We start from the raw sequence: 144,179 nt of genomic DNA, 5'->3' as shown, positions 1-144,179 counted from the left end.
CATGTAAACATTTGCTGAATTTTGAAAAATCTATATTTGTGTGTAACCCAAACCTCTAACAAGACATTGAACTTTACCACCAGCCCAGAGGGTTCCTTTGGGTCCCCGCCCAGTCAATCTCTGCTCCCACTTCCCTTAGAGGAAACAATTGTTTTCATTTTTTTTTTTCTGCTATAGATTAATTCTTGCCTCTTCTAAAACTTCATTTAAATGAACACATAGAGAATATATTTTGGGGATGAGGATTCTTTTACTCAGCATCATGTTTTTGAAGTTCATTCATGTGTCACACGCATCAGTAATTTGCTCCTTTTGCTGGCAGAGTAATTTTCCATTGTACGAATATACTAAAGTATGTTTACTCATTCTCTCATTGATGGCTACTTGGGATCTACCCATTTTTTGGCTCTCACTAATAAAGTTTTTATGAGCCTTCTTGTACAAGTCTTTTTGCAAACATATGCTTTCAATTCTATTGAGTAAATATATAAGAGAAGAATTGCTGGGTCAGAGGATAGGTATATGTTTAGCTTTATGAGACATTGCCAGACCTTTTCCAAAGCAAATATACCATTTTCTATCTGTCCCCCAATGTACGAGAGTTCTGGCTGCTCCACGTCTGCACCAACATTAGATGTTGTCAATTTTTTAAAATTTTAATCACTCTGGTGGGTATGTAGTGGTACCTGATTGTGGTTTAAATTACATTCCCTTAATGACTAGCAGTGTTGAACATCTTTTCATGTGCTTATTGGCCATTTGTTTATCCCTTTCGGGGAAATGTACATTCAAATGCCTAGGACAGGGCTTGACCCAAATTAGGGGCAGAAAGAAAGAAAGCATGAAGTAGAAGTTAAGAGCACAAGCTCTGTACCCAGCTTGTCTGGATTTAAATCCCGGGTCTGCCACTTACTATCTGTGTGACTCTAAGTTCATTAATGCCTCCATGTCTCCATTTCATGCTCCATAGAATGTGAATAGTAACAGAATGCGTAGTAACAAATGTGTAATGCTTCATGAGGTCATTATCCCACACACGGTTATTATTATTATGACTGTTAGAGGATAGTGGTCCCACCAGAAGTCAGGTTGCCTGGGTTTGAACTTGGCTCTTTGTGACCTTGGGTAAGTTGCCTAACCTCTCTGAGTTCCAGTTTCCTAGTCTGTAAAGTGAAGATAATGGCTACCTCTGGGCTGTATGTGAGGATTAAATGAGAGAATGCGTGAATCTCCCAACATAGTGAGTGGCCCATATCAAGTGCTCTATAAATGTTGGCTATAGTCTTCATCATCATGCATGTATTGATGGAGAGGCTTTACCTGCCCTACAGATGTGGACGAGTGCAAGGAGAGGGAGGATGAGGAGCTGTCCTGTGACCACTACTGCCACAACTACATTGGCGGCTACTACTGCTCCTGCCGCTTCGGCTACATCCTCCACACAGACAACAGGACCTGCCGAGGTAGAGACTACCAATGATTCTATGCATTGCCCTTATAGGCCACATCCTCAATAACCTTAGATGAGGCTCAGAGAAAGACAGATATGCAGTACAAATAAGTAAAAATGAAGTCAATGATGCACCTCAGACCCCACGTGGATGAAGATGCAGAAATGTCCACCCAGCCTGGAAACCCAAACTTGGGTTCCCAAAGGAGAGAAGCTCTAGACTATCTGGCTGTCTTTCTTTCCGGGCAGCATTTTTGCTATATAGGTTGCTGTGTCTTATCCTATTGTAGGCAATTGGTCTGGTCAAGTTAGGGGAAAACTTGGGTTTCCCAGTTCTTTCTCTTTGAGTCATGAATTATGCTTTACCCAGCAACTCCTTTTCCTCTTTTTTCCCATGGCCCCTAAGTTCCTCTACAATAAAGAGACCTCAGTCCAAAGGGAAGAAGAGAGAGAGGAAAGAGGCAAACAGAAACAGTCAGAAAACTTCCCATTCCTTCTATCTTTGTTTTCATCTCTCATCAACATACGTACTATGCTGTAGTCTCGTGCTTAGAGAGGGATGGAGAAATGGAAGGGTTTAGCCACTTTCTAGGAGGAGCTCTTGGGCTAGTAGGGTAATGGCCATGTAAGCAAATGGTGAAGTGTCTTATGGTCTCTATTTTAACAGTAATGTTTCCATTACATTTACATAATGGAAGTATGGACATAGCACAATCAGACCTGTGCAGGCAAACACCTCCCAGAGTTGTGACCCTTGACAGAGATGAAAGAATAAGGAGAAGAAGGGCCTTCCAGGTGGAGAGAACAGCTTCTGCAAACAATCAGAGGTGTGATAGAACTTGCAATGTTTCAGGGAACAGCCAGTAGTTTAGTGTGGTCCAGGATAAGCATCTATGCTTGAAATCTCACTTGGAAGCTCAGTGAGGGATCACTGGAGGAGGGCAAGTCTGGAGACAAAAGTTTTTTTTCTTCCTCTTTCAAAAGCTGCTATTTGCTTCTGAATAAAACCCTATGTAACACATCAGTATAAAGCGATCTAAAACCAAAAGAACAGGCAAGTGCAGGATTTTTCTTAAAGAGTGTATGTTTTCTATTGTTTTTATTCAGTTGAGTTTTTACTGAGTGTCTACTATGTGTTGAGTACAGTCAGGGCCAAGAATGCTTAGGGCAGAGCAAGCTTTCTCACTCATTTTCTTCATTTTCACCTGTCACCAGGAGCTTTTTAAAGTATCATTTTCCTAATAGCTCCTCTCTCCCCCATGAAATTTTAATACCACAGATATACTATATATCTGTTTATGTACTGCATGTCCATCTGTATATTGTGCATTTGAAAAGTAAGACCTTCCCCACCAGGAAGGAATTTTAGCTTTCTTGAGGGCAAGATCGCCCCCATGAGAATGCTTGGGGTAAAAAATGAAAACAGTTGGGAACTTAGGAGACTTCTATCTTCACGTGGTCCTGCAGCTCATGGCTGTGAAACTTTAAGTTAGTCATGCCCCCTTTTTCAGAACCACAGTTTTCTCATTTGCAAATAAGCAGAATGAACAAGGGCGTAGAGACATTGACATCCCAGATCTAGGATGAACTGGCCCAAAGGTAAAGTCTTAGTGACAAATCAAGGTTCCTTAGCAGGGCTAAAGTCATGTCTAGGTTCCCAGGACAGTGGATTCTTGGGTGCAGTAAATGCAGTGGGGAACGAAGCAGAATTCCTGCACTCACAGAGTTTGTAGTCCAGCGGGAGCAAGAAAATAAACATAAAGTTAAGGAGCTGTTAAAAGAAAAACTTGAGACAAATTAAATTTAACAGAGTTTAACTGAGCAAAGAACAATTTGAGACTCCTCCCCTCCACCCACCCTACCACCACCAGAATATGTTCAGACCAACTCCAGGGTTGCTCATGCTGGATAAGATTTATGGGAAGTAGAAGAAAAGTGATGGACAGCAAATGGAAGTCAGGTACAGAAACAGCCAAATTACTTACAGCTTGGTATTTGCCTTGTTCGAACGTAGTTTGAACAGATGGCCACCCGTGACTGGCCAAAACTCCGTGATTGGTACTGTTAACTTAAAAATCAAGATTTCAAATCTGTAAGTTTAGAAAAAGAGAGGAGATTTTATTCCTTATAAAGTCTTACAGCAGGTGGCCATCCTTATAGTCTGGGAAGCACCACCTCCAGCCAAGACCAGAGACAGGCACTTAAAAGGAGGAGGGATTGAGGCAGGAGCTTCATGCTGAACAGGTTGGCTAAACACATTCAACAGGTTACAGGAGGAGCTGTGACTATTTATGACAGTGGTCCTGACACATGCATATTGAACACACATGCAGGCAACATATGACCCATGTTCATTTTGGGATGGAGACTTCACATTAAATGTATTACAGTTAGGGTCCAAACGTCTTTTCAGGACAGGAGGCATTCAGGTGTGCAGCCTCTGTAAACTGGCCAGAACCAGGCCATGGTCAGAAGTCTCTTATCAAGAGAAAGTGACTGAAATCGATGTCTTGTTCATTCAAAGCCATAGTTGTGGCTTGTGGAACAGGGTGGGGATCAGCCAGTCGGCATCTGGTAGAGCTGAAAATTGTTTTCATATCATTTATTGCAAGGCCAGTGCTTGTTCAGCTGCTGGAGATAAAGAAAAACTTTGTAGCATCGTTAGAACATAGTTTCTGCTTTCAGTGCGGGGATGCATGACTTAACCCTTGCCTGGCATGGCCTTAGGTCCTTCATCATTTACAATTTGGTATTTTATTGCCACGAGTAGTCTGTTTTCTCACTCTCATGATCTCTATTTAACATTAATGCTGGTCACTTGTTGTGTCCAAACTGCAGAGAAACAGGGATATAGAAGGAGTGTCTAACCGACCACTCCATCATGGCCAGGAATTCTGTTTTAAGGTTTTTCTGGAGATCCTTTTGCCTCAGGGGGCCCATTAGGTCAGTGGAGGGCTTAGGATTTTATTTTTAGTTTATAGTAGAAGAGTAGATTAGTCTACTTAAAAATCCAATTAGGTTACAGTTCACCATGTATGCAGAACCCTTCGGGCTAAATTTAAAATATGTAAGAAGGCCAGGCAAGGTGGCTCACACCTGTAATCTCAGCACTTTGGGAGGCCAAGGCAGGCAGATGGCTTGAGTCTAGGAATTTGAGATCAGCCTAGGCAACATAGCAAGGCCCCATCTCTAGAAAAACTACAAAAATCAGCCAGGTATGGTGGCACATGCCTGTAGTCCCAGCTATTCAGGAGACTGAGGTGGGAAGATCACTTGAGTCCAGGAGGCAGAGGTTGCAGTAGGCCGAGACGGCACCACTGCACTCCAACTTAGGTGACAGAGTAAGGTCCTGACTCATAAAATAAAATGAAATAAGTAAGAAGGAAGCTTAAGGCTACATTTAATTGAACACAGTGAATAGCACCATAAAGAAAAACAAAACAAAGACAGGGGCTAGAAAGTGAGGTGTGTGTCAAGGGCCTATAGGAGATGAGGGATCTCCTGAAGTTCTGGGTAGAGGGAGGGCAGGATCACAGAGGTCCAGGCATCCCTCTGACCACTCCATCTCGAAACCCTTCCCTCTCAGATCCCTCTCCCTGACCCCCAAACCAGAGGATCTGATGAGAAGGATCTTCACACAGGGTAAACAGCCCTGGACAGACAATTAGAAAATCTGTGTTTGAGTCTCAACTCGGTAGACATGAGACCTTGGATAAATCATTTCCTTTCATTGAGCTTCATTTTTCCCATCTGTAAAATGGAGATGCTGATACCTTCCCTGTCTACTGCTTGGGACCATAGGGAAAATCATATAGTAACAGATAAGCAAGGCTTGCTGTGGCCGTGGTTGTGATGTGCCATCTTCTCTGCTATGTTTCCAACAGTGGAGTGCAGTGACAACCTCTTCACTCAAAGAACTGGGGTGATCACCAGCCCTGACTTCCCAAACCCTTACCCCAAGAGCTCTGAATGCCTCTATACCATCAAGCTGGAGGAGGGCTTCATGGTCAACCTGCAGTTTGAGGACATATTTGACATTGAGGACCATCCTGAGGTGCCCTGCCCCTATGACTACATCAAGGTGAGCCTGCAATGAACACTTGTCCTGGAGATGCTGGAAAATCTTGGCTGAGTTGGGAAAATTGATATTGCGGAATCTTCACCTTCTTCTCCCAGGATAGAGAGCCAAGCAGCTAGTTTCTCAAAAAGGCATTATTTAAAATAATATCTACCATCTTAATTAGATCTATTCCAGGAATCTCTGATCTGAAATGACCCCCCTGGCCATTAGGGAGGCTTGAGGAGGAGAGTCTTAAGGTTGAATCTGCATTTTAGAAAGGTCTCTTGCTGGCACGCCCAGCCTCATGAGCATGCATCCCATGCTGTCACATAGGGCCCTGTGCACAGAAGGGCCTCATGCTTGGTTTAATAAACATATGAAACTATGTTTCTTCTGTTTATTTTTTTAGCCAACTACCACGGCAAAGAAGAATGTATGAAATTTTTAATTTGTTTTAAATAAGGGGCCCCATATTTTCATTTTGCCCCAGGCCCCACAAATTATGCTGCTGGGCTCACTTGCGGGAAAAGGCTATGTCGAAGGCAAATAAAGATGGAAGAAATACCACAGGCAAATAACTACTCTATTTGTGGTTATTTTAATATTATAATTAACAATTTGAGCTATGGCTGGGATAATGGGGAGATATTTTTGAGATGTCTGGAAAGTAAAACCAGCAATTCTTATAGAGTGAACAGCCAAAACATCCAAGTAGAGCTGAATAGTAGGGTCTAGCTCAGAAGAGACACTGAGCTGGGGATAAAGATGGGTGCCGTCAAATGTTTAAAGAGGTGCTGATTTTAACTGTGGAAATGGGACGTCCTAGAAAAGAAAAAAAAAGGAAGCCAGAACACAATAGATTATGAGACCTAGATGGAGGAAGAGGAACCCACAAAAGAGGTCAAAAAGAGCCAGAAAATGAGACCGCCCAGGAGAAAGCTGTCAACAGTGAGAGAGGCAGAAAAGCCTGAGAGGATACAAAAGAAAACTCTAGAACTTAGAGCCTGGCCTGTCCCCTACTTGGATACAGAGGCTAAGAGGCAGCTTGGCTGGAGGGTGACAGCAGGAAGCATAGGCCACGGGTTTTCTATTTTGCTGTGTTAGCAAAGTGCCACAAACATAACAGCTTAAAACAATGCCAATTTCTTATCTCAGCATTGTGTCGGTCAGAAGTCCCAGTGAGCACAATGGGATTCTTTGTTCAGGGTCTCATGAAACTGAAATCAAGGTGTCAGCTGATGGAGCTCTTATCTAAAGACTCTGGAGAGGAATCAACTTCCAAGATCATTTAAGTTCTTGGCAGAATTCAGTTCCTTGCAGATGTAAGACTAAAATCCCCTTCTTCTTCCTGGCTGTCAGCCAGTGGTGGCTCTCAGCTCTAGAAGTTGTGCTTAGATACTTTCACATTGGTCCCTGCCATCAGAGACAGTCCTTTCCATCAAATTCCTGTCACACTTCAAATCTCCCTGACTTCCACTGCTGCTACCAGCAGAAGGAAACTGTGTGGAATGGGCTCGTGTGATTGGGTTAAGCCCACCCAGATAATCGCCCTCACTTTAGGTCAACTAATGAATAACTTTAATACACCTGCAAAATCCCTTTTGCCATTTAACATAACATCATCACAAAGTAACTCCAGGGGTGAAGGTCAACCTTCAATCTAGAATTCTGCCTGCCACAGTGTCTCAGGAGCTACACATGGGAGCCTCATCCAAGCATGCAACCTCTTGGGGCTTCATTTGTTTCCCCCTCTCCTCAATAAGGACAGGACAAAGATGTCACTTGGGATTGTAGAGGTCACCAAATGATTGGTAACGAGTCATGGCCCTCAAAGATGGGAGAAAAGTGCATTAAAGACATAGAAAAAAACCCAGGAATGAATGGTGGGGAATCTGGATCAGATAATAGAGCCTATTGCCTTCTCTTCCCTACTGCCCCCAACTTACTGCAAACTCATCACCTCCCTTCTGCTCAGCTGCAAAACTTCCCAACAGGTTTTTTTTGTTTGTTTTCTGTTTTTTGTTTTTTGCTTCCACTCTTGCCCTACACAATCTATTCTCCCATAGCATTAAGGGTGATCTTTATAAAAGCTAGATTCGATTGAGTTTGCACTTTAAATTAAACCTAAATTTCTCAGCACAACTTGGCCTTTGTCTGTTGTCCAACCTCATGCCATGGCACTCCCACTGCCCAGCCGGCCTGGATTCCTGCCTATTCCTAACATGAGGCAAGCTCTTTACCACCCTTGGCCTTGATCTTTACATATGCAGTTTTCTCTCCCTAGAAAGTATTCTTCCCTTCTCTTCAAATAAGCTCATACTCATCCTATGTATCTCAGATTCTCAATGCTACCTAACGGAAAGCCCTTGCCTTGATCACCTAATTAAAGTTATTGTCTATTATATTACCATTATAGGAATGATTATTTCTATAGGTTACATAGGATTTACTACATCAATTATAAACATATAGCATATATTTCTATTATATATGCATATCATCCTGATTATTTTTATTACCCTTATGACGCCCTATAATTATTTTGTTTATTATTTGTTGTTAGTCTCCCCCAACTAGACTGCAGGTTTTTTGACAGCAGAGATCGTCTCTGCTTTATGCACCAGACAGCACTCTGCCCTTCTCTGAGCCACGATATGTTCATCTTTAAGCAGAAGATTTTTTTTTCAGTTTAAGTACTGGGATACACATGCAGAACGTGCAGGTTTGTTACACAGGTATACACATGCCACGGTGGTTTGCTCCACCCATCAATGTGTCACCTAGGTTTTAAGCCCCACATGCATTAGGTACTTGTCCTAATGCACTCCCTCCCCTTGCCCTGCCACCCCCTGACAGGCCCCAGTGTGTGATGTTCCCTTCCCTGTGTCCATGTGTTCTCATTGTTCAACTCCCACTTATGAGTGAGAATATGTGGTGTTTGGTTTTCTTTTCCTGTGTTAGTTTGCTGAGAATGATCGCTTCCAGCTTCATCCATGTCTCTGCAAAGAACATGAATTAATCCTTTTGTATGGCTGCATAGTGTTCCACAGTGTATATATGCCACATCAATGCCAGTCTATCACTGATGGGCATTTGATTTGGTTGTATACCTTTGCTATTGTAAATAGTTAAGTAGAGGATTATTAACCTGCCTTGTCCACTTCAAGAGTCATTGTAAATTATAAAAGAGAGAATGAAGATGAAACCATTTGGTGAATGGTACGGCTCATTAAAAACCTAAGTGCATATCGAGGGTTCATATGGAAGCTTCCAGAAAACCCAGAGTGCAGTGGAGAGGTATTACCTGCAGAGGCCATGTTGGCTGCTCAGATGGAACCCTCTCTTTCTCTCTCTTATATTTTGCAGATCAAAGTTGGTCCAAAAGTTCTGGGGCCTTTCTGTGGAGAGAAAGCCCCAGAACCCATCAGCACCAAGAGCCACAGTGTCCTGATCCTGTTCCATAGTGACAACTCGGGAGAGAACCGGGGCTGGAGGCTCTCTTACAGGGCTGCAGGTAACCTCTTCCCTCCCAGGTTACACTGAGCTGCTGTGCTTAGCCCTTGCAGAAGCAGTGGCTGAGGGAGGAGGGGTGCAGGCTTGGGTCTCCTCTCGGGGCCTGATGGGACTCCCAATCGAGCAGCTGGGGACCAAGGCACGTGCTCTTTCCTGACTCAGTTTTCCATCTATAAAATGGGGGCAAGGGCAGCAATAACGTTGGGTGGACTAGACAGGTGGTTTTCAAAACATGTACTTCAGTATCACATAGAGAGATTAAAGAAAAAGAAATCTTGTTTCCTGAACTCTACACCTCACACAGTGATTCAGTAGACTTGGGGAGGAGGGCCTTTTCAGCTCTAGCCTTCTCCAAGTCTAGGGTTAGAATTTGGATATGGGCCTGTAGCCCAGAATGTTTCACTATGGTGCTTTGCCTCCTTCTGGGTCCCGATCAGCAAAGCCCATGGATCTCATGCCCCTGTCCCCCAAGTCAGCCAGTCCTGGCCCAAACCTTGATCAAGCCATACAACCTGCAGTAACTGGTCTGTAGGAACTCATGGAAGGAGAAGGTGAACATAAGCGACAAAAGATCACAGCTGGGCATGACTAATCCAGTTCATAGACTAAAACTCTGGCCCTGCCTACATTATCACATACACTGCTCACATGGGGGAGAATAGACAGGATCTTAACAAAGGAGAGTTTGTCTTAGAAAAAGTGTCAGGGATAGGCCCAGGCCTGAGGAGCCTGTCAGATTTAGCTTTTCGAGGAGAGGACTCAGAGGCATATGATCACAGCCTTTCTAATGCTTTGAAGAAGGGCCTTGGGAAGAAAGAGCAATTTGGGTCATCCTTGGTGGCCTGAGAGGACAAATGAGTAAAAATTACAGGGGTGCAAATTTCAGCTAAGAAGGAAAACAATGTTCATGTAATCAGCAGAGTCTGAGCCTGAAAGGTACAGGTTAGGGAGGCGTTAAGCTCCCCGTCACTGTGTCCCTGAGCCGCCATGCTTAGCCCTCCCAGGGGTGGTGGCTGAGGGAGGAAGGATGCTGGTAGTGGCTGAGGGAGGAGGGATGCAGGTTTGTACCTGGTGGGGCTCCTAGCTGAGCAGTATGTTTGGTGTCTACTGCAGAGGATGTTGTAAAAGAAGCATCAGACAAGGATTGGATTTAATGACATTTAACATTCCTCCCAATCCTGAGTTTTACTGAAATCATCTGGTCGACCATTTCATTCCACAAGTAAGGACGTGGTGGTCCAAGTTGGAAACTGCCCTATTCACGGCTCCAGAATTAGTCTCTTGAAGGGCCTGGAAGATCCATACCTCCAATACCCAGTTCTATGTTTTATTCACCTTCATCAGGCCTTGCTTTCTAGGGACTGGCCCTTTAAGGTCAGAATTCTCATTTTCTCACCTGCTGTTCTTTCATTTGCTCCCCACCAGGAAATGAGTGCCCAGAGCTACAACCTCCTGTCCATGGGAAAATCGAGCCCTCCCAAGCCAAGTATTCCTTCAAAGACCAAGTGCTCGTCAGCTGTGACACAGGCTACAAAGTGCTGAAGGTGCAGAGCCCTGCCCGGGAAACGGTAGTGAGCAGGCCACAGAAACTCTCCAAACCTGCACCTCCCCAGGGCAGATGGGCTGCCAGCACTTGTCATAGTTCCAGCACAGAATTTCCTAGCTGCCCATCAACTTCTCAAATGCTCCAGAAATTCCAAAGCATGTGTCCCAGGCAGTCTCACACTCTGAAAGTGGCACAAAAATTTGTTTGTTTTATTTTTTAATCAGAGCATGAGCTGGTTCGAATTTTAAAAATATGGATCCATACAGCTCTATAATCAAGGCTGAGAACTGTAATAAAGTTCATCGGCTTATAGAGGGGAGTGGAGTGGGATACCAGGAAAGGAAGTAGACGGTTTAAAAGTAGCAGATGGGGCCAAGCACAGTGGCTCACGCCTGTAAACCCAGCACTTTGGGAGGCCCAGGTGGGTTGATCACCCGATCTCAGGACCAGCCTGGCCAATATGGCGAAACCATACCGCTACTAAATAATAAAAAAATAGCTGGGTGTGGTGGCGGGCGCCTGTAATCCCAGCTACTCGGGAGGCTGAGGCAGGAGAATCGCTTGAATCTGAGAGGTGGAGGTTGCAGTGAGCTGAGATTGTGTCATTGCACTTCAGCCTGGGTGACAAGAGCAAAACTCTGTCTCAAAAAATAAAAAAAACGAACAGATAGGTTCCCCTCACTCTCCCACCCCCTGAAGCAGTAGTTCTAGGAATCACATTGTTAGCTTAAAAAAAAAAAAATCACCTCCCAGCTCTCACCTGAGATCAGTTAAAGCAGACTTTTTGGGACTGGGACCAGTGATTGGTGCAGCCAAGCTAAAGGACCACTGCTTCCAAGGAATGGTTCTCAAAGAGGGGTCCTCAGTCTCAGCATCACTGGGAACTTGTTAGAAATGCAAATGCTTGGGTAAGCCAGCCCTGCTGAATCAGAAACTCTGGGGGAGAAGCCTGGCCACCTGTGTTTTAACAAGCCCTCTAGGAGATGCTGACTGCTTGCCCTGGTTTGAGAAGCACTGCTCTGAAAAAGGAGTCAATGCTTACAGTCTTCCCTTCAGAGATAGTTGCCCAAACCCCTTCTCGCACACAGCCCTTGCCCCTCTCCAGAGTATGAAAAGGGAATATGAATTCATTGTGTATCTTTCCCCTACCTTCAAGCTTGCCCTTGGAGGCCCATGGGTGGAAAATCTCAGTCGAGGACAGACACGTGTGGAACTTGAGTTGGTTTTGCTAGGAAAAACCCCCTAACACCACCCCCGCCTCCTTCTTCCCACTCCCTTCTTCCTGTCTCTTCCCAGGATAATGTGGAGATGGACACATTCCAGATTGAGTGTCTGAAGGACGGGACGTGGAGTAACAAGATTCCCACCTGCAAAAGTAAGAAAGCCTAATGGGTTGTTATAAAGATACTGAGCTCCCCAACACTGGCAGGATCCAAGCGGCACATGCAAGGGTGAAAGTGTGGCAGGAGCACTCTGAAGGGGATGGGAGCAGAAATTTAATAGACACACAAGGGTTGGGGGAAAAAAGAATATCAATGCCCCTTTTGGCAATAAGACGTTTGGATCCCAAAAGAAACTTGTGGGCCCAGTACTTTGTTAAATACCAATTTTACTTCAGTCCATAGATGGGTTGCCGAACTTACTAAAGGAATAGCATGTGTCCAGGCTCGAAACCAGCTTTGGCAATTGCTAATTCAGGAAACTAGTCTGGTGCTGGTGCCCAGAGCTGAATGATCTTGCTAGTCTTCACGTGGCCATCAGCCATATCCCCTACATCTTCTGAGACAACTCATGATTTAGGGCTGTACAGGAAGGGCTGTTAGGTCAGCACAGTTGGCCTGCATGAAGCAAAGGATGCAGCTCTTCACTGGCTCCTGGGACCCAGAGTAAGATCTTGCCTTGGCTCTGCCCCTAACCAGCTCTGTGATTGTGAATAAGATCCTTTGCCTCAACTATAAAATAAGGAGTTTGGACTAGCTTTATATTTTAGAAGATATGCCAATGGTTTTAAAATGATATAGTCTATATAAATCATCTACTGAGCTTTGTAAAAATACAAGCTTCCAACCACTTCACCTCACCACCACCCTCTGCAACCACCCCTCAACACCCAGGTGATTTCAATGAAAGACTTATAAGGACCACAGTTGTAGAAACTTATCCATGGCCAACATTGATGAGAGGAGGCACAGTGACAGAAATAGTCAGGGAAGGAAGGGAGAGAGAAGGGAGAATTTGCTTTATGATGGAGAGGTGAGGTCAAGAATTAGAGCCTGGCGCGGTGGCTCACGCCTGTAATCCCAGCACTTTGGGAGGCAGAGGCAGGTGGATCACTTGAGTTCCAGAGTTCAAGACCAGCCTGGCCAACATGGTGAAACTCAGTCTCTACTAAAAAGACAAAAATTATCCAGGCATGGTGGCACACACCTATAATCCCAGCTACTCGGGAGGCTGAGGCAGGAGAATTGCTGGAACCCAGGAGACGGAGATAGCAGTAAGCCGAGATTGTGCCACTGCACTCCAACCTGGGTGGCAGAGCAAGACTCTGTCTCAAAAAAAAACAAAAACAAAAAAACAAAAAACCGGATTGGAGTTGGTCCCACCCATCTTCTTTTCATGACTTTTCATGCAAACTGGAGCGCTATCCTCGTCCCTTTCTCCTACATGGCCTTGATTCAGTACGCAGACATAGCTCCTCCCATTGTCCCAAGGGGGACATTCCCTTAAGGCAAATCCCAGGAAGAACTTTGAAGTAAAATATGCTTGTTCTTTTCCTTTTCATATGATGAAATTTTTCCTTTTCCTATGATGTGGCTGGGGTCAGAGCCTAGCATAGGGAAGGAGGGGGCATTTTATGGCTTTAACAAAATGTTTCAAAAAATGTTGACTGCATGCCTCTGTAGAGTTCCATAGGGAAGTCAGATGGAAAAGACAAAGTCCAGGCATGGAGGAACTCAAGTGCTGGTGGCCACAGTCACCACCTCCTCCAATCCCAGGCTCAAGGCACAGTGCTCTGACTGGGTTCTAAGCAAAGCACTCTGCAGAACAAAGCAAGGGCCATGTAGAAGGAGAAGGTAAAGGAGGATATGAGGTGTTTTGGATAGAATCAGGCTTTGGAATTAGGAAGTTCTAGATTCAAATGCAGACTCTACCAGCTGAGAGTCCCTAATCAGTGTATTCAGACTCTTTGGCCTCAGTTTCCCACCCTCAAGATTGCTTTGGGGATTAGCTGGGTTAATATACATACCACACCCATGGAGGGCCAGAAACGTGCAAAAGATCAACAAACATCTCCCGCCCCAACCCAATCCCCTCACTAGGAAGTGGTTTTGTTTCTCTCATTCATATTTTTGGAAAGTAGGAAGCATTAATATTTTTTCCCTAACTAATATTTTTCCCTGACTTACATTAGCATACAACAGAACACCCTGTCATTTTGTAGTAAAGAGGGACTGTTTCCATCATATGACCCTATTCTCCCAAAATGGGCTGGATTAAGACGATCAGAATTCCCATTCAGGCATACCCAGCATCTTTGCTTACTCAGTAGGTATTTATTGAGCATCTCTCTGTACCAGGCACTGTGCTAGGTCCTAGGGGAGAGGCAAGGACAAGACTGAGGAGTTGAGAGTCCCCAGGGATTATGGAGTACAGGACTGGAAACAGACAAGGGGTGTGCACTGTGTGGTAAAGAAACGTGCACTCGAAAAGAAGCTGGGAATTACAGGTTGTTGTTCTGGCCTCCACCTTGCTGTGGTGGCCTCTGGACAAGCCCTGTTCTACTCTGAATGCTGTCAAGTCAGGGTTTGGACCAGATGCAGGCAACGCTCCCTCCAGGGCAGAATTTTATAATCCTCATGAGCCAGGATGTATGACTCTGCAAATTCTCGGAATGATACAGATTCCACAATCCCAAACTGTTCTTCACACTGGCTGTACCTAAACTATGCATTCTTAATCAATTCTGGTGAAGTGATTTCTGTATTTCCTGCATAAACTGTTTCTGCTTTGCTTGCTAATTTCTCTCTCTCTCTCTTTCTCTTCCTTTCTCTGCTTCCGTCCTCTGTACCTCTTGATCCCTCTTTGATCTTCACCATAGTGGCAGAAAACGAAATCGATCTGGAGAGCGAACTCAAGTCAGAGCAAGTGACAGAGTGAATGACGAGACCCCACACAATGCAGACATCCAGAAATGGATCACTCCCAAGACCCCTGGGGCCCAGAGCTGCACCACCCCGCCCCACCCAACAACACTCCCGTGCCCCTTTCAGTGTGGATTAGAATGGGTGCTGAACAAGGCAACATGATCTCAGCAGTTGAAGCTGCTACGTGTGTGAAAACAAATTCGCCACTTGAGGGTTCGCCCATCATTCAAATACTACTCCTGAAAATAATGAAAAAAATAATGTGGGATTTATTTTAGCACCTCTGAGTGGACTGTGCTCTTCTCAAAGGAAAAAAAAAAATGCCCTTGGTCTTAAAGACATAAGATTGAATATATAATCATGTGGCCTCAGGCTGACCAGATCAAAGTGGTTTCTAATCCATTCTACATGTCAAGTTTAAATGAGCCAGACTGCCTGTGACTTTATGAATCCGAAGGTGTTACCTGTTGCTGCTTTCTTAACCACCATGAGTAGGTAAAGCAAATAATAACTCACAGAGTGTGGATTTTTGAGAATCTGAATGTTTTCTCATTCACAAAAGTATCCCTTCTACCCCTACCTAGCATGGGGCTGAAATGTCATCATTAGAGATTCTGTCTTCTGGGGCTTACATGTCCTATGTTTCTTAAAATTCGCTGATTAAAAATTTTAAAAAGATAGGTATCACACCTGAAAGCAGTAGCCCCAGCTCTGTGCCATGGGACATCACAGGTCCTAAACAGTGACAGAGAAAGGGCTGGGGAGTGGCAGCTGGAATCTCTGCTTCCGTCTGAACATCTGGGTACGCATGTCAGAGAAACTTTGCATTAAATGGACTGCCCGATCTATTTGGTGATTAAATGGCTGTGTGGTGAGGGGAGAACCCTAGGCAGTCTGGAGACCGAGGTGCCATTCTTGGCTAGAGATACCACTGAAAGAAGAGATGGGCTGGCTACTAAAGACAAGTGTCAGTTGAATAAATGTCTTAAAACCCACAAAGTATTAACAGCAATCTTACTCAGTGCCATACAGGGAATCAGAATTTAAGAGGAAGATTTGATATGTACCCAAATAATTGTAATAGCTTTGATGCAGACAACATTAGATACATCCCATCAAAGAAACAAGGAAGCAGCCCTGTCCAGTTAGAATTAGAAAGGCTTTCAAGAAGAAGCGGTGTTTCATCAAGACTCCAGGGTGGCCAGAGCATGGACACAGGGTGCCCCGGGCAACAGGGATGGCACCAGCAAGGCCTGGGAGCCGGAGGCAGCAGGAGAGCACACTGAAGGAGCTGGTGTTTGGAGGGTGGGTACACCGAGGGGAGGAAAGAAGATGAGGCCAAGGACGGGGCTAGAGCCCAAAACCCCAGGCCTGAGTGCCAGGATTATCTGATTGCACATCTCTAGGAAGATGTGCAATGTTCTCTAGGAAGCCCCCCAATACAGCAAAGCACACTTGGATCTGCAGGTCAAGCAAGGTGTGTCTGGAGGAAAATAAGTGGCAGCAAGGACTTACCGTGGGGATAGGGTGTTGGGCGGTACCGCCAAGGCAAGGGGAAAGAGAAGGGTGTTTTGATTCCAGAGTGCGGAACTGGCCAGACAGGACTTTACAGAAAAGGGTAACACCCTTCCTAAAGCAAAGAGCATAGGCCAACGGCGGAAGCAGGGTCTAGTGCGTGCTGACTGTGCCAGACAGACCTGCTCAAGGCCTCTTGTGACGGGAAGTCACTTCCGTGTCCCAGAGAGACATGGCTTTTTCCCTGCCACTGTGGACTGGGGAAGAAAGTGTGCTCCTCCACACTGCCAAGACCCTCTATGTTCCACTATTTATCACCCCCTCTACCCAGTTGTAGGCCAGCTGTATCAGTGGACAAAGTTACTTCTCTGAAGTGATGTGAAAGTATGTCCTCCACCCAGAAAATATCTCTCCGCCAGCATCAGCCACATAACAGGCTCCCAGGGCCCCGACCATCTAGTCACGCTAAGGCCAACCCTGGAATTCCTAAACTAGGTGGTCAGGTCTTGAGATTAGTTTAGGCAAAACAAACTGCTGGACCAAAGTTAAGGGAGATGAGTAACACCAATACCTAGGTACAAGGTCAATGGTGTTTTCTAAAAGAGGAGGAAAAATCTGCTTTAGCAGAATTTAAACTGTTTATAGTATTTAAATAATAAACATTATTGGTCATTATCCTAGTGTTGAGCTGCACACGTTTACCTCACAAAGTGGAAGAGCATCTCTACTTTTGGGTTATCAAAACAAATGGAGATGATTTGTCCAGGGTAATTGGACTGGGTGCCAGGACAAAACCTGTTGTCTTGGTTTGCCTTCTTTGTGGATAAGAAGTACCTGTATTTCCTCCCTTCCTTCATCTTTTCCTCCAACCTGGAGGGACTTGGAATTATTTACATTTTGAGTGGACTCTCTAGCTAATCAAAAACATGAATTTGGAATCCTAAAGTCAAAATCACAATGTCTAAATGGCACTTAGGGGTAAATTATGTCTCACTGTTTCCCAAAATGACCAGGTAAAATTCAGGAGGACATGGAACTTTGGAAATTTTACCAGGGCTCTGGAAATTCTGACAATTGATATCCACCATTGGCCAGCTAAAATAGGCCATTTAACTGGAAAACAGATCCTTAAGAACTACTAGTTCCATTTACTAAAACAGCACTGGGTTTGAGGTCAAATCTTGCTCTCACTCTGACAGTAACTTGCTGTATGACCTTAGACAAGTCAAATCTCCTCTCTGGGCTCATAGATAAAATAAAGAGAACATTCTAGATTGCCTACTTCAGGTTTCTTTCCAGCTGTGACAGTCTATGATTCATCTATGATTCTTCAACTCTGCCGTAGGCTGTTATACCTAAGATTAGGATTTCCTTAAGAATGAAAAGATTGACAAATTTGGGTCCAGAGCCTCTGATGTGGCCATGAAAAGATGCCCTGACTCTCAGCTGACTCACGCTGGGCTCCATCAGTGCTGACAACACCCCTAAGACTGAGCTGGACTGGAAAGCTCCCCAAAGACCACCTCTGAGGAGCAGGCATCTTTAGTCATGTCCTGTACTGGGAATTATGGCTCCAACATCCGGCCATCAACAATTGTAGAAAATGAATAGGAGAAGGCTGAAAGCTGATCTGCCTCCAACCCTGCCTCCTGGTTTCTAGGGCCAAGCAAGCTGCCTGGGGAGGCAGCAAGGTGGGGCTGTGTACTCATACAGGAGCTGGGGTTTTTTTATTTTTTGTGCCAGACTCCAATGTGAGCATATTAGCTGCTCTTACTCAGCCTAGGATTGGGACTAGAAGAACAAAAGATTATTTGGTTTATGTCAGCTATAATTTTCTCGCTAAGCCAAGGGTTTCATCCCTGGGCAGAAGAAGCAGAGAGGATTGCACAATAAAACTAGAAGTAAAAGAAAGAGGCCCTGGTGGGTAAGAGGCTGGAGTCTGTTTAAACCTCAGGAGACCTTCCCCTACCCAAAATTGACACTGGCCAGGTGAGTTGACCACACAGTAGTACCATAATGAATGGGAGAGACCTCGAAAGCAGGACCACTGGTAGCTTCACAGGTTGTACACTGCACATCCCAGGGGCACCCTTCAGAGGCATTATAGTATTGCCTTCTGGAATTGTGTGCAGTGCACAACCTGTACATCTGCATGACACGGATCCATCAGATAGCCAGAAGATGATGAGCAAAAGGCAGTCGAGGGTTCTCACTTCTTCTCTCTCAGTTGTAGACTGTAGAGCCCCAGGAGAGCTGGAACATGGGCTGGTCACCTTCTCCACAAGGAACAACCTCACCACATACAAGTCTGAGATCAGATACTCCTGCCAGGAGCCCTATTACAAGATGCTCAACAATATCACAGGTAAGCCCTCCATGCTGAGCCACCCCACTCCCGTTTCACACTCTCGGGGCCTCAGGGTTGGGCTGGAGGCCGAGGCAGCTCTGAAAGGAAGAACTGCTCATAAGTGTGCAGAGCCTGATAATGCAAAACGTGTCACTCACACATCTCCTCAGGTTCTCACTTTCCATGAGCTTGTGTTACTGTGTCCATGTGGAGATGCAGAAACAGTCTCAAGACCAAAACCCAGGCTTTTTTGTTTTTAACTTTAAATCTAGCACTGATTTACTAATGAGTTGTTGGTGGGAGTGTGAAGGAGTCACACATTGACACAACTAAGGGAAGAAACGAGACGCTAAAGGAAGCCTGGAATACCCCAAGTTAAACTCCTTCATGTGGTCTGAGGCTGAGTTGGGGTTTCCAAAAAATGGCCAGTATTATTGCTTCACCCAGTCTCTGCCTTGGCTTCTGGGTGAGGGCAACATCTCACCAGGCCAGACCCAGTCAGCAGGTAAGGGACCTTCCTTCAAAGACCTGTTCCGCTGATACGGACAGGGGTCCAGGCAGGGTTGGGGAGTGAGGAGCAGATCCTTTGCCTCCCCAGGGAGCCCAGCATATCCCCCGACCACAGCTCAAGCACAGCCACAGCTACAGCAGTCCCTGTCCAGACCTCATCCATGCCACCTGGCAGAGACCCCTGGCCGCCCCAGGGACTGGGCAGCAGCACACTGTCCAGAGGGTGAAGGACTTGCAATAACCTGTCCCTTGGCCACACTGGGGGTTTGGGAGGAACTGGGAGGAGAATGGCTTAGAGACATAACCCGCCTCTCCCTGCCTTGTGGCAGCCCAACACCCCCTCACACGCACTCACAGTCCCTAGCAGAAAAGGAGCTCTCAGGGAGAAAGGAGGGCCCATCAGCTCTGCCTCTCTGGCATGCAAGCCCTGAGAACATTCTCCTGACTCATCTAAGCCTCCAACTCCTTTTTGGTTTTTTTGTTTGTTTGTTTTTTGGTTTTGTTTTTGTTTTTGAGACAGGGTCTCACTGTCACTCAGGCTGGAGTGCAGTGGCATGATCTCGGCTCACTGCAACCTCCACCTCCTGGGTTCAAGCAATTCTCTTGCCTCAGCCTCCCAAGTAGCTGTGATTACAACAGCTTGCCACCATGCCCAGCTAATTTTTGTATTTTTAGTGGAGACGGGCTTTTGCCATGTTGGTCAGGCTGGTCTTGAACTCGTGACCTCAAGTGATCCGCCCACCTCGGCCTCCCAAAGCGCTGGGATTACAAGCGTGAGCCACCGCACCTGGCCCGAAGTCCTCATTTTTAAAAGAAGGAACAGTGATGAAGCTCTTAGAGCGATTTTGAAACTCCAGCGAGATGGTGGTCACAAATGTATGCTTATTAAAGAGTCTGTCAAATGGAGAAGGAACGAAAGGGCATATGTGCAACAAAGAGCTATATAAGCCCAGGTCTTTGTGACAAGTGAGGGGGAAATGCCTTCCAGGACCTGGGCAGCGTGGGGTGGGGAGGGGAGCAGCCCTCAGCCAGGCAGGAGTGGGACTCCCCAGAGCTTTAGACAGACACCATGCTGAAGAGCGTGGTGTTTATTTTTGAGGGTGACAACCAGCCTTTGGTGATTCTGAGCTAAGAAAGGACATGGTCAGATTCCCATTTTAGAAAGATCCTTCAGGTTGCAAAGGGAGTTTGATAGAAGGACTAGGATGGTAGCCCTGTGGGTATTTGAAGACATTTGGAGGTTAATTGGTCCCTTTGGAGGATTATATCCCAGAGAGTACCTGCCACATTCCTCCACTTTCTTCCTCATTCTTCTTAGCACATCTAGGCTCAGAGACAATCGTATCTGAGCCTAGATGACCATTTGGAGGACTTTTGTAATAACTCACTTTAGAGAAATTAAGTACCCAGATCTATTTTCCATGTGCTGCAAATCAACCATTTTCTCCCTTTTCTCCTAACCTCTTTCACTAATCCAGGTATATATACCTGCTCTGCCCAAGGAGTCTGGATGAATAAAGTATTGGGGAGAAGACTGCCCACCTGCCTTCCAGGTACCTCACCCTTCAAATTCTTTGCCTCATGGTTTTCCATCCAAGGCCCTAGGACCCCAGGTCTTCTGGCTGTTAACAGGGAGATGGGGAACAGAGGAGGTAATGCTTTGATTGCTTTTTAAGAGGTGTCTTCAAAAGGTTAAAGGTCAGAGAAGCCCTGCTTCACACCTTCTCAAACCAGCCTGTATTTTCTGCCTGCTCCGTCACTCTGAGAGCCCTCCTGTCCCCTCTCTGTGTCCTTGCCACAAGCTTTTTCATAGAACACAGTTTGTGCGTGCATCTGCTGTCGTGCCAGGGAAATTGGAAAAGTGGGTACCCTGTCCTCAAGCACTCACCATGCTATCCAGGAGATGATAAGACAAACAACATCATGATAAGACGGAGTGAGAAATTCTTTCTTCCAAACAGCAACGTGGTCAAGCCTTTCCAACTGCTGCCTTTCCCATGGTTTACTTACCGACTCCCCTTTAAAATAGAAAGAAAATTTTGTGGTGACAGGAAGTGTTACTGTGCATACAGATTTTGGGGACATTTGCTTTAGCATTAAAAGTATAGGCCAGGCGTGGTAGCTCACGCCTGTAATCCCAACGCTTTGGGAGGCCAAGGCGGGTGGATCATCTGAGGTCAGGAGTTCAAGATCAGCCTAGTCAACATGGTGGAACCCCATTTATACTAAAAATACAAAAATAATTAGCCAGGCGTGGTGGCGCGCATGTGTAATCCCAGCTACTCGGAAGGCTGAGACAGGAGAATTGCTTGAACCCAGGAGGCAGAGGCTGCAGTGAGCCGAGATTGCACCATTGCACTCCAGCCTGGGCGCCAGAGCTACACCCTGTCTTGAAAAATAAATAAATAAATAAATAGTATGGGTGATTTGCAGTGCAATCACACTGTGTAGCTACTCAAGTTGACTTAGAAAAGTATAACCCCAAAATGCACACTCTAGGGTTAAACAAATAATCTACAAAAAAATTAAATTTAATATTCACAACATGGTAATTTTTTTTTTTAGAAAAAGTAAGAATGGCAGTAGTTTAATGATGCAATCACTCAAGACAGCATTGAGGAATACTGAAAATTAAGTGCCTTGTCTAATTCCATCTGCATGTTTGCAGAAACAGCAGGAAATTTGCAATATGGTTAAGCATTGGGTGATATTTGTATTTTGCTGAATGAGAGTGTTGGGTAAACTGACGTAGTGTATTATATTAATGGTACATTTCAGTAACCCTACAGTATACGGTATAAAGTAGGTATACTAGTACACAGTAGGTATAGTAGTCTGTTCTCACACTGCTGATAAAGACATACCCAGGACTGGTAACTGATACAGAAAAAGAGGTTATTGGACTCAGAGTTCCACATCGCTGGAGAAGCCTCACAATCATGGCCAAAGGTGAAAGGCACATCTTACATGGTGGCAGGCAAGAAAGAAATGAGACATAGCCAGTTTGAGACATAGCCAAACCATATCAGGAGGCTTCTAGACATCAGATTAGACACTAAAATGGAAAGGCTATGGAGTTGTCTACCATTCATCCTTAAGAAGTGAAGAATGTATTAGCATTTGAGAGTCAGGTTTTGACCATCACAGGTGCTATGGGATCCCAGAGAAGAAGGAAGTAACAATGCCTGGTTGTCTATGAGTGGAGGGGTAAGAACTGACCAGGAAGGCTTCACATAAGAGCTCTTTATTTCTAAGAAAAACTTAAGAGGATGTGGAATAAGGGAACGTTCATCCCACCCATTCTGCTGATTCCACTTACCTCAATTAGGCTTGCCCAGAAGTACACCCAAGGACTCCAGGCAGTGAAGCCTCAGAGAAGAGAGGAATGGTGGAGCTGTAGCAAACCAGAGGATCTAATCCCCATTTTGCTAAAAGAGTATGTGAGCCAAAGAAAGCTAGGGATAGATTCCATGCTGGAAAGCCATGTGGCTGCCTCAGGAAGGGGAAGAAGCCCTGGGCAAAGAGTTAGGGCCCTAGGTACTAATACTGATGCTGCCATTTCCTAACTGTGATCTTTGGTAAGTAATTTCACATCTCTGGGTCTGGGATCCCATACCTCAGAAGTAAAGCATCAGGACCAAGAGACCTGTGATATTCTATGACTCTTTTTTTTGAGACAGAGTTTCACTCTTGCTGCCCAGGCTGCAGTGCAATGGTGCAATCTCAGCTCACTGCAACCTCTGCCTCCTGGGTTCAAGCAATTCTCTTGCCTCAGACTCCCGAGTAGCTGGGATTACAGGCATGCGCCACCATGCCCGACTATTTTTTTTTTTTTCTTCGTATTTTTAGTAGAGACAGGGTTTCTCCATGTTGGTCAGGCTGGTCTCAAACTCCCAACCACATGTGATCCTCCTACCTCGGCTTCCCAAAGTGCTGGGATTACAGGCATGAGCCACCACACCCAGCTATTCTATGATTTTTAATGGTCATCATCCTCTATGTTTGTACAAAGCATCTTGGATACAATGAGTCATGAAATTCTTTTTAACACCAAGTGTTGGGCAGAACCATGGTGTATCATTGAACCAGGCCAGAAATTTGTAAAGTCTCTCTTCGCAAAACACTGTGTGATTGAACCAGGATGCAGGCCAGGATGGAGAAGGCCATCTCATCTATTGTCATAAGGCCCACCATTTCAGGGGGCCTGCTAAGCAAATATTACTTGCCCCCTTATTTTATAAATGAGAAAACTAAGTATCAGAATAGTGTAGTGATTTGTACAAGGCTACTTGTAGAAAATTAGGGGCAGAGCTGAAAGGTGAACTCAATACTTTTGATGGCAACATAAGCAATGCCGAGCCATTCTTTTACCATGGTCATGTTTTATGCCATCCTCAGGTACCTTGAATCCTAGAGCATCACATTTTTCTTTAAAGACCCTCCCTCACTAACCACTATCCTCTAGAACCCAAATCTGGCTTCAGCATAGCCAAAGCTATAACATTTCAAGAAGATTCCTTTCTCCCAGGAAAGACTGGGTGGGGAATGGCAGCAGCCAATAAGAATGACCCCATTTCAATGAGCTCTCCCAAGGGCTTGTTGCATCATTCAACCTCTTAAAAGGACAAGAACACATCAAGGAGAAAAACAGATTTCAGTGGAGATATGAAGCTAGACTCAGGACAAACAAGCTCGAGTTCTGGCTTTCCCTCTAACAACTTTGAGTAAGTCATTTCTTTCTCTGAACTTCCATGTTTCCATCTGTAAATTAGCTGTTCTCCAAGGTTTCTCCAGATCTGATCCGTGACCTGCAGTGTGCCACTGGCACCTTGGTTGGAGAAAGGTACCGTTTAGTACTGGCTTTGTTGTGACCATGGACCAAGTCACAGACGTGTCCCTTACCAGATGAGGGCCTTGAAGCACTAAATATATGTAGGACCAATCGCAGAGCTGCGTTGAGATGTTGCCTTGCAGTTTGCTACTTGTAATTGGAAGGCTGACCCTCAACTTTGAAAGGCCAGGCCACAGAGAGTTACAAAGACCAGTTCACATCTGGCCTGGGGCGAATGGCAGGGTGCCCCAGGATCAAGCAAGAAGCATTTGGCCTCAGGAAGAAGAGCATCTGAAAAGCATTAGGTTGCTAAAAGCCTGCTCTCCCAAAGTTGCCAAGAAAACTCAAATGTTCCATGGTGTCTAAAGGATTGTCGAAAGCGCCCAGGCCAAGGAGTGTAGTCTGGCCATTTGGAACCAGGAGGAGGCCCACACTCACAGTAGGTCTACCTCCAAGACCCAAGCACCGTGCCTGGGAGGGCCGTGCAAGCATGTTCTTAGCCAGCAGGGGCCTGGTGCCGAAGACCTGCTCATGGGCCAGAGCCATTTGGCTGCAGGAGGCTGGTGGTGCATGTGCATGCTCAGGGTGCAACTCAGTGGAATGAAGTTTGCTCAGATCTTTCTCCTTCCCCTAAAGGTACTACACAGCTCCTGGGTGCAATGATGGGTGGCCCAGAGTAGGGTCCATGCATCATTGCTTATAGATTATGCCATCTTTCCCCAACCTTGGATGCCCTGGGCCTTAATCCATGGGCACCAATTTATAGCAAGATTCTTTTAGGACAGAGAAGAAAAGGTTTAAGGCCCTATGCCCATGGTCTTAATATCTATTGAGTCAGTGTGGGTACTAGACTTAGAATCTAGTTAAGCTCCTGCTATCTGACTTAAGAGTTGTATCCCTTTGGGCTAGTCACTTAAACTCAGGAGGTTTACTTACCCAGAAAATGGTGATGGCTAAGGCAAATAAAACGAAAATTAAAGGATCCCTGGAGTTTGAAGGATCCTTGGAGATCATTGTGACCAAATGCTTCATTTGACAGATCAAAAATTGAAATCCAGAGAGGGAAATTTACTGACTCAGAGTCACAAGGGAAATGGAAGAGAAAAGCCAGGTCAAGACTTCCAGCATCTTTGTTACCATCTTTGTTAGCGTTTGCTGTGACCTGCTAGATGGTGTTTTAGGTTCCTTCCATCTCTCTGTCCCCATGGAAAGAAAACTTTCAGAAGCTTTCTAGGTTCCCATAGCATGGACAACTTCTGAAATAAGACCTGCCTTTCTAGAGAAGGAAGGGGATAAGTGTCCACTACTAGAAATAGATGGCTGTCAATGGTCCGAGTCACAAGTGGTCTTAGCCAGAGATGGTTCAGGATAGAGAAAGCCCAAGCAGAGTGGTCCAGTCCAGAGAGGGTCCCAGCTACAGAAGAGACAGACTAGAGATGGGCCAGCCTAGAGCGACATAGACCCAAAATGACCCTGAGTAGAGCTTTTCCAGGCTGGCATGACCCAGGCAGGTTAGGGTCCCATGGTGGCATAATCTATAGTAGGTGACATGTGAATTTCTCTTTGTGGCTTCTGTCATATGGCTGACCTGACCAGTCTCTGTCCCTTGTCCCTGTTCCCTCTTTCTCCTTACAGAGTGTGGTCAGCCCTCCCGCTCCCTGCCAAGCCTGGTCAAGAGGATCATCGGGGGCCGAAATGCTGAGCCCGGCCTCTTCCCGTGGCAGGCCCTGATAGTGGTGGAGGACACTTCGAGAGTGCCAAACGACAAGTGGTTTGGGAGTGGGGCCCTGCTCTCTGAGTCCTGGATCCTCACAGCAGCCCATGTGCTGCGCTCCCAGCGTAGAGACACCACAGTGATACCAGTCTCCAAGGAGCATGTCACCGTCTACCTGGGCTTGCATGATGTGCGGGACAAATCAGGGGCAGTCAACAGCTCAGCTGCCCGAGTGGTGCTCCACCCAGACTTCAACATCCAAAACTACAACCATGATATAGCTCTGGTGCAGCTGCAGGAGCCCGTGCCCCTGGGACCCCTCGTTATGCCTGTCTGCCTGCCAAGGCTGGAGCCTGAAGGCCCGTCCCCCCACATGCTGGGCCTGGTGGCCGGCTGGGGCATCTCCAATCCCAATGTGACAGTGGATGAGATCATCGGCAGTGGCACGCGGACCTTGTCAGATGTCCTGCAGTATGTCAAGTTACCTGTGGTGCCTCACGCTGAGTGCAAAACTAGCTATGAGTCCCGTTCAGGCAATTACAGTGTCACAGAGAACATGTTCTGTGCTGGCTACTATGAGGGCGGCAAAGACACGTGCCTTGGAGATAGCGGTGGGGCCTTTGTCATCCTTGATGACTTAAGCCAGCGCTGGGTGGTGCAAGGCCTGGTGTCCTGGGGGGGACCTGAAGAATGTGGCAGCAAGCAGGTCTATGGAGTCTACACAAAGGTCTCCAACTATGTGGACTGGGTGTGGGAGCAGATGGGCTCACCACAAGGCGGAGCCTCAGGTGGAACAGTGAGCTGACTTCCTTCCTCAGGGCCTGCCTCCCCTGAGTGAAGCTACACTGCACTTCCGACAGCACACTCCACATTACTTATCAGACCAAATGGAATGGAACACACTGACCTAGCGGTGGCTTCTCCTATGGAAAGAGCCCCCAGGACCCTGAGAGGCAGCAGTGTGGTATAGGAAAAGCCTCTAGGCAGGAGACTTGCATTCCTGAGCTTGTCCAAGTCTCTTCGCCTGTCTGGGCCTCACTCTCCCCAGTAATACAATGCAGGAGCTAAACCAAGGCCATCCCAGCACTCCTCTCCAGGCCATACTTCTTATCCCAGTGGCCTTTATTCACTCCTGACCACTTATGAAACGCATCGGTTCCACTGTTGGTATGACTGAGCTTGGACCTGACTATTAGAAAATGGTTTCTAACATTGAACTGCATGCTGCATCTGTATATTTTCCTGCTCTGCCTTCTGGGACTAGCCTTGGCCTAGTCCTTCCTCTAGGAGAAGAGCATTCAGGTTTGGGGAGATGGCTCATAGCCAAGCCCCTCTCTCCTAGTGTAATCCCTTGGAGAACTTTCTTGCCTGGGGTTTCTCTCCTAAAAGCTTCTTGCAGTCTAAGCCTTATCCGTTATGTTCCCCATTAAAGGAATTTCAAAGGACATGGAGAAAGTTGGGAAGGTTTGTGCTGACTAGTGGGAGCAGAATATCAGCGGGAGGCTCACCAAGCCCTTAAATTCCCATTGTCAACTCAGAACACGTTTGGGCCCATATGCCACCTTGAAATACCAGCTGACACCATGGATGTCCACACCTGCTGCTCCAGATAAGCACAAAGCAATCTTTCAGCCTTGAAATATAGTATCTATAGTAGTTCAGTAGCTACTACCTGAACCCCAGACCCAAATTTGGGGACTTAGCTGATTACCTGGGAAAAGAAAAGACCCACACCGTATCCTGCTGTGCTTTTGGGCAGGAAAATGGAAGAAAGAGTGGGGTGGGCACATTAGAAGTCACCCAAATCCTGCCAGGCTGCCTGGCATCCCTAGGGCATAAGCTGGGCGGAGAATCCACCCCACAGAATGTTCAGAGAGACCCACTCCTTCATTTTCCAGAGTCAAAGGAATCAGAGGCTCACCCATGGCAGGCAGTGAAAAGAGCCAAGAGTCCTGGGTTCTAGTCCCTGCTCTGCTCCCAGCTGGCTGTATAACCTTTGGGAAATCATTTTCCTTCTCTGAGTCTCTGGTTCTCCATCAGCAATAGGAGGGCATTAGGTCCCCTGCAGGGTCTTTCTAGCTGGAGCGCTCAGAGCTTCCCTGACTGCCAGCAGCCTCTCTGGCCCTCACAGGGCTGCCTGTCCTCCTTCTACCTGGAGCTCTCTGTCCTGGAAATCTCCATCAGAGCAAGACAGCCAGAGAAGCCCCTGAGAGGGAATGACTGGGAAGTATCCACTGCTCCAACCAGCTCGTCAAAGCACACTCCTATGTCTATGAAGGGCACATGTAAAGATGTTATATTTTGTATCTTTTATATGATATGCTTCACCACTCTGTAAAGGGCCTCTGCATTGTTGCTCCCATCAGGGGTCTAAAGTGGAAATAAACCCTCATGGATAACCAACAGCCTTGGCTATAGGTTTTGTTATTGTTGGGGAAGTGTGTTCATTTGTTTTGACTTTTTTGAAAAGAAATTGGCCTCCTCATGAAACCAAAATCTCCCTTGTTGCAGGGAAAGTACAACTTTTGGTATCTGGACGTTATCCAAGAGGTAATGAGGAAAGGATTTGGTTATTGATGTGTCTTCTTCTCAGAGGCTGCTTGTTCCTTCGTTTAAGTGGCTGGCATTTAAGTCCTTGCCTTCAAAGGACTTGAGCCTGAAGGCCCGGCCCCCTACGTGCTGGGCCTGGTGACCAGCTAGGGCATCTCCAGTCCCAATGTGACATTGGATGAGATCATCAGCAGCGGCATGCAGACCTTGTCAGATGTCCTGCAGTATGTCAAGTTACATGTGGTGCCACACGCTGAGTGCAGAACCAGCTATGAGTCCTGCTCGGGAAACTACAGCGTCACGGAGAACATGTTCTGTGCCAGCTAGTTTCCAGTGCATGCAAGACAAGCTTATATGCATATAGGTCTTACATAGGCAAAAGAAGTTAAATGTAAAAGGAACAGAGATTTAAGTACTATGGGAACTTAAAGAAGGGGCTATTTCATATAGCTGAAGGGGCTTGGAATAGCTTTGCAGAGGCTTCAAAGGATGCATGGGAGATAGGAGGGAAGGGGCAGAGTGGAAAAAAGCATGAAAGCTGGCCATGGTTAAAGTGATAGCGGTGGGCATTGAGTGGGAAGAGTTTTTAAAAGCATACTCTATTTGAACTGTCCTGAAATGAGTGATTCTCTAAGTTTGGGGCATATGAGAATCACCTGGGGTGCTGGTGAAAAATGCAGATTGCTGGGTCTCACCCACTGGAAAATTTGAATTCAGCAGGTCTGAGGGTGGGCAGCATGGTGTGGAAAGTGGAAGGAAGGAGCTGAGCTAGGAAAGCAGTTATGCAACTACTGCAACTGTCCTGATGAGGGATGGTACAGACCCACCAGCCATAGGGCTGTGACAGTGCAGACAGGACGAGGGGCAGTTTAAATCGATTTAAGTGGTACATTCAGCAGGGCTTGGCCTATAGGCATCTCTTGATAAGTTCAAGCATGAGTGGCATGTGATAGTGAAGTCTCACCATGGGACACACTCATGGTTTGCCTTTGTTTTTGGTTTGTACCATAATAAAAATGCCATTCTTTTTACACTATTGAGAATGAAAATAAGAGCATATTTATGCTTTGCACTTTATGGTTTGAAAGACTTTCGTGTCTCATGTTCTATTACATTTCCAACTTTTGCTTTTCTTTAGATACTTGGACTTTATGTTGTGACATATTGAGGTACTGAGGCATGACGAGGTTACATACAGAGCACTTTGTGACATGGAGTCGGGGAGACACATCGCTCTCCTTCTCCCAGGGATTTACCAGCAGCTTAGTGACTGATTGAACCTGGGGTTGAAGAAAAGGGAGGCAACAAGGATGTGGTTGATTCAGACGTTAGCAGACATCTGGAATAAGAAAGGGGAGAAGGTTAGTGAAGGGTGGACACTCGGGCTTGGTTTCACTGAGTTGGAAGAGTTTATGAGCAACCAGCTGGAAATGTAAGTTGGCAGTAAAAAATGGTGAGTTTTAGAGGACAGGGCAGATTTCAAGACACTGATTTGAAATTCATCAGCACATGGGTAGTATGATGGCATAGAGGTAGAGGGCATCATCTACGGGAAATTTACAGATAAGAAAAGGAGACCAAGGCCTGGGGCCAAATGGGTGAAACACCAGCATCACAGAAGTCATGAAGAAAAGAGAGGCCCCAAGGAAAAGAAAAAAAAGGGAAGGAATCAGAAACACAGGGAGAAAAGTGCTTTAGAAGCCAAGAGGAGGAGCTGTAAAGAGGGATGAAGTAGTCAACAGCACCCAATGCTGCTAAGAGTCCCAAAGAAGGACTCCAGGAAGGAAGTTCCCCAGGACAGGAGTCAAGTCTCCATTGTCATCCCTGAGGGGTATGCAGGCAGCAGGCTCCATGCGTGAGTTTCAAGTCTCTAGGACTTCTCTCTTCCTTAGTCCTCTCTATCTCTCTGTACTCCCTCCTTCCTCTCTCTCTAGCCTTCTCAGTCTCCCAGGATGGGCTTTTAGCTCTTTTCTCAGAGGTAGGAAACTGCCCTTGCATCTTCCGTAAGCCTTGTGGTAAAAATTACATGTTCAGTTCTCCATCTTTTGGTTCCTTAAGACCTACAAATTTTTTATTCTTACTATAAAGCCTGATTCTTCTAAATGAAAGTCCGTCTTTCCAGACTTTGGTTTCTGCTTTGCTCTTTCAAGTCAAAGCCTTATCCAGCCTTTGCTTAAAACCATGGATGCTCCAGCTTCAGTGACTTGGGAGCCACAGTGCACAGCGAACTCCTAGGGATGAAAAATGTATCTGATAAGATTCGAAAAATAGTATCCTACTCTGTATGTAGATATCATGGTTGAAGTTCCATTTATGGTCTCAGAGACATTTTATTTCCATCTACTATTTGTAGACCTGTTAAATATTCAAATGGCTGCCTATTTCCAAGTTTGTGCAGTACATGGCACTTTCTTCTTCTGAATACAGCTCTAAAGGGGGAGGAAGAATGTGGGAAAAGAGTGTCAACTTGTCTTTTCAGAAGCTTTACTATAGAAGGGAGGAGTAGGAGAGACTGTGGAATGAATGGCAAGTGGGGAAATGGAAGCTGATTTTTAGGATGAAAAGTCTTGACTGTATTTTGGAGGCATAGAATAAGGAGAGATGAAAAATACAGGAGAGGGGTGACAATCTCCAAGGCCAGGTCTCCAAGAGTTCAAAAGTTAAGAGATCCAGAGTGAAAAATTAGTTCTGAAGACAATAAAGTTTACAGGAAGAAGAGATGGTGAGGAGGATGGTTTGCACTCAGTGGGATTCCCACTCAGGGAGTTCCCACTCAGTGGGCTCTGAGAGTCTGTTGGGAATGGAGGCAGGACATTAACTTGGGGAAGCTGGTTGTGGGCATATAGAATGATGCTGGGAGATGCTGAGGCTGCATCAAGGTTGTGGATGCAGAGCATTTATATGTGATTTTCTCCAGCCTGGTGACAGCTACAAAGGTAGCAGGTAACTGCCTGGATCCAGGGGCTTGGGTTATGAGTGTTCTGGGAAGCCACACAGTTAAAAGTTTATGGGGCTGGCCAGAGTAAGAAAAGCCCAGAGTTGGGAGTCAGGAGACCTAGATTGATAGTCTTGCCACTAACTCATGGAATACCTTTTGGCAAGTCAATTTCCTTCTCCGGGCCTCGGTTTCTTTAGCTGAATGATAAGAGGGATAGACCAGATGGTCTCCAAGGGCTATTCAGTTGTAAAGTGTGTATGTGGGAGCATGTCTGTCAATTCAAACCAGTGGAAAACGGGATGGAGCAGGCAGACACTGTGGTGGTGAGGATCTTTAGCTCCACAAGGCCCTGAGGAAGGGCTTTTCTCAGGAGACAAGATTCCTTGGATGGAGCATAATAACTCCTTATTAGCTGTGACTCTTTCATTAGTAAGTGACATAAAGCCAACATAAGCAGCTTAAGGGGAAAAAGGAGAGGTAATTCATAGGCACATATAACTGAAAAGACTGTACCAAAAGGCTTCACGTATAATTAGATCAAAGGGCTCAACTGTTATGGTGCGATCTCTCTCTCTCTCTTTCTTTGCCCCTCAACTGTCAGCTCCACTTTTCTTCATCAGTCTCAGTAGACTCTTAATGAAATGATTGTTGACAGATCTGGGTTTATGGCTAATAGCTTGGCAACTCCAGTAGGGAATGACTTTCTCTTCTCTAATATGCTTAGCAAAATTCTCAAGTAAGTCTTTCATTGGTCCAGCCAAGGTCACATTCCCATCTCTGAGCAATTGCTGTGACCAGAAAGTGCATGGCTTTGATCAGTCACATTCCTATCCCTGAAACCAGAGGTGAGATCAATCCAACTCTAACTGCATACACTAAGAATGGGGAAAATGCAGACTCCAAAGAAAGATTGGGATGCTATTATCAGGAAGGTCAATTAATGCTGGAGGAGCAAAAGTAATAGATGTTCCTAACAGGGTGATGAGTTGGGAACTCTGGCAGTGGGCAAGATATAGTCCAGAGTCTGATCTGTCTCTCCCTACCTCCCTTGGATGCAGTGTGTGGGCTGCCCAAGTTCTCCCGGAAGCTGATGGCCAGGATCTTCAATGGACGCCCAGCCCAGAAGGGTACCACTCCCTGGATTGCCATGCTGTCACACCTGAATGGGCAGCCCTTCTGTGGGGGCTCCCTTCTAGGTAAGGAGAAGGTGGAAGAGGTGGAAGCTAAGGAATTGAACCCCCTCCTTAGAGACTGACCAAGGTTTCTTCATTGCGAGTCATTGTGCACACTAGCGTCAGGGTACAGGGTGCAGTATGGTAGAAAGAATTCTCGACTAGACTGGATCCTGGTCTGTCTCTGGCACTGGGAAGGACAAAGTCAGGGAGTCTCTCAACCATGGATAACAGTACATGGGGGTCAAAGACAGGGCATGCCAGGGCTGTGAGGTCAGGGAGAGCCAGGAAACTCACCCTTGGGGATCAGGAAAGGTCGATTTACAAAGACCTTGAATGTTATGCTTAGGAATTTCTATCTTGTCTTGAATGCTGCTTTAAGTTGATAAGTATGTTCTGGAAAGTTCTCTCCAGAGGCCGCATTGATAAAAAGGAGGGTGAAACTGGAGGCCAGGAGATCAGTGAGGCATCCATTGCAGTAGCGGGGAGAGAAGGTATAGCCTCAGAATAAGAACAGGCCATGAGGGATGGAAACAAGGAGGCAGATTCAATAATACTGGGAAATAGGACTGTCACCTTTGTAATGGAATGTGGGTGGGAGTGGGAGCAAGAATGAAAACAGCGGATGGCTCTCCCTGCCACAGTTTGGTCCAGGCAATCTAAGGTCTGTGCCAGTTCTGATGTCAAAAGAAAGCTGAATAGCAATCTAGGCTATCTAGGCCACTTCTGCATCAGATCCCACCACCGAGGAAGAAGGCCTGGCTTGGCCCATCTCTGCATGGGCAGCTCCCAGGCTGATGGGCATGCCTCTCACTCAGCCTCACCCTCCTCCAGATCCAACCAGGGTAGACAGTTCTGGGGCGGGGATCCCTTCGGCAAGGCACCAGGCCTGGGCTAGAGCTGCAGCCAAAGCACCAGGGCTACATAAAGTCCTACTCTGCAAGGAATTTATCCTTAAATTCTCACAGGCCCAAAGATGAATGGTCTCACTCAAAGGAGTCCCCCAGAGAGGCAAAGAGAGTGAGGGAAGGTATTAAGGGGCCAGAAAGGGCTGAGGGCAGTGCAGTGGGAGCGGAGTCAGGGAAAGGACCAAGGGAGAGAAGGGAAGGGAAACAGAGGACCAGAATTGGAAAGACAACAATGGAGAGGACAGAGAGAGACAGAGAACACTGAGAGACACCTGGAAAATAAGATAGAGGATTGATGACAGTAAAGAGAAAAATGAAAGGGAGCAATCCAACAAGAGGAAGAGGTACTGGCAGGGCACAAGATACCCAGGAGAGAAGAAGCCAGGAAAGGAGGGACCTGAAGGGAAGTTGGAGAGAAGCAGGGTGGTGTGGAGGATGAGCTGCCAGCAAGGGCAGGGGGAGGGAAGACTCTGCTTCACCAGACATCTCCGATTTTGTTAGAGGGCAAATAAGAAAGATGGATTGTGTGCACCTAATTTTAAGAATGAATTCATTTTCTTAAACCTTGATTTTTTTTTTTGAGACGGAGTCTCACTCTGTCTCCAGGATGGAGTACAGTGGCGCAATCTCGGCTCACTGCAACCTCCACCTCCCGCATTCAAGCCATTCTCCTGCCACAGCCTCCCGAGTAGCTAGGACAAACCTTGAATTTTTGAGTCCACTAATGTCCACCACGTATTGTTATTCATTGTGTGTTTATTCCCTATGACTTATGTTTGAAAAATGTTTGACGTTCACTTCTCTACCCCCAGCCAAGCTGGAATGCCCTCACACTTCGTACTCCCTGCAGCAACTCCAATCTATCATTTCTGTCTACCTCCTATCATTCAGTCTTAAAGAGCAAGGGAGGGATAGGAGAGGGCAGAAGAAACAGGAAAGCAGCTGAGGGACAGAGGAAGGGGAAAGCACCTTGTTAATGCCCACACTGATGCCTGGGTAGCGGGATCTGCAGAGCTGGGAGGCCAAGCTGTATCTCTGAACTGGTCAGTGCACACCCCTGGGTTCATCTAAACAGCCCATAGTCCCACACCAAGGCAGGCTCTCCTAACCTGGGTACCTCAGCCCACCTGATCCACCTGGAAAATCTGGTCCTGGACATGGGCAGAGATCAAAAAATGGCCCAGGGCAGAGAAGAGTGACTTAAGTGGAGCCCTGGCCAGGACCCAGGAGCACATAGCTGCTCCTGAGAGGACAAAGTGGAGCCTGGAACCTGCTCTGGGACTAAGCACTTCTGCCCTCGACCCTGAACTTTGACCTGATACTCAGCCTCCCCAACCCCCATGTTCTAGAGCTTTTCTTTCTGCTTGGCTCATCCTGGATATGTCTCTGGGCTCAGCTACTTATGGGCTTGTCATCTGCTCCACATAAGAGGTGAATGGAAGCCTGACCCTCCGTTAAACGAAGGGCAGATGCCTGTCCATCCAGAGAAAGATGCCAGCTGAGACACAGGAAATGCACTAAGCTGACTATCAAGAGCCCTGGGGTCTGGCCCTGGCCCTGACCCTGACCCTGAAACCAACCTGCTGGGTGCCCCTGGACATCTTTGCTTTCTCCAGGCCTCAGGGTTCCTGTCTATATAATGAAAGCTCTAGATCAGAGCAGTGATTCTCCACCCCGGCAGCAATAGAATTAACTAAGGAAATGTTTAAAACATTATCTGTTGCCTGGGCTCCACCCCCATGACATAAATGGTTTAAATATAGATGCAGACACTGATTTACTCTGTTTTCATTCTCCAGGTAAGTCTAATGTGCAGCCGGTGTAGCTAGCTTCTGATTCGTCAATTTTAAAATTTAATGTGCATACAAATTACTGGGGAGTCTTGTTAAAATGAAAATTCTGATTCAGTAGATCCGAGGTGGGGCCGGCCTAAGAGTCTTCATTTCTAAGAAGCTTGCAGGTGATGCTAATGTTGCTGGTCCAGGGAACACACTTTGAGAAGCAAGGCCTGAGAAGGCAGCCAGTTGACCACAGGCTTTCTGTGCACCCACCTTGGGCTCTCTGGCTCTCACCAATGCCACAGGCTTAAAGGATCCCTGAAATCCTGTTTACAACGTTCAGTCCTGACCTTGGTTGGAAAAGGCAGGTAAAAATCACAGGTTTAAATCCCCATATCTTCAGATTAGGCTCATATGAGCATTTGAGTTGGGGGCCATAAAATACAATGGAGAGAAATACGGACCTTTTCGAGGTCTTGAGGGGTCCGCTGGAGTAGTCTGAAGATCCTCAGCTCAAGACAGAGGGAGGCAAGACCGGGCAGTACAGGACGATGGCACATGTGTTCTATTCCCCAGGCACCAGCTGGATTGTGACCGCCGCACACTGCCTCCACCAGTCGCTCGATCCGGAAGATCCCACCCTACGCAACTCAGACTTGCTCAGCCCTTCTGACTTCAAAATCATCCTGGGTGAGTGAGTGAGGGGCAAGCTGACTCCTGAAACCAGCTGTGGTTCTGGGAATGGGATGACCAACTGGCCCTTTACAAAGAGTGTGTGCTCACTCACTCACTCACTCACTCACTCACTCATTTGTCAGGCAGGACACCTGGGATGGAGGTCCAGGAGCCTGAGTCCAAGCGCAAAATATGATTCTCCAGACACATGGCCATGAGCAAGGCATTGAAGTCTATGCTTCAGTTTCACAACGATAAAATGAGGAGACCAGTCTAGATAATTTCCAAAGACCTGTTAGGTTTCCATGAACCTCTGGTTTCAAGTGGATCACACATATACAATCCAGACTTCCCCTCTTGTTTATAAAATCAGACCACCAGCTGATTCAGTTCAGATCTACACATATTTATCTACTGACACTATGCCAGGATCTAAGGACACAGTATAATCAAGACCTAGTTTCTGCCCACAGGGAGCTTACAGTCTAATAAAGGAATAAGATATGAGCACAGAGACCTCTAATGGAAAGTAGCAAGCAGTAAGTGTTGTAGAAGAAGAACAGATAAAGTGCCATGGGAATTCACAGGGGAAAGACTTCTAACCCAAGAGTCGAGAGGTTACGTGGAGGAGGTCATGTTTGACCCAGGCACTGAAGGTGATGATATGGATTGAACATGTGGCAGCAGGCATCAGAACAAGCATTACAAGGCAACAGCATCAGTTCCTGAAAAAAGACAGAGGTGGGAACCCATGAGAGTGTGTAGAGAATGACCAACAGGGCGGGATGTCTGGGAAAGGTGGGTGAAGGCAGTGAAAGGGTTAAGGCTAGAAGCATGGGCTGGATGGGGCTGGGGTGGGGGCTGACAGGGAACAAGGTGTGACCTTATCCCCCATTTGCCCCCATGCCCCACATGTCTTCTTCTTGCCCAGGCAAGCATTGGAGGCTCCAGTCAGACGAAAATGAACAGCATCTCGGCGTCAAACACATCACTCTCCACCCCCAGTATGACCCCAGCACATTCGAGAATGACGTGGCTCTGGTGGAGCTGTTGGAGAGCCCAGTGCTGAATGCCTTCGTGATGCCCATCTGTCTGCCCGAGGGACCCCAGCAGGAAGGTACCTTCCCCCACCTCCACCTCTGCAGGGCAGCTGGTGCCTCCACAGGGAGTCCGTCTTCATGTTGCTGAAGCTCTGGTGAAAATTAAGTCAGCTGATCGTGTCTGCATGACTCGCCAGCTGCTTCCCCTCAAACAGCCAAGTCAGAACTGGGTCCAAGGCAGCAAAAGTTGTGGGAAGCACAGTAAACAGTCAGACCTAAGGGTCCTGATAGAAAAACAAAAACTAGACTAGTTATGGTAACAGAGAGAATTTAATATAGGGTACTGGAGGACTGGAGAAGTAAAAGGGAAGAGCTGAGATCATAGAGACGGTACCTGCAGGAAGAAACCACCAACCCTAGGGCAGGGCAAACATAGGTAAGAACCTGGAGTTAGAAACGAGAAGCTTGGAAAGGGGGCCCTATGGGGCCAGAACCTGAACTTCTGCAGAAGAGTCTAATGCGCTAAGGAAAACAGCTGGAAACAATGGCCACTACTGGGGTGAAAAACCACTGTTAGGGCTGATGCCAACAGCCACAGCAAGTCTTCCTGCCTCTCTGAAAGTGCTCCCCTGTTTTCAGGAAACCAGCTAGCAAAGTAGAACTGCCCACTTCAGAGAGTCATCCCTAGTGCCACAAAGCAGAGTATATAGAAGGGAAAGTCTCGAGCTGGGGGACAATGGCTTAATACTCAGCACAGGCTCAAACCCCACTGCGACCATTTCCCAGTTGGGTGATCTTGAGGAAGTTATTTAACTTCTTTTTCAACTTCATTAAGCCTCAATCCCCTTACCTCTAAACCAGAGATGCTAACCCATGTGGTGGCTGTGATATTTCCATGTTTGAGATAATACTTAAACATAGGCGACCCATGCCAGCTGGCTTCCTTTTCATTCAATTTCCATGGTGCCACATCATAGTTCACTTCCTTTAGCTCAAAAGGAAAATGGCTGAGATGTCATCTGACGAGTATTTAGGAGAACTGAACCAACAGGAAAGGCACAGACATAGCTAGCTTTGACTCATTGGGTGCCATGTGCCTACCATGTGCCAGATGCTTTATGTTCATTAACTTATTCATGAACCATGCAAGCCTTGCAAGGTGGCATTGTAGCCTCATTTACAAATGAGAAAACGAAAGGTCAGCAAGGTGAGGTGACTCATCCGAGATGCAGCTTGTATGAAACAGATCTGGGGATATAGTACAGGTTTTCTGACTTTAGGCCCAACACTGTTTTCAGTGTCCAGGCTCTTTTTCAAACAGGAAAATAATGGCTCTGTCGGTGCTCAACCCACTCCCACCTTGCCCCCCAGATTTACCAACTTCATAGACTTCTAGAATGTCAAGTCTGAAAGGGGTTTTAGAGAATACCAGTCCAGCCTCCTCATTTTATGGACAGGAAAACCGAGGCTTAGAAGGGGAACAGAGAGGAGGGCTTGCTACAGGCAGCATAGCATATAGTGGACTAGGCTGGCTTTTGTATTTATTCGCCATTCTTGATTGAGCACCTATGTGCCAGCATTGTTCTAGGCATTGCGATATAGCAGTGACCAAGAATGAGATTATGCTCTCAGGGACCCTACGTTTCAGATGGTTGAGGGTGGGACACAATAGAAAACTAAACAAGTAAACCAGTAACACGTCATAGAAACCAGTGCCCCTAGCTCTGCTGCAAGTAATCTCTAGCCCAGCTGCCTTTCACACGTTCCTCCCCACTATGCCACCTTTCTCTGAGAAGAACAATCCTGTCTTTCCTCCCCAGACAGAGGATGATGGAGCTGTAAGCTGCACGCCTCCGAACACCCCGCAAACAGCCTCTCTGTTCTCACAGTATCTTCTCTCCTTCAGGAGCCATGGTCATCGTCAGTGGCTGGGGGAAGCAGTTCTTGCAAAGGTTCCCAGAGACCCTGATGGAGGTGAAGTTCATTTTATAACCCACAGACGGTGACACCTCAGCTCTGCACTGGGCCTTCCTGCTCCATATTGTTCCCTTAGGGATTTCGAGGCTTGGGTGGGGGTTGGTGAGAAGGAAACTAGGAGTCCAGAGCCACCTCCACAGTTCAATGGGACTTTGAACCCCAGAAAGCTTGATTTGTTTGTTCTACATGTCATGGACTCTAGCCTCTAAACACTGTTAAGTTTTCCTGGTAGCTTATTAAAGGCCGAGCTTATGAAAATTCTCCCAGAAAGCAGCAAGTTTAGACACCCCTATGGATGACAATCCAGCTGTGCACCATGAGAACTGCACACCAAATTGACCAGAATGAGCCAGGCTCTTGACAACCACAGTCCTTGCAGTCATGAACCTGACAGTAATGAACCTACACTTAGAAGTTCATATTCCACTCATTTCAGGAAAAAAAAAAAAAACAAAAAAAAAGAAACACTGAACTAAAAGTAGGGAACCACGGTTTCAAGTCTTGGCTTCTACTAACTTGCTGGGTCATCTGAGGCAAGACATTTTGCCTCTCTAGACCATAAGATACTATTTCCAGCTGCAAAGTTACAGGGCAACATGAGCTGCCCTCAAAGAGCTGCTTGGCTCTGATATCATCGGGCCCTATGACTGACACAGCTAGTTTCTAAATTCTTCCACATTTATTATTTTGACATACTTTAAGACTTGGGATTTACAACAACCATTCACCCCTTCATCCACTAGCTCCCGGGGGTCTATTTGATGTTTCCCTGGTACCAGATGCTGTACTAGCTACTAGCTCACTGGGGTAAAAGGATAGATCTGGTCCCTGGCCCCCTTGGGCTTATGGTCAAGTGGGATGGACAGAAAGTAGTTCTGGATGTGATAAAGGTGGAGAAAGAGAAGTGTAGGACACTCCAGAACATATGAAAGAGAACCTGATCTCATCTCAGGTGTTCGGGAAGCATTCCCAAAGGAAGTGATGCTGAAATGATACCTGAATGATGAATCTGGTGCTCAAGAGGAGCTGAGGACCTGTCCTGAGGACCACCTTGCCCTGGCTTCCTCTCCCCTTATCCAGGGAAGGCCATAGCCCAAGAGGGATCTGAATGGCCTTTGGCTTCCTCCCAGCAAGGGCAACAGGAGTTGTCCATTTAGATAATATGGCCCATTCAGTTCTTGATTTGACTGAAAGAGAATCATATGTTTCCTCTTTTTATTCTGGACATCTACTCAACAGTTACCCCCATGCTGGATCAAGGACAATAATAGCCACAATGTCTTATTTTTCTGTATCAATTTTGCTGCAGTGCAAAATATACATATTTTTTCTGGGTATCTACTAAACTCCAAGCAATGTAAGAGAGAAATGCATAAAATACGGATCCAGCATCTAGACAGATGCTCATACTGTGGTGAAGGAGGACAACATAAGAAAGTGCTTGCTGCAAAGCCAGCAGTGATAACTCCACAGTAACTAATATGTATACAGTGTGTGCAGTTTACAAAGCACTTATTCATGCCTTTCCTCCTTGTACAGTGATTAGTATATCAAGTACTGCAACTTCCACTTTTCAGATGAGGAAACAGAGTCTCAGAGTCTGAAAAACAATGAGTAAGCCACATGTTCTAGGTCCCACAGTAGGGGTGAGAGAAAAGAAAACTGACCATCATTTATGCATACATTGTCCTATTGACTAATACATCTCCTAGGCAAGTATTATTATCTCTATCTTACTGATGAGAAATCTGAGTGCCAGAGAGGGCAGATTACTTGCCCAAGTTCACACAGCCAAGGTCTGCATAGCCGAGACCGCCCTAGAACACGGGCCTCCTGATTCTCCACTCAGTTGTTCCTTCACCTGTAGCACGGGGCAGTCTCTTAGACCAAGTCGAAGGGAGACACGGGTCCGTCCAGGTATGGAGTGGAGAGGAGCTGGCTTCGGGAGTGTTAGAACAGCAGAGGCTTCTCAGCCAGGAGTGAAGACCAATAACAGCTTTATGTTCTAGATTGAAATCCCGATTGTTGACCGCAGCACCTGCCAGAAGGCTTATGCCCCACTGAAGAAGAAAGTGACCAGGGACATGATCTGCGCTGGGGAGAAGGAAGGTGGGTTAAGAGGCTGGCAAACAACAGGGGCGTTGCCAGCCAGGGAATGGTGCAGAGCCAGCAAGGGAGCACAGAGGCCTCCCAGCCTGGTGGGCTGCCAGTGTGGGGGTGCAGGGGACTGGAGGAAGGCATGGGAGGAGGGACTCCACAGGAGAAGATGCATCGGAGAAAAGATATCTACAGGATGTTCATCATTCCCTTCCCAAGTCCAGTATTTCCCTTAAGAAAGGCCTTGACCGGGCGCGATGGTTCTTGGCTGTAATCCCAGCACTTTGGGAGGCCGAGGCGGGCGGATCACCTGAGATCGGGAGTTCGAGACCAACCTTGCTAACATGGCAAAACCCCATCTCTACTAAAACTACAAAAATTAGCCGGGCGCAGTGGCAGGTGCCTGTAGTCCCAGCTACTCAGGAAGCTGAGGCTGGAGAATCGCTTGAATCCGGGAGGCAGAGGTTGCTGTGAGCTGAGATCATGCCACTGCCCTCTAGTCTGGGTGGAGCGAAACTCCGTCTCAAAAAAAACAAAAAAGAAAAGAAAAAAAAGGAAAAGAAAGGAAAGAAAGAAAGAAGAAAGGAAGGGAGGGAGGGAGGGAGAGAGGGAGGGAGGGAGGGAGGGAGGGAGGAAGGAAGGAAGGAAGGAAGGAAGGAAGGAAGGAAGGAAGGAAGGAAGGAAGGAAGGAAGGAGAGAGAGCCGAAAGAAGACAGAAAGAGGAAAGAGAAAGAAAAAGAAAGAAAGAAAGAAAGAAAGAGAGAGAGAGAGAGAGAGAGAGAGAGAGAGAGAGAGAGAGAGAGAGAGAGAGAGAGAGAGAGAGAGAGGGAGGGAGGGAAGGAAGAAAGGAAGGAAGGAGAAAGTCTGAACCAGGGCTTTCTAGAATCATTTGAGCTTTGATGTGGCCTAACCTAGAACCGCCCGGAGCCCAGGTTTGGGTCCAACGGTCTGCTGTGCCCTCTAGTGTCCAATTCTCTGAACTACAATCCAGACGTGGGAGAAGGAGACTTGGGCTGGGAAGGGGCATTTTATCTTCGTCTGCGTCTCTTTTTCATCTAGGGGGAAAGGACGCCTGTGCGGGTGACTCTGGAGGCCCCATGGTGACCCTGAATAGAGAAAGAGGCCAGTGGTACCTGGTGGGCACTGTGTCCTGGGGTGACGACTGCGGGAAGAAGGAGCGCTACGGAGTGTACTCCTACATCTACCACAACAAGGACTGGATCCAGAGGGTCACCAGACTGAGGAACTGAATTTGGCCCCTCAGCCCCAGCACCACCTGTTGTGGTCAGTCAGCAGCAGAGGACAATCCTCCGATGCAAGCGGCCATTTCTCCTTTCCTCCCTTCCTTCCCGCTTCCTTCAGCCTATCCATTACTGAGCAATAGAGCAGGTATCTTCGCCCCCTTTTCACTCTCTTTAAAGAGACAGAGCAGGGGAGTGCTCAGAACACGAGGCCAAATCCAGGCTGTATCACTTATTAGTTTGCAGTGCTGGGCAGGTGACTTCATCTCTTCCAACCTCAGTTTCTTCATAAGATGGAAATGTTATACCTTACCTACCTCATAAAAGTCTGATGAGGAAAAAATTAATTAACAGATGCATAGCACTTAGCACAGTGCATAGCATACCCTATGTTTTCAATAAATGCGCCTTAGCAGAAGGTCGGTGTGTCTACCAGGCAAACGAAGCTGTCTTACAAACCCCTGCCTGGGTCTTAGGGGATCAGTGACACACCTCTCCCCTCAACCTTGACCATCTCCATCTACCCTTAAATGCTCTATGCCACCGTGCAACTGTCCCAACATCAATCTTCGCCCTCACCCCTAAAAACTAAAACAGGCAAGGTTCTGAGTCCTGTGGTATGTCCCCTAACAATGTAGCTAGGAACATGCGCTAGAGGCCAGATTGCGGAAGGGCCTGAGAGGAGCAGGGACAGGAGGGAGCCTGGGGATTGTGGTTTGGAAAGGCAGACACCAGGTTCTAGAACTAGCTCTGCCCTTAGCCCCCTCTATGACCCTATGCAAGTCCTTTTCCCTCATCTCAAAGGGTCCTCCAAGCTCTGACGATCTAAGATACAATGAAGCCATTTTCCCCCGATAAGATGAGGTAAAGCCAATGTAACCAAAAGGCAAAAATTACAGTCGGTTCAAAGGAACTTTGAGGCAGACAAAATGCTGCTGCTGCTCCCGCAATATCCACCCCGTTCCACTACGGGTGGGTTCCCAAGGACATAGGCCAGGCAAAGTGTGAGCCAAGGGATCCTTCCTCATTCCTAAGCAGAGCATCTGCTCTGGGCCCTGGCCTCCTTCCCTTCTTGGGAAATGGCTGCACGAGGTGGGCCCTGGGAGTTTGTACCCCAGGCCCCTAGACTCTTTCTTCCTGTGTCCACAGCTGACCCCAAGCAGCCATTCCCCAACTCCTCACCCCTGAGACTCACCCTGAACTCCCTAATCTTGCAAGGCCATAAGTGTTTTCCAAGCAGAATGCCTCTCCCATCCTCTCAGGAAGCTTCTAGAGACCTTATGCCCTCCAGAGCTCCAAGATATAAGCCCTCCAAGGGATCAGAATCTCCAAGTTCCTGTCTTCTGTTTTATAGACATTGATCTTCCCCGGGGGAATTTTAACTCTTGACCTGTATGCTGCTGTTGGAGTAATTCCATGTCTCTTGAAAAAAAAGAGGAAGATAATGGAGAATGAGAATATATATATATGTATAAAGCCCCAGGCTGAATACTCAGGGACAGCAATTCACAACCTGCCTCTGGTTCTGTAAACAAGTCATTCTACCTCTGTGCCCTGCTGTTTATTCTGTAAAGGGAAGGTGGCAATAGGACCCAACTCCATCAGATACTTGTCAGGCTAGCAGAAACTCCGTTTTCAATGCCAAAGAACTGTAATGCTGTTTTGGAATCACCCCAAGGCATTCCAAGACACCATACCTTCCCATTTCAAGCATGGCCTGGGCACACCCCAACAGCCCAGGCTGTGCTGACTGCTGTGGGAACTACCTAGATGAGGAGAGTATCATTCATACCTTCTAGGAGCTCCTATTGGGAGACATGAAACATACGTAAGTGACTGCTGTATAATGGAATAAACCCTGCCAAGTGCTGTTTTGGAAAGTCACGGAGGTAAAAGAAAGACCATTCTGGTATGAAGGTTTTGGGGGAGGAAATATCAATCAAGAAGGCTTCTCAGAAGAGGTGACTGGACCGGAGCCTTGTCCACAGGTAAGATGGAGGAGGCCTTCCAGATGGAGGGAGAACAATAGTAACTGTCCACTCAAGATTTCCTGTATTGTACCTGCTCCTCCCACAAAAATGCATGTCCAGTAGACTCATTTTCTGGGATCAGAACCAATACCAAAAAGAGCTTTTCTCCTTGAAGTTAGAATTCTAAACAGGACTTGAAATGGCCTCAAGATTTGTGCACAAATACTGACTTCTGGCTGGACCCAGCTTATTTTTTTTATTCCTCCAATTGCAATTTCATCCTTATCCTGAGAAAATGTCTAAATAGGCCATGGAACCCAGGCTTCCCCATGATCTACAAGCACTTATTAGCTGTGCCAGCTCCTGCACTGCTGCTAAGGCCCAAGAAACCCAAATCTCTCACAGAGCCGTAGAAGCAGAGGGTTGGAGTATCTGTGAGGACAACAACCTTGTCTAACTTCACGACCTCATTCTTGAGCATTTCTACTGATGAGAAACTCACTATCCCCAATTGCAGCTCATTCCAACTTTAAAATTGCTGCCTTTTGAATCATTGATTGTGAATATTAATTTTTTAAAAAATAAGTAAGAAAATTTTTAAATGAGCTGCCACTTAAAAAGATCTCCTCTTTGTGCAACCAAAACCCACCTTTCTATAACTGAAGCTATAATTTCATACCATGAGTGCTGCTGTTAGCAATAAGAATCACACACAGATTTTATTAACAACAGAAGCTGTTGTTCTTATGAAAAAACAAACATTAGTTCCAATAAACATCTGCATTGAGTCCAAGCTCCCTGTTTGTTTGTATGTTTCTTATGCACTGATGATTCTAGTGAGTTGTTTTCATTTACCAACATTTTGCTCTATTCGTGTAGGATCACTGTACCATGAAGGGAGAGAGACTATGATAGGAAGATTGTTATAAATACAAAGCCATGTCTTACATTTTTGGGTCAGTTCTGTTTAAATACTTGTCCTATTATTCCCATAAATTATCCAAATATCCCAGAATGCCAATGTTTCTGCATCCACATTACAATTATTAAATGCCACCCCTTTGTTAAATTTACTATTATCGGTGGCATTTAATAAATTTGAATCATATGTTCAATGTTTGGTTTAGAAAATATGGCACCATGTCTATGGGTGGCCTGTTCTGGATTGGAGTTTATGCTTTCTTTCTGCCTGAGTTAATCTTATTCAATGGAGAGCAAGAATCAAAGGAACACCACCACAAAGAAGCCCTTCAAGCTAGAGTTGGGCAAGAGTTAGGGAGGGGAATATAGACCACTCATATGACAGAGGTGGAAACCAATCTTGGTCTAGAATAAGTCTCAAAATCAAAAGACTTGAATTCTGGTGCAGCATAGGTTGATTCCCTTATTTATTTAATTTTCTCATCTATACATGTGTAGAATAACCTCTCTTCTGAGGTTGTTGAATCTGATGAATTAGCAGATAGGAAAGAACTTAGAAAATTATAAGTTTACTCAAATATAAAAAGTTATATGGGAAATAATAATCACTAACATTTTTGAGCATTTACTATCTGCTTGTTATACACTTTCTCTAATTTGATTTTCCACAAGAAAATGTCATGAAAGGATTATGCTTATCCTCCTTTTACAGGTGAGTAACCTGAAGTGTGGTGAAGTGTAAAATGTGGGCCAACTTAGGAGCACAAATACCCCAGCAGCAGTGAGCACTCTTAGTGCGCAGGTCTTGGTTTATCATCGTCCGATAAAAGTAACACGGGCTCTTTAAAGAAAGGGCTGATTCCAGGATTGGGGCAGGAAACACACAAGTTGAGCCTGGAGCATCTTGTAGTCCCAGAAAGTGAGGAAATGCTCAAAGTGCCACACAGTGCTGGGGATATGTCAAAGGGACACAGGAGGCAAGCGAAAGAGCTCCACTGGCCAAAGCTGGAATGTTGAGCAACAAAACAACACAGCATTGGATAATAACCCAAAGTATAAAATAAATATTCATGAGTACACACTTACATGAATAAATTATTGAACAAATAAATCAACTGGGAGAATGGACAAATCTCCCATTGAAAAAATCCAAAATCGTGCATCGCTCCAGAGATGCAGCATGAGTCCTCATCCCTTAAGTGTTGGCAGCACATAGTGACTTCTTTCCAAAGAATATAGTATAAAAGGCGGGGTGGGGTGGGACCCTGTAATTCTGCTATGCAGAAGCCTGATAAACACTACCTCAGCCAGGTAATCAAGGTTAATACAAAAGTGTTAAGTCACATGGATGCTATGTGACTTTGTGTGCCATGATGAAAATGACTTTGTACCTCTGTGTTCTTCCTCTCCAAATCCCATAACCCCAGGCTAATCATGAGAAACACATCAGGTAAATCCCAACTGAGGGACAGTCTACTAAGTACCTGACCAACACTCATCAAAACTGTTAAGGTCATCAAAAACGAGGACATTCTAAGAAACTGTCACAGCCAAGAGGAGCCAAAATGGGAAAGATATGTTAAAGCCCCAGCCCTCACTACCTTCGAATGTGAACTTATTTGGAACTAGGATAATTGCAGACATAATTAGTTAAGAAAATGTCATACTAGAGTAGAGCTTAATTAATCCTGTAGGACTGGTGTCCTCATAAGAAGAGTAGGCCAGGCACGGTGGCTCACGCCTGTAATCCCAGCATTTTGGGAGGCTGCCAAGGCTGGCGGATCACTTGAGGTCAGGAGTTCAAGACCAGCCTGACCAACCTGTGAAACCTCATGCATACTAAAAATACAAAAATTAACCAGGCATGGTGGTGGGCACCTGTAATCCCAGCTACTTGGGAGGCTGAGGCAAGAGAATCACTTTAACTGGGAGGCGGACCTTGCAGTGAGCCGAGATCATGCCACTGCACTCCTGCCTAGGCAACAGAGCGAGACTACATCTCAAAAGAAAAAAAAAAAAAAAAATGTGAACCAAGATCTCTCAACTAGGGCATAGAGGAACCAGGATTTGAAACCAGTTCTGATGGACTCTGGAGCCCAATCCCTTAACTCGCACACCAGTGGTTCTCAATTGAGGCTACACACAGGCATTTCCTGGGGAGTTGAAAGAAATGCCAATGTCTGCATCTCAACCACAGATATCCAAATATAATCAACCTAGAGTAAGGCCTGAGCACCGGGATTTTTAAAGATCCACAGGTGATTCTAATGGACATCCAATTTGAGAGTCATTATTCTAGGCTATCTCGCCAGTGTGCAACCTCTGACTTAGGTCACTCAGCTGGCAAGATACAGAGATGAGGTAGATTCCCTGGTATTGTAGCCAATGATCCAAAACTAGTTGGTGACTCTCAGTAGCAACACCATTGCTAAGACCTTTCTGCACTAGTGTTTTCTGGAAAGAACAGTGCTGTTTTACCTTGCGGTAGTAAACCAAAGAAGAGGAGGAGCATCCCAGGCACCGGGGAGTAGCATATGAGAAAGCAGAGATACGAAAGGACTCCGGGCTTTGGGGTAAACTGAGTGATATGGTCCCTAGAGAGACAGTTTGGGAGAAAGAACATCACACCATTTGGGAAGATCTCTGTGTGCAGGATTATAAAAAGCCTGGAATACACAGCTTACTTTTGGGAATAGGGAGCCATCTAAGGATTTTAAACCAAAGAGAGATGTGATCAGCTTTCCCTTTCGAATGAGGCATTACATGCAGTGAACTGAGGGAGACTCAAGATGGCTACAGTACATTAGGCAAGAGACTTAATGGTCCTGAACGAGGCAGGCCAGCTTACAGGGAGGAGAGGAATCTCCTTCTGGGGCACTGATAAGCTAGGGCTGGGCCTAGAGAAGTCACTTTTAATAGACTCCCAACCTCTGTTAGCACTTCACAGTGAATTAGTAGAGAAGTAGAGAGAAAAGAGGGCAGAAACCAAAACCCAAAAGCAGAAATGGTTTTCCAGGTCTTTCTGTGACCCACTGGTACCAGCACTTGTCCATAAAAGGAAGCCATGGGTTCTCTGAACTTGAGGGAAGGAGACAAACGTGCCTTTGCAACGATTTCCTGTGTTGCCATTTTTTTTTCTTTTTCAAGAAGAAAAGAAAAATGTCATTTGGATGCAGAAACACAAGCTTAATTCCTAGCAATGAGCTTCCGATAATAAGAAAAAGAACCAGGACTATTTCAACACCTAGGCAGATCACAAAGCCTCCAAGGGAGTCTTCTGTGAGGAATGGGGTATTAGGATAAAGCAGTGTGATGACAATGGGAAGGTGTGTCGGGCCTGGATGACACCCAGGATGAGTGCCTGAATGACAAACAGATCAGCATGGGCAAAAACATGTCTTCCCCGCTAGCATCTTTCACTCCCAATGGAGACCTCTGCAAAGTAAGAGGTTATGATACCCCACCAACCAGAGCAAGCCTGGGGATCCAAAGGTCACAGTGTAGATGTAGACCAGGCCCGTGGTCTCAAAAGATGCTGACCTAGTTTGAAAGTGAGGCCTCTCTTCTCCCCATGGGCTATTTGTCCTGTGACTTTATCCCATCTTGCCCATCGCCTGGAACCATCTGGCTTATTTAATCTATGCCAGTTAAATGCTCACATGTGGCCCAGGCCTGCCAAAGGGATCCAAGACAAGAGAATCCTTCTTTTAACAACTCTGACAACATCTCCCTTTGGTCTGAGTTTGCGTGTCTGACGCCCAAATCCATGATAGCAGTCTGGGCCTCCCACCAAGCCTTTTCATTTGAGTGCATTTTAAAAATAGGAAGTACTTCAAGTGCACTGGAAAAAAAAAAAATAGAGACAAAAATCCACCGCCTGCTCAGATTCAATGAAACAATGTGTCCCATGCAAGGGACATCAGCAGTATTCCAATACGAGAAGTAGTTGGTGTCATGAGAGAGAAGGAGCCTTGGGCCAGTAGACAGAGCTCTGAACCTGGCTGTGAAGGCCTGGATTCCGGTCCTCACTCTGCTCCCAAGGCTCTGAAAGCCCCAGGGAATCCTGCTCTGTGTGTCTCAGTCCCCACAGTCTCCCTGTTGGTTTCTCCTTATTTTTCCAACCTCTCTACATGGGGATTCCCTGGGCTCAGCTCTTTGGCCTCTTTTCTTTTCTCTCTACCCTCACTCCCTAAATAATCTCATCTAGGCTTATGACATTTAAAACCACCTAAATGCTGATGGCTGTCCAATTTCATCTCTGGCTTGGGCACCTCCTCTCAACTACAGGCGTGATATTCCAACTGCCGCCTTGGCATTTCTCACGGTTAATGTCTAACAGAATGCCCATGTCAAAAACTGAGCTCCTCACATTGCCCCAAAATTTGTCCCCCACAGCCTTCCTCATCTCAAAAAGTAGACACTCCATTCTTCCAGTTGCACAGGCCAAAAATCCTGGGGCATCTTTGACTCCTCTCTCTCTCATCCTGCACATCTGAGTCGCCAGCAGATCCTCTCAGCTCCACCATTAAAGTTTATCCAGATTCAACCACAGCCGCTACTACCCTGGAACAGGCCACTACCACCTCCTTCAAGGAGGACTGCTGGAGCCTCCTAGCTAATATTTCCTCTTTCATTCTTGTATCTCTATGGTCTATTATCAACTTGGTGGCAGTACATTGGGTGACATCACCCTGCCACTCAACTTCTCCAGTGGCTTCCTGTCTAATTCAGATTAAAAAACAAAGTTCTGACAATGACCTGATCCCCCTTACCACTCTGGTCCTAACTGCACACATTAGCCTCCTCATGTATGAACATTTCAGGATGCTCCTGCCTCAGGGCCTTGGCACATGCCATTCCTCTTATTCATTTCTTTCATCTTTTATTTTTTTCCCCAGTGTCATCTTCTTAGTAAGGCCTTTCCTCACTACCCAGTTTAGATTGTAACTTCATTCCCTACCCTTCCTATCTCCCTTGCCTACTTTGTTCTTCTTCTTAGTATGTAACCCTATCTAATATACCACACATCTCAACTTATATTGTGTATTGTCTAGCTCATCTATCCACAATAACAGCAATTTAGTAGCTCTTCTCTCTGCCATATCCCCAAGTGTCTAGAAAAATATCTGACACATAATATGCACTCAGTAAACATTCATTAATGAATGAATCTTGAAAATACAGAGTATTTTATTATATTCTGTAAATATCACTATGACCCTATTAAGATGGTGATGTAGGATTTTGGGGCTTGTTTTAAAAGAAGTGAAAGGATAAGAAAAAGACTGAAATTCCATCACTACCACCCTTGTATAAGACAACACCTCTCAAGGTAACTGCCTTTAAAAACTTGAATTCCTTTGATGGGTGCAGCACACCAACATGGCACAAGTATACATATGTAACAAACCTGCATGTTATGTACATGTACCCTAGAACTTAAAGTATAATTAAAAAATAAAATAAAATAAAATAAAATAAACTTGAATTCCTTTAGAGAAAAGTCAGAGAGTAAGAGATATGTTTGTTTCCAGATAGGAAAGGAAAGAAAGATGTTATGAAGGTTTCAGACAAGAGGGTCAAACACCAAACCAATCTAGGCAGACTGAAATCCTGCGGTAACAACCAGATGACCTGTTGGAAGGGTCAGGGTTAGGAAATCATTCCAAATTCCTCTCCTCCCCAAAAACAGGGCTAAGTAGCAGTTTGTGATTAAGGCAAAGCTGGCAGAGACCCTTCAGGGCACTTTATCTGTTTGCTTTACAAATAAGGAAACTGATATCTAGGGGAGAGGAAAGACCACGTCACCCAAGGCCAGCAGCCTAGATAATGGTTAAACCAGGTCTGAAAACCAAGGTTGTTGACTCCCAGGCCAATGAGCTCTTCTGTACCACAACCACTAACACAACCACCTCCACAGGCCTCTGTAACGGCAGAGTCATACAATAGGCGGATTTCATTTCCCTGGTGCATGTGGCAGTACCCAGGCAATGCCAAAAACGACTCCACAGGAAATTCCTTAGCTGGGAGTCCCACAGAGAACCAGAATGGGACTTGAAAAAAAAACTAAATTCCTCTGGGGTATTCCAGCCAATGGGAATGGAGCCCAGAAAATCACTGGTGTTTTCTGTTTAAAGATATTTTTTTAAAAATAGCTACCTTTGAAGAATGAAGAGTGGTCATGTGCTTCTGGAAAAATGAAATCATTGCTTTGAAATAAATATGAGGGAAGAAAATAAATAACTCTACATATATTAAAATAAACCCATTCCAAGCTGCAAAGTTAACCTTTGCCTTTTTTTTTTTTTTTTTTTAAAGTATTTACCAACCAAGCCTAACTGAAATCACAGAGAAGAAAGAGCCTTTCAGGACTCAAAGAGGAAGCTGCAAATTAAAAGGGAAAGAGGATGAAAGAAGAGCATGTGCCCTATAGCGGGCTTTATCACAGACAGGGTGTTCTTTATTCCTGGCAATAGCCCTCCAAGGCAGATAGTATTATTTGCATTTTGATGAGGAGGAAAATGAGGCTTACTTAAGGTTACAGAGCTGTAAGTAGCAGAACCAGCACTCAAGTGTTTTCTGACCCCAAATTTCATGATCTTCTCTTACCCCATGATATACAATGGTGGTCAAGTTTCCTATTTCTCTGGGCTTCAGTTTCCCATCTGCAAAATAAGGGCCCTAGCTCAAAGCATCTCTAATTTGTCGTATAGCTCTGATAGTCTATGGACTTACTATGTTGGACATATTCCTTACTTGGCAGTCCTCTCAGTTCTCAGGGATCCTGATCCCCAGGAAGAATCCTCTCATTGAGCTGGTCTCTGTCCAGATGGGCATGAGGAAAGCAATAACGACAACAATTTTTCCCAACCCTACACCAGGAATTTCAGCCTCTGGAACTATAATTCAGTGCCTGTAGTTCTATTCCTGGCTTGAACATCAAGACAAGCAAACAAAAGCTCCAGTGGGAGAGGCCCAGGATCCAGGAATTTCCCTGAGGAGTTTATTTATTACACATAAGATACATCTAACAAGTTGATTATGTGGCATGTGGCAATGTGTGCAGAGAAAGAACCATCATAGAGAAATCTTCGCCAAGACAGGAGCAAAGCCCATGAGCAAACCTAGAATTCCCTATATGTAGCAAGTATAAGAGGCAATAAGAGAGGCAGGTGAGGCCTCCTTAGATTGAAACATCTTCCTAGCAGATCAGGAAGAGTCTTGGGAAACAGTTCTGGACTAAAACTAGGTGAGACTTGGATGCTTCGCTCTACCATCACCTGACAGTGGGCCCTGGGGTTAGTTACTCCCACCCTCTCATCACATTTTGTCATTTTTGAAATGAAGCGATTGAGTCTCTAATGGTCCTTCCAACTCTAACATCCCATGACTCCGTAAATACTTGCTTCCCTAAGTAGACTTTGAGAATCATAAAGTCTTACAGTTGGAAGGAGAGCCTATGAAATGGAAAGCAGAGAGAAATATACGTGTTCTTAGCAGGAGCATCTATTCTATTCTTGAATGGATAAAATGAAGAGGAAAGAGTGTAGGCTGGAAACGGAATGAGTTGGAATTAGCCTGGCAAAGAGACAAGAGGAACAGATGGAACAGCATGTGTGAGGTGTCATTATGGCCCTTGTGGAGGCTGGGTTGTAGGAAGGCAAGAACAGGGAGAACAGTTGAGTGTGTTGCAGTGAAATGGCAGACGAGGCAGATCCAAACCCATGTTCCCCTCTAGAAACATTACAACAACCAGAAACTCGATGAAATTAACTTTATAGGAGTGTTGGAAAACGGCAAAAGGTCCACAGCAAAGAAGTGAATACTCAGTCAAGAAAAAGCCACATTCAAAATATCAGGAAATTCGTGGTGTTTCTACTCACCCTTGACCCACCCTTTCCCTGGTGTGGCACAGGGAGAGGCAGCAGCCCATGCCCAATATCCTCCCTCAGAACAGAAGGAGCAGATCAGACCTTATTTGCAATGTTTTAACATCTTTGTGGGGCTGCCTGGAGGGCTGATCTCTCTCTTTAACCTAGGGTCGCAGGCATGGGAGTCTGCTTTAGAAAGCTTCAGGGAAACTGCAGACCCACAGACACCCGTGGCGAGACATTACATGTGGAGCTACACAATAGATCATCTAAGACCCAGAGGAGAAGCTGGAGGGAGACTCTGGGAAATGAAGACATTCAAAAGCAGACCTGTATACTGGGAAACTGGAAAAGCCATAGGCCCAGGCAAGATGCATGCTCAAAAAAGAACTGAAAAGACTTCAAGCTTTCACCTCTAGCTGATCCCTAGGTACAGGACGTTCCCAGCTAATTGGTGAAGAGCTTCTCTGGCATAAAGCCAGTCTGCAAAGACTGCAAGAGGTGGCTGTACTCCAAATGCCCCATTTTTGAACAACAACAAAATTACCTAAAGAATTGAAAGCAAGAATTCAAACAGATGAATCCTTGTCCACTAATGTTTGTGAAAGCATTATTCACAATAGGCAAAAGGTAGAAACAATTCAAATGTTTTTCAATGGATGAATGGAGTTTTAGGTATCCTGTTAGAAACAACAGAAAACAGACTAAGACAGAAAATTGGTACCAAGGAGTGGGGTGCTGCTGGTAATGAATACCTGAAAATGTGGAATTGGCTTTAGAATCATGTAATGGGCAGAGGCTGAAAGAATTTGGAGGAGCAGTCTAAGAAATGCCTAGATTCTGATGAAGGCTTAGAAGACAAAAAGACTAGGGAAAGTTTGAAACTCTTTAGAGATTGGTTAAGTGGTCCTGACCAGAGTGCTGATGGAAATATGAACAGTAAAGGCCATTCTGATGAGGTTTCAAATAGAACTGAGGAACAAGGTATTAGAAACTGGAATAAAAGCCATCTTTGTTATAAATTTGCAAAGAACTTGGCTGAACTGTGTCCACACTCAAGAACTCTGTGGAAGGCCAAATTTGGGAGTGATGAGCTAAGGTATCTGGCAGAATAAATTTCTAAGCAAAACAAGCAGCTGCATGGTTACTTTTGGCAGCTTACACTGAGGCTGAGGAACAAAAAAATAATTGAAAGAATTTATAATTAAAAGGGAAGCAGGGTGGAAAGATTTGAAAATTTCTCAGCCCGGCTGTGTAGAGAGTAAAAAAGCAAGGATGTAGCCCAGAGGCCATTTGCTAAAGAGATTAGCATGGCTAGAACGGAGCCAGGTGCTATTCCTCAAGACAATGGAAGAAAGACCTCAAAGGCATTTTAGAGATCTTCAAGGCTGCCCCTCTTATCACAGATCCAGAGGCCTAGGAGGACAGAATGGTTTCAGGGAGCGAGCCCAGGCACTTTCTATGGGCTTACTATCCAAGACCACCTCCAGCATTGGTGGTTCAGTGGTAGAATTCTCGCCTGCCAAGACCACCTCCAGACTCTGTGCCCTAGCACAGTTCTCTGAGGCCACCCCAGCCAGAACTGAAGCAGGCCAAGGTGTAGCTCATGCTGCAGATCTGGAAGGTGAGTCATAAACCTTGGAAGCATCCACATGGTGCTAATTCCGCTGACTTGCAAGAAGCAAGAGCTATGGAGGCTTATTAAGCCTTCATCTAAGTTTCAGAAAATGTCATTGATAACCTGACAGCACAGAGACTTGTGGCAGTAGAGTCACCACAGAGAACCTCTACTAGAGCAATGCCAAGCAGAAATATAAGGTCAGAGCTGCTGCAGAAGGTCTTCAGTAGGTCAATGCCTCACGGAGCTCTGGGAATGGAATTCCGCCAAGACCCCAGAGCTTTCAGTATGTAATGCCAGCCTAGAAGAGCTGGGTGGATGGACCCCAGTCAAGCTTCAGAGGCAGAGCTGCCCAAGGCTTGTGGGGCCCAACCCCCACACCAGTGTGTAGAGGATGCCAGAAATTGAGTCAAAGGAGACCATTCTGGAATCCTAAGACCCAATGTCTGCTTTCTTGGGTTTCTGAGTTGCTTAGAGCCTGTTACTGCTTCTTTCTTTTCTGTTTCTCCCTTTTGGAATAGGAATGTGTACCCTATGCTTGTCGCACCATTGTATATTAGAAGTAGATATTTTGTTTTGATTTCACAGGCTCATATGTAAGACTTAGGACTTTGAACCTTTAAGTTGCTGCTAGACCAAGTTAAGAGCTATGCAGATGGAATGTATGTCTTTGTATGTGGGAAGGACATGAGTTTTGGGGGGCTAGGACAGAATGCTATGGTTTGAGTGTCCCCTCAAAACCTCATATTGAAACTTAATCCCCAATGTGGCAGTATTGAAAGGTAAGGCTTATAAAAGGTGATCAGGTCATGAAGGCTTTGCCTCACAAATGGAGCAATTCATTCTTGGATTAATAGGTTAATGAATTAATGAGTTATCATGGGAGGAGAACTGGTGGCTTTATAAGAAAAAGAAGAAAGACCTGAGTGAGCACATTAGCATGCTAAGTCCTCTTGCCATGTGATGCCACCTTGTGATCACAGAGTCCCCACCAGCAAGAAGGCCCTCACTAGATGCAGCCCCTCATCCTTAGACTCCTGAGCCTGCATAATTATAAAAAATATATTTCTTTGCTTTATAAATTACACAGTTTCAGGTATTCTGTTGTAAGCAACAGAAAATGGACTAAGACAAAATAAATAAGTAAAATGTGTTATATACATTCAAGGAAATACAATTCAACCTTAAAAAGGAAGGAAATTGTGATACATGCTTTAATATTACATACCTTGAAAATATTATGCTAAATGAAATAAGCCAGATTCAGAAGGACAAATATTGTGGCTACTATGCCACTGGAAACATGATTGCTTTCAATCAAGTGACTGCTTGAAATAAATATGAGGGTAATAAAAGAAATGACTCTCTATATATTAAAGTAAACCAAGTAAAATAGTCAAATTCATAGACAGAAAGTTGAATGGTGGTTGTCGTGGGGCTGTGAAATAGATTTGACAGTTTCAGTTTGGGGTGATGAAAAGGTTCTGGAGATAAACAGCAGTGATGGCTACACAGCAATGTGAATGTACTTCATGTCACTGAATTGTGCAATTAAAATTGGTTAAAATAAAAAATTTTATGGAAAACCAGAGGGAAAACATATTTTAGAATCAGGACATGTTGACTTTGAAACGCCTGTGAAACAGTCAAACAGAGATGTCAAGGAGAACATAAATGTAAGAAGTCCAGAAGAAAATTCATGCCTTGAGATGTATATATGAGTCATTAGCATACAGATATTAAAGAACACTCAGAATAGATTCAATCAGCCAGAGGACATGGACAAATATGAGAGGATCAAAGAGACTAAGACTTGGAATTGGAGTTTAAAGAATACCAACATTCAGGAGGTAGGTAGAGGCAGAGAAACCTGTGAAGAAGAGAGGAAGGAGACAGAAAAGCTGAAGGTAAATCAGGAGGGTGCGTGTCCCTGAAACCAAGTAAAGCAAGTGTTTGGAGATGGTCAGTAGTGTTGAACTCCTGTGAGAGGTCAAGAAAAATAAGGTTTAAACGCGTTGATTTTATGTAGCCATAAGATGCCTGCTGGTGAGCTGGATGAGGACAATTTCTGCAACACTGTGGGATGAACACTAGCCTGCAGGATTAACTGGAAGTGTAAACATGGAGGCAGCCTATGAACAGTCCTTGAAACATTTCATTGTAAATGGAAGGAGAAAAGGCAGGATTTGGCTGGGCGCAGTGGCTCATGACTGTAATCCTAGCACTTTGAGCAGCTGAGGCAGGTGAATCACCCAAAGTCAGGAGTTTGAGACCAGCCTGGCCAACATGGCAAAACCCTGTCTCTACTAAAAATACAAAAATTAGCTGGGCGTGGTGGTGGGCGCCTATAATCCCAGCTACTTGGGAGGCTGAGGCAGGAGAATCGCTTGAACCCGGGAGTCAGAGGTTGCAGTGAGCCAAGATCACGCCACTTCACCCCAGCCTGGGTGAAAGAGTGAAACTCCATCTCAAAAAAAAAAAAAAAAAAAAGAAAGAAAGAAAGAAAAGAAAAGAAAAGAAAAGGCAGGATTTGGAGGGAATGTGTGGGGTTGAGGCAGGTACTTCAGCGCAGAGAACAGAAAAGTTGGAGGTCCAGGGAGAGGGCAGATAGAGCTCTGGTCTGAGCTTTCATCGTCAGAGCTGACCCAATGGAGAAGACCTGGTGTATCAGTCAGAGTCCTTTGGTTGAAACACACAAAGATGGCAGCTGATTTAAGCATAAAAGGGCAAGTATTGAAAAGCTATGGAGAAAGTTCACAGAATCAAAAAGAAGAATGGAGAACAAGTCGCAGCAAAGGACAAAATTTGGCCATGCTGGGGATACAAATAGCAGAAACAATTTACAATCATACCAGGGGCCACCACTGGAATTGATAGGCTCCATCTGTTTTTAGTGTTTTCATCACTTTGCTCATCATTGAAATTCCAACCAACTTCTCTTAGGCCATGTGCTTCTTGCTTGGAAGTTGAGGGGAGGTGCAGAGTTCCTTGATATCCTACCATGTTATATTGCATGGGGAATAGGTAATTCCTGGAAAAGGAAGTCAGAGTGCTATTTTTAAAGGATATGGAGCAGATGCTGGGCCCCCAGAAAGAAACACAACCAGAACAGGACTGCAAAAATCAGAAACTGGAACTTTGACCTTGAGAAAGTCAGAGCAAGGACACTAACCTTGTTTTCTGATACCCTTTCAGCACTTATTCATTCATGTTTTCATTCAGTTAATGTACCACAACCCAAAGTGGAGGGAAGTTAACATCCTATGGGGCAACCTTCAGCCATTGGAAGACAAGAACCAGGGGACAGACACCCCTTTACCCCCAAGTGATCCGGAGATGCATTTCATCCGGCTTTTCAGATGGTTCTGTGGGACTGAAACACCCTTCACCAGTAGAGATGGCCAACTTGACAAGGCCTCCTTCCGTTGGATTTCCCTCCTGCTTTGCTGTGCTCCCCCTATCTTACTCCAGCTTTCTGAGGTCACACTCCTCAGTCAAGTACTATCATATAAACCTCTGCCTTGACTTCTGCTTTCTAGAAACACAGGCTAAGGTAAGTGCAAGGCAAATCAGGAGCGAGAGGATGGGGTGGGGGAACAGGTGACAGCATGAAGTAGAAGGCCTGAGAAGAGCATCTGAGATGAGACTTGAGCCAACACTTGAGGGAGGTCAGACAGTGAGGCAAGTGAATTTCTTGGGAAAGACCATTCTAGGCAGAGGGAACAGGTAGAATAAGGTCCTAGGCAGGTACATGCCTATGTATTTGGGGAACAGCAAAGTAACCAGGGTAGCTACAGAAATGAGGGCAAAGAGTACTAGAAGATGTCAGTAACGTGGCTGAAGCCACATCACGTTTAGCCTTGCAGGACTTGGCTTTTACAGAACAAAAAAGGGAGCACAAGAATGGCAGGATCTGACTTAGGTTAAAAGGATTGCCCTGGCTGCAGTGCTGAGAAGAGATCTGTATGGGGAATGTGAAACATCCTCCCCTGTAGGATCCTGCTTGTAAGAACCAGAACTAGAACTAGAAAGTGAAAAAAATTCAAACCCTTCTTGAGGGAGGCTTGAAAGGAAAAAGTCTTCTTTAAAAGGCAGAACTATCCAAAGATGGCATGAGCTGCCTTAGGTAGTAATGATCTCCTGTCACTGGGGGTGCTCAAATACAGGCTGGAGAACTTGTCATTGGAAAGTGTGTGAAAATGCTTTATATGGGCTAATATAGGATGGCACAAAGACAGACTTCAGAATGCTTCATATCATAAGAGCCTCTAAGACCCAGAGACCCAGAGAGAATAATGACCCCCCTAAAGTCCCAGCAGAACCCAATTAAAATCAAACGAGGACCCACAGTTCCCAATGCAGGGCTCAGGGTCCTTCACCTGACCCCATGCTATCATCTTAAAACAAAACAAAAACAAACACAAAACGCTGTTCCCACTTCAAGTACCTTAATTTAAACTGATTTGCCTTGGGGTATATAAGTGCAAGACCTAGAAAGAATGAGTGGTAAAGTGAGAAGGAGACTCCGAATACTGTCACAAGCGTAATATGCTAGAGAGGTGAGGATCTGGCTGGAGATGGCTGAGCTTATTGGTTCATTTATATTCATCCAATACATTTTTATTGAACATTTGTTATGCATTCAATAGAGGTGAATGAAATCCATGGAGCCTATGCTTCCTGGAACTTACACCCTAGCAGGGATGAGTAATTATAACTCATCTAACTGAGCTCTAACACCCTTGCTGGGACATTCATCAAAATTATAAGTTTGATGAATGTCCCAGCAAGGGTGTTAGAGCTCAGTGACAAAGACTCTCAGAGCAGAATACAGCCATTGTAGCAGCAAACCTGCAGGAGCAAGGGGGTGTGAGGGAGGGTGAAATCCCCAGAGCACAGGTTGGGGATTGAGTAGGGCAGCTAGAGAAAGGGAAGCTGAGCCCCAGTCCTAAAGAATCCAGGGCAAGTCATCAAGAAAGATCTCAGGGCTCAGTTTTCATAAAACTAGATGCAAAAGGAAGTCTATCCCTCAGTTAGAAGGCATTACACCAGGCAGTACAGGTTGATCACCTGGGTGTTTTATTCTAATTCAGATGCTCAGGTCCCACTCTCTCCAAATTTTGATCCCATTGGTCTGGGGTAGAGGCTAAGTACTTATATTTCTTCAAAATCTCCCCAGAATTTCTGAAGTACAGCTGGGGCTGAAAACTCCTGTAGCAAGCAGAGATGTCTGAGAAACCAGAGAGCACCCCCTGTATTCCCCTGCACCCACAGTATTCATTTCTTTGTCTAGTACACATATTCTGAACACCTACTACCTAACAAGTAAATCAGGACTTGCTAGATAGCAAGTGTTCAGAATATGGACTAGATGAAGAAATAAGTACTCTGTGAATGAAGTAAAGGAAGCCATCACTGCTTACTTGCATTCGAGCCAGGATAGGAGTAAAACTGACCTTATGCTGATTCCCTGAATGACTGCCCTCCATCCCCCCTGACTGTGGACAAGACTGGCCCAGAACTGGAGCTAGATAGAGCCTCATGTGGCACTGGGTAAGGGGGCAGAAAGGAGAGAAGGGGAGACAGGGTGGCGGGATGGAGGGGACCAACAGTTCATTACAGATCAGGGACAGTGGGGGAATCTCAAACACACATTAATGACTACTAGGCCTTTTTGAAGCTATCTTGTCTTTATTAAAGTGTCCTATCTTTATATAAGTGACCCCCCTTCCTCCATCACTACAGATGATGGTGACTTTCTAGTAAAGAGGAGAGTAGTCAAGTTTTTAACAGAGGTAGGGTAAATGAGGCCCCTCAAAAGTGCAGGGAAGGAGGAGAGGGAGTCAAGATATTAACAGAGGTGGGGTAAATGAGGCCCCTCAAAAGTGCAGCTTGCTGCCTCTCCCCACCAATTCCATTCCAGATCCCCACTGTCAGAAAGTCTTCTCTCCTCCCATTTCAAGCCATATCACATCTCATTTTAGAGCCTTGTAAGGTTCTCTCACGTATCTATGCACTTTCCCATGGACAAAGCATTTTACATCTTTAACATCCTCTCTCTTGCTGAAGATACCCCATCCCTGTGGCTTTAGGGGGACAGCTGATCTTTGGCAAGAGGCCTCAAGCTTGGCCAATGTGGGAAAGCCATTCAACTACAATTTCAGCAAAGAACCCAGGAGGCCAGGCCCCTGCTCCTGTATTTGGCTGAGAATCCGCTAGACTTGGTCCCTGAACTCTGAAGACCCTCCATTCTAATGCTTCCCAGAGATTTTGTGCTTTGCTTCTAAAACTCTGTCTTCTAAATCTCCCCTGAATTCTCTGCCAGTTCATATGCAGTGGGTAAGAAGCCCAGCTCCATGAGACCCCACCCCAACCACCGTCTTTCAGGCAGGCAGACTCCAGAATCTGCCCTGAGTAGAAAGAAGCTGGAATCTGAGAAACAAAAGCAAGAGACCCTGTGTACTCAGCAGCGAAGGAACAGCCTGATCTCCCCCCTCGTGCACTTCAACGGAAACCTCTGCTGCGTGGTGAAGGCAGAATCATGGATGAGGCTCACAGGGTGGGCAAAGAAGCTAATGTAAGGCTGCAGCTAGAGAAAGTGGGAGATCGTGAGGTGCAGTGGTGAGGGACTAATAAGAGCAAGGTCGAGCTCATTACTGTGGAAAGCCCTTTTGAGATCACCCAGTCCTCTAATTTTCAAACTTTTTAAAAGTAGTTAAACCTTTTTTTTTTGGTACAAAAATCTTAAATGGAACCCCATCTAAAGTAAAGCTGCTATGATCGAAGCAAGAGGAGGAGGCAGGAGTTGGAGGATGGGTGGTTAGACCAGGAATTGGAGACACCCACTAGCTTAGCCTACTTTCCAAATCCAAAAGTCCCTGGGGCACCTACGCAGAACTTTGGGGTCCTGGGTTTCACTATGATAAACCAATGATCTTGCCCAAACCCTAAGTTTTATAGATGGAAAAAAATGTATAATTTGTCCAAGATCCCCACTGAGTCAGTGGCATCACCAGCGCTAGGAGTTGACACTATTCCCAACCCAGGTCTCTCCTCTACCTTCCCATCAGCTGACTGGCACCCTCGACAGGCTCTGGACCCACCCAGGGAATCTTAGACGGAGCTACGGAAGGAGAACTGCAGGTAGATGATCAGCAGCAGGACCGTGGCCCAAAACAAGCACCAGGGGATAGAGCAGAAGTTCCAGCCTGAGCCCGTCTCGTCCTGAGGCTTGGTGGGGCTGGGCGCCCGGGAGAAGGTGTAGGTGGTCGCCTCCTCCTCCAGCAGCTTCTCGCTGGGCTTCCAGTGCACGATGCCCTCCTGGCAGGCCTCGCAGAACTCTCCGCGGTGACGCCGGTTGTCCTGGCGGCTGGCCACGTGAATGCGGTACTGGCCGCCGCGCTCGCCGTAGCACTGCTCGCGCAGGCTGGTGATGAGGTTGTCCACCAGGCCCTCGATGTTCTCCTCCAGCATGCTGGACTCATCCAGCCGCGCCGAGCCGCACTCGTAGCACAGCTGCTTGAAGACACGCATGCGCACCGAGCCCGCCCGCTGGGCGCGGTCCAGGAACATGTGGAAGAGGATGACCAAGTGGGGTGACTGCCAGGTGTGCCAGCACCAGGAGCAGTGGAACCTGCGGAGACGGGAGGAGAGGGAGGAACAGAAGACGGGCGGAGGTGGTGGAAACAGCCCTAGGAATGGGGTGAGGGGACATGGGGGCTCCGCAGAGCCTGGAGGTGGAGGAAGTGTGTTGCCGATGCCCTGGGTTCATTAGCTTTCCCCAGGAAGCCACTCGGCCTTGCGAGTGCCCCTAGGACTAGAACAGGTTCCTCAGGATGTCACCTGGCATCCAGCAGTGCTCTACCTCCTCAGTGCTTTCCAGAGGCCTAATTCCCTCCACCCCAGCGCTGGGCGTCATTCTTATTCCTCATCTGCAAAATGCCCATGGTGCACTAGGCGAGTCCTTCCTGCTCACACCAGATAAGAAACACATAATCCATCTGCACATTTCTGTCTGTTAACACGTGACTGTGAACAGGCTAGCTCCAAATCCGGAGAAAATGACGCCATTACTAGCTATCAGCGTCCAGGCCAGTGCCAGAGTTAATGCATCACAGGGCCTGCAGGTGGAGGCGGTCTGTGCCCAGAGCCCCAAGGCCTGTAGTCTCCCAGGCCTGACTGGGGCCAGCTGGGGATTACAGGTCCCCACCCAGGTCTGGGGCAGCCACAAGTCCTCCCCACTCAGCCCCCACAGACTCCCAGGTCTTCGAGAAGCTCCTGAGTCCCGCCTGTAAGTGTCCAGCCCTTGACACCCCTCCTGTCAGCCAGTCTAGGAGCTTCACATTTTCATTCTTTTCTTGTTCACTCACATCTTTTGAGGACTGTTTCCTCCTTTCAGACGAGACTAAAAAACCTGGATTGAAAAATGTAACTGGAGGGACCTGGAAATCACCTAATTAATCTTTTGTTTTATGCTGAGAAAAAGAGAGAGAGAGAGGCATCCATGTACACACAGCTACAGGCAGAGCCGGCGCCCAGCATATAACAGCTGCCCAGTAATGTTTCCTGAATTGAAGTGAATTGGCTGAATCAGGGCAGGCGGGAAGGCCTTGCTTCTGACTTCCAAGCTGCACCCCTCAGCCTCCCCATTTTATGTCCCAAACGTAAGCCCCTACACTCTGGACCCGTGAATAAGAGTGCTAGAAAATCATCTCAGATAGTTTTTACATACTAATCACCTAGAACTCTTCTTGAAATCAGACTCTGATTCAGGTCTAAAAGGGGCCCACGATTCTGCTTTCCTAACAAGTTCCAGGTGATGCTGACCCTGCTGCTCTGTGGACCACAGGCTGACCTCTCACTGTGCAAATGGAGAAAGTCAGGTCCAAGAAGAAAATCGAATTCCTCAAGGGCCCTGGAGCCAACAGTAGAGCCAGTTTCTGGCACATCTCATGTATTCAATATTTTAAATGAAATTAAGTTGAATTAAATAGATTTAAACTGGTCCCAGGACCGGAGCACAGACCTCTTGACCCTCAGTGGGCCTCAAGCCCTTCTTCTCTGATCTTAAATTACTTTTTAAGAGATTGTTAAAATAGAAAATATGTAAAATGTCAGTGTGTAGGACTCATAAGTATATTCTATGTCTTTATTTTCCAGATGGAAAAATTGTGACGCAGAGAGGAAGAGTAACACAGGTGATCAGTGGAAGAACTGAAATCCAGCTCAAGTGTCCTCGTTCCCAGTTAGCTACTCTTTCTCTGACTTCCAGTCTACGCCAGCCTAATAGTGAGATTGAAGCTAAACACATGGGTTCTATGTAATCTTCCTCTCCTTGGAAGGTGCCCTAGAGCTAGGGACTTAGAGGCGGCCTGCAGGTATCCACCTTCCTGGGCCACTTACCTGCCTGAAGCATGCAACTCCACGTACTGCTTCCAACCAGGGCTCAGCACATTGTGCTTGAGGTTGGGGTCTATGATGAGGTCCCAGCTGTCAGCCGGCTTTGCCTCCTCCATCTTCTCATAGAAGACTTTCTTCCACTCGTCTGTGGTCACGCTTTTACACATGGTCTTGTCAGTAGTGAGGGAGGGCAATTTCCACCTTAGTGAGAACACGGAGAGTGAGGGTAGGTGCAGGGCAGGGCAGCGCAGTCTCCAAGGTCTAAAAATCCTCATCGACAAGACCAGGAGGAAGCAGGACCCAGCTCCCTCCTTTGTCCGCAGTGGAACCTGTTTCCACGGCAACCAGGCAGGGTGCCAGAAGACAGAGCTTGGGGAGGAGGGAGTCTCTGAAGAGGTGTTTCAAGGCCCTGAACTGAGATTGCAGAGGCAGAGTTTGTGGGTCTAAGTGATCCAAGACAGGGTGGAGGACCTGACCAGAGGTTGAGCTTCAGACCATCTCACCCCGGCCTGGAAAGAGTATGGGGAGGTGAGGACTTGGAAACTGGCTCAGTTTCACCTTGCCACACCCTGGAGGCATCATCAGCATCTGGCTGCTATGGTAACCATGATGCCTTAGGGAGCCAAGGAGAAATAAGGGATGGGGAGAAGTAAATTTGTTAGTAGATGGAGCAATAATAATAAACTCTCCCTCGGCTCCCCCAGCCATCTTGTGACCAGCACTTTGCCATTTTCAAAACACAATTGGAGGTCTCTTAAGTTATATCGCCGCAGTACAGATCAGGAGCCTGGGACTCACCTAGCCTGTAAATGGCAGACGCTGTATACAAATTCAAGCTGTTGACCCCAGACCAGTTCAGACCAGTTCATTAATTCATTCATGTCAGACATATCCTGACATGTGGGTAGAGTTTGCAGACATGTGCCAGGCTCTATGTCAGTGCTTGTAGCTGACTGTGTACCCAATTATTGTGCAATAGGATCCATGCTGTAATGGCCTTGTGCAAGAGCAGCCACCTGGGCACAAAGGTAGGAGCATTGCATCAGCCAGGCTGGAGTAGACAAGATTATTTCCAAGCTGATTATAGAAGTGTAGAAGAGGAGCACCACCCACAGGCAAAACAGCCTTTACTATACCTGCCTCTCCTGCTATTTTTAATAAATTATTTTTCCTTTGAAAAAATCATATGGGTTTATTCTAGAAAAATTACAAACTATAGTTGAAAGAAAAGTAAGACTCTTCTTTAATACCCCAACCGAGATGGGATGTTAACATTATGATATGTACATCCCACTTACCATTTTTCTGTACATGTACATGTGTATATGTGTGTGTATACACACACACATTCTGCACACCACATACATTCTACATACTACATTATGACATTTTCAAAAAAAATGTATCATGAATATTTTTCGAGGTCATATTCCATAGTAGGATATTACAGGCTACCTATATTCTGTTATATGGATAGGCATAATTTATTTAGCCCGTCCTGTCTTTTAGGGCATTTCGGTTTTATTTCAGTTTCGCACATTACACTCTTGCCATCTATTTGTATAAAACTTGTTGGCGAAGCTTATTGCAAGGATTAGAGACAACACTTCCTACAATTAGAAAACACATCTCTTGACTCCAGTCTCTCCAAAAGCCTGGTGTGGCTAGCAGAATCTAAGCAGGCTCTTCAAACAGTATGAATTTTAGGCAGACAGCACATCTTGAAGTTTAGTGACGAAAAAGAGGACCTAAAAATCACCCATCTGATACCAGAAACCATCTTCCAAGTGCTTCTCCTGCCGCTTCATGAATGTTTGATGCCTTGATTTATACTATTTTAACCTCAGTTTATTCATCTTCTCACTGGGATAATAACAAAACAGTATCTGCTGTGATTAAAAATAGGGGCTCTAGAATGGCTTGCCTGGTTGCTTTGTTGCTGTTGTTGTTGTTGTTGTTGTTGTTTCTGAGACAGAGTCTCGCTTTATTGCCCAGGCTGGAGTGCAGTGGCACAATCTTGACTCGCTGCAACCTCCACCTTCTGGGTTCAAGTGATTCTTTAGCCTCAGCCTCCCACGTAACTGGGATTACAGGCATGTGCCGCCACACCTGGCTAATTTTGTATTTTCAGTAGAGATGGGATTTCACCATGTTGGTCAGGCTGGTCTCAAACTCCTGACCTTAGGTGATCTGCCCGCCTCGGCCTCCCAAAGTGCTGGGATTACAGGTGTGAGTCACCGCACCAGGCCGCTTTTTTAAAAAAAGAAAATTTCCATGTAGCCTCGTAGGTAGCAATTCTAATATATGTAATCTGTATCTTTTCATCCTAGTAAAAATACATGTTAATGTTTTACGCGAATATATTTTTAAATTGCATAGTAACAGCAATCACTATATAGCACTTACTATGTAGCACTCACTATATACCACTTACCTGGTAAGTGCTTAGAAGGCATTGTTCTGGTGCTTTATAAGTATCAACTTATTTCATTCAATAACAACCTTGACAGGTAGGTAATAGAAGCAGCAGCTCCATTTTGCAGATATGTAAGCTAAAGTCTAGAGGTTAGATAACTTGTGCAAGATTTAACAGCTAATAACTAGTTGAATTGGGACCTGAACCTATATGACTGTCTACAAAGCCCCAGCTTTAGCCATTGTGATGCTCAGCATGGAATCTAGAACATAACATCTGCTCATTAAATATGTGTTTCTTCATCATTCATGTGGCCATTACAAACCCCAAGAATTGCAAATGAAGTTTATATCATTTCAGCAAATGGGTCACTGGGCCCCCCCACACTGAGGCCACATCTCCCCAGAAGAGGAGTGAGTTGTACTTGACCCACCATGCTCCCTGCTACTGCTGGGGATGCTGCCTCTGCTGCCAAACTTAATGAAGCAATGGTGTCCAAAGACCCCTGATACTCGGTGTAAATATTTTACAACTGAGAGAGAGATTTAGCTTGAAATCTTACCAAAGAAAATATGGTACAGAAAGTCATCTCTAGTCACAGCAACCCTGTAAAGCCTCAATCATTTGATGCCAGGCATCTTGGCTCAATGGAGAGAGCACTTAACTGGGAGTCAGAAGACACATAGCCCAGCTTTGCTCCTGGCTGGCACTGTGACCTTGGGCAAGTCACTAATTTCCCTAGGCCTCAGTTTGTCCATCTGTTCAATGAAGAATTAGGGTGGATGACAAAGGTAAGGTCCCCTCTGACTTTAGTCATATATGGTTTCAAACAGCTTTATACTTGGAAAACTGAATCCTGGGAGGGCAGGAGGTAGGATAGAAGCCACTGGCTGGAAGAGGGAAGCTTCTAAGAGGCATGGTAGGTAATGCCTGGAGCCAGGCTCTGTCTCCTGGGACCTGCTACATAGTTGACGATCTCTGGGGAGGTGCCACTTTACTAAATTTGTACTGAACACAGCAAGAACAGAAATTAAACATATCAAGCCACTGAACATTAACATTGGAAAAACCAATTTTTATGTAGAGATGGGGTCTTGCTATGTTGCCCAGGCTGGCCTCAAACTCCTGGGCTCAAGCAAACCTCCTGCCTTGGCCTCCCAAAGTGCTAGGATCACAGGTATGAGCCACCTCACCTGGCTGGCATTGGGAAAAACTTTTAAGTTCTTCAGGACCCTTCATTAAACTTTTAGTCCTTCAAGTCAGTATTCTTACCTCTGAATTAAGGCAACCAACACCTAAATAAGTAAACTAGTTTAACCTCACAGATATGATGGGAACTGCCTCAGGTGGGAGCTACTGGTCAAAATGAGAAAGGGGGCTGTGGACCTTCCCAGAAAATACATGAAGCTGAGAGGAGCTTATAACAAAGAGTGCTACCCAGAACAAATCCTCTAGAAGTATTTTGCAGGTGTTGCTACAATAAACACTATGATGACAGAAGACAGAAAGTAAGAATCACCAGACGGGGTGTGTGTGTGTGTGTGTGTGTGTGTGTGTGTGTGTGTAACCAGCTGATGCAATCCCCATTGGCACAAATTAAGTTTTATTTAGAACCTGAGTTTGCTGTGCAGAGGCCAGTATAATACATCCTTCTGGATAGCAGAGTATTTTCTCTAATAAAAATTTCTATCAAGACAGAAAAAAACACTGTGGTATTGCAACTCGCTCTCTATCAAATGACCTCTAACACCATGGAATCTACAATATAAAGAATGCCAATTCAGATATCTCTAAAGCTGTTGGCCTCACCCTGGCCAATTTCTTAAAGTTTGTGATCATGCTTTAAGCGCATAAAACGGTTCCAACTAAATTCCCAACTAGAAAATAGAGTGATGAAAAGAAAAAACAAGTCTCTAATTTTTTTTCTTGAAATGATGCCCTCATGAAAAATCATTCTCAACTGTGGGCAATTTTATATCCCTAAATGGCATTTGAGAAGAAGGAGGGATGTGTTTTAGGGCTGGACCCATGACTAGAAGTTTCTATTGGTACCCTGTACCAAAGATCTAAATGTGCCTCGCAGTCCCCAAACAAAGACTCTTTCCTCCTAGAATGCCCCAACATTGCTGAGCCAGAGCAGTAAGCCCCTCCATAATCTGTTGACTTAATGATATTAAGAGCGCATGTAGTGGTCTCAACTTTAAAGGAACTTTTAATTTTCTTCTCTAATGGAAATTTTGTTTTCCTTGAAAACTAAGATTTCTAAAATAGCAGAGCTCAAAATTGCGGGTACAGAAAGAAAAGAAAAAAAAAACTAGTTTACCATCGGGGTAATTTTGAGAGAACCATTCCATTCCACCCTTTAATTCTTGGAACTAAGCACTATATCATCGTGGTTGCTAATTCTGAGCATATACCCAAATCCTGGAGAACATTATCCTAGCCCTGCAAGGTCCTGTCCCCCAGCTGATTCTATAACTGAGTATTCCAAAGACCACCACATTGTTCAATCAGGCCAACTGCTTCGGGATTATAGGTGATACAGTTAAGACTAATGAATTTCATGAGTGTGAGCTCATTGCCAGATTTGCTTTACATTGAAATGAGTTGCCAGTCAGAAGCAATGCTATATGGAATATCACAATGGTATATAAGGAATTCTCTAAATCCACTGCTAAGTGCCTGATATGGTTTGGATTTGCATCCTCACCCAAATCTCATGTCGAATTGTAATCCCCAATGTTGGAAGGAGGTCCTGGTGGGAGGTGATTGGATTATAGTGGTGGATTTCCTCCTTGCTGTTCTGGTGATAGTGATAGAGTTCTCATGAGATCTGATTGTTTAAATGAGTGTAGCACCTCCCCCTTCACTCTCTCTTCCTCCTGCTCCAGACATGTAAGACAAGCCTGCTTTGCTTCACCTTCTGTCATAATTGTAAGTTTCCTAAGGCCTCCTTGGCTATGCTACCTGTACAGCCTATGGAACCCTGAGCCAATTAAACCTATTTTCTTTATATTAATAAATTACCCAGTCTCAGGTATTTCTTTTTAGCAGTGCAAAAATGGACTAATACAATGCCCAAATTCCAAGAACAGAGAGAGATCAACACTGAACCACTGAGTGGGGCATGATTCCATGGGGAACCAACCAACGACCTGATGGCAGGTTGATTACACTGGACCATTTCCATCAAGGAAGGGGTAGACCTTTGTTTTCACTGGAAGAAACAATTACTGTGAATATGGACTTCCCTTCCCTCTCCACAATGCCTCTGCCATTTGTGAACTTACATAATGCCTTATTCACTGTTATGGTATTTCTCCACTTGGGACTTTCCTTTTAGCTGCTTAGGCTTCTTCACTACATGGTAGTTTGTTTCCAAGAAGATTCATTCTAGGAAGAATAAATGAAAGCTTCCAATCCTCCTTAAGGCTAGAGTCAGAAGTCCCAGAACATCACTCCTGTCATATTCTGTTGATGAAAGCAATCGCAGGGCCAGCCTGATTTCAGGGAATGGGAAATAAACCAATTCTTGATGGGAAAATGACTTGTGCCTATAGGAAGGGAAGGAATTGGTGGCAGCCATCTTCGGAGACTTTCAACCACAGTACCTGATTATTTTTCTTCATCCTTCAAAGAGCTTAGTGCTTTGAGAACACTATGTCAAATTCTATGATGTAGGTAGAGGCTGATATTATTTTGCAAAAGCAAGCAAACTAAGGATCAAAAAGGCAAAGTAGCCAAAGCCAAAGAGTAAACTAATCCAGCAAGTCCAATCCCAAAACATAGGCAGATAGGAACAATAGGGCTGCTCCCTTTGGAACAAAGCAAAGGAAAGCATTACAGGTTCCCAGCCTGCCAGTACCACCCCCCTCTGCATGCCCAGTCATGATTTATAAGAATCTCTTCCTCTGCTTCCCCTCCACCCTGACAGCAACCATTGAACTTCTTTTCCAAGCTCTTGCTCAAGTTTGTAAGGCTTATGTGCCTACCATCAGCAAGGGGGCCCTTCAGAGATATACAGCCCAAAATCCAAAGTCCCCCAGTCTTCATTCTGTTGAAGTTTTATTGCCATAAAACTGTGCTTTGTTTTTTTTTGTTTGTTTGTTTGTTTTTTCAGAGATAGGGTCTCTCTATGTTGCCCAGGTTACTCTTGAACTTTTAGGCTCAAGCAATCCTCCTTTTCAGCCTCCTGAGTAGCTGGAATTACAGGCACACACCACTGTGCCCAGTTTATGTGTTTTGTTTTTTCTATGTTTGTTCTTTGAGACAGGGTCTCACTCTGTCATTCAGACTGGAGTGCAGTCGTTCAATCATGGTTCACTGCAGCCTTGATCTCCTGGGCTCAACTGATCCTCCCATGTCAGCCCCACAAATAACTAGGACTACAGGCATGCACCATCATGATCAGCTGATTTTTTATTTATTTATTTTTTTCTACCGTTAGGGTCTCACTATGTTGCCTAGGCTGGTCTCAGACTCCTGGGCTCACGTGATCTTCCCACCTCAGCCTCCCAAAGTTCTAAGACTACAGGCATGCACCACTGTGCCCAGTCTCTGTGCTTTTTTTTGTTGTTGTTGTTCAAGTGCAAGATCTTGTCTTTGAGAAGAGCATTCATCAGAAAATGTTCTATGGATATTACCAAGGGAACAGGGCCATGGTCCAGGAAGTGAAAAAGGGCATACTTGAGAGAAATTATCAAGTCCTCAAAAACTAATTTCCCCATTTTCAGGATATTCGATCTAGAATAAAAGACAGCTACCTTCCCCTTATTCTGAAGAAGGGGCAAGGTAACATTACATGTGGGGAAGCAACAATTTTATTCATTTATTTGTTTTTTTAAAAACTCTGAATTATCAACTACCATGTGCCAGGCTCTATTCTGGACTCATGGGATGTAGAGATAAATTAGTCTCACTCATTTCATGTCCAATGAACATCAATAGCCAGGTGACCCACACTAACCCAGAGCCTTTGGCTTAGGACATGAAGACTGAGCCTTAAGCATGTTCCTGTTGCTGAGCAGCCACTACTATGGGAATGTATCTTCAGATTGTACCCCCAAGAGATTATTCCTGAAGCAGTTTTGGAAAGACATGCTACTGTTCAACCCTAATAACATTTCCTGGAAGGTCTAGTAGGAAATGAAGTCACTGTACATTATCAGACTGTCTTACTGTGGTTGAATGGCATATTCATGGGGTTCAGAGGACAGGACACAACTTTCCTTTACTCTTCATCAAGTCTCCAATAGGTTCACTGAGAATCCACCTAGAATGCATGTCCAGAACTTTCCCTTATTTTTCTGGTCTCCTTTCTAGGTCTTCTCTTTGATCTCTTCTGCTCTTCTACTTTCTCTTCAGGATTTTGTTCAACCTTCAGTGCAGAGTATCTATAAGCTAATAACCTTTCTCCCACTAATACTGACCATATTCTATTGCATAGCTATCATTTCTTACTATGCTAACAAAGTTTATATCCCTTCATTCTTTTATATCAAAGACCTCTACTCACTAGGGTAAAAAGGAAGAAAGAAAATAGAGGAAAGAGGAGAAAAAAAAAATCCATTCTGATACATATTTGCCCCTCCTCTGAGCATGACCTTTCCAAGAAAAGCAATAAAACAAGAAAACTTGGTTCTCTCTTTTGGAAATGAGAGGAAAGTGCTCTGGACAGCAGATGTGTATTTCACAGTGGCCACAAAATAAACCTGAATCACATTTGCATTCAGTCACTTTGGCTGAGTCTCTACCACATGACCTGAAAATACAAAGATGTATAAAACAGAATTAAGAGTAAAAGGGATCCTGGAAATAATCTAGTCTGATCCTGATCAGATGTGCCAGTGACTCTGAGACATTTCATGTGAAGATTTAAATAGGCATAAAATAATCAGATTTTAATTTAGAGAGAAGGTGATTCTTCATATAGAATGAGGAGACTTCATTGTCTATCTTTAGACAGACCCAGTGATCTGGGATTAGGGTTGCCTCTGAAATCCAAGTAATAACCAATGCCTACTGAGAACCAAGCAGTTACCAGCCTGAATGTGAACATTTCCAGTGACATGGAGCTCATTATCCACTGGTAGCAGCACTATCTAACCTCTGGCTATCAAGAAGCTTTTCTTTACTGAGTGCCACCATCTCACTTTCTAAAACCTTGGCTCTCTGTGCCTTGCAATAGAAAGCACTTAACAACATGCCAGCCCACAGTAAGCAGGCAGCTAATAGTGACTACTTTTGGGGGGTAAAAGGGGTGTTGTAGTTTTATTGTTACCACTATTAAAGCCTATGTTTATAAGTTGTAAAATTCTGCATTGCCAGAACACCACTGGCTTGTTTTATTCTTTAAACATGAAAGCTTTTTAAAAGAATACCTTGTAATGAGCTGAAATGCAATGTTAGGAGAAAGACGGAGCACTATTTATTCTCTTCTTTTCCATAATGGCTAACAATCTCTACTTGCTAATCTGAATATTATGGAAACTTTCAAGCACATAGAAAAGCGAAACAGACAATGAAACTCCACGTGCCCATCACCCAGCTTCAGTAACCATCAGTTATATGTCTTCTAAAATATTTTCTTTAACCTGGTATCTGAGATTTCCTTCAAATAACATGGCTAGGGGTGTAGACGAAATATGATTGACCATGAGTTGGTAATGTTGAGGCTGAGTAGTTGATACATGGACATTTATTATACTATCCTATGTATTTTTTTGTATATTGAAACTTTCCATAATAGTAAATAAATAAATAAGCATTTTTTCTTTTGCTTATTGCATTAGTCAGAGTGCTCCAGAGAAACAGAACCAATAGGAAAAAGAGAGAGAGAGAGTATAAGGGATTGGCTCGCATAATTATAAGGACTGAAAAGCCCATGATCTTCCCTCTGTGAGCTGAAGACCTGGGAAAGCTAGTGGTGCAGCTGGTTCAAGTCCGAAAGCTTGAGAACCCAAAGGACCAATGGTGTAGGTCACAGTCCAAGAGATGTCCTAGTTCAGGTAGTCAGGCAAGAGAGTGAATTCTCCCTTCCTCTGCCATTTTGTTCTATTCTATCCCTCAACAGATTGGATGATGCCCCACCTACACTGAGGAGGGCAATCTACTTTCCTAAGTCTACAGATTCAAATGCTAATCTCATTTGGAAACACTTCACAGAGACACACCAGAAATCATGTTTAACCAAATATCTGCACTCCGTGAACCTGTCAAAGTGACACATGAAATTAACCGTCATTGTTCTCTCCTAAATTTTTGCTTTCAAAACAGTGAATTCATGTTCTTGTTCCTTGTATCTATAGACTTCCAGTTTAAACTTCTGTGTTCTGAATTTTTCCATACTGTTCCTATCATTGTAATGATAACCTTATATGTGTAAAACAGTTCAAAAATATTCCTCGGTCGGGCACGGTGGCTCACGCCTGTAATCCCAGCACTTTGTGAGGCCGAGACGGGCGGATCATGAGGTCAGGAGATCGAGACCATCCTGGCTAACACAGTGAAACCCCATCTCTACTAAAATACAAAAAAAAAAAAAAAAATTAGCCGGGCATGGTGGCGGGCACCTGTAGTCCCAGCTACTCGGGAGGCTGAGGCAGGAGAATGGCATGAACCCGGGAGGCAGAACTTGCAGTGAGCTGAGATCACGCCACTACACTTCAGCCTGGGCAACAGAGCGAGACTCCATCTCAAAAAAAAAAAAAAAAGTTCCTCTTACAGCCTCACATATACTTACCAATGAATGTCTGTATTTGAAATACTCAGGGCATACATAAGAAGTAGGTAATTAGCATAGTAAGTAGGTCTGTTATCCAGAAGCCTGGCTTCTCAGGCCAAAAGAATTATCATTATTCTAAGGCCTCAACTTTTGATTGGCTTTTCTTTGGAGGTTAATTTATATGTTTACATGGAATTTCAGGGTTGCAATAATTTGACATAGGTGAATGAAATTGGAAAGTCATGTACATCAGGCAAACAGGACAAAAGACAATGAAACAACCAGGTGCATCCTTCACTGCCAGTCACATCAGCTGTGAAGTGCATTGCTTTATCAAAATCTGTTCTCACTTTCTCTTGAAAGCCAATGTTGGTCTCTCAAGGATCTAAGTTAATTCCTTTGTAGACCTCATTCAGGAGAAGAGGGCTAAGGGAGTCCTCACTTGTTAGCCACTAAGGAACCAAGAATCCTCAAACTGCAGATTCTCTCTTTGGTGTCCCAGAGCAGATATTTCTCTGCGATCCAATTCTTGACCTAGATCAACTCCTGTATGTATCACAGAGAGAAGTTCCAGTGAGAAAGAGCCCTGATCTACATATCCTAGAGGGAGGTCCTTCCCTTGAGCTGGGTATAGGCCACGCCTCACTTTGTGGTTAGGGGTGGCAGGATGGTTAGTGCCAGACACAGCCTGAAAGAGAAGTAGGAAAGGTGAGCCCTGAGGCTAGACTGGGCAATGTCCCAGGACTGAGAGGCTGGCCAGCAGGGCAGGTGTGAGGTCAATCCTATTACAGGCTGTCTGAGGCAGCAGCTCCAGGAGGTGCACCTCTCTCAGCTTCCAGGAGCCAAGCCCTGCTCAGGAAGAGAGATGGCTTTCATACCAGGTAGGAGGCCAAGGGGCCTAAAGCTCTTTATCTGTAAGCCCATGGGGAACAGATTCAGAAGGCCCAATCAAATAAACACTCCAGCCCAGAACTGGCCAAGTCTGCACCAGAATAAACTCATGAGTCATACTGACCCTGGTGTTGCCTTACATGGTAGCTAACAAGGCTGGCTAGTCTAAGGGCTTTGGCATCCATAGCCATTTTGACTTAGCACTACCTTTACTATTTTAACTTCTTGCCATTGTTTGACTGACTGGTATTTCAGGCTTCTTGGACCCATGCTTTTGAAAGCAACTGACATCTGGTGTGATAAAATGGTGCCTTATACCCCTGCATATCTATGCAAGTCTGTCTTAGGCGTAAATACGAAACTCAGTTAACACATTCTACATTGATAACTCTCAGAAACTATAGGAGAGAGATAGTATTAGGGAGACCTGTGTGGGAGAAAGAGAGAAATGAGAGGTCCACATTCTGTCACTGCTATGAGACTTGCCGTGTGACCGAAGAACATGGCCTCTCTGCTTCTGCATTTCTGTGTACTTAAAATCAGTAGAAGTGTATTACGTGATCTCAAAGTTTCCTTCCTGCTCTAGCAATTTGTGGGTCATGATTACATGAAACACCTATAGCTTTGGTAAAAGCAAAATTCTCCTCTCCCAAAACTCTTAGATACTCAGAAACATATAGAATGAGCTACTTTCTATTTTCCCCATGAAGGAGTATTGCTGTGCTCATAAAGTTTTCCTTATTAAATATTTTCAGAATAAATAAGAAATGATGGTTATCTAGAAACCTCCCCCAATTTTTAATGTCCAAAGTTGTAACCACTCCCTGATCTAGACAGTTCTTGGCTATATCTTTACCCGAATAAATACGTCCTCCAATATTTTCTGATTCCAAGTAAACTCAGCAGGACCTACAAAAAAAAAAAAAAAAAAGGGAGTAACCGTGGAAATCAATCCCTGCTCTCACACTGTAGGGCTGCCCCACTGGGTGAACTGCTTAGCAAGGCACTCAAGTTCCAACCCATGATCTGGTCTCATTTAACTTGCAAAGCACAGCTCCTACCACCTGACCCTGTCTCAACAGACATAGCAGATGCTTTTCCTTTCCCACAAAAGGATGCACAATCCCACCTCCATTTCTTTGCTCTTACTCTTTCTTCTACCAAAATTTCGTTCCCCTCTTCATGGAGCACTATCTTATCTTATCCAGCCTGGTGTGCTTCTCTCCTATACTTGGGCCGAGGAGGAGGCAAGTTTCTATGCTCTCTATAGCAGCCCACATTTTCCATACCACAGCATTTATAAGGATTGCTAGCATTTAATGAACACTTACTATACGCCAAACAGGCACCCTGCTAAAGATTTACATTTTCTTCTGATATCAACCCTATGATAGGCACTTGCTTTTCCACCTTTCATGGGTGACTCAAATAATCCATCCACTTCCCCCAGTGTGCGTGTTGAGCTCCAGTCGGCTATGGGCAGCCCACACAAGCCCAGGTTCCCTCATCTGCACAAAAGCATCTGCTGTAAACACTTGTGGGACGGGTCAGAGATTCCCTGGAGATCACTTTTTATCTGCCTAGGCATTTGGCTGTCTCAAAATTGTATTTAACTAATATAGTAAATGTTGAATAAATATTAGTCATTATTGTATTATTTCTGAGCTAGAATGAGCTTTGAAGATCATCTAGGTCAAACTACTCATCCCGATGAAAGAATCCTCTTTAACCTTGTCTGCATTTCAGACGTCTGCTTGAATACCTCCTCCTACACTTACTCACTACTTCATACCCTGCTGAATTTGACAAAGCACTGCCTTTTGTTATACTCTTGCTTGAGAGTTTAAAATAAAACATGCAAGCCACCTGTTTTCCTGTTCCATCCATATAGTGACCTTAGGTTTGCTTTTCGGACTCACATTGACTGCGTGCTATCCTTCCCACAACTTCATGGCACACTTCAGATATTTAAAGGCCGCAGCTATTATGATCTTTAGAGCTTTCCCAGCCTTCATCTCAAAACACGAGCCTCAGAAAATGGCTCTGTGACTAATTTCCATGACATACAGGATACTAAAGTCATGGGGGAAAGTAAAGAGGTTTCCAGGTGTTGATGAAAAAAGTCGAACTCTGTGAAATGTTTGAAGAGATTTATTCTGAGCCAAATACGAGTGACCATGGCCCACAGCACAGCCCTCAGGAGGTCCTGAGAACATGTGCCCAAGGTGGGCGGGGCGCAGCTTGGTTTTATATATTTTAGGGAGGCATGAGACATCAATCAAATACGTTTAAGAAATACATTGGTTTGGTCCAGAAAGGCAGAACAACTCAAAGCAGGGGCTTCCAGGCCATAGGTGAATTTAAACATTTTCTAGACAACAACTGGTTGAGTTTGTCTTTAGACCTGGGATTCATAGAAAGGGAATGTTCAGGTTAAGATAAAGATTGTGGAGACCAAAGTTCTTTTAAAGTCTTACAGTGGCTGCCCTTAGAGACAACAGGTGACCAATGTTTCCTATTCAGATCTTAGTTAATCTCTTTAGGATTGGGAAGGTCTGGAAGAAAAAGATCTAGCTGTATTAGTAGAGAGTCTTTACAGATGCAAATTTTCCCCCACAAAGAACAACTTTGTATGGCTATTTCAAAACATGGCTAAGAAACGTGTTTTGGAGTAAAATACTTTTATTTTCCTGTCTCATAATGTTATGCCAGAGTCGGGTTGGAAAGCAAATCATGATATATAGGGTTCAATAAAACCCATCTGATGAGAATTTATGAATTGTAGGTCATGACTCCCCAGACCCCTTAGACAGGAATTCAGGCAAGATAAACAAATAAGAGTTTAGTCCTCATGGGGAACGCCTCCATACCCGCAGCTTCCAGCCATCTTCCAGGTATTAACACGTGGAAGCACCTGCAGGGCAAGGCCTCTTGGGCTTCTCTTCCCTCTATCCTACTCATTCTAGGCTTTGCTCCAGGTCTTTAAGGGATATTTATTTTAAGGAACCAGGACTTCTTTCCTCACAGTGATTTGCAGCTTGGAGGCCTGCACAGACTTCAGGGTGGAGTCATCACTCAGTATCCATGGGGGGGTTGGTTCCAGGATCCTCGATGGATACCAAACTTCAGAATGCTCAAGTCCCTGATATAAAATGACATAGTACTTGCATGTCACCCACACACATCCTCCTGTACACGTTAAATCATCTCTAGATTACTTATAATACCTAATGCGGTGTAAATGCTAGGTAAACTGTGTTATACTGTATTTTTTAGAGAATGACAAGAGAAGGCCCGGCGTGGTGGCTCACACCTGTAATCCCAGCACTTTGGGAGGCCGAGGCAGGAGGATCACCAGGTCAGGAGATCGAGACCATCCTGGCTAACGTGGTGAAACCCCATCTCTACTAAAAATACAGAACAATTAGCCAGGCGTGGTGGCAGGTGCCTATAGTCTCAGCTACTCAGGAGGCTGAGGCAGGAGAATGGCGTGAACCTGGGAGGTGGAGCTTGCAGTGAGCCAAGATCGTGCCACCACACTCCAGCCTGGGCGACAGAGTGAGACTCCATCTCAAAAGAAAAAAAAAAAAAAAAAAAAAAAAAGAAAAGACAATGACAAGAGAAAAGGTCTGTACATGTTCAGTGTAGACCAACCATCATAGGCACAACTACATTATCTGCAGTTGGTTGAATGAATAGATGTGGAACCCACAGATACAGACGGCCGACTGCACTGAAAAGGATGACTTCTGTCTGCATTCCTGCTTCTCTGCCACTTACCTCTATCCTTCAAACTCTGGCCTTTTCCCTCAGGCCCAGTTCAAAGTTACCTCATCAGGGGGCTTTTCCAGATTGTCCCCTGAAAATAATATCTCCTCTTCTTGATTTTTCTTTTTCTTGCTTTAAAGAAAATTATTTGGGTCATTATCTCTTTGTATGAAGGTCAAATTCATGTCTAATTAACCTATGTCTCATTCATCGTTATGGCTGCAGAAGAATGGAGTATACTGGATGGGTGAAGACAGAGCACCCACATTATGTGTACCCTAGATATAACTCCTAGATCCCCTCCTCTCTGCAGATGCTCCCATTCCTCAGCTGGGAATACTGGCTGCTGATGGCTCAATAGGAATTGCCCTACACAACTGGTGCCCAAGACCAATGACGGGCTGACTGAAGGACCCAAAGGCCTGTACCTGACTGAGGACAACTCTGAAGGGCTATCTCAGATCCAGAGCTGCCCAAAGGATGAGCTGAGGCTCAGTTGCAATCTCATTGCATGTCAGTTTCTTGTCTGTCTGTTCCTGCCTTCTTCATCTCCCTGTACGTATAACTCCCAAAAGCACTTCCCAGAAAATGCTGTATGCAGCTCTCCATCCCAGAGTCTGTTTCCAGGAAACTCAACTGAAAGCACCCTTAGCTTCGCCGTAGAACATCACCATGGCCACACACCTGGTGCATCCTCCCTTCCTTAATGAGTCTCAACAAATGGACATGGAGCCAAGGGAATGCTGATGTAAGGTGTGAACTCAAAGGCTGAAAGGGAGGGAGTCTCAGGAGGAGAGATTTGCCCCTCAGGATGGAGGAGACCTGTAGCTTCAGACCCCAGCACTCCCTCCGTGACATGGGACAAAGAGCAGAAGGAGTCTGAAAAATGTCTCCCCTGTTATCCTTAGCAAGGACTATATAAACTGAATGGAATGAAGGGGAAAATAAGACCCAGAGGAAGGGAAGACAAGTGGAGGGGAAGAAAGAGGAGAGAGAGATAAAGAGGAAAAACTAAAGGGCAGAGACAAAGGAGCCACAGAAAGAAACAGAACTGGAGAGAGAAAGAAGGCAGATTCTCCGTAAGTGCACTTCTGAAAACGGTAGAGACTCATTTAACGGTAGAGATGCTTCCTTTGCATCCCTGTGGCTTAATTGTTTCTACAGGTCCAATTTGGGTTAAATTTTTATTTTGATTTGGCTTCATTTGGTTTGTTTTTGTTGTTGTTGTTTAAATCGGTATATATTACACATTTATTAGTGAATATGCCTCTGAAATGAGCAACAATATTTTTTAAAATAATCATTTCACTACTTAGTCAAGCAGAACTAGCAAATTTGATTTTTTAAAAAAGTACAAATCTCTCAAAAATTTCATATATGTGTATCATATATACATATATATGTATGTGTGTATATATATATATAATGCAACATACTAGTTATGTTAAATGCTAAAAACTGGTGTAAAAGCAATGGAGTGGAAAAAACACATATTTAAGCTATAAGAACCACTTTTCCTCTGTATATTAGCATTTTCTCAAATACATACAAGGGGAAAAGTAAGGTAACTGTAAAATGTAAAACAAATGGGCCCCCAAAATTACATGTATTTATATATATATAAGTATATATATATATACACACACACACATATACATATAGGTAATTATGTATTTATATGCAAAACCTTTCTGACACCCAGAATATAGGCACTGGGCTGGGGGAAGGTGCCCACTGTCATGCCTAGGCCAGAATTTGGTAAATACAAGAGTAAACAATGACAAGCTGTCAGCACAGGAAATCACTGGTAACATGGCATCTACAGCAAGGTTGGCAAATTACAGGCATCCTAAGTAATTGTTTTATAATTTTTTTTTGAGACAGGGTCTCATTCTGAATTACAGTGGCTCAATCATGACTCACTGCAGCCTTGACTTCCCAGGCTCAAGCAATCCTCCCACCTCAGCCTCCCCAGTAGCTGGGACATGCCATTATGCCTAGCTTATTTTTGTTTTTTCTTTTCTTTTCTTTTTTTTTTTTTTTTTTTTTTTTTTTTTTGTAGAGACATCGTTTTACCATGTTGCCCAGGCTGGTCTCAAACTCCTGGGCTCAAGCAATCCTCAACCTCAGCCTCCCACTGCTGGGATTACAAGCATGAGCCACAGCACCTGGCCAATCTTTTTTTAATGATGATTTTTTTGTAGGTTGTGTTCTCCCACTCCCCAACAGTGCCTGCCCCGCCCCACCACCACACAAACACACACCCTGGAGCTGCTTTTTGGATTCATTGCTGCAGCCAACACACAAGCTGTGAGCCTGTTTCCTCCTGACCCAGGAACCATAAGAGTTTGGGAAACCTTTGGTTGGGGGTGGGGAGGAAGGGGGTTTGGAACACTGCTGTAAACATAGGATCATCACCTGGAGTTACATACAGTAAGACTTTGGGTTCTCCATGGGGATGGGACCAGGCTGATGGGCCCACAGCAGGCTGGGATGGAAGGCGGAAAGCGAGGCCTGCTGCAGGAAAGAACGAGGTGGCTGGAGCATCCCTGAGGCAGCAGACACCAGCAGTGGCCTGCTAGGATGTGTGGCCCCACATTTGGTTTGCTCTGGGCAGCAACCTCAGCTCGGGGGAAGAAAGGAAAGGAATGAGACCAAGGAAAGAGGGTTGGGAGCTCAGTCAGACACAACTGAAGCCTCCTCCGGACCTTGGAGGGCAGGGATCAGGCTTGCTTTTTGCTTTGAAGATTTGTTTTTGTTTGAAGATCCACAGGAGCTCAACTGTCTCCCAGCAGACAGTTGGCACAGATTCCCCTCTGTACTGCCTGCCTGCCTGGGCCCCTCCTCAGATCACAGGACAGGGGATGACTGTCCTGTAGATATGCATCAAGTCATTCACCCGGACTAAGAAGTAGTCCTTTGTTTCTTCCACTGCCCGTGGGTATGACCATGCAGAGGGGGTAAGTTTGGACCACCTCACAGTCATTCACTACACAGAGCCACAGCAAAAAGAAGCACATTGCAAAAGGGCATTGAAAAACAATTGGCATGATTATTAACATCTCTCCAACACGTGGCAGATGAGGAATTTCCTTATATAACACAAAGCAAAGTGTCCTAAGCTTCCTTTTCACTCCTTCATTTCCCATTTACCATGACTATCCTTCTAAAATCTTTTTCTTCTTTTTCTCTCCAGCCCTCTACCCAGTAACTCATTCCTTGCTGGCTCCCCTGAGTACCTTCCCCCAACAAAACCTGTTAACTCACGCGCCTCCTTCTCCCCAAATCACTTGAGTTCTTTCCTGAGTGGCTTTATGGCCAATTTGACTTCACTTTGCTCCTTCCAGTTCTCCCCATCAATTATTTCTGTTGGCACAACATGGGCATGACGGAGGAGGGAGGAACAGGGCAGTGCTGTCTCAAGAAACCAGCTCTCTGACCACTCCACTACCAGGCTTAAACTCTCTGCCTAGGCTGTTTTCATTTTGTTTTGTTTTGTTTGAGATGGAATCTTACTCTGTCACCCAGGATGGAGTGCAATGGCGCAATCTTGGCTCACTGCAAACTCCGCCTTCCAGAGTCAAGCAATTCTCCTGCCTCAGCCTCCTGAGTAGCTGGGACTAGGCATGTGCCACCGTGCTCGGCTAATTTTTGTATTCTTAGTAGAGACAAGGTTTTGCCATGGTGGTAAGGCTGGTCTCAAACTCCTGACCTCAGGTGATCCACCTCCCTCAGCCTCCCAAATTGCTGGGATTACAGGCATGAGCCACCGCGCCCAGCCATGCCTCGGCTGTTTTTACATCTCATGACGGGAAGAAACTATCACAGACCCTACTGCTGTTTTCCTCCCATTCCAGACAACTGCTGTGTTCAGTGGATGTGGCGAGTTAGAAAGCAGGGATGGCACGGCCTAGAGAGAGGAACAGAGGGAGGGAGTGTTAAATCTGCTATTAGACATCATCATGACCAGCCTTGCCATTTTGTTTCACAGGTCAAAGTGAGTGTTATCCACCTAAAGTTTGTCATTTGAAGCTCCGCCATGTCTCACTTAGAATTTTTCCAGACATTGGCAAGTGGTCTGTTGCCATTTTTATTTCTCAATGCTATGGCAAAATGTGGTTTTATGGCTGGGCACAGTGGCTCACACCTATAATCCTAACACTTTGGGAGGCCGAGGCGGGTGGATTGCCTGAAATCAGGAGTTCGAGACCAGCCTGGACAACATGGTGAAACCTCGTCTCTACTAAAATACAAAAAGTTAGTCGGGCATGGTGCCATGAGCCTGTAATCCCAGCTACTTGGGAGGCTGAGGCAGGAGAATTGCTAGAATCCGGGAGGTGGAGGTTGCAGTGGTTCAAGATCAGGCCACTGCACTCCAGCCTGGGTGACAGAGCGAGACACCATCTCTTTAAAAAAAAAAAAAAAAATGTGCTTTTCCACATTTCAGTGGGAAGTAGAGATGGCATATCAAGGAGGGTTAGAATGACGGTATATTAAGCAGCCATGTTTTAAAAAGAGCCAGTTGGCTGGCAGCCCGAAGTCTGGACTGAAATGAGAAGAAACAGCAGAGTGACTTTTTGAAAGTCATAGCTGAGGCAGGAGAATCGCTTGATCCTGGGAGGTGGAGGTTGCAGTGAGCCGAGATCGCGCTACTACACTCCAGCCAAGGCGACAGAGCAAGACTGTCAAAAAAAAAACAACATTTACTTTGGAGTGAGGCAGACAATGTTGACTCCACCACTTAAGTGGGCCTGTAACTTTCAAGGAGTTTGTACCCTCTAACGCCTTATTCCCGCTTTTGGCTGATGGAGGGAGGCAGTTAATTATTGCTTCCTCACAGGGTTCTTATGAGGATAAAGGAGATACATATATGGACATTTTACATTTACTCTTAAAACTTTAAGGTGAAACCACAGCAGTGAGCAGGAAAAGAAGGAGCTGCCCTCAGGGCAAATGCCAATATCAACGCAATAATCCAGAGCTGGACTTTGAGCAGAGGGAGAACAGAATCGACTCGGGTTCCCAGATTATGCCTGACACAAGGAAAGGGGCTAAAGGAATTGCATGTGTGTAGCTGTCCAAGGCTGTTGCCAACACAAGCCCAAATCTTCTCTGGAAGAAAGAATCCTGAATTCAGCTCCTAGGTTTTCCACGGACTGAAATAAACTAAATCGAGGATTACAAAACCTTTCTCTCAGGGAATGCATTTCTAGTCAGCCCGAAATGCCATCAGGGACTTGGCCCAGAAGGCTCCTTTCCAGTGAATGAATTCTGTGTGTGGCAGGATCTGGCTTCTCCTCGGGCTTTGATCTGGGGCAACCTGACCTCAGTTTCTCCTTAGAGAGAGAATGTTTGCTAACATTTTGATGCCCCGGACTATTCTGTTTAGCTAATGCACTGGCTTTGCTAAGAATCAGATTTTACTTTCTGTTGCTATGGGTTTTTTTGTTCTTTTTTAGATATTTTGCCAGTGATCTTTTATAATTTTATGCCGGAAGACTTGGACTCAAGCATTAAGATGTAAGTGGACATCTGGTGTGACTCAGTCTTGCCTTATAGGTCTGCTTATGATTAGAAAGAGGCATATCTGCATTGTAGGGATCTGGGTGGGCTTCAGTTAGTATGCAGGCTACAGCATTTATATTAATTCATACATAATTTATTTATGTATGAATGAATTTATTAAGTTGGCACTGACAGCCAACTTAGATCTCAGTATTGTATTACCTGTAAACTCTCAGGTGTTTTCATTACGAAGACTTGATGCCCTGTGGAAGTCACGGTCCATATAGATCAGTCTCCATGTGGTGTCATGTTCAAGATACACAGTATAAGAGCCAGAAAAGTAATTATAGAAGAATTTTATTAACTTGCTTTTCCAAAAGAAGATGAGAGTGGATCAATCTCATGAGTTGTAGCAACACTTCTCGTATTCCTAGGTCTCTTCCCCTTTACTTCTTCCCTTCTGTGTCCCCCAGCACCTTTCATTTGCTGCCTCCACCTCTCCAACACGTTGTTCACCTTCAGTCTCCCTCGCCTCCACTTTTCCCACCTCCTATCCCTCCAACTTTCTCCCTGGGTCATTCTCCCTGCCATAAAATCCTTCTTGATCCATTCTTGCAAAAGTCTAGAGACTGGTCTGGCAATGACAAATGTAGGGAGTGAGGGATGAGAAAAGCTTGTGGAGGAGTGCGGAAAGGTCCATCAGGCAACTGCATTCACTTTGGTGGACCAGGGAAAAGGGAAATTTGTGGATAATCCCTGATGAATATTAACTTTTATAACAGCGTCTTATGCCTATAAAAGATAGATACTCATATAATTATAAATGTATGTTATTTAGTGCTTCATATTGTTATTATAATAAATATTAAAAGTAATCTATACCCCAATGTTCTTTTTTTAAAAAAGTTTAAAGTAGCTTTCAAAGATGCATGCAACATAATAATATGTTCTATTTTTGAAACAGTCAAAAATATCTAACAAAATAATACATGCATTTCTCTTTGACCCAGCAATCCTATGTCTAGAAATCTATGCCTAAGATATGTTGGCAGAAATAGAGAATGATGGGATCTCACTAAGCTAAAGAGCTTCTGCACAGCAAAAGAAACTACCATCAGAGTGAACAGGCAACCTACAGAATGGGAGAAAATTTTTGCAATCTACTCATCTGACAAAGGGCTAATATCCAGAACCTACAAAGAACTCAAACAAATTTATAAGAAAAAAAACAAGGCCGGGCGCGGTGGCTCACGCCTGTAATCCCAGCACTTTGGGAGGCCGAGGCGGGCGGATCACAAGGTCAGGAGATCGAGACCATGGTGAAACCCCGTCTCTACTAAAAAATAGAAAAAAATTAGCCGGGCGCAGTGGCGGGCGCCTGTAGTCCCAGCTACTCGGGAGGCTGAGGTAGGAGAATGGCGTGAACCCGGGAGGCGGAGCTTGCAGTGAGCCGAGATTGCGCCACTGCACTCCAGCCTGGGCGACAGAGCGAGACTCCGTCTCAAAAAAATAAAAAATAAAAAAATAAAAAAAAAAAAAGAAAAAAACAAACAACCCCATCAAAAAGTGGGCAAAGGATATGAACAGACATTTCTCAAAAGAAGACATTCATACAGCCAACAGACACATGAAAAAACGCTCATCATCACTGGCCATCAGAGAAATGCAAATCAAAACCACAATGAGATGCCATCTCACGCCAGTTAGAATGGCGATCATTCAAAAGTCAGGAAACAACAGGTGCTGGAGAGGATGTGGAGAAATAGGAACACTTTTACACTGTTGGTGGGACTGTAAACTAGTTCAACCATTATGGAAAACAGTATGGCGATTCCTCAAGGATCTAGAACTAGATGTACCATATGACCCAGCCATCCCATTACTCGGTATATACCCAAAGGATTCTAAATCATATTGCTATAAAGACACATGCACACGTATGTTTATTGCGGCACTATTCACAATAGCAAAGACTTGGAATCAACCCAAATGTCCATCAGTGACAGACTGGATTAAGAAAATGTGGCACATATACACCATGGAATACTATGCAGCCATAAAAAAGGATGAGTTTGTGTCCTTTGTAGGGACATGGATGCAGCTGGAAACCATCATTCTTAGCAAACTATCACAAGAACAGAAAACCAAACACCGCATGTTCTCACTCATAGGTGGGAACTGAACAATGAGATCACTTGGACTCGGGAAGGGGAACATCACACACCGGGGCCTATCATGGGGAGGGGGGAGGGGAGAGGGATTGCACTGGGAGTTATACCTGATGTAAATGACGAGTTGATGGGTGCAGCACAGCAAGATGGCACAAGTATACATATGTAACAAACCTGCACGTTATGCACATGTACCCTAGAACATAAAGTATAATAATAAAAAAAATAAATAAATAACAACAAAAAAAATAGAGAATGATATACACAAATCGCTATTCACGACTATGTTGTTTGTAGCAGTCAGAATTGGAAACAACCTCAAGTGTACTGCAGACTTTACCTATAGTAAGTTACGAGAGGAATAAAACATGAAACATCACCCAGTGAAGAACTATGGAGCTAAACAAAGGAATGAGGATTATCTCTATAAACCATTACAGAGTGATATCCAGGATAGCCTCCTAAAAACAAAAAAAGAAAAAGAAAAAACCAAGGGGCAGAACTATATATAAAGATTGCTACCTTTCCTCTAAGGATGAAAGATACATATTTGACTATATTAAAAATAAATGGGAAGATAAGTTAAAAACTAAGGAATATTATTGCTCACTGGGGAGGAGGGAACAGGGTAGAGGAGACACAGGTAGAAGACAAATATTTCTAAATGTGTTTTGTTGTGTTGTTTTGTTTTGGGTCCATGTTATTTTTTACATAGTTATAAAACAAAAAACTGAATTTTTAAAAATTCTGAAAACTTGGGGAAAAAATTAATCTCACATTATGAAATCTGTGGCTTCCTCAATACCCAATTATTTCAAATGACTTTAAAACATAATAATTTGACTGTTTCCGTATATCTCAAGGAGGTTGAAGTGTGGGGATGGGGAGTAATTATAGTGTTATTATTTTTATTTTAATAGAGTAAGTAACACATTGTATTAGTCCTTCCATTAATGTTACTGGGAACCAAGATTTGTATGGTAATCAAAAAGAGATTAGAAATACATAAAATCTAAGATGGTAAATAAAAACTCCTATTATCTGAATTTGAATTGGAAATATAAGTATTGTATCATAATGAAATTGTATTGCCAATAAAAATTACGAACTTCCTAACTTTGTCTATTACACAGACCTGAAAGAAATAAATCATCAATCCATTAGCAACAAGTGCCTCTCAGTACCTAGATCACCAAAAGTGATCAGAACTTTCTGGAAAAATAACTCCTTCAGATCTAAGTCAATAAATGCATAAAATGAGCCCAGAATATTTTCTTGCACCAGATTTCAAAAATTCCTAGGGTCACATCAAAAGACAAAAGGCAAATGAAACTAACCTGAAGAAGCTTTCACTGGCTAAAACAAAATAATTGGGTCATCAAAAAGAATAATGACTGCAACTCATCGAAATACATCAAATATGCTAAAAATCCGTAAATTAATAGTGATATTTTAAATAAAAGAATACCAACTATTTATTTCAAAAATAGGCAAGGGAAAAATATTACATATTTATCTTGGCTTTCTTATGTAATCTGCATTTTGTGATAACCAAATAATAGTTGAGGGAAAGCTATTCTTTATAGAAGAATTACAACTAATAAAAGAAAAGGGCCTGGGTGCAGTGGTTCACACTTGTAATCTCAGCACTTTGGGAGGCCACGTGGGGAGATCACCTGAGGTCAGAAGTTTGAGACCAGCCTCAATGTGGTGAAACCCCGTGTCTACTAAAAATACAAAAAAAATTAGTTGGGCCTAGTGGCCCACACCTGTAATCCCAGCTACTCAGAAGGCTGAGGCATGAGAATTGCTTGAACCCACATGGTGGAGGTTGCAGTGAGCTGAGATTGCATCACTGAACTCCAGCCTAGGTGACAGAGCAAGACTCTATCTCAAAAAATAAATAAATAAATAATAAAAGGGAACCATAGGATCAGAATATCACTATGTTGCAGTCCTAATGAAATAATGATAAAGATAAAAACAATCTAAATCTGCTAAACTCATTAATTAAGATGTTGTGGGGAACGTTATAGTGGATGGGTCAGGCTGACACCATCCGATCTTACTGATCAATTAAGAAAAGAAAAGCAATCAAACATCACATATCTCCTAATATAACCCTGCAGGAACTGTCCAAAGCTAGCACTGAAATATTCACATTAAAAAATCTAAATCTGGCTGGGCACGATGGCTCACACCTGTAATCCCAGCACTTTGAGAAGCCAAGGTGGGCGTATCACGAGGTCAGAAGTTCAAGACTAGCCTAACCAACGTGATGAAACCCTGTCTCTATTAAAAATACAAAATTTAGCCGGGATGGTGGCACGCGCCTATAATCCCAGTTACTCAGGAGCCTGAGGCAGGAAAATTGCTTGAACCCGGGAGGCGGAGGTTGCAGTGAGCCAAGACCGTGCCACTGCACTCTAGCCTGGGTGACAGAGTGAGACTTCAAAACAAACAAACAAACAAACATATCTGATCAGGCCTGTAGATAATCTAGAAGAAATATGAAGTATGAGGAAACGTCTCAGACAAAAACCACAAGAATGTATCAGCAAAGTCCAAAATGTGAGCAATTCTACAAGATACATGAATTTTTTTTTTCCAAATAAAAGAGGGAAGGAGGACTGCTACCAAGTTAAAAAGAATTGAGATGTACAACCCAATGTGATGTGTGGACTTTCTGATTGAATCAAATCAACTATAAAAAGGCATATTTGAGATAACACTGACAATTTATTTATGCACTAAATTAGATGATTTTAAGGAATTCTTTTTGAATAATTATGAGGAATTATGAAGAATGATTATGAAGAATTTCGAGGAGTTGCATTTGAAAATTTGAAATTAAAAAAACTTTTAGTAGTAAAAACAAAAGCAGAAGGCAAAGGGGAATAAAACTGTAAATAAGATGGATCCAGGACTGGATTTGGTGCACAGATGTATACATGTGTTACAGGAGTACCACGAAACAAGCTCTATGTTTGCAGCTACCAATGTGAGAAGGGAGAGAAAAATAGTGAGAGAGTGTTCAGTACTTATTCAGCAAAAACAAACAAGATTTTCGGGTAGAGCATCATTCTAGTGCTAAGTCCTGAGCAAATCCTCTGCCCTGGATCATCACTTAAAACAAACCCAGGACAGCTTCCCTTCAAATCAAATTAGATTTGCCAAACATTTAAATCCTTTACTCCATACCCCAACTACCTGAACTACATGAGACCGAAAGACCCCCCATCATTTAAGAGACATTTGCTGAACTCTACTATATTTCAGTATGTGTGGTAAGAGTAAAGTATTTATTTACAGAGAAGGCAGGCTCTGCTGTCAGTGAACTTAGAGTCTATAGGGATTTGCTGGCATTCATATAACCATCAGATCATGCAAAGATGAGATAGGTCATGAGAGCGAATAAGAAAGATCTCTGGAAGTAGGGAAGGATTCCACTTCAAATTCTCAAGACAAGTTAAGGTTTCTTAGAGAAACACCATAACTGTGTGTCGTTGCACCAGTTGGGTTTTGCTGGGGTTGGCATTCCACGTAAACCAAAGGCAGAGGTGGTCTGCACATTCTTCTGTGGTGCTTGGTACACGAGCTCCCCTCTTATCCAAAGTTTGCTACCCATGGTTTCAGTTACTCATGGTCAACCATGGTTTGAAAGTAGGTGAGCACAGAGCAATAAGATACTTTGAGAAAAAGAGATAATATTTACATAATTTTTATTACAGTATATTGTAGTCATTGTTCTATTTTATTATTGTTAATTTCTTACTGTGTGTAAGTTTTGTTTATTTGTTTGTTTGTTTTGTTTTTTGAGATGGAGTCTTACTCTGTAACCCAGGGTGGAGTGCAGTGGCGCGATCTTGGCTCACTGCAACCTCCACCTCCCAGGTTCAGGCGATTATCCTGCTTCAGCCTCCCAAGTAGCTGGGACTACAGGCATGCACCACCACACCTAGCTAATTTTTGTATTTTTAGTAGAGATGGGATTTCACTGTGTTGGCCAGGATGGTCTCAATCTCTTGACCTCGTGATCCGCCTGCCTTGGCCTCCCAAAGTCCTGGGATTACAGGCGTGAGTCACCACACTCTGACCACTCTGTGTAATTTATAAATTATCATATATGATATAATTTATCATAGGTATGTGTGTATAGGAAAAAACGTAATATATATAGGTTTCAGTACTATCTGCAGTTTCATGTATCCACTGGAGATCTTGGAATGTATCTCCCATGTATAAAGGGGGACCACAGTACAGAGACAAGCATTAAATTAGTGTTTACAATTGACCATCAGTCAGAAAAATTATACACAAATTTTGATAGGCTCCCACAGTGGTAGAGATGTTTACAGGGTTCGAGGCCCTTTAATGACTATTCTTCTCCTTCAAGTAAAACTGATAAGTTATTAATTAGTAAGACAGTACCAGGGGCTTTCGTTCATTTGGTGGTATTTGTCCAGCTCTTGAGGTGCATTTGGTCTTCTGTGTTGACTTTTAGAAATGTCAGAGTTCTAGAAATTCAAGTCTATATAGATTATTTTGTTTATGCATACATATATAACATGTGAGTTATTTGATTAAATACATATATACCTAAAAAGGTATATCCACATGTAAATACGTATTTATATGTATATATGTATTACATATAAGCACCTAATTTATGTAAACATCCATGGTTTTATTTTTAAAAACTTAATGCGATTGTCTATTCTCAGTGTCTAGAGAATTATTCAGTATGAGCTCTGCAGCAACACATAAGTGATAAAGTCTATAACGTAATGGCATGTCTCGAAAGCCAGCCTTGGGCCCCGTCCAGGTAGCTGAAACATTTGGCTGCCCAGTGCTCTGGAGGATTGCTAAAATTAGCTAGAGAGAAAAGAGGCAAATATATCTTAAGGATGGCCGGGAGCTGAGTCTAACTTCACTTCTTTTCCAATAAAGTGACTGTCAAAAACCTAAGATTTGGGCTAAAACGGGCTTCAGAAAGCCATTTGATTTCAGTTCCAACTGATGTGTGAATTTCTTGTACAGCACAAAATTAGTTATTTATTGCTACATAAAAAGTTGTCCTAAAACTTGGCTTAATTCACCCAAAGCAGTTATTATCTCATAAAGTTTTTGTGGGTCAAGAATTAACACATGGCTTAACTGAGTCAGGGTCTCTCATGAGGATGCAGTTAAGATGTTGACCAGGGTCACAATGCCCTGAGGGTTTGACTGGGGTTGGAAGATCCATTTCTGAAACAGCTCATTTGCATTGCTGGCTGTTGTTAGGTGGCCTCAGGTTTCTAGTCTCATGGGCCTCTTCAAAAAGCTGCTAGAGCACCTCCTGACATGATGACTGGTTTCTCCAGAGGCAATAATCCAAATACCAGAGAGGTAGAAACCACAATGATTTTTATAACCTAGTACCAGAAGTAACACTGTCATTTCTGCAGTATCTTACTGGTTACATAGTTAATGCTATTCACTAAATAAGGTATGAACACCAGGAGGCAAGGATCCTGGGGTGCCACCTAGGAGTCTGGCACACTCACCCGCAGTCCTCCCACTGTTGCTTGAATGCTTGCAGTAATGGAACCTCATTCCACAAGGCAGCCTACTTTACCATTAGCCGCTCTGATGGAAATTACTCTCTTGCTTTGGGTTGTGATAAGGTTTGCTTGTGTCCCCACCCAAATCTCACCACAAATTGTCAAGGGTGGGGCAAGGTAGAGATAATTGAATCATGGGGGTGGTTTCACCCATATTATTCTCATGTAAATGAGTAAGTCTCATGAGATCTAATGGTTTTATAAACAGGAGTTTCCCTGAACATACTCTCTTGCCCGCTGCCATGTAAGACGTGCCATTGCTTCTCCTTTGCTTTCCGCCATGATTGCGAGGCCTCCCTAGCCATGTGGGACAGTGAGTTCATTAAACCTCTTTCTTTTATAAATTACCCAATCTTGGGTATGTCTTTATTAGCAGTGTGAGAACAGACTAATACAGGTTGTAAATATTATCCCTGTCTTTTTAATTATTCTTTGTGTAGGGAGGCTGAGGAAACAATGCTAATCCCTTCTGGGGAAAAAAATAATCCTTCAGATATTTGAAGATGGTAATTCTGTACCTTCTAGTCATCCTACCTATGCTCCACCCCGTTCTCCAGTTCCTTCACTTCTTTTTGTATATGTGAGGAGCTTTAAGACAAGACTCCTTATCTCAAAATATTTATTTAAGAATAGATGAGGGCACTTATCCCCTCCCCAGCTCTTCCTTCACCTGCTGTCTAGCTGTTGTGTCAGTGTCCTCACCTCTCCTAAGCAGGTCATCTACCCTGGGGGAGTGCCCACATGCCATCTCATCAGCTACCAAAGCTCAATTTTCAATCAGGAGTTTCATCCTTCTTTAAAAAGGTCAGCTGAATCCCATACAAATTTTATGTGGTAACAACAGAAGGAAAAGAGAGCCCTGGCCCAGTAGGGCTTCTCATCAACTTCATGACCCACACAAACCCCAGTGATCACTAACCTAAGACACAAAGGTCTAAGCAATAAAGAACTCTGTCTTGGGGCAGTCTATATTCTAGGGTGATGGGAATATTTCTGTCAGCAATAATTTTCTATTTTACCATCCTACTTCCCTTTTTCATTTTTCTGCCCAGCAGTCAGAATGACAGCTTAAAAATATAATTTAAATCATACTGCTCCCCTGCTCAATTCTTCAATGGATTCACATCACTTTCAGAGTAATATTCAATTTTCTCATCATACATACAAGGCGCTACCTATCTTTCTATCTCATCTCTTGCTACTTCAGCCTCCCTCACTCTGCTCTTACCAAACTGACTTTCTTGCTGTTCTTCAAACATACCAGACTCTTTCCACCTCAACACTTTTGCCCTTGAGGTTTCTTTTACGTACACTCTTCCCCGGACCTTCCCATGACTTGTCGTTACTTCATTCACGTTTCTGCGTATCACCCTCTGAGTGGTTTCCATGAATCACCCTATTACCCTCTATTTCTTCACCATTAGCTCATTTTCATGTTAGTACTTATCACTAACTAGCATTATATTGCAGTAGTTGTTTGCCTATTTGCTTGTTGTATTTGTTCAGCTTTGTTTTCTAATGCCAAGAACAGTGTCTGGCACTCAGTAACATCAGGTAAATAAAAGAATGAAACACCCATTAAAATGAATTTGCCTAGTCTGCTTTCTGAGTACGCTTGGTATCTGAGTTAATGATATTACAAAATATATCTTTTTTGAAAACATTCTATTTGGTACCTGAGTACCTGCTGACTGTATCTTGGTAAATCTATTCATGCCAAATTTCTTTCTGTTCTGATGATTCAAACCCTAGCAAAGTCAGACAGAGCTGAACTTGGTGCTGGTAATAAAAGCCTTTCCCTTAGGAGAGCTCTTTGCAACTGAGAGATGTGGTCTCCTAAACCCCCAGGTGTAATTTGAGCAAGCAGGCAAGGTGAAACCCGAGCTGGTAAGGAGTTAAGACAGGATACAAATGATGATATTGTTATGGCTGTTCTAAGACACAAGGGGGCAGCAAATCCAGTTCTTATTTATTTATTTAACCCTGTAAGAATCTTTTTTTTTTTTTTTTTTTCCAACTTTTATTTTAGATTCATGGGGGATATGTGTAGGTTTGTTACCTGGGTATACTGTTTGGTACTGAGCTTTGGAGTACAAATGATCCTGTCGTTCAGGTACTGAGCATAGTACCCAATAATTATTCAACCCTTGCCACTGTCCCTCCCTCCCCGCTCTAGTAGTCCCACTGGCTATATGGTTTCAGCTCTTATTTTTAAAGGTAAAACAGGAATTTTGACAACTGTCATTAGTAATCAAAACTGATGGAAATGTTCAATAGATTAGATTAAATCTATGGAGATTCAATCGATCAGATAAATTTCAGTATGTCCACACAATGAGTTTCTTCTGGAGGAATGCAGTAATAATTTCAGTTAAAATTTAAACCTTGGCCTAAGTTATAAAAGGACTGAGAGGTTAAGGAGTGAGGGCTTAACTGTTACCAGGGAGACAGCCCATGTGTTCTCTCCGGCCACTGGGAACTTTGTGAGGACGTGAGCCACAGGAGAACATGCTTTCCGAGCAGGAAGTGGGGCTTCCGTTGAAATCAGGATTGTAAGATGTTTAAAACCTAATTGCCACCCCCTTGGGCCTACACACTGGGGCAGGAAACTTACCAACGTGTCCCTGTCAAAACATGCTTTGGAGCCCACACTCTTAGCTCTTTTTCCACCCAAACTTTATAAAAACACCAAAAAGTTCAAAAATATTGAGTAATCACCTGTAATACCCTGAACAACAAGGAATAGTGTCATGAACGGACCAGAAACTTAAAAACATTTTTTCAGGAAACGATCCAGATGGGAAGAGATTGCACAAAGTCTTGACCAACTAGTCACGTGTGAAAAGAGGGCCTGAGAGAAAAGTAAATGAATAAATCCCTTACCAGAACCTGAGAAAACCATCAAAGTAGAGCAGAAAGGCTCAGGGTGACGGCAGGCATGGGCAGCTGAGGGGATCTGACCGAAGGAAGATGGGATAGAAAGAAAGTTGTCCCATTCCAGCAGGTATAGCTGAAAATAAAAATAAAAAAAAATAGAAAGTCATGGAAAGCAACAATGTAATCATTTTAAACATAGTTATGGAACAATGTTAGGTTACTATGTAATTCTTGAGTGATAAAGTAGGCTGCAAAAAATCAATAATCCATATAACTTAATACTAGATAAGCTTTAGTGAGCAACTACTATGTACAGGCACTATGCTAAGTGCTTGACATGCATTATCTCATTTAATCTTAATATAATTATCTATATGGTAAATTCCATGGTTATAGTCACTTAAAGGATAAAGAAACAAACTCAAAGAGAACTTGACCAAACCCACACAGCACCAAAATGCTACGTAGGCTGGTCTGACTCTGAAGCCCACGCTTTTAATGACTACTGGCAAGCCACACCTTGGCATCTTACTCTGACATCACCATATTCTCGCTGCAGACCATTGCGACTAAACAAGCCACAACTTTGCCAAGGATTTCTACCTTCCAAGCACCTACAGATTTCTACCTTCAAGTTATGAGCCCAGAAATTCCCTTGGTACTTCATCCCTACTTCATACTATACACCTATTAATTTTGTTCTTTCTTTCTTTTTTTAAGAGTGGGTCTCATTCTGTTGCCCAGGTTAGAGTGCAGTGGCATGATCATGGCGGACTGCAGCATCAACCTCCTGGATTCAGGCAACCCTCCCACCTCAGCCTCCCAAGAAGCTGGGACCACAGGTGTGCACCTCCGTGCCTGCTAATATTTTTTATTATTTTTGTAGTGACAATGTCTCCCTATGTGGCCCAGGCTGGTCTCGAATTTCTGGGCTCAAGTGGTCCTTCCACTTCAGCCTCTCAGAGTGCTGGGATTACAGGCATGAGCCACTGTGCCCGGCCTATTAATTTCATATCAGAATTTTCCTATCCAGCAAAGCCTAGGATCTACTGACCAGCTTTAACGAAACCTCCAAGAGACCTCCACTGCTTCTCTCCCCATCTCTAACTGTTAAAGCAAATCCATCTTTCGGGGGCTAGCCCAAAAGCCATCTTTTCCCAGAAGCTTTCCTGATTCTCCCAGAAACAATTTCTCTCTCTCAACTCTGACTCCAGGGGTCAATTGTGGCTTTCCTTTACAGTCTTCATCCATGTAGATAAAGGTGCAGCCTCACACAATCCCAGCAACATGCACAGAACCTATCAGAGAAAGCACTGGTTGTAGGTTCAGGCTCAGCAACAGGTAGATTACTCATATGGTCCCAGACCTTGCCACTGTGTCCATCCTGATTAGCTCACATTAGCGATCATCATTTTTCTGGCTTAATCAGTACCTAACCCAAGAAGCAGCTATATCAGGGAGACCATCTCAGCGGAGACATGGGCAATGTGGGATACACAGCAAAAGACCTACACACAATAAGGCCTCCCCTCAGCTTCAGCTAAATATGCATTCTGGATGGAGAATACTCACTGACCACACACACAGTCACTCCCTAGAAGGAGGTATAAGCAAGAGTATTTAGGAATCATTGCAAAGAGAATGCAGGCAGACACGAATCTGCTTGTTGCCTACATAAGGCCAAGCTAAAGGGTTCTTAGAGGCTGCCTGATCAATATTAGAGCTGAAAGTTCTAATATTGGGGCTCACAGTTCCAGAGGCCTGAGAGAGCATGACCATGTGAGCTCCTCCGCCATAAAATTCGCCATTACCAGGATTTTTCAAAGGGGTGCCTTTGCACATGTGCGGGAGGAGAGAGGAGGAGTTAAGGGAAAAACAGTTTGTTCCACATGGACTCTGACTTCACGCAGCAGCAGGCCCCACTCTGGATGTTCCTCAAGATGACCCCTCTCCCTGGGGGTGGGGTCCTGACTTCTTTGGCCTCTCTCAGCGTTGCGAATATGACAGCCAAGGTCATGCTCCTGCAAGCCTGGACCTATTAACACTGCCCAGAGGGGAGCAGCCGAGGAGAGGCCCCAGAACAGGGAGAAGCTACAGCTTCAGAAACCCACAAGCCAAAAAGAAGGAGGTAGCAGCTATAGGACTTCACTGTTTTTCTTGGCTAGGGTGGCTAGGGGAGATGGCAGATCATAGCAGAGGAGAAAGTAAGAAAGGAAAATGGGGAAAGGAGAGTGGATGGAGAGGAAGGAAGAAAATATAATAGTGATAAATGGGCAAAAGGGAAGAAGGAAAGAAGGAGGAAAGGAGGGTCAAAAAAGGAACACAAATAAGAGGGAATCTTTAGAAAAAATAAAGCAGAGACTCAGAGAGAGAAACAGAGGGAGAAAGAGTAATACAAAGAAGAAGAGAAGCCAAAGAACAGTTAGAAACAAGAACAACAGGAAGAAATAAAGGGGAGAGAGAGCAAAAAAAAAAAAAAAAAGAAAGAAAAAAAAATGGATAAGACAGAACTTCACTGTCCTTCTTGGCTAGGGTGAAAAGACCAAGGAACAGAAGAGCAAGAAGAAAGCCACTAGGGGAAGCAGAGGTAGGAAGGGCGGGAATAAAGAAGAGCAAGAGACAGAGCCAGGAAGATAGGGAGACAAAGAGAGACATGGGGAAGGGGGAGGGAGAGTCCTTGAGATAAGTGATATAGGTGGAATGAAGAAAGGAGAGAAGAAAAAGGTAGTCCAAGAATACCAAAAAGAACCAAAGGAAGAAAGGAAGGGAAAAGAAAGAGAGAAAAGGGCAGAGAGCATGAAATAGGAGGAGAGAATTCAGAATGTGGAGATAAAAGACATGGGAGAAACAGGAAGTTAGAGAAACAGAAGCACAGAGGGAGAATTTGAAAGGGAAAATTTCTTCCCTTAACTCTCTATCTACACACCTGGACATTATCCCCTCCCAAGGGACCTCTTAGGAGTCAGTTGCCTTGATGAACTAAAGGGGCTTGAAAAAATGTAGATAACAGGAGTGGGTGTTAAGGAGGAGAAGGAAGCGGAATGGGAATAACAAACAGAAAAAAGAGAAGAGCAAATGAGAAAGGGTTGGGTTAGAAACAGGACGCAGGGGCTTTGTCCACCCATTGTCTAATTGCAATCCTGTCTGAGCCTCAATTTTCTCACCCATTAAATGAAATGCTTACTTTACTAATTTTTTAGGACAATTAAACTCAAGAATGTACATAAAGCACCTGAAATGCCAGACTCTCTTAGTGATTCTTTTTATTTTGTGGGTTGTAGTTCTGATGCCAACAATGAACTAGGTTACAGAAAAACAGGATCTCATTTTACTCACCTTTATATTCCCATCCCCTAACACATACCCTGTTACATAGATGCATCTAATGTGTCAAATGACTTGAACAAAGACAGAGAAGGGAAGATACAGAACTCTTAGAAGCAAAGAAGAAAAGAGAAATAGAGACAAGAGAGATAAAGAAGAAAAGAATTTTTTTTTAATGGAGGAAGAGAAATAACGTAGAAGAAAAAGAAAAAGGAAGCAAAGAGCTTTGCTTTGGTGACAACCAGGCAGCTCAGTACAGAGATCCCACTCACAGTGAAATCTCTAGTTCTGTGGATCTCACCCTGATGTAAAGCTGCCAGACTGACATTGAAGCCACCTTTGCAAAATTATGACTGAGACCGTGAAAGAGATCTAACTTAATCAACTCCATCTTGCTTCTAACCTCCAAGCTGTCCTTGTTCATTCTTGGGTGTTGGCTGAACTAACTTTGGGAGAAACTTAGTGTATAATTTATAGTTTAAAACGAAAATGATAACAGCTCTTTCCCAAAGCAGATCTCCTTCTTGCCTGGGGACTAGACTGCCTTTGTAGGACTAACATTAGCCACAAGATTAGAAATTATGGTTTGGGAGTCATGCAGCTGGAGGCTACAGGATTCTGCCCCTCTCTAAACTGCTCCTAAGGTCAGTGCTTGAGATATTTTGCAGACCCTGCACGTGATGGATAAACTGGCACCACCCAGATCAATAAACTGGCTCATTTGATCTTGTGGCCCCCATCCAGGAACTGACTCAGTGGAAGAAGACAGTTTCGACTGCCTATTATTTCATTCCTGACCAATCAGCACTCCTGGCTCACTGGCTTCCCCTTACCTCCCACGTTGTCCTTAAAAACTCTCCTCCCTGAATGTTCTAGGAGACTGATTTGAGTAACAATAAAAGTCCAGTCTCCCACACTGCTGACTCTGTGTGAATTACTCTTTCTCTATTGTAATTCCTTTTTTTTTTTTTTTTTTTTTTTTGAGACGGAGTCTGGCTCTGTCGCCCAGGCTGGAGTGCAGTGGCCAGATCTCAGCTCACTGCAAGCTCCGCCTCCCAGGTTCACGCCATTCTCCTGCCTCAGCCTCCCGAGTAGCTGGGACTACAGGCGCCCGCCACCTCGCCCGGCTATTTTTTTGTATTTCTTAGTAGAGACGGGGTTTCACCGTGTTAGCCAGGATGGTCTCGATCTCCTGACCTCGTGATCCGCCCGTCTCGGCCTCCCAAAGTGCTGGGATTACAGGCTTGAGCCACCGCGCCCGGCCCTATTGTAATTCCTTTGTCTTGAGAAATTGGCTCTGTCTAGGCAGCAGGCAAAGTGAACCCCTTGGGTGGTTGCAACATGTCTGCCTGAGACCTGGATCTTCCATAAGATCCAGGGCAGGAGGCAACCCTGAGGAGGGTCACAGGGATGTATGGAGGATTGAAGAGTAGCTCACAACCATCTGTCACCTTTTGGGATGAAATTAAAACAAAACCCTCTGCCCAGCCTGACTTCCTCAAGCTTCATCTCATTTCAGCATCTATTCCCAGGCAGTAAGCTCTGTTTGTCAGAGCCACATCACCATCCTGCTGAACACTAGAGAGCTCAGCCCATGGCCACCTTCAGCAGAAAACGAAGTTACGAAGTTAGTGAGGGCTCAGCAACCACCTCACCAAACACAGAAGTTTGCCCCAAGCTGCAGAAGAACTAGATGGGATTGAATAATGAATGAATGAATCAGCCAAACACTTCCCTTAACTTTCTGCCTACACACCTGGACATTATCCTCTTCCTCTTAGGAGTCAGTTGCCTTGATGAACTAAAAATGGAGATTTGGTATCAGAATCTATACCTTATGTTAGTAGATATCTGGGTAAATAGTGAATTGGCTAAATGAGCTCATTAAAAGCAGTGAACATGAAAACCAGGGGAGAAGTTCAGGCAGAAGAACTTGATAACCCAGTGACATCAGATGGGAAGGGACCATTCTGAGTATAACATGCTGTTTATCATGTGTCCTGGGAACAGGGTTGGGGTGGAAACTAGAATGAAAATTAAAGAATGATTTTGCTAGATACCATGTTGAACCCTGAGGCACAACATCATGGTCACGGTGCCCAGTAGCCAAATACAACACCCCAAAGAGAGGGATGTTCTTTCCCATAGAATGCTGAGGAGTTCTGTCATATGACAGCACCACTGCATCATGGTCACCCATCCCAGTGGGAGTTGTAGCACCCAGGAGACCAGCAGCAATGCCCAGTAAGGCAAGGCGCTATCCAATGGGAAATAGTAGCTCCTGAGAACTACCACCAACAGCCAAAAAAGGATTTTTGCAAAGGAGCAATCTCTTCAGGACAGGCAGATTGCAGGGCTTTGCTTCCAACATCACCAGGTAAAGTGTCTCTGTGTAGTTTCATTTCAGGTTTTCCTAGAAGGTAGGAAACATTGAAGTCCATTGTTGGGCAAAGACTCAGGGTACATCAAGTGTGTTTCTAATAACAGGAAATTTTTAGGTGGCTCACGAATGAGATGGAATCTAGTAAGGCAACAAAAATTGTGACAATATGCATCACACAGGGAACAGGGAACCCGGGAAAAAGACATGCTTTTCCTAGGCTATAAGATAATACCACTTATCTGACTAGAAGTGCTCATGGCTAGGACAAAGGCCAGAGAAAAGTCACCATACTAGATATTCAACAGGAAATGTGCAGTAAGACAAATATCTACTACTATAGTTTATATATATGTGTCCCCTACTCACCCCCAAAATTATGCTGAAACCTAATCCTCACTGTAAGGATACAAGATTGGGCTTTTAGGAGGTGATTAGGTCATGAGGGTAGAGTCCTTATAAATGGGATTAGAGCTGTTATAAAAGAGACTCCAGAGAGCTCATTTGCCCCTCCACCATTTAAGGATGCAGCAAGAAGATGCTATCTATGAACAAGGAAGTGAGCCCTTGCCAGACACCAAATTTGCTGGTGCCTTGACCTTGGACTTCCAGCCTACAGAACTGTGGGGAATAAATTTTTGTTTTTTATAAGCCACCCTGTCTGTATTAGTCCATTGTTGCATTGATGTTAGGAACTGAGACTAAGTACCTTATGAAGAAAAGAGATTTAACTGACTTACAGTTACACGGGTTGCACAGGAAGCATGGCTGGGGAAGACTCAGGAAACTTACAATCATGGCAGAAGGTGAAGGGAAAACAGGCACAACTTCACGTGGCAGAACAGGAGAGAGAGAAAGTGAAGGAAGAAGTGCTACACGCTTTGAAACAACCAGATCTTGTGAGAACTTGTTATCTCAAGAACAGGAATGGGGAAGTCTGCCCCCATGGTCCAATCACCTCCTACCAGGCTCTTCCGCCAACATTGAGGATTATAATTCAACATGAGATTTGAGTGGGGACACAGACCCAAACCATATCATTCCACATCTGACACTTCCCATAGCTCATGTCCTTTTCACATTTCAAAACACAATCATGCTTTCCCAATAGTCCCTAGGAATCTTTTTTTTTTTTTTTTTTTTTTTTTTTTTGAGACGGAGTCTCGCTCTGTCGCCCAGGCTGGAGTGCAGTGGCCGGATCTCAGCTCACTGCAAGCTCCGCCTTCCGGGTTCACACCATTCTCCTGCCTCAGCCTCCCGAGTAGCTGGGACTACAGGCGCCCGCCACCTCGCCCGGCTAGATTTTTGTATTTTTTAGTAGAGACGGGGTTTCACCTTGTTAGCCAGGATGGTCTTGATCTCCTGACCTCGTGATCCGCCCGTCTCGGCCTCCCAAAGTGCTGGGATTACAGGCTTGAGCCACCGCGCCCGGCCGTCCCTAGGAATCTTAACTCATTTCAGTATTAACTCAAAAGTCCAAGTCCAAAGTCTCATCTGAGACAAGGCAAGTCCCTTCTGCCTATAAGCCTGTAAAATCAAAAACAAGTTAATTACATCCAAGATACAGTGGGGATACAGGCATTGGGTAAATGTTCCTGTTCCAAAAGGGAGAAGTTGACCAAAATAAAGAGGCTACAAGCACCACACAAGTACAAAACCCAGCAGGGCAGCCATTAAATCTTAAAGCTTCAAAATGATCTCCTTTAACTACATGTCTCAAATCCAGGCCACACTGATGCAAGCGGTGGGCTCTGAAGGCCTTGGGCAGCTCCACCCTGTGACTTTGCAAGGTACAGTCCCCATGGCTGCTTTCATGAACTGGCATTGAGTGCCTATGGTTTTTCCAGCTGCACAGTGCAAACTACTGCTGAATCTACCATTCTGGGGTCTGGAGTATGATGGCCCTCTTCTCACAGTGCACCAGTGGGAACTCTGTGTGGGGGCTCCAACCCCACATTTCCCCTCTGCACTGCCATACTAGAGGTTCTCCATAAGGGCTCCACCCCTGCAGCAGATTTCTGCCTGGACATCCAGGCATTTCCATACATTCTCTGAAACTAGGTGGAGGCTCGCAAGCCTCAACTCTTGCCCTCTGCACACTTGCAGGCTTAACGCCACGTGGAAGCCCCCAAGGCTTGCAGCTTACACCCTCTGGAGCAGTGGACTGAGATGAATCTGGGGCCCTTTTAGCCACGGCTGGAGCTAAAGTGGCTGGGATGAAAAGAGCAGTGTCCCAAGGTTATGCAGGGCAGTGGGACCATTCTTCTCTCCTAGACCTCCTGTGATGGAAGGGGCTGCCTTGAAGATCTCTGAAATGGAAATGGAGACATTTGTCCCACTGTCTTGGCTATGAACATTCAGCTCCTTGTTACTTTTGTAAATTTCTGCAGCTGGCTTGAATTTCTCTCCAGAAAATGGGTTTTTTCATTTTTACCACATGATGGAGGTTGCAATTTTTCCAAATTTTTATGTTCTTCCTCCATTTTAAACATAAGCTCCTGTTTTAGCTCATCTCTTTGCTCACAAATATAAGCATATGCTGTTAGAAGCAGCCAGCCCACATCTTGAATGCTCTGATGCTTAGAAATTTTTTCTGACAGATACCTTAAATCATCTCTCTCAAGTTCAAAGTTCCACAGATCTCTAGGGCTGTGGCACAATACTGCCAGTCTCTTTGTTAAAGCATGGCAAGAGTGACCTTTGATCCAGTTCCCAATAAGTTCCTCATCTCCATCTGAGACCACCTCAGCCTGGACTTCACTGTTCATGTCACTACCAGCATTTTGGTCACAACAATTTAACAACTCTCCAGGAAGTTCAAATTTTTCCCTCATCTTCCTATCTTCTTCTGAGCCCTCCAAAGTGTTTCAACCTCTGCCAGTTACCCAATTCTAACGCTGCTTCCATATTTTCAGGGATCTTTATAGCAATGCCCAACTTTTCAGTACCAATTTTCTATATTAGGCCATTCTCGCATTGCTAGAAGGAACTACCGGAGACTGGGTAATTTATGAAGAAAAGAGGTTTAACTGACTCACAGTTCCACAGGCTATACAGGAAGCATGGCCGAGGAGGCCTCAGGAAACTTAAAATCATGGCAGAAGGTGAGGAGGAAGCAGGTGCATCTTCACATGGTGGAGCAGGAGATGGGCAGGGCAGGGAACAGGAAAGTGCTACACACTTTTAAACAACCAGATCTCATGAGAACTCACTCACTATTATGAGTCCACCCCATGTTCCTCCCACCACACCCCTCCTCCAACATTGAGGATTACAATTCATCATGAGATTTGCCAGTGGGGGAGGACACAATGTGAAACCATATTGCAATCTATGGCATTTTGTTATAGCACCTGAATGGATTAAGACATCTGCCACTGGAAATTTCTCACTAGCTACATTTCCCCCACATACTCGAGTCTCCTATAAGCATCAAAAAAATCTTCAGTAAGTCTTGATCACTGTATATTGGTAACTACAGTTGACCAAACTTCAGCAAGATAAGAGTCTAGTGTAAGGACTTCTGGTTTGAAGACTGGGGCATGTTTTCCTCTCTTTCCTTTCTTGAAAATTAACCCAAAGCAACCAGCAGAATGAGAAGCAGAAATGTAAATCCTTCCTTCAAAAAATCTAAATTGGGAGAAATGGAAAGAGAACACTGACAGCTACAGATCTTGGAAAGAGATGATAAAGTGTATAAAGTATACTTCTAAGCACAGGGCAAGCTCTGAGATGGAAAACCAAAATCTTTTCTTCATAACTGAAGGAATATCATGCACGGACAATGGCAGTTTCCCTAGACGTGGCTTTGATATGACAAGTGGAGAAGGCAGGATTGAATTATACAGACAAGACATTATTTCAAATAACAGTCGACCTATGTGGTTGGGGGAGAAGAGAGACTTATAAAGTGAAAAACTCTATAGCCCCCTTTTCCCATTACTGGAGACAACTAAAGGCTATAAAAATTAATGCTTAAAACTCAGAGTCTAAGGAGTATTTTTGCTTGCCTAAAACTAAGGCCTGGCTCATCTTCAATATGAAACTCCCATAAATATCTGATGCAGGAAAACCACACCTCATTCAAAAATGGGGTTGCCAAAAAGAACTGCAAAAGATCTATGCAAAGACTCTATAAGAACAAATAAGAAAAAAAAAAGGAAAACAAATAGGATACAAAAGACATTTATCAGGAGAAAAAAAAAGTTGGCTTGGACAACTTGAAAATTGTGAATATTTAAAGATTTAATAAAGAAGACACACACACACACACACACACACACACAGAGTTAGTCTTCCATATTGATGGGTTCCACATTGGTGCTTCAACCAACTATGATCAAAAATACTTGAAAAAAAAAGTTGCACCTGTACTGAACATATACAGACTTTATTTTTGTCCTTGTTCCCTAAACAATGCAGTATAACAACTGTTTACCTATCATTTATATTGCATTAGGCATTATAAGTAATCTAAAGATTATTTTAAACATAAAGGAAAATATACATAAGTTATATGCAAATCCTAGTCATTTTCTGTCAGGGACTTGAGCATCTATGAATTTTATTATCAGAAGGAGGTCCTAAAATCAGTCTCCCATGGACACTGAGGGACTACTGTGTGTATACGTACATGTGTGTGTACACACACACACACACACACACATTTAAATGCAGAAATACAAGAGATCAGGGCAGAATTGACAAAATCATGAAAACAGTGAATTATGAGCTGGCACAGCTTAGGAATGAGGTGAACAAAAATTAAACCATCACAACAAAAAGGTGAGTGTTCATGGGAGCAGCATAAGGAAAATACAAAATGTGAAAAAGCAGCAATGGCCGTAGGAAAAAATGAGACACCCAAATAAATGGCTAAAAGGGATAACAGAAAAAAATAATAGATAGGAAAGATACACAAAGGAAAGCCTATATAAATCAATACTTGGAATCTCTACATTCAAACATGGACCAGATAAAAATTAAAGAAATGAATCAGAAACACTTTCCAAAAAAAATACAATTTGATTAAAATTGAAAAAACACACTATATCCCAGGAAAAAGTAACACAGAGACATACTGTAATAAAGTTACTTAACTTCAAAGACAAAAAGTCCCTTGGGGAGTTATGAAAAAATATTAAGTCATTTGCAAAGGAGAAAAATACAACTGACTTCAGATTTCCTCAGAGGAAATTCCAAATCAGAAATTAGTACAACAATGCTTATAAAATCCTCAGGAAGACAAATTGTAACCAAAGACTATTTTAATCACTCAAAATGCCATGCAAATATGATGGCAAGAAATGCACATTTTGAATATCTGATGAGCCCTTCTTGTAGAAAATAGTAGATGATGAACTTCAGTCAGCCAGGCGATAAATGAAAAACAACAGTACTGACATTGAGATTGAATCTACTTTACTGTAGGACAAAAATTAAAGCCAATGCAGGGATTATAGTAACAGAGTAGAATGCAAATGTAGTAATCTTGGCAGTATGGAAATTATACATCTAACGGACCTGGGAAAAGAATTAGCAGAATAAGTAGATATTAATGTATATTGAATTCACTCATCCTTTATAGCAAGGGGTCAAAAGACATCATTGGAAGCTGATAAATCAAGTAAAAATAATGGAAATTTATTTAGTAGTGCAAAGGTAAGTGCTAAAAAAAATAGCAACTAAAATTTAATGGGAAGGTGATAGGGAAGAAAAAGAGAATATACTAATTTGAGACTGCTCAGTGTGGAGTTAATAGATTCTGTCTAAAGAGGCGATTAAAGGTTTTATTCTAAGTTATGTTCATAACAGTAATCTTTAGATTAAAAACAAATACTTTCTAAAGCAATAGAAAAAACACACATTCAAAAAAATACAAAACACATTTATGGTAGCTATTACAATACAAAAACGTAACATAAAATCTCATGAAAGAAGGAAACCAAACTCGGCGATAGCCAGTGGTGTGCCGGTAAATGTTTAACAACAGGGCTTGAGATGGAATCAGAGGAGCAAAACAAAATAAAACTTGTAGCTTTGATAATTTCCATGGTGTACATAACCTTCATCATGGCCAGCTTCAAGCTATGAACCTGACATTGCTGAATGAGGAGCTGAGAAGAGATATACGAATTTGGCTCTCATGAGCCAAGTATGAGCTGGCTCCAGCACACCACTGCTGATAGCAATAAATCAAAATCAGCCAAGGAGAAAACTTCTGTATTGTGTTACAAAGCAAAGCCAACTTAGTATTGTATATAAGAGACTCTTAAAACAAAGGGGTCGAAAACTGTGAAAGTAAAGTGGTGGGCAAACATACATGTACTAGATAAGTGGAGGAAAAAAAATGAAGAGAGGGATCATTCTCTTACATCAGATAAGATAAATTTAAGGAAAACGGTATCAAATAGGATGTCTCAAGAAGTGCTTTTATAGGCCGGGCACTGTGACTCACACCTGTAATCCCAGCACTTTGGGAGGGCAAGGTGGGCGGATCACCTGAGGTCAGGAGTTTGAGACCAGCCTGACCAACATAGTGAAACCCCGTCTCTACTAAAAACACAAAATCCCAGCACTTTGGGAGGCCAGGGCAGATGGATCACTTGAGGTCAGGAGCTCAAGACCAGCCTGGCCAACATGCTGAAATCCCGTCCCTACTAAAAATACAAAAATTAGCCAGGAGTGGTAGTGTATGCCTGTAGTCCCAGCTACTCAGGAGACTGAGGCAGGAGAATCACTTGAACCCAGGAAGTGAAGGTTGTAGTGAGTCGAGATCGTACCACTGCACTCCAGCCTGGACAATAGAGTGAGACTCCCTCACACACAAAAAAAATGTTAATCACTATTAGGCCACAAGAAAGCACCAATAATTTTTTTAAACAGAGAAATACTATTAATAGACAACTTTCTCTAATAGTAAAGATGAAAACTAGCAATATATAAGTTTGTAAAACAAAATTCTACCACCTGGAATTTTTTACCCCATAAGTTATGGGGGTACAGGTGGTATTTGGTTGCATGAGTAAGTTCTTTAGTGGTGATTTGTGAGATTTTGGTGCACCCATCACCTGAGCTGTATACACTGCACCATATTTGTAGTTTTTTATCCCTTGCCCCTTCCCACTCTTCCCCTCAAGTCCCCAAAGTTCGTTGTGTCATTCTATGCCTTTGCATCCTCATAGCTTAGCTCCCACATATCAGTGAGAACATACGACGTTTGGTTTTCCATTCCTGAGTTACTTCACTTAGAATAACAGTCCCCAATCTCATCCAGGTCACTGCAAATGCTATTAATTCATTACTTTTTATGGCTGCATTGTATTCCATCATATTCCATATATATACACACCACAATTGCTTTATCCACTCTTTGATTGATGGGCATTTGAGTTGGTTCCATGATTTTGCAATTGTGAATTGTGCTGCTATAAACATGAGTGTGCAAGTATCTTTTTCGAATAATGACTTCTTTTCCTCTGGATAGATACCCAGTAGTGGGATTGCTGGATCAAACTGTAGCTCTACTTTTAGCTCTTTAAGGAATCTCCACACTGTTTTCCACAGTGGCTCTACTAGTTTACATTCCCACCAGCAGTGTAGAAGTGTTCCCTGTTCACTGCATCCATGCCAACATCTACTGTTTTTTGATTTTTTGATTAGGGCCATTCTTGCAGTAGTAAGGTGGTATCACATTGTGGTTTTGATTTGCATTTCCCTGATCATTAGTGATGTTGAGCATTTTTTCATATGTTTGTTGGACATTTGTATATCTTCTTTTGAGAATTCACTGTTCATGTCCTTAGCCCACTTTTTGGTGGGATTGTTTGTTTTTATCTTACTGATTTGTTTGAGTTCATTGTAGATTCTGGATATTAGTCCTTAGTCAGATGTATAGATTGTGAAGATTTTCTCCCACTCTGTGGGTTGTCTATTTACTCTGCTGACTGTTCCTTTTGCTATGCAAAAGCTCTTTTGTTTAATTGGGTCCCAGCTATTTATCTTTGTTTCTATTGCATTTGCTTTTGGGTTCTTGGTCAGGAAATCCTTGCCTAAGCCAATGTCTAGAAGAGTTTTTCCAATGTTACCTTCTAGAACTTTTATACTTTCAGATCTTACGTTTAAGTCCTTAATTCATCTTGAGTTGATTTTTGTATAAGGTGAGAGACGAGGATCCGGTTTCATTCCCCTACATGCAGCTAGCCAATTATCCCAGCATCATTTGTTGAAAAGGGTGTCCTTTCCCCACTTTATATTTTTGTTTGCTTTGTTGAAGATCAGTTGGTTTGCTGAAAGTATTTGGGTTTATTTCTGGGTTCTCTATTCTGCTTCACTGCTCTATGTGCCTAGTTTTATACCAGTACCATGCTATTTTGGTGACTATGGCCTTATAGTATAGTTTGAAATCAGGTAATGTGATGCTTCCAGATTTGCTCTTTTTGCTTAGTCTTGTTTTGGCTATGCGGTCTCTTTTTTGGTTCCATATGAATTTTAGAATTGTTTTTTCTAATTCTGTGAAGAATGATGGTGGTATTTTGATGGTGAACGCATTGAATTTGTAGATTGCTTTTGCCAGCATGGTCATTTTCACAATATTGATTCTACTCATCCATGAGCATGGGATATGTTTCCATTTGTTTGTGTCCTCTATGATTTCTTTCAGCAGTGTTTCATAGTTTTCCTTGTAGAGGTCTTTCAACTCCTTGGTTAGGTATATTCCTAAGTATTTTATTTTTTTATAGCTATTGTAAAAGTGGTTGAGTTCTTGATTTGATTCTCTGCTTGGTCGCTGTTGGTGCATAGAAGAGCTACTGATTTGTGTATGTTAATCTTGTATCCGGAAACTGCTGAATTCATTTATCAGTTCTAGGAGCTTTCTGGAGGAGTCCTTAGGGTTCTCAAGGTAAGCCATCATATCAACAGCAAACAATGACAGTTTGACTTTCTCTTTACTGATTTGGATACCTTTTATTTCTTTCTCTTGTCTGATTGCTCTGGCTAGCACTTCCAGTACTATGTTGAAGACGAGTGGTAAGAGTGGACATTCTTGTCTTGTTCCAGTTCCCAGAAGGAATGCTTTCAACTTTTCCCCATTCGGTATTACGTTTTCTGTGGTTTTGTCATGGATGGCTTTTGTTATGTTAAGGTATGTCCCTTGTATGTCGATTTTGCTGAGAGTTTTAATCATAAAGGATGCTGGATTTTGTCAAATGCTTTTTCTACATCTATTGAGATAATCACGTGATTTTTGTTTTTAATTCTCTTTATGTTGTGTATCACATTTATTGACTTGCATAGGTTAAACTATCCCTGTATCCCTGGTGTGAAACGCACTTGATCGTAGTGGGTTATCATTTTGATATGTTGTTTGCTTTGCTTAGCTAGTATTTTGTTAAGGATTTTAGCATCTATGTTCATCAAGGATATTGGTCTGCAGTTTTCTTTTTTGGTTATATTCTTTCCAGGTTTGGGTATTAGGGGTGATGCTGGATTCACAGAATGAACTAGGGAGGGTTCCTTCTTTCTCTGTCTCCTGGAATAGTTCAAAAGGAGTGGTACCAATTCTTTGAATGTCTGGTAGAATTCTACCATGAATCCATCTGAACTTTTTTGTTGGTAATACTTAAGTTACCATTTCAATCTCGCTGCTTGTTACTGGCTGTTCTGGGTATCTAATTCTTCCTGATTTAAGCTAGGAGGGCTGTATTTTTCTAGAATTTATCCATCTGTTCTAGGTTTTCTAGTTTGTGTGCATAAAGGTGTTCATAGTAGCCTTAAATGATCTTTTGTATTTCAGTTGTGTCAGTTGTAATATCTTCTTGTTTCCTTTCTTAATGAGGTTATTTACATTTTCTCTCCTCTTTACTTGGTTAACCTTCCTAGTGGTCTATCAGTTTTATCTATGTTTTCAAAGAACCAGCTTTTTGTTTCATTTATCTTTTGTATTTTGTTTTGTTCCAATTTCATTTAGTTCTGCTCTGATCTTGGTTATTTTCTTTCTTCTGCTGGGTTTGGGTTTGGTTTGTTCTTGTTTCTCTAGTTCCTTGAGGTGTGACCTTAGATTGATTGTGCTCTTTCAGACTTCTTGGTGCAGGCTTTTAGGGCTGTGAACTTTCCTCTTAACATCTCCTTTGCTGTAGCTTAGAGGTTTTGATAGGTTGTGTCATTATTGTCATTCAGATCAAAGAATTTTTTAATTTCCATCTTGATTTCATTTTTGACCCAATTCTCATTCAGGAACAGGTTATTTACTTTCCATGTATTTGCAAGGTGTTGAAGGTGCCTATTGGAGATGATTTCAAGTTTTATTCCACTGTGGTGTGAGAGAGTGCTTGATATAATTTCAATTTTCTTAAATTTATTGAGGCTCATTTTATGGCCTATCATATGGTCTATCTTGGAGAAAGTTCCATGAGCTGTTAAATAGAATGTGCATTCTGCGGTTGTTCTGTATATATCTGTTAAGTCCATTTGTTTCAAGGCATAGTTTAAATCCATTGTTTCTTTGTTGACTTTCTGTCTTGATGACCTGTTTAGTACTGTCAGTGGAGTATTAAAGTACCCCACTATTATTGTATTGCTGTCTATCTCATTTTTTAGGTCTAATAGTAATTGTTTTATAAATTTGGGAGCTCCAATATTTGTTAGGTGCATACATTTTAGGATTGTGATATTTTCCTGCTGGACAAGGCCTTTTATCATTATATAATGTCCCTCTTTGTCTCTTTTAATCACTGTTGCTTTAAAGTTTATTTCATGTGATATGAGAATAGCTACCCCTGCTCACTTTTGGTGTTCATACGCATGAAATGCCTTCTTCCACCCCTTTACTTTAAGTTTATGTGAGTCCTTGTGTGTTAGGTGAGTCTCCTGAAGGCAGCAGATAGTTGGTTCATGAGTTCTTATCCACTTTGCATTTCTGTATCTTTTAAGTGGAGCATTTAGGCCATTTACATTAAATGTTAGTATTGAAATGTGAGGTACCATTGCTTTCAATGTGCTCTTTATTGCTTGTGTACTTTGGGGTTTTTTGTTTTTTGTTTTTGCTTTTTAACTTGTATTTTTGTTTTATAGGTACTGTGTGATTTATGCTTTAAAGAGGTTCTGTTTTGATTGTGTTTCCAGAATTTGTTTCAAGATTTAGAGCTCCTTCTAGCAGTTCTTGTAATGGTGGCTTGGTAATGGCAAATTCTCTCAGCATTTGTTTGTCTGAAAAAGACTGTATCTTTCCTTCATATACGATGCTTAGTTTCACTGAATATAAAATTCGTGGCTGATAATTGTTTTGTTTGAGGAGGCTGAAGATAGGTCCCCAATCCCTTCTAGCCTGTAGGGTTTCTGCAGAGAAATCTTCTGTTAATCTGATAGGTTTTCCTTTATAGGTTACCTGCTTCTTCTGTCTTGCAGCTCTTAAGATTCTTTCCTTCGTCTTAACTTTGGATAACCTGATGACAATGTGCCTAGGGAAAAATTTTTTTGCAATGAATTTCCCAGGTGTTCTTTGTGCTTCTTGTACTTGAATGCCTAAGTCTCTCACAAGGCCAGGAAAGTTTTCCTCAATTATTCCCCCAAATATGTTTTCCAGGCTTTTAGAATTCTCTTCTTCCTCAGGAGCACTGATCATTCTTAGGTTTGGTCATTTAATATAACCCATTTCTTGGAGGCTTTGTTCACATTTTCTTATTTTTTTTTTCTTTGTCTTTGTTGGATTGGGTTAATTTGAAGACCTTGTCTTCAAGCTCTGAATTTCTTTCTTCTATTTGTTCAGTTCTATTGCTCAGACTTTCCAGAGCATTTTGCATTTCTAAAAGTGTATCCAAAGTTTCCTGAATTTTTTATTGTTTTTAATTTAAGCTATCTATTTTCTTGAATATTTCTCCCTTCATTTCTTGTATCGTGTTTTGGATTTCCTTGCATTGGGCTTCGCCTTTCTCTGGTCCTTCCCTGATTAGCTTAGTAACTAACCTCCTGAATTCTTTTTCAGGTAAATCAGGGATTTCTTCTTGGTTTGGACCCATTGCTGATGAAGTAGTATGATTTTAGGGGGGTGTTGAAGAGCCTTGTTTTTTCATATTACCTGGGTTGGTTTTCCGGTTCCTTCTCATTTGGTTAGACACTGTCAGAGGGAAGGTCTAGGGCTGAAGCCTGTTGTTCAGTTTCTTTTGTCCCACAGGGTGTTTCAGGTTTCCTTGACTCTCCCGCTTTTCCTATGGATGTGGCTTCCTGTGAGCCAAACTGCAATGATACTTGTCTCTCTTCTGGGTCTAGCCACCCAGCAAGTCTACCCAGCTCCAGGCTGATGCAGGGAGTTGCCTGCACAGAGTCCTGTGATTTGAAACATCTATGGTTCTCTCAGCCATGAATACCAGCTCCTGTTCCACTGGAGGTGGCCGATGGTACAATGGACTCCATGAGGGTCTTCAGCTTTGGTGGTTTAATGCTCTATTTTTGTGCTGGTTGGCCTCCTGCCAGGAAGTGGCACCTTCCAGAAAGCATTAGCTATAGTAGTGTGGAGAGGGACTGGCAGTGGGCAGGGCCCTAGAACTCTCAAGGTTATATGCCCATTGTCTTCTGCTACCCCAGTGGGTAGGGAAGGACCATCAGGTGGGGGTGGGGCTAGACATGTCTGAGCTCAGACTCTCCTTGGGTGGGTCTTGCTGAAGCTGCTATGGGGAATTGAGGTAAGATTCCCAGGTCATTGGAGTTGTGTACCTAGGAGGATTATGGCTGCCTCTGCTGAGTCACACAGGTTGTCTGGGAAGTGGAGGAAAGCTGGCAGTCACAGGCCTCACCACGCTGTCATGCAAACCAAAGGGCCAGTCTCACTCCTGCCCTGCTCCCCTCAACAGCCCTGAGTCTGTTTCCAGGTGGAGGACGAGATGTGCTTGAAAACTTGCCTGAGGCTATCGTCTCCCAGCTGCGAAAGAAAAGGGCTTCAGTTCTTCCCCGACCTGTGAAGTCTGCATTACAGATCCCTGCTCTCCCCTGAGTTCTGGCCAGGAGGCTTCTCACCCTGTTCAAGTTGTTATAAAGTTCAGCTACAGAATTCCTTCTTCCTGTGGGGTTTTACTCCCTGCTCCTCTGGCCACCCTCCCTATGGCTCTCTGTGGCGCCGGGCAGGAATGGGCTGCTTGGGGGCCCAGCAAGCTCCTGGGACCTTTCTGCTGCTTCCTCTACCGCTGTATTTCGCTTGGCTCTCTAACTTGACTCAGCTCCAGGTAAAGTTGGAAACTTCTGCAAACAGATCTTCAGCTTCTCCAGTGGGGGTGTATGTTTGGGAGAAGAGGGTCTCCCTTTCCCTCTTCCGCAGTTGGGGCACTCACAGTATTTGGAGTGTCTCCCAGGTCCCACAGGAGCAGTTCGCTTTCTTCCAAGGGTCTGTAGGTCCTCTCGGGATTGCCGTTGCTTTCTTGTAGTCCATCTGGAGCTAAAATTCACAATGCAAACCTCTGCATGCTGCTCTGTCCAGAGCTTCAATCTAGTCCTGCCTCCCGTCCGCCATGATCCCCTCTACCTCTCACCTGGAAATTTCTATTTCACAATTTTTAAATAATATTGGATAAAATGGAAATTTATCAGAACCTGTGGGATATAACTATAGCAGTGTTCAGAGGAAATTGTATGGCCTAAATTCTTACATTTATAAACAACACTAAAATAATTGAAGTAAGTATCCAATATTAGAATTTAGAAAAAGAACAATAAAAATAAATAAAAGGAATAGAAGGAAAGTAGAGGGATGATATTAATAAAGAAAAAGGCAGATATTGAATAAATCCAAAAGTTTTTTAAAAGTCAGATTTTTTTTTTTTTTTTTTTTTTTTTTTGAGACAGAGTATTGCTCTGTTGCCCAGATTGAAGTGCAGTGGTGCGATCTCGGCTCACTGAAACCTCCGCCTCCCAGTTTCAAGTGATTCTCCTGCTTCAGCCTCTGAGTAGCTGGGCTTACAGGTGCTGCCACTAGGCCCAGCTGACTTTTGTATTTTTAGTAGAGATGGGGTTTCACCCTGTTGGTCAGGCTGGTCTCAAACTCCTGACCTCAGGTGATCCGCCCACCTCGGCCTCCCAAAGTGCTGGGATTACAGGCCTGAGCCACTGCACCTGGCCAAAAGTCAGAATATTTTTAAAGGGTCCAAAAGTTGGTTCTTTGCTGGGCAGTGTTCAAAGCAATAAATCTGCTGTTTTTCTAATTTTTAAAGAAAAAGTTTAATTATACAAACTGAGATATAATAAGGGAAATAATTACAAGTAGATATTAACTTAACAAAACAATAATACTTTACTAAACCCTGTGCTACTAAATTTGAATACCTGGATATAATATATAATGTTCTAATAAAATACTTTTATTAAAATATAACTTCTCAAAATTGGTCTGAATAGATCAGTTACTGAAAACTTATTTAAAACTCTTTAAAGACTTGTCTTCCCCAAAATACTATGTTAAGACAGTTTCACCTGGGACTCTTTTTCGACAGGGTCTCACTATGTTACCCAGGCTGGAGTGCAGTGGCATGGCATCCCCACTCACTGCAGCCTCTGACCCTCCAGGCTCAGGTGATCCTCCCACCTCAGCCTCCCGAGTAGCTGGGACTACAGGTGTGTGCCACCACACCTGGCTAATTTTTGTATTTTTTATAGAGACGAAGTTTTGCCATGTTGCTTAGACTGGTCTCAAACTCCTGGGCTCAAGCGATCCACCTGCCTGGGCCTCTCAAAGTGCTGGGATTACAGTCATGAGCCACCATGCCCAGCTGGGACTATTTCTAAGCCTATAAAAAACAGATAATCCTGGCAGGGTGCTGTAGCTCACTGTTATCCCAGCACTTTGGGAGGCCCAGGCAGGCAGATCACTTGAGTTCAAGACCAGCCTGGCCAACATGGCAAAACTCTGTCTACTAAAAAAAAATTAGCCAGATGTGGTGGGCATGCCTGTGGTGTCAGCTACTCGGGAGGCTGAGGGAGAATTGCTTAAACCTAGAGGCAGAGGTTACAGTGAACTGACATGGAGCCACTGTATCTCAGCCTGGGTGACAGAGCAACACTCTGCCTCAAAAACAAAAAACAAACAAAAAAGACAGGTAGTCCCAGTGCTATTTGGACTGTTCAAGAGCAGGTGTCACAAATCCCCAGGCCACCAACCAGTACCCATTGGGGCCTGTTAGGAACTGGACTGCACAGCAGGAGGTGAGTGGTGGGTGAGCGAGCATTAAGGCCAGAGCTCTGCCTCCTGTCAGATCAGTGGCAGCATTAGATTCTCATAGGAGCACAAACCCTAATGTGAACTGTGCAAGGGAGGGATCTACGTTGCCTGCTCCTTATGATAATCTAATGCCTGGTGATCTGAGGTGGAACAGTTTCATCCTGAAACCCTCCCCCCACCCCTCAGCCTGTCCCCAGTCTGTAGAAAATTTGTCTTCCATGAAACCAGTCCTTGCCACAAAGTTGGGGACTGCTGCTTTAGAGCATAAAAAACGGAGTTTCCATTTTGAAACTACTTCTCCCAAGGAAAGGTTCTATAGAGAAACAAATATACAGGAAATAGACATAAAATTCTAAAGAAAATATTAGCAAACAAAGAAGTATATTCAAAATCAATACCAAATGACCAAACATGGTTTATTCTAGGAATAAAAGACTGGTTCAGTATCAGGAAATCTGTTCATATAAATTACTATATTAAATACTGATAGATAAGTATCATCTTAATTATCATTTCCTTAGATACAAAAAAGCCATTAAGTAAAATTCAATACTTGTTCTGGATAAAAATCTTGAACTATAAAATATATATAATATATTTTAACTGTAAAATGATATATGTTTAATATGATAAAATATTTTTTTCTCAATCCTCAAACCAGCATTTATATCAAATAAGGGTAGATTAGAAGCATCCTCATTAAAGTCAAGAATAAGACACATATGTGTATTTCATAGTACTGGATAACATATCATCTTACCAGCTGCACAAAAGCATATCAGGGTAACAATGGAAAAAATTTAAGTTAAACATCTTATTATTCCATGTGTAATTATGTTTTTAAAAGAACCAATGACAGAGTAAAATGTATCCAAAAATAAAATGCAATCAAACTAATTTTCCTTGCTATGCATTAAAGCATCCTGTATGATAATACATGATAATGAAGCTTTGCTGTTCACTTATTTAAGGTTTTAAGGGATTAAAAGATGTTAGAAATCTAATTGGTGCTGGAGTACTTGCATATCTGCAGGTGATATGATTTGACTCTGTGTCCCCACCCAAATCTCATCTAGAATTGTAATCCCCATGTATCAAGGGAGGGACCTGGTGGGAGGTGATTGGATCATGGGCAGTTTCCCCCATGCTGTTCTTGTGACAGTGAGACAGTTCTCTCAAGATCTGGTTGTTTGATAAGTGTCTGGCAATTTCCTCTGCATGTGCGCTCGCTTGCTTTCTTTCTTGCTTGCTTGCTTGCTTGCTTTCTTCCTTTCTCTTTCTTTCTTTCTCTTTTTCTTTCTCTCTTTCTTTCTTTCTTTCTCTCTTTCTTTCTCTCTTTCTTCTCTTCTTTCTTTCTTTCTTTCTTTCTTTCTTTCTTTCTTTCTTTCTTTCTCTCTCTCTCTGTTTCTTTCTTTCGCTCTCTCTCTCTTTCGCTGTCTCTCTCTCTCTCTCCTGCTGCCATGTAAGACAAGTCTTGCTTCCCCTTCACCTTCCACCATGATTGTAAGTTTCCTGAGGCCTCCCCAGCCATGCAGAATTGTGAGTCAATTAAACCTCCTTTCTTTACAAATTACCTAGTCTCAGGTAGTATATTTATAGCACTGTGAGAAAGAACTAATACAGAGAATGGGTACCAGGAGTAGGGCACTGCCATAAGGATAACCTGAAAATGTGGAAGCAGCTTTGGAACTGGGTAACAGGCAGAGGTTAGAATAGTTTGGAAGTCTCAGAAGATGACAGGGAAATGAGGGAAAATTTGGAACTTGCTAGAGACTTGTTAAATGGTTTTAACCAAAATGCTGGTAGTGTTATGGACAATGAAGTCCAGGCTGAGGTGGTCTCAGATGGAGATGAGGAACTTTTTGGGAGCTGGAGCAAATGTTACTGTTGCTATGCTTTAGCAAAGAGACTGGCGACATTTTGCTCCTGCCCTAGAGATCTGTTGCACTTTGAACTTGAGAGTGATAATTTAGGGTATCTGACAGAGGAAATTTCTAAGCAGCAAAGCATTCAAGAGTTCATCTGGCTTTTCCTGAAAGCATACTGTTACATGTGTTCACAAAGAGATGATTTGAAATTGGAACTTATGATTAAAAGGGAAGAAGAGCATAAAAGTTTGGAAAATTTGCAGCCTGACCATGAGGTAGAAAAGAAAAACCCATTTTCTGGGGACAAATTCGAGCCAGCTGCAGAAATTTGCATAAGTAACAATGAGCTGTCATAGCCAAGACAGTAGGGCAAATGTCTCATTTCCATGTCAGATCTTCAAGGCAGTCTCTCCCATCACAAGCCCAGAGGCCTAAGAGGGAAAAATCATTTTGTGGGCCAAGCTCAGGACCCTGCTGCTCTGAAATCTCACAACTTAGTGTCCTGTGTCCCAGCCACTCCAGCTCCAGACCTGACTAAAAGGGACCAAGGTACAGTTTGGGCCATGTTTCAGAGGGTGCAGGCCCCAAGCCTTGGCAGCTTCCATGTGGTGTTGAGCCTGTGGGTACACAGAAGACAAGAGTTGAGGCTTGGCAGCCTCTGCCTAGATTTCAGAGGATGTATGGAAACACCTGCATGTCCAGTCAGAAGCCTGTTGCAGGGGCGGAACCTTCATGGAGAACCTCTACTAGGGCAATGCAGAGGGGAAATGTGGGGTTGGAGCCCCCACACAGAGTCCCCACTGGTGCACTGCCTAGTGCAGCTGTGAGAAGAGGGCCACCATCCTCAGACCCCAGAATGGTAGATCCATCCACAGCTTGCACCTTGTGCCTGGAATAGCTGCAGACACTTAACACCAGCCCATGAAAGCAGCCATGGGAGCTGTATCCTGCAGTGTCACAGAGGTGGAACTGCCAAAGGCCTCTGGAGCCTACATTTTGCATCAGCATGACCTGGATGTGAAGCATGCAGTTAAAGGAGATCATTTTGAAGCTTTAAGATTTAATGACTGCCCTGTTTGGATTTTGGACTTGCATGGGGCCTGTTTTAGACAATTTCTCCCATTTGGAACGGGAACATTTAGCCAATACCTGTACCCTCATTGTATCTTGGAAGTACTGACTTGCTTTTGATTTTACAGGTTCATTGGTGGAAGGGAGTTGCCTTGTCTCAGATGAGACTTGGGACTTGGACTTTTGAGTTAATGCTGGGATGAGTTAAGAATTTGGGGGACTGTTGGGAAGGCATGACTGGTTTTGAAATATGAAAAGCACATGAGATTTGGGAGGCGCCGGGGTGGAATGATATGGTTTGGGTACGTGTCCCTACCCAAATCTCATCTTAAATTGTAATCCCCACATGTTGAGGGAGGGACCTGGTGGGAGGTGATTGGATCATGGCGGGAGTTTCCTCTATGCTGTTCTCATGATAGTGAGTGATTTCTCATGGGGGTGGTTTCTCCAGTGCTGTTCTCGTGATATGAGTGTTTTCACGTGAGATCTGCTTGTTTGATAAGTCTGGCAATTTCTCTCTCTGTCGCCTGTCTACACCTTGTGAAGAAGGTACTTGCTTCCCCTTTGCCCTCTGCTATGATTGTAACTTTCCTGAGGCCTCCTCAGCCATGAGGAGCTGTGAGTCAGTTAAACCTCCTTTCTTTATAAATTACCCAGTCTCAGGTAGTATCTTTATAGCAGTGTGAGAATGGACTAATACAGCAGGCAGAAAAGAACTCATACCTTATACACAAATTAATTAAAAATGGATCACAGACTTAAATGTAAAATGTCAAACTATAATACTTTTAGAAAAAAAATAAGAGAAAATCTTTAAGATCTAGGGCTAGGCAAAGAGTCTTAACACTAAAAACATTACTCGTAAGAGAAGATTTGATAAATGTAACTTCACCTGTTAAAAACTTTTGCTCTGTGACAGACTCTGTTAAGAGAATGAAAAGAGAAGCTACAGAATGGGAGAAAATATTGGTAAAACATGTATCTGAGAAAGGCCTAGCATTTTGAATATATAAAGAGCTCTCAAAATTCAGTAGTAAAAAGAAACAAACATGGTAATGAAAAGAGATTTTACTGAAGAGGATACACAAGATTGTAAATTGGCAAATGAAAAAAGATGTTCTATATCATCTTTTTATCTAATTTGCCATTAGGGAAATGCAAATTAAAACTACAATGAGATATTGATATATACCTAGCAAGGTTACTAAAACAAAGAAGTGACAACATCAAATTCTGGTGAGGATGCAAAGAATCACTATTATTTTACTAGTGGGAAAAAAAATGATATGGCTACTCAGGAAAACAGGTTGTCAGATTCTAAAAATTAAGCATGCAACTACCATATGGCTTAGGAATTGCACTTCTGGGCATTTGTCTCAAAGAAATAAAGACTCATGTTCACACAAAAACCTAGACACAAATTTTATAGCAACTTGATTCATAATTAGCCCAGATGTCCTTCAACTGATAATGGTTAAACACACTGTGGCTATTATGGAATATTACTCAGCAATAAAAAGACACAAAGTACTGATACAGGCAATAAACTGGATGAATCTCCAGAGAATTATGCTAAGCAAAAAAAAAAAAAAATGCCAATCCCAAAAGGTTACATGCTATAGTTCTCCTTTATATTGCAATCTTGAAAGGACAAGTTTCTAAAAATGGAGAACTAATGGCATATAGGAGGGGTGGAAGCAGGTGGAAAGTTGGTGAGCCTATTAAAGAGCACCATGAGGGATTCCTATGGTGATGGAAGTGTTCTGTATCTTGACTGTAACAATGCCAGTATCCTGGTAGTAATATTATTGTAGAGTTTTGCAAGGTTTTACCTTTTGGAGAAACTGGGCAAAGGGCACAGAGAATCTCTGAACCATTTTTCTTTCTTTCTTTTTTTAGAGACAGGGTCTCACTCTGCCAACCAAGTTGGAGTGCAGTGATGTGATCATAGCTCACTGCTGCCTCGAATTCCTGGACTCAAGTCATCCTCCCGCCTCAGCCTCCCAAGTAGCTGGATTACAGGTGCACACCACCATGCCCAGTTAACTTTTAATTTTTTGTGGACACAGGGTCTTGCTGTATTACCCAGACTGGTCTTAAACTCCTGGGCTCAAGTGATCCTCCCACCTTGGCCTCCCAAAACACTGGGATTATAAGCATAAACCACCACACTCAGCCCCTATACTACTTCTTAGAACTGCAGGTAAATCTGCAATTATCTTGAAATGAAAAGTGTAAGTTGAAAAGGCTGATTGCTATACTTTGGACATTTGTCCCCCAAACCTCATATCGAAATTTGATCCCTAATGTTGGAGGTGGGGCCTAATAGGAAATGTTTGGGTCCTGAGGTTTAAGGTGGATCCCTCGTGAATACATTAATGCCCTCTGTGGAGGATGGTGACTTCTCACTCTTAGTTCTTTCACGATATGGCTTGGCTGTGCCCCAACTCAAATCTCATCTTGAATTGTATTTCTCATAATCCCCACATGTTGTGGGAGGGACCCAGTGGGAGGTAATTTAATCATGGGGCAGTTACCCTAATGCTGTTCTTGTTATAGTGAGTGAGTTCTCATGAGGTCTGATGGTTTTATATGGGGCTTTTCCCCCTTTTGCTCAGCACTTCTCCTTGCTGCCACCATGTGAAGAAGGACATGCTTGCTCCCTCTTCTGCCATGATTATAAGTTTCCTGAGGCCTCCCTAGCCATGCAGAACTGTGAGTTGATTAAACTGCTTTCCCTTACAAATTATCCAGTCTCTGGTATATCTTTATCATCAGTGTAAAAATGGACTAATACACCTTGAGAGCTGGTATTTAAAAAGAGCCTCCCTCTCCACTCTCTCTGCCTCCTCTTTTGCCACGTGATCTCTGCACAAGCTGCTCTTTACCATGAGTGGAAGCAGTTTGAGGCCCTCACCAGATGCAGATGTGGGCGCCATGCTTCTTATATAGCCTGCGGAACATAAGCCAAATAAATCTTTATAAATTATCCAGCCTCAACTGTTCCTTTATAGCAATGCAAATAGACAAAAACGGTGATAGAGAAGGAGGTTTTTTGTTGTTGTTGTCCTCAAAATTACTGACAAGGAATACAATGGGGTGTTAAGATTTTACACACACATTATTTCATGATGATAAATTTTAAAATAATATCCCAATGTCATTATTTGAGCATCAGCTGTAGTTGCATAGTATAGTATCAGGCTTTTGGCAACTGGTTGCATTGTTCATCAATGCTAAGTCACCAAGCTTAAAACATCACAACAATGAATTTAATCAGTGAACAATGAAATGTTGTCAAGTCCATTCACAAAATTAAAAGCAGGACTGGCATGGTGGCTCACCCCATAATCCCAACACTTTGGGAGGCCGAGGCAAGTGGATCACCAAAGGTCGGGAGTTTGAGAGCAACCTGGCCAATGTGGTGAAACCCCTTATCTACTAAAAATACAAAAATTAGCCAGGCATGTTGGCATGCACCTGTATTCCCAACTACTTGGGAAGCTAAGGCATGAGAATTACTTGAACCTGGGAGGCGGAGGTTGCAGTGAGATCGCACCACTGCACTCCAGCCTGGGCGACAGAGACTCCTTCTCAAAGAAAAACAAACAAAAAAACTATAAAGAATCTCCTGAGTATTTTTAAATCTTACATTAACAACAAATAAGAGTTTGAACGTCTTATCCTGCATATGGAAATCAGCTCTTTGAAGAAAAAAGGTTTTTTTTGTTTTTGTTTTTTTGAGAGAGTCTCACTCTGTCACTAGGCTGGAGTACAGTGGCATGATCTCCACTCACTGCAACCTCCGCCTCCCGGGTACAAATGATTTTCCTGCCTCAGCCTCCCGAGTACCTGGGACTACAGGCGCGTGCCACCACATTTGACTAATTTTTGTATTTTTAGTAGAAACGGGGTTTCACTACGTTGGCCGGGATAGTCTCGATCTCCTGACCTCATGATCTGCCCGCCTCGGCCTCCCAAAGTGCTGGGATTACAGGCGTGAGCCACTGTGCCCAGCCAGAAAAACATTTTAAAATACTTTGTACACTATTTGAAATGACTATGGAATGCTTTGTTTCAATCAATTTTAAAAAATGGGAAATTGCCTTATCTTTTAGATATATTTAAAATGTCAAAGTCCTCCTTAAGCTTCAAGAAAATAAAATCAATCTCCTTAAAATGAACCAATTATGATGCATTTGTCAAAATATTTATATTGTGTTAACCTTATTTACCAAGACATTTCAAATTTACATCTCTGCATCAGTTAAAGACAGATTTAGAAATATACTAATTTTCTTCAAATACAGTTTTTGAAGTTACGATGATTAGATTTAAAGATATGTGTGATCAGTTTATGATTATGTAAAATAACATGTCAATAGTTACAGGATAATGCAGGTAGGTAAGACACCTGTTCTACTATTGTGTGATTTCATGATTTAACTGGTGTAATTAGGAAAGGTTTTAGATCTAATTTGAACTGTCATATCCATTTTTTTTTTTTTTTTGAGACGGAGTCTCACTCTGTTGGCCAGGCTAGAGTACAGGGGCATGATCCCAGCTCACTGCAACCTCTGCCTCCAGGGTTCAAGCAATTCTCGTGCCTCAGCCTCCCAAGCAGCTGGGATTACAGGCACCCGCCACCACACCCGGCTAATTTTTGTATCTTTGTAGAGACAGGGTTTCATCATGCTGGCCAGGCTGGTCTCGAACTCCTGACCTGAAGTAAACCGCCCACCCTGGCCTCCCAAAGTGCTGGGAAGATACACTTCTAATCACAGTATTTCCAACTATATATTTGGTAGAAACAGTTGAAACTGCCATTGCAGTTACAGCAAAGGTAACAAGAGGTAAATTTCTAATATGTAACAGGAGAGTTGACTTTTCATCTAATTAGCACCAAAATCATTAAATTTGTATAGATATTTGCATTAGTAGAAATCCCATTTTGTTCATGTTGTTTTTAAATAAAGTGACTCATTTAAAATTTAGTTGCATTTAAAAAATCTGTGGTATGGGAGTGGTAATATTGATTCCAGGTAGGGAGATGAGACATTACCAGATGAGAGGCAGGGATGGAGCTGAGTGGTCCTCCTGGTTTCCAATGGCCTGGCGGTGGCGCGATGGGAGGGAGAGCGCCCCCTGGAGGCCTAGGCGGTTCCTGGCTCGTGTGCCCGCGGGAACCCGAGCAGTCAGCCTCTGGCCCCGCCAGGGCGTACGAATCCTTTCCTCGTTTATCCGGTATTAAGTCACGCTGTGTGCTAAGTGCCGTGGCCAGGCAGCAGCTACACAACGAGCTGAGGTAAAATAGAGAACTAAGGAAGAATGGGGGACCCCAAAGCCAACTTGGTGACATCACACGCCGGAGTCGGACCCACGGCCCCCGGGCCACAGCTCAGAGGGGCGGGACCGCCCGGGCCGGGGCGGGGCCTGTCACCAGGGAAACCGCCCTCCAAGTATCCGCGCGCGGCGGTTGGACTGCGCCCAGCGAGGCAACCGCCTGCGAACGCCAGTTAGGGGAGAGGCGTCTCGGAGACTCAGAGACCCGCAAGGCCCCTGCGACGAGGTGGCTGCCGCTAGGGGGCGTCAGGACGACGGACCGGGTTCGAGTTGGGCCCGCCTTTTCCGCCCGCGCCCCAGGCCCCTGCAGATCGGCATTCGCGTCCGAGAGCGGGAAAGAAGCAGTGGCCAAGGCGCCGGTAAGTAAAAGTCCGTCCTCACCGGCCGCCTGGGCCCAGTCCGCCCAGCGAACAGGGCGGCGTGAGGGTCACGGGCTGGAAACAATGCCACAGCTCAAGCCGACTCCAACAGTAGTAGCTTTTTTTTTTCGTTTTTTTGAGACAGGGCCTCCCTCTTTCGCCCAGACTGGAGTGCAGTGGTGTGATCTCGGCTCACTGCAACTTCCGCCTCCGGGATTCAAGCGATTCTCCCGCCTCAGCCTCCCGAGTAGCTCGGGTTACAGGCGCGCGTCACCACACCCGGCGAATTTTGTATTTTTAGTAAAGACGAGTTTCACCATATTGGTTAGACTGGTCTTGAACTCCCGACCTCAGGTGATCCGCCCACCTCGGCCTCCCAAAGTGCTAGGATTACAGGCGTGAGCCACCGCGCCTGGCCTACAGTACTGGCTTCTGCAGGCCACTCAGGCACCGCCTGTTTCTAGCTTGGAGAAGGGGAAACCGACAATAAAGTAGCCTTACAGGGATCCATGTTCCGGCCTGCCACCTTTTCCGATGTCAGTGTTGTCCAACCAGTGTCCCTAGAATTACCCAGAATGTGCGTGGCACTGATTTATCAGTAGTTTAATCGGCAAAACCAGGTGTCTTACCTACCTGCCTCATCTGCTCACTGTCCGTTTCTAAGGCGTTCTCACAGCCGCACACACTTTCTCTCCCTCCATTAATTCCAGTAGGTAAGATTTTGAAGTCTCCTTTAAGGTCCCCAGATTCTCGAGGATAGCCCAAGGAATCTCGCCATTTCCTTGCCTTTTACACATCTGGATTCATCCAGAGACGTAAACCCTGACCACCACCAGCTTCAAAGGGGTCTGACCCGTGCAGTCACATAGGGCTTAGAAGGGCCCTGTACTTATTTTCGTGCTCTGCTATGGCAATCTTGAAATTCTTAATTTTTAAACCAGCACCCGTCTCCCCTCCCTGCCCCCCACACACATTTTCATTTTGCACTGGGCCTGGCCTTATTTCTCATTTTCTCAAAGGCTGCCATACAACTATAAAAATACAGTTAAAAGAGATTCTTCTGTAGACGTGTCAATAGTCACTAGGACATCAAGAGACAGGTGGCATGATTCTGTTAACTAGCTAGGAGTTGTTGGAATCGTAAAGCCTTTGTGATCCAATGCCCACCCTCCACCCCTTCTCAATTTCGGAACCTGAGAGACTGCTTAGAGAAAACCTGAGAGGTTGTAAAGCTGAGCTGTCCAGTACCAAAACTCATTGAACCACATGTAGCTGTTCAGCACTTGAAATGTGGCTGGTCTGAAAAGAGATGTGCTACAAACGTAAAACGCATACCAGCTTTTAAATTCTTTTGTTTTCCCTTTTTTTTTTTTTTTTTTGAGACGGAGTATCCCTCTGTCGCTGGAATGCAGTGACGCAGTCTTGGCTCACTGCAACCTCTGCCTCCTGGGTTCAAGTGATTCTCCCGTCTCAGCCTCCCGAGTAGCTGGAATTACAGGTGCCCACCACCACACCAGGCCAATTTTTGTATTTTTAGTAAAGACGGGGTTTCACCATGTTGGCCATGGTTGGCCAGGCTGGTCTCGAATTCCTGACCTCAGGTGATCCGCCCGCCTCAGCCTCCCAAAGTGCTGGGATTGCAGGCATGAGCCACCACACCCAGCCAATTTTTCTTTTTCTTTTTTGGAGACAGAGTCTTACTCTGTTGCCCAGACTGGAGTGCAGTGGCCCGACCTCGGCTCACTGCAACCTCTTGCCTCGTGGGTTCAAGTGATCCTCCTGCCTCAGCCTCCCAAGTAGCTGGGACTACAGGCATGTGCCACCACACCGGCTAATTATTTTGTATTTTTAGTAGAGATGGGGTTTCACCATGTTGGCCAGGCTGGTCTCGAACTCCTGACCTCAGGTGATTCACCTGCCTTGGCCTCCCAAAACGCTGGAATTACAGGTGTGAGCCACTGGACCTGACCCTTTTTTTTTTTTTTTTTTTTTTTTTTTGAGAAAGAATGTTGTTCTGTTGCCCAAGCTGGAGTGCATTGACTTAATCATGATTCATTACAACCTCAACCTCCTGGGCTCAAGCATCCTCTTGCCTCAGCCTCCTGATCACAGGCATACACCACCATGCCCAGCTAGGTTTTAATTTTTGTGTAGAGATGAGATCTCACTATGAGAAACATACTCGGGCTGGTCTCAAACTCCTGAGCTGAAGCAATCCTTCCGCCTCCCAAAATGTTAGGATTACAGGTGTGAGCCACTGCACCCAGCCTAAAGTCTCATTTTTAATTTACAATATTTTATCCATCTTTATATTAATTACATGCTTAAATGATACTTTAAATAAGTCAGATTAAATAAAATATATTCAAATTAATTTCACCTGTCCCTATTTATTTTTAAACATGACTCCTAGAAAATTTTAAATTGTAAGTATATGGGACTCACATAATATTTCTTTGGGAAAACACTATTATAAAAGTTTTAAGATATTGGAAACTTCTTATAATGTTCAGAAAAACTGCCTTCCCGGCCCCCCAAAAAACCTCACATTGACCCTTATTATCTCCCAGAAAATACCACTACCTACTCTTATCCTATGTGATCCATATCAAACAACCTTACTAACCCAGCTTAACTCAAAGGCCTTGGCAGTTAAAGAACCACAGCCTAACTACAGATGGTCTAGGACTGCAGAATTGTAGTCACTTTTAAGAGAAAGGCTCAAACTTCCCCCAGCTGTTGCATTAGACCAATTCAGTTGTTGGCAGACCTATCTCTACTGTTTTGGCTGTTTGTCTAGTTTTGCATAAGTAAACTGTAAAGAAATTATAGAGAAGGGAAGAAAGACGTCATCAAGGAGGGTGGTCACATCACCAACTTTCACTCCAAATTATATTGTTACAAACTCTGGCATTGCAGCATCCTTGGCCTTACTTCTTTTTGTCAGTCACACCACTTTAAAAAGTAATTAGCTTTAGTGAAGAAATTGCCGAAGCTCTAGTCTGAAGCATAGATAGGGACAGAAAATGATCTCTAAATTTAAACTTTCACTTGAGCAGTCTCCATTAGTTATGGAATATAAAATGGGTGGACTCCCGTATCTTAACCTTTAGTGTTTTGAATGGCTCTCAAAAGCAGTGTGATGCAGGAAGATGTTAGCTCTACATCAGTTAGCTCTACTGGATGAGGTCCTAACCCAGTCCTCCTAGAGCCTCTAGTTCCATGGAAAATAACAGGAAAAGAGTTCTTGCTGTTAGTTCACATGAGTGCTGGTTGTTCAAAAGAACCTGGTGTCTCTCTTGCTCCCTCTCTCACCATGCAACATGCCTGCTCCTCCTCCGCCTTCTACCGAGAGTTAAAGCATCAGAAGCCAGCAGATGCTGGTGCCATGCTTGTACCGCCTGCAAAACCGTAAGCCAAATAAAACTCGTTATGAATTGCCCAGCCTCAGGTATTCCTTTACAGCAACGCAAAATGGATCCACACACGTGGTTTATGTCTTCCTCTGGAAAGATATGGCTGTTTGTGAGCTACCTCACCCACGAGTGTATTTTGCCTGTTCACTGCTTACCCGTCTGTATTAGTCTTCCACGCCGCTGATAAAGACATACCCTAGACTGGGCAATTTACAAAATAAAGAGGTTTATTGGGCTTACGGTTCCACATGGCTGGGGAGGCCTCAATCATGGCAGAAGGCAAGGAGGAGCAACATCTTACGTGGGTGACAAAAGGGCAAACAACTTGTGCAGGGAGACTCCCATTTTTAAAGCCATCAGAGCTCATGAGACTTATCCACTATCACAAGAACAGCACAGGAAAGACCCGCCCTCATGATCCAATTACTTCCCACCAGGTTCCTCCCATGACACATGGGAATTGTGGGAGTTACAATTCAAGATGAGATTTGGGTGAGGACACAGCCAAACCATATTACCATCCCATCATGAGGCTCAGTCTCAGCTATGCTGCTGAACTGCTTTGCCTCAGGAGCCACAGTATTTGACAAAGCCTTAGAAGCTGGATCTCCACCCCAGTAGATACCTGCAGGTGACTGAAATGAGATTGCCCCATCAGGGTGGGAGGATCTATCATCATACAGCCATGTAATTTCTTAAGAAATTAAGAAAGGTTTAAGCGAAAAAGCCTTGGCAAGTTAAGTTGGGAAAGAATGTCTACCATTGGCTCAAATTACTGCCTTTCTGAGGCTTCTCTTTCACCCAACGTGCAAAGGTAAATCTTATGTGCAACAGCACCTTTCAACCATGATCAGGTCAGCACTCTGAGATAGGATTGAGGTGTACACACCACAGAATGCAAAATATTTGGGAATCCCTGGAAGCATGACAGAGGTGGGAACTGGTAGTTGAAGCTTAAGCATTCCTCCTGGCACTGAGAAAGGCTTGGTCTTGTCCTGATCTCTGGCTTTTGGTAGCGAAGCCACTTGGGCCTGTAGTTTTGTTACAAGATTTTTAACTACACAATTCAACATCTTTAATAGACATAGAACTACTTAGGTTATGCACTTACATGAGCTTTGGTATTACCCATCTCATAAGGAATTTGTCCATTTCCTTACAAGACTTTGGTGACTAAGTTGACTTTATGGGCATACAATAATTTGTGATATTATTCTATCTGTTTAATGTCCTGAGACCTGTAGCATTATCCCCTTTATCATTGCAGACGTTGGTAATTTGTGTCTTCTCTCTTTTTTTTAATCAGTCAGGCTAAAGTAGTTTGGGCAATACTGACATTTTGAGCAGGATAATTCTTTGTCATATGGGACTCACCTGTGCATTGTAGGATGTTCGGCAGCATCCCTGGCCTCCACCCACTAGAGGTAGCAGCACTCCTCCAGTGGTGACAACCAAAAACATCTCCAGACATTGCCAAATGTCTCCTGAAAGGCAGAATTGCCCCTGGTTGTACACCACTGCTTTAAACTACTTTATCTCTGTTACCATGTTTTCTGTTTCAAGCATTTTCATTTAATGTATGCAAATTTTTATCTGCTGAAATTCCCCTCTGGTCATTCATGTTCCTGTCTAGTTTTTTTCACTAGAACCTTCAATATATATGATTAATGTATTAATCAAATTTATTTTAAGGTCCCTCTCTCTTAGTTCTAACACTTAGGTTACCTGTGAGTGTGGTTCTGTTGATTACTTTTCCTCTTCACAATGAATTGTTTTTTTTCTTTTTCATGCTCATAATATTTTATCAAATGTCAAGCATCTTGTGTAGGACAGTGGGGGGTTGAGATAATCTGTGCCCCAAAATAAGCATGCTTTTTCTGCTAGGTCAGTAATGTGGGGTCTTGAATCACTCTACTCAGTAGTTAAGCCAGGTTTGGGTTTTATTGGTCCATCTTCAGTACACCAGCAGGTTCGATTTCCTCTATTACCTTATGCTTAGGGTAGCGTGCTAGAGGGATTTTCTCAATATCCTATTTCATTCTCAGCTTCCAGCCTTCACATTGAGCCTGTACCACACAGGAGTCTCTCTCCATGCTTTTGCCTTTCACCCTGCTTGTTACTTTGTGCTTGCTATCTTGGTAGAGGAGGCCAGAAGACTATTGGTCATCCTGGTCCAACCTCAGTCTTGGGTAAGGAATGGTCTGGGCAGATTTTTTGCCTTTTCCACAGTAAGAGCTTACTTCCCTGTATCAGTCTGATTTCACACTGCTATAAAGAACTACCCGAGACTGGGTAATTTATAAAGGAAATAGGTTTAATTGACTCACAGTTCCACATGGCTGGGGAGGCCTCAGGAAACTTACAACCTGACAGAAGGCAAAGGGGAAGCAAAGCACATCTTAGGTGGTGGCAGGAAAGAGAGAGAGTGAAGGGGGAAGTGCCACTTTTAAACCATCAGATCTCATGAGATCCCCCTCACTATCACAAGAACAGCGTTGGGGAAACCGCCCACATGATCCAATCACCTCCCACCAGGTCCCTCCCTCGACGGGTGGGGATTACAATTTGAGATGAGTTTTGGGTGGGGACACAAAGCCAAATCATATCATTCCCCTAATAGATCTTCATCACCAAGGGAGGCTCTCTCTAGACTCCTGCCTTGTCCCAAGTCTTTTTCATCAGTACCCAGTAGAGATGATGGAAGAGAGACTGAAAGTGGAAGCAAACTGTCTTTATGTCTGAGGCTCCCAGGGTTTGGTTTTGTTTGTTTGTTTTAATTATTATACTTTATGTTCTAGGGTACATGTGCACAACGTGCAGATTTGTTACATATGTATACATGTGCCATGTTGGTGTGCTGCACCCATTAACTCGTCATTTACATTAGGTATATCTCCTAATGCTATCCCTCCCCCCTCCCGCTACCCCACAACAGGCCCCAGTGTGTAATGTTCCCCTTCCTGTGTCCAAGTGTTCTCATTGTTCAATTCCCACCTATAAGTGAGAACATGTGGTGTTTGGTTTTCTGTTCTTGTGATTGTTTGCTCAGAATGATGGTTTCCAGCTGCATCCATGTCCCTACAAAGGACATGAACTCATCCTTTTTTATGGCTGCATAGTATTCCATGGTGTATATGTGCCACATTTTCTTAATCCAGTCTGTCATTGGTGGACATTTGAGTTGGTTCCAAGTCTTTGCTATTGTGAATAGTGCTGCAATAAACATACGTGTGCATGTGTCTTTATAGCAGCATGATTTATAATCCTTTGGGTGTATACCCAGTAATGGAATGGCTGGGTCAAATGGTGTTTCTAGTTCTAGATCCTTGAGGAATCGCCACACTGTCTTCCACAATGGTTGAACTAGTTTACAGTCCCACCAACAGTGTAAAAGTGTTCCTATTTCTCCACATCCTCTCCAGCACCTGTTGTTTCCTGACTTTAATGATCACCATTCTAACTGGTGTGAGATGGTATTTCATTGTGATTTTGATTTGCATTTCTCTGATGGCTAGTGATGAGCATTTTTTCATGTGTCTGTTGGCTGCATAAATATCTTCTTTTGAGAAGTGTCTGTTCATATTCTTTGCCCACTTTTTGATGGAGTTGTTTGTTTTTTCCTTGTAAATTTGTCTGAGTTATTTGTAAGTTCTGGATATTAGTCCTTTGTCACATGAGTAGATTGCAAAAATTTTCTCCCATTCTGTAGGTTACCTGTAAAGCCAAAATTGACAGATGGGATCTAATTAAACTAAAGAGCTTCTGCACAGCAAAAGAAACTACCATCAGAGTTAACAGGGGTTTTATACTCTCATGCTAGTCCACACTTGACCTTTAGCAATTCATTAACAATTTTAGCTGAATTCTTATCAGCGTATGAGGTACTTGATGTCTCTTCTTCAGTGCTCATGTCCCTTTGCTCCTTTGCCAGGCCAGTCTTTCCTTGGATTTCAAGCTACTTTATTGGTCTGTGACCTTAGGTAGGGTGACCAGTTGTTCCAGTTTGCCTGAATCTGAGGAATTTCCAGGATATGGGACTTTTAGTTCTAATATGGGGGAAGTCCAGTTGGTCTTCCTAACCTCAGTCCTCTGAGTTTCAGGAAAAATTATTTTGTAGTTTTCTGGTTGTTGGCATATGAGCGATGCTCTTTCTAGGTTTCTACATCCTGGGCAGAAGACAAATTACTGAAATATTTATGCATGTTGAATATGGACAAAAGTGGCACTTGAGATAGTGAGAAACCATACGGGGGAAACATCTGTTTCTTACTAAAGCTGGGGGGTTCTTGTGAAATCTTCCCTAAAATAGAGAATAAGCAAAATCATTTCAGTATCTGCCATTCTTTTGTCTGTCAGCATCAGATTTATCTGATTACCTAAATAAACACTCATGGAAGAGCTGGGTCCACACCTAGTCCTTCTACACCTGTAGTCAGCATTCAACCAGCGCCAGACTTACACTTTACCCCCAGCAACTGAGCATCAAAAATCTTTTGCTAGATTTTTGAGCAAAATTTTTTTCAAAATAAAAATCTGTATTCTCTCTCATCAAAGGAAGATGGCTGAGTGTAGCAGTAATCTTCGAATATTAATATTGACCATTTCTGGGTGAATAAGCCCATGTGTGTACACATGCATGTATAATCTTGCTATCAGCTGCCTGGGGGCATATTTGGTTTATGTTGCCGTGGGCAGTACCTCTGGTATTGTGTTTTTTATTTCAGATATTGTGGGAACCAGCAGTATTTCTGACTCCTATAATCATCACTAATGGTTATATGGTAGGCAGCCTCCAGGAAATGCTCTGTATCTGGTGTGACGACGAAAGCTTTATCATGTACTCAATTACTCTTTTGAGCATCATTGAGTATCCAAGAAAAATATAACCTCTTGAGGAGCTTATGATCTGTGTATGTGATGTCTTCCTATTAAATAGTCAAGATAGTGACATTAGTACAATAGAATCAACACAGAAATCTTAAAACTGGGAACATTTATAATTTCAACAACTGTAGGCTTTATACAGCTGTAGATATAAAAATAACAGCTAAGACCTGTATTATGTTTTTTATGTGCCAAGCATTGTCCTAAATGTTTTATACTCATTACTACACTAAATCTCTACCTATATAAGCTTCATAACAACCCTGTGGTGTTGAATGTTATTATCCACATATTACAGATTAGAAAAATAAGGAAGAACAGGGCTAAGGAATGTTTTCAAGGTCACACTAATAGCAAGTGGTGGCAGTGAGACTTGAGCCTGTGCAGTTTGTTTCCACAGTTCTTTTTTTTTCTTTTTTTCTTAATGAGAAGGAGTCTCACTCTGTCTCCCAGGCTGGAGTGCAGTGGCGTGATCCTGGCTCACTGCAACCTCCGCCTCCTGGGTTCAAGCAGTTCTCCTGCCTCAGCCTCCCCAGTAGCTGGGATTACAGGCACCTGCCACCACGCCTGGCTAATTCTTGTATTTTTAGTAGTGATGGGGTTTTACCATGTTGGTCAGGCTGGTCTTGAACTCAAGACCAGGTGATCCGCCCGCCTCAGCCTCCCGAAATTCTGGGATTACAGGCATGAGCCACTGTGCTCGGCTCTCCAGAGTTCTTTTTAACCACTGTGACAGTGGTCGCAAATACAGAAGACAGAAAATATTTCAACTTGCAGGATGATGTAGAGAAAGTGAGAGTTGTATATGTGAAAAAAAAGCCTTTTAAATACCACTTTGATTTTAGGCCATGTGCCAACCAAGGATGTACAGAAAGCTGAAAGAGAACTTGCTAAGGAAAATAAGTTAGCAAGTGGTACAGTGATACCCTGGGCTCATAAGTCAACAAACAGCATGAAATATACAGACAGTTGTGCCCATTTGATAGAAATGTCATGTGATGCAGATGACTCAGTAACAGTGGAAGTGCTAAAAAAAAAAAAAGAAAAGAAAAAAACTTGCAAGAACAGCCCTACCTCTGCATATAAAATACTTGAGTACTTTCAGTTTCAAAAGTAAAGATTGCTCAGAAACCACTTGCCATACAGAAGAAATTTAGGATGAAAATTTTTATCAAATGATTGAGAATGTGTTAGGTCATTCTTAGATTGCTATAAGGAAATACCTGAGACTTGGTAATTTATAAAAAGAGGTTTAATTGGCTTGTGGTTCTACAGACTGTCTAGGAAGCATAGCACTAGCATCTGCTCTGCTTCTGAGGAGGCCTCAGGGAGCTTTTACTTATGGCAGAAGGTGAAATGGGAGCAGCCACGTCACATGGCAAAAGCAAGAGTGAGAGAGAGAGTTGGGGAAATGGAAGTACCACACACTTTTAAATTACCAGACTCACAAGAACTCACTGTCACAACGGCAGCGCCAAGCCACGAAGGATCCATTCCCATGACCCAGACACCTCCCACCAGGCCCCACCTTCAGCACTAGTGATTACAATTCAGCATGAGAATTGGGTGGGGAGAAATATCCAAACTGTTAGGTTGGTGCAAAAGTAATTGTGGTTTAATACATCAGAGAATAAAACCAATGAATGGAAACTAGAAAGAACTTTGCTTTGAAGATGACATCATGGATGTGATCAACTCATGTGAATCAAAGTAGATTCACAAATGACTAGAATATCTCACAAACCCTGAGACTGGTTCTTGTAAGAGAATACGTAGGAAAGACAGGACAGTCAACAAGAATATTCAAAGCATTTGGCGAGGGCGGAGTAGGATGATTGATTTTCAAGTCAACTGATTATTACAACAAAATATATGTAGGAGGTGAAGTATTTTAGCCTAGCCCAAGGGAAATCACTAATATCCTCTCTATACTTACTGGGTAACCTAGATGGTACAATACAGCTCTTATTAAGTGGCACTTATTTATGTGTGAGTCTGATATTCTCACAGAGGCACAAAAAAAAAAAAAAAAAAAGCTGGGGAGTGGGAGGGTATAGTGGTGACCTGGGAGTAGGGAAGAAAACTCAGATTATGTTAAAAGATACAATGCAGAAATTTTATAGGTTGGTTTCTTAAGGTTAACTTTATAGTCCAAAAGGTAGAGAGGGTTGATAATCCAGTACAATTTGTAGACATTAATGAAAAGATACTACATACTTTGTGCTTTACTGTAACACATTTTATCCTTAAGACAAGGTAAACAACCATTTAATATAACAAGCTTAGCTAAGTCTTGATAATTTAGAATTTTCTACTCAAAATAATTGAGTGAGGGTGTCCTTTTGTAGAACGAATTACATGTTTAAGGTATTGTTGTCAATGAGGAGGAGGAGGAGCGCTGCTGTCCTAAGATCAACTCTATTCTGAGGCCATGGTTATGCTTTTGTTTAAAAAAAAAAAGATTATTACTTTCTAAATAGAAGTATCCCAGAGAAGACTGGGTTTGAGGTTTGGTGAAGGTTACATTTTGAGTAAAGGACACTGAGGACATTGGATTGGCAGTGTTCAGTGTGTGTGGTTTTTCATGTCTCCCCAAATCCTCCCAGGAGATGTATTTAGGCTGCTAAAACCCACTGTTTTACCTGCTCAGGAAGTGAGCTTATCAAACATCTTTTATCCTCAACTATATTATCTTGAAATTGCAGCATATTAACTCACATGGTTGCAAAAACTGCCTTTCACTTGTCTGACCATCTGGATCTAACATTCAGTATCCAGGAACAATCCTTGCTAAGCTATCATCATATCATCACTGTCTTGCCACATTGCCTGCAGTTGATATGATAATGGTTAGGCATCGTAACATAGAGTCATTTTGCAACAGTGGAAGGAGAGGATGTTGTAAGGGATGTGTGCGTACAGCTCTCTGCAAGCAAGAGGTATAATGGGGCTGAGCAAAGCAACAGGTATAATAGGGTCCGGCCAGGTGTTACCACATAAATGGGGAGACGTGTCTGGACTTCGGATGTTGTGATGTTTACAGGCATAACAAAACCCAGCTGCGTATTTTTTTGTCATAGCCTCAGCCAGTAGCTTGCCACAGGGAGGCGTTACACACAGACCTTGCTGTGGGAACTATTTGGTTGTTCAAATACCTGTCTAGTACATCACCAGGCATAGGCAGCTACTGACTAGCTGCCAGAATCAGTAACTATAATAACTGTTATAGGCCAGGCATGCTGGCACATGCCTGTAGTCCCAGCTACTCAGGAGACTGAGGCGGGAGGATGGCTCAAGGCCAGGCATTTGAAGCTGCAGTGAGCTAGGATCATGCTACTGTGCTCCAGCATGGACAACAGAATGAGACCCTGTCTCAAAAAGAGAGAAAGAAATGTATATAAAAAAGCTGTTATAATGGTTTCCTCACAAACGAAAGGTGAGGAGGGCTTGTATAATAACTATATTGATACCATGAATCAAAAAATGGCAAATATTACTGTTTTTTGAAGTTTTTGGAAGAATCTAATTCCCAAAAAGAGCCTATTTTTCATAAACACAAGAAACAGGTGTACACATCCCAGATTTTATTAATGTTGTTCGAGGATTTGTGAGTGGGAATTCAAAAGCAAGCACAGGCTGCACTGATCAGTTTAATATTATATATTTCAATTTTTTTTTGTCATTGGCTCTCTTTCTGCAAAAAGACTTCCTATATTTTCTCTTAAGGTTTTCACAAATTTCAGGCCAATTGATGAACACTACTTTCACCCACAGGTAAGGTTTAACTAAAAATAGTAAGATCTTACTGTTGCTCTTACACACTGGATATTTTCTTTTCAGATTTTATTTGGAGAGAAGCAAGCATCTTTGCCTCTTTGGAGTAGGAAATTCTGACTTGAAAAAGGTAGGATTTTCTTCCTCTTTTTTTCAACTTGTGAAAAAAATTAAAGTGTAATTTTCAAAAGTGGACACTTTGTTAAAAATTTAAGATAGTTTATTTTTAGTTTTGTAGATACTTCTAAATTAGGGATGAAGGCGGTAGATAGTATATCTGAATTTTAAACAATGCTTTAAATATGGTTTTCAGAAACTTAAACTTTTCTCGTCTTAATTTTCAAAACTATTTAATTTTGTGAACTAATTACATTTCAAACTAAAGTGAAAGGAGTTATGTCTTGGAACTTGACAAACTTTTACATTTTATACTTTAGGCACTGATTATAAATGAAGGTGGCAGGATGATGGTAGACAGGATTTATGCCATGACATTTGAACTATATGATTGAATGGGAAAGGGAAACCAGTTATCTCATTATACATTAAAATAGGCACTAAAGTGTAAATGTGTAGTTTAACAATGACACCTGTATAATTACTACCCAGGCTAAGAAATAGAAAATTACCAGCATTCTAGGAAATATATGCATATTGCTTCTAAGTAACAGCCCTTCTCCTCCCCACAGGTGACCACTGTCTTTACCTGTATACTAAAATTCCTTTTTTCATACCAGTGGTTCCCAAAGTTTGGTCTGGCATCAGCTTCATCTGGGAATCTGTTAGAAATGCAAATTCTTGGGTTCATTCTCTGATCTATTACATTTATGTATTTTTTATGGGATGCATATTTATATGATAAAATATAAAGCAATGATTCTCAAACTTTAACATGTATCAGAATGACCTGAATGGCCTTTTAAAACACAGATGCTGGGTCCTACCTAGAGTTTCTAATGATCTCTTTCTATTGTCTGTTTTAATCATTGATTCCAATTTTCTTATATGCTGGATATGTTTGACCCTCTGCTAGTCATTGCACTTGAAATGTCATTTTGTGGAAATAATTGTCTGGCCTACAATTAAGCTACTTTGCCCCAAAGATCCTACGTATTTGCTTTTGTTGGGTACCTGCAGGTACTACAAGTTTGGGCCCACCTGTTCAAAGTTTGATATTTCCTGGACAACTCAGAGGAGTCTCATCACATTCAGATTATTACAATTCTTGTTCACCTTCACTCTGAAATTTTGGATCCCAGATTGTTGTAGGAGAAGGTCTCCTGACAGACTCCCTAACTTTTATGAACCCAGGGTTTTGTTTTCAATCTCCTCTGTACCCTGAAAGGCTGTCAAAATGGAGGTCCTAATGTTCTGGGATTAGCAGTGCTTTCAGTGAAAAAGTGGCTTCAGGCTTGTTTACTTCTCTTGATTCTTTGCTTCTCTTTACTCCTGGCCTGATAATTCCTTACTATTTTGTAATCTCTTTGAGGCTTTTTAAAAGATTATTTGAAATATATTTTACCCAGTTTTGTAGTTGTTTTGTTTTCAGCTGTCAGACTGCCCTAAATAACCTAGGCCACCGTTACTAGAAATGGAAAATAAATTAATAAGGCACAGTATTTTTCAAAGTACTGTGGTTTTTCAAAACATTAAAAAGCAATAGATGGGCTGGGCATGGTGGCTCAAGCCTGTAATCCCAGCTACTTGGGTGTGTGAGGCAGGAGAATTGCTTGAACCCGGGAGGCGGAAGTCGCAGTGAGCCAAGACGGCGCCATTGCACTCCAGCCTGGGCAACAAGAGTGAAACTCCGTCTCAAAAAAAAAGCAATAGATGTTTATATTTTGGGGAACAAAAAGTTATTTTTGTTAGTCTACAACTTTAATCAGACATGGGACACACAAGATGGTTTGGATACAAAAACCCTTTTTTGTTAAAAGATTCCCAGAGTTCCATATTTAAAAATATTTTTTGACCTTTAACCTTATGACCTTAAATACTGATATAACCTTTAACCACTCCAGAGTGCTCTGATATTTACACAGTGGGTTCCAGAAGTGCTTCCCACAACTTCAGAAAGCCTCACAAAATGCAGAGGTGTGCCTAGTACAATATCCACTTCACGATTCGTGATACTGATATCAAACACTAGGGTCTCGGTCTAGGTCCCATTGCTTGCCGCACGAAAAGAAGCAAGCATTGCCAGGGAAGGCTCTATTATTTTACAGTTGATGTCAACCAGAGAGAACAGAGCCAAACCTCAAATCCATCTCCTTGCTCCAAACAAAGTTAGGGGTTTATATAGTGAGGAAGGAAAACAGGAGCGCAAGGAAGAGGAGTTGATCAACAGGCAGCAGGTGGTCGAATGGGGGATCTAGTATCTCACTGTAACCACGTGCACAAAGACAGTGATTAGGGCTGGGTAAGGAAGAGGAAGTGGTCAACAGGCAGCAGGTGGTCGAATGGGGGATCTAGTATCTCACTGTAACCACGTGCACAAAGACAGTGATTAGGGCTGGGTAAGGAAGAGGAAGTGGTCAACAGGCAGCAGGTGCATCTCAGTCTGGGTGCAGCGATTCAGAAAGCCACAAGATGCAGGAACTCCCAGTTCCGAGCTACAAATAACAGAGGGTGCTTTTCACATCACACAGAGGCTTTCTAGCCATGGCACTTCTTAAGTTACAAGGCAAGTTATGGCCAACCTCCATCCAACCCTTAGTTGATAACTTATGTTTAAAACAACATATTGACCTTTAAACCAATATGACACCACCATTATTACTTTCACAAAACTTATCTCTTAAAAATCAAAATATTGCTCTCACAAGTATAAAATTTCTTAATATAAATTTCCATTTCTTATTATAAAATCCTACTTTACGAAAAGATGTGGAGAGCCAGGACCACCATGAAGCCCACTCAGTTTAACCACTTCCTTATAGATACATCTTATTGCATCCCATGTGTTTTGTTGTCTGCTTACATAGTAGCACATGCTCCTCCTCTCTTCCTAGCTAGAATATGATCTAAAGACATGTGGTTTTAGACCACATTTATTATGGCTACCATTTCTTTGGTATTACTTTTGCATAGCTGGTCATATATAATAGCTGTATCACTGATTGCTGAGGTTGCCCAGTCAACTGAACTTTGGAAATTACATAACAAATTCTGTTTCTGAGCCTAATAAGAATTTTGAGGAACCATTTAATGGCCCTGGTTGTCTAGTTATGCCCAAATAGCTGCCACTACTGTATTCCTCAGGCAGCCATTGGTGTGCACGTGACCCTTATATCCAGTAAGTAGAAGAATGAGGAGTGGGCCTATACTTTTTGCCAAAATCCGGAGTCCAATTTTTGATATTCAATGTAGATGTTAAAGAATGGGACCCTTATGAGCACTCTGATGTTACAAGCACTAGTGCCTATTCCCGTGAACTCTCAGAATCATCTAGATATGGCTGAAGATTATGCTTAGGACAGCAAGGGTCAGGAAATGTATGTCTTGGGGTTTAGGGATAGATCATCTTTCTGGCAGCTCCAGTTAAATGGCCGAGTATGATTGCATCTGATAGAGATTTGATAAATCTCATGAGCCTCCATCTCCACATGTGCTTTCTTTCAACTGCAGCAGGCCTTCCATTTATGATCACTTAATAAACTTCACCTTTGCATAGGCTATCCAGGTTCTAGAATTTGCCCAGTTTTTAACTTGGTACGATGATTCCCCATCTCTGTTTTCTAGAATGAAGGGTGTATCTCCAGTACTTGGGATCTATACCACACTGTATTTGTAGCCTCTAGACTAATTATATAACTTGGCATATAGCCAGAGGTATGTGATTCAGTATTTTCTTGAGAAAATTTAACTCCTGCAGGTCCTCTGAATCACCCGAGATGTGTAGGGCAATAAGTGTAATCATTTCTTTTAAGGTAAAACTGGGCCGGGCGCGGTGGCTCAAGCCTGTAATCCCAGCACTTTGGGAGGCCGAGACGGGCGGATCACGAGGTCAGGAGATCGAGACCATCCTGGCTAACATGGTGAAACCCCGTCTCTACTAAAAATACAAAAAAATAAGCCGGGCAAGGTGGCGGGCGCCTGTAGTCCCAGCTGCTCGGGAGGCTGAGGCAGGAGAATTGCGCGAACCCGGGAGGCGGAGCTTGCAGTGAGCAGAGAGCGGGCCACTGCACTCCAGCCTGGGTGACAGAGCGAGACTCCATCTCAAAAAAAAAAAAAAGGTAAAACTGCCCTCATAACCATTACTATTGTACTAGAATGAGGACTACTGACTTACTGGCTATAAGCTTATTTCAGTTGGTATTATAACCAGTTCTTTCAGTTCTTTCACTGTCTCCAATGCAGATCAGATATCTCTTTGAGTTTCTTTTTACAAGTTTCCATGAAAGTTAGTTCTAGCTAAGAGCTGTATGTCACTGGCATTGAACTGTCAGGAAATACCTGGTCAGAGCTCCTAGCCCAAAGTGTCTCCAAAGGTGAGCACCCTATCATCCTGTTCACTGGAAACTAGTACTTGGAATAGTGCAGTAAACTCTTTGTCCTACTGTAGTTCTTTATCTTACTACAGTAAATTTTTCTTACAGAAGACTTTCACACAAGATTGGCTTCAAGAACCCTAACCAGTACAACCAGGGTTCCCAAGGGAGGGGATGTTAGACCCTGGGTTTGTTGGCAACCCAGTCTAGTTCTTTCCCTGCATTCTTGAAAGCTTTTTTTCTGAAGTGGTTAGAGCCAAGTAGTCACTGATAGAGATTGTGTAGAGGGAATTCATATACAAAGGGTAGAACAGGGTCTGCTAGATAGCTAGCTAAAGTCAGCATGTGGTAAATTTAGGAAGAACTGTGATTGGTAGCTAAAGGTTCTTTGCTGCTAATGTACGGGAAGAAAATAAAAGGATTGGACAGAAATAGTAGTGTGCCTTCCCTATCTTTATCACTCATTTGTCATTTTCAGGCCTATTTGTTATTCTCTTAACCTGTAAACTCTACAAGGATACTTATGGCTTAGTTTCCAGTGTTTTATATTTCATGAAACATTTGTATCTCAACCACACCCCACCCTATACCCCAACTTACTTACCTACTTATCTGTTCCTTGCACATAAAGTCTCCTGCTCCTGGGAAGGTGTACAAATCTGGGGACATTGGCCTCCCCACTAGGGCAGTTGTCTCAGAAGTGTCTGAAGTTTGGATATTAGGGTTGAAGGGCAGACAGTACAATTAGCACTCTTATTTCTTCTAGTATTTCCTTACCATGATATTTATGGGTTGCCCATCAGTTTGGGCTTTTTTTATCCACCCCATTTTTCAATACCTAGACTAATAAGTATTTCTATTGAGAACTTCCTTTTTCTCTTTTTAAATTTCCCTCTATTTTCTTTTGATTATTTTGAGAACTGAAATTAACAGAAGTATCCTAAGTTATCTTTTCCCAAATTGTTATAGGAAAGACTGCTAGTTATCTACTCTGCTATTCATTCTTCTTCCTTTTTCTTTAGCAGAACCTGATTTGTATGGGGTTGGGGGCACCATGTACTCAGCTAAAAAGCTATAGTGCCCATCCTTCATTACTGATAAGGATGGCAGTGGAACACGGTTCTTGCCAATAAGGTGTAATCAAAGGTATTGAGAGAGATACCTAGTAAAGCTCCTTAAAAGCCAGTAGCCTCACAGCGTGTAGTCTTTTGCCTTTCTTTCTTTCTTTCTTTCTCTTCTTCCTGCGTGTATGTTAGGGGAGATGCTAGACATAGAATAGACATCTCACAACAGTGAGCCATAAGAAAGAAGCCAAGATAATAACTTGGGTCACATCTGAAAAGACTGAGTTAGACACTATGTGTGAACTCAGACAGTCAGAAACCAGTCATACCTTTTGCATGCTACCACTATCCCCATTATCTTAGGGTTAGAAAAAACTGCCTTTATCATGACAGATTCATACAGTTTGTATATCTCCAACACTGTTTGCAGTAGGACTTTACTGCCGTCATTTAATTACTCTCACAAGCTGGATATAGACATTATTTTGCACTGGAATCATTAAAAATAACTCCTTGTGTCTCTGTGCCCCAGGTTGATATTCCTTAATTATGGAGGGCCCAAGATTTTTAAAGGGAGTGGTAGCATGCAATTCAGTAGATGGCAATGTGGTCAATTTTGATAATTAGATAAAAATATTAGTATGCACAGCCAATGACTTTTAAAATAGTAATAACATGAAAGTACCATGAGGTAGTTTTACAGTGAATCGCATGTTTTAAATGTATACATTCATGTTTTAAGTGTTATGGGGATGAATTACTTGTTTTATAGATTTCTATTTTCAACCATATTTTCCTATTCTGTACTATTTGCCATACTAGAACACCGGAAAAGATTTAAGACCTCCAAATGTAAAGGATTATTGAGAAAGAGTTGCCAAAAAAGGGTCACATATTAGTTAGATAAGTTGTAGTTTCAAAATAATATCTCCAATATCTCAGTTTATAGAAAGACAATATTCTGCATATACATCTGTCTTAACTGGAAGGCTCTTATAATATTAAGTTGTTAATATTGGAGCTTTTTCTAGCTAGATGGGATAATAGTTTTTTTAGTGTTCTATTGCTTTAATTTTTCTGTAATGAACTGGTATTACCTGTTTGTAACTTTTTTAAAAGTTGAAAAAAATTCCTCTTGATGGACATTTAACAAGAGAAGCAGAAGTATGCTGCTGAGAAATGAGTAGCATCAAGTCAGGAACAGGGGGAACAAAGGGACTCCTGCCTTTGCTGCTCATCCACCAGAACAGCCATCAGACTCCTCAGACTGCTGCTGGCTCCTGAGCTGTTCCTGAGCTGCCTGTGGGATCCTGAGTGGCAGTGAGCACTCGCTGTGACACCAAAGATCCTCTTTCTTGTCTTGTTATTTCTTCATGTTACCCTATCCTATTCTATGTTAATAATGTCTCCGTCTCTCTCTCCCTTTCTCCGCCATAGTGGTGTGTGGTTGACTCTGTTTCTCGCCATGTCTTCTCACAAGACTTTCACCATTAAGCGATTCCTGGCCAAGAAACAAAAGCAAAATCGTCCCATCCCCCAGTGGATTCAGATGAAACCTGGTAATAAAATCAGGTACAACTCCAAAAGGAGACACTGGAGAAGAACCAAGCTGGGTCTATAAGGAGTCGCACTTGAGATGGCACACATATTTATGCTCTATCAAGGTCACGATCACCTTACGATATCAAGCTGAAAATGTCACCACTATCTGGATAGTTGTACATGTTTTACTGGGAATATGTTTTTCTCTTTTTCTATATGTTCTGTGCTAGTAGGGTGGATTCAGTAATAAATATGTGAAAGCTTTTGTTTCAAAAATGTCTCTGTCTAAAAACTGTCCCTTCATTTTTTCAGTAAACATCAGGATCTGTGCTATATGTCAAACCCCTGGGTAATGCTGAGGATAAATGCTAAGCCAAATAGACCTTCAGCCTGTAGTGAGAGGGATAGATGCTACTCAGATTATACAGATGTATACAGTGGAACAAAATGAGATCAAGACTACAGAGGAAAATAAGACACAGAGGAGGCAGAGTTCCTGGGCAAGTGGGGAGACCCACTTTATGCCTTCAGTATGTGTTCAGAACTCAATACAAGTTAAGACCTATAGAAGGCATGAGTCAAGCAAGTGAAGATTGTCATGAGAACAAGTACTTTAGGCAGAGGAAACAGAGTGTTTGAAGGCCTCGAGCAGCAATGAGCATTATGTATTTAGGGAAGTGAAAGGAGCATAGAAAGGAGATAGCTAGAGCATAGAAAGCAGA

General features: G+C 43.5%; 3 protein-coding genes across 6 annotated transcripts in view; 2 read left to right on the top strand and 1 right to left on the bottom strand.

The window, feature by feature from the left end:
* Positions 1–42,435, top strand: part of MASP1 (MBL associated serine protease 1) — a 72,335-nt gene extending 29,900 nt beyond the window's left edge. For 2 of the 3 annotated variants that reach the window (XM_038003059.2, XM_038003058.2), the window contains exons 4-11: positions 1,332–1,463; positions 5,335–5,531; positions 8,877–9,024; positions 10,449–10,567; positions 11,866–11,944; positions 18,457–18,594; positions 20,565–20,639; positions 25,553–28,036. In XM_038003059.2, coding sequence (XP_037858987.2) covers positions 1,332–1,463; positions 5,335–5,531; positions 8,877–9,024; positions 10,449–10,567; positions 11,866–11,944; positions 18,457–18,594; positions 20,565–20,639; positions 25,553–26,436 — 1,772 coding nt within the window. In that variant the 3' untranslated portion in view covers positions 26,437–28,036. Of the gene's footprint in view, positions 1–1,331; positions 1,464–5,334; positions 5,532–8,876; positions 9,025–10,448; positions 10,568–11,865; positions 11,945–18,456; positions 18,595–20,564; positions 20,640–25,552; positions 28,037–32,177; positions 32,316–35,553; positions 35,668–36,583; positions 36,770–38,598; positions 38,667–40,678; positions 40,779–41,825 lie in introns of those variants that run through there. The other variant, XM_008009498.3, reaches the window with a different exon arrangement.
* A 17,564-nt stretch (positions 42,436–59,999) lies between these two features.
* On the bottom strand, positions 60,000–124,013 carry RTP1 (receptor transporter protein 1). Of its 2 annotated transcripts, XM_008009496.3 has the most exons (4): positions 123,648–124,013; positions 94,747–94,873; positions 63,790–63,987; positions 60,000–62,020 (listed from the first exon to the last, which is right to left on the bottom strand). In XM_008009496.3, exons 3-4 carry the CDS (start codon positions 63,951–63,953, stop codon positions 61,501–61,503), a joined length of 684 nt encoding a protein of 227 aa, XP_008007687.1. In that variant the 5' UTR covers positions 63,954–63,987; positions 94,747–94,873; positions 123,648–124,013; the 3' UTR covers positions 60,000–61,500. The 2 variants fall into 2 exon arrangements, with proteins under 2 accessions (XP_008007687.1, XP_008007686.1); XM_008009495.3 differs by lacking the exons at positions 94,747–94,873; positions 123,648–124,013 and having other exon boundaries at positions 63,790–64,638.
* Positions 124,014–124,042: 29 nt separating this feature from the next.
* On the top strand, positions 124,043–143,733 carry RPL39L (ribosomal protein L39 like). The gene is made up of 3 exons (XM_038003056.2): positions 124,043–124,287; positions 136,428–136,491; positions 143,353–143,733. The coding sequence occupies exon 3, from the start codon at positions 143,381–143,383 to the stop codon at positions 143,534–143,536; it is 156 nt and encodes a 51-aa protein (XP_037858984.1). The 5' UTR covers positions 124,043–124,287; positions 136,428–136,491; positions 143,353–143,380; the 3' UTR covers positions 143,537–143,733.
* The last annotated feature ends 446 nt before the right edge of the window (positions 143,734–144,179 follow it).

The sequence above is a fragment of the Chlorocebus sabaeus genome, chromosome 15, assembly GCF_047675955.1.
Source record: "Chlorocebus sabaeus isolate Y175 chromosome 15, mChlSab1.0.hap1, whole genome shotgun sequence".
In the NCBI taxonomy this organism is placed as follows: Eukaryota; Metazoa; Chordata; class Mammalia; order Primates; family Cercopithecidae; genus Chlorocebus; species Chlorocebus sabaeus.
Note: the sequence above shows the minus strand (reverse complement) of the source record. Positions and strands in the feature narration are given on the sequence as shown.

Coding starts and splice junctions, on each gene's coding strand:
- RTP1 (XM_008009495.3), bottom strand. CDS start 64,061: ATGAGGATTTTTAGACCTTGGAGACTGCGCTGCCCTGCCCTGCACCTA. Junction 62,021..63,789: donor GAGTTGCATGCTTCAGGCAG/GTAAGTGGCCCA, acceptor CCGTCTCCGCAG/GTTCCACTGCTCCTGGTGCT.
- RPL39L (XM_038003056.2), top strand. CDS start 143,381: ATGTCTTCTCACAAGACTTTCACCATTAAGCGATTCCTGGCCAAGAAA.